The 137792-nt window shown below is 50.9% G+C and overlaps 6 protein-coding genes and 1 long non-coding RNA gene across 12 annotated transcripts; 5 read left to right on the forward strand and 2 right to left on the reverse strand.

Moving 5' to 3' along the window:
• The first annotated feature begins 6475 nt into the window (after positions 1–6475).
• On the forward strand, positions 6476–37121 carry Ccdc136 (coiled-coil domain containing 136). Of its 5 annotated transcripts, XM_090333264.1 has the most exons (18): positions 6495–6569; positions 7166–7273; positions 9509–9763; positions 9840–9914; positions 15598–15921; positions 18686–18797; positions 19361–19529; positions 21710–21850; positions 22152–22304; positions 22554–22724; positions 23230–23409; positions 25106–25300; positions 25753–25977; positions 27794–28285; positions 28655–28876; positions 29917–30189; positions 30687–31007; positions 36784–37121. In XM_090333264.1, exons 1-18 carry the CDS (start codon positions 6512–6514, stop codon positions 36892–36894), a joined length of 3585 nt encoding a protein of 1194 aa, XP_090189390.1. In that variant the 5' UTR covers positions 6495–6511; the 3' UTR covers positions 36895–37121. The 5 variants fall into 5 exon arrangements, with proteins under 5 accessions (XP_090189393.1, XP_090189390.1, XP_090189389.1 ...); XM_090333263.1 differs by lacking the exon at positions 6495–6569 and having other exon boundaries at positions 7090–7273; XM_090333265.1 differs by lacking the exon at positions 6495–6569 and having other exon boundaries at positions 7090–7273; positions 9527–9763.
• A 4638-nt stretch (positions 37122–41759) lies between these two features.
• Positions 41760–71347, forward strand: Flnc (filamin C). Of its 2 annotated transcripts, XM_090333268.1 has the most exons (48): positions 41760–42139; positions 46876–47124; positions 48950–49047; positions 49459–49609; positions 49698–49816; positions 49934–50011; positions 50151–50313; positions 50485–50685; positions 51729–51866; positions 52184–52310; positions 52442–52578; positions 52731–52924; positions 53016–53129; positions 53587–53730; positions 53915–54038; positions 54170–54330; positions 54587–54677; positions 54773–54942; positions 55686–55803; positions 55896–56158; positions 56811–57408; positions 58248–58421; positions 58506–58668; positions 58923–59083; positions 60201–60368; positions 60448–60571; positions 61146–61302; positions 61377–61566; positions 61739–61762; positions 61870–62117; positions 62488–62586; positions 62894–62993; positions 63292–63432; positions 63664–63792; positions 63910–64083; positions 64784–64945; positions 65024–65227; positions 65822–65974; positions 66065–66187; positions 66321–66563; positions 66769–67038; positions 67126–67263; positions 67512–67627; positions 68422–68554; positions 68652–68828; positions 69032–69250; positions 70149–70358; positions 70477–71347. In XM_090333268.1, exons 1-48 carry the CDS (start codon positions 41791–41793, stop codon positions 70662–70664), a joined length of 8175 nt encoding a protein of 2724 aa, XP_090189394.1. In that variant the 5' UTR covers positions 41760–41790; the 3' UTR covers positions 70665–71347. The 2 variants fall into 2 exon arrangements, with proteins under 2 accessions (XP_090189394.1, XP_090189395.1); XM_090333269.1 differs by lacking the exon at positions 62488–62586.
• Positions 71348–73170: 1823 nt separating this feature from the next.
• Positions 73171–76312, forward strand: Atp6v1f (ATPase H+ transporting V1 subunit F). Its single transcript, XM_090333270.1, has 2 exons — positions 73171–73391; positions 75850–76312. The coding sequence occupies exons 1-2, from the start codon at positions 73234–73236 to the stop codon at positions 76049–76051; spliced, it is 360 nt and encodes a 119-aa protein (XP_090189396.1). The 5' UTR covers positions 73171–73233; the 3' UTR covers positions 76052–76312.
• A 412-nt stretch (positions 76313–76724) lies between these two features.
• Positions 76725–78945, forward strand: Spmip1 (sperm microtubule inner protein 1). Its single transcript, XM_090332385.1, has 2 exons — positions 76725–77219; positions 78775–78945. Exons 1-2 carry the CDS (start codon positions 76799–76801, stop codon positions 78882–78884), a joined length of 531 nt encoding a protein of 176 aa, XP_090188511.1. The 5' UTR covers positions 76725–76798; the 3' UTR covers positions 78885–78945.
• A 1490-nt stretch (positions 78946–80435) lies between these two features.
• Positions 80436–83685, reverse strand: LOC150063552 (uncharacterized). The gene is made up of 3 exons (XR_016535439.1): positions 83588–83685; positions 81531–81595; positions 80436–80516 (listed from the first exon to the last, which is right to left on the reverse strand). It is a non-coding gene; the product is annotated as an uncharacterized LOC150063552 (long non-coding RNA).
• A 5214-nt stretch (positions 83686–88899) lies between these two features.
• Positions 88900–114150, reverse strand: Kcp (kielin cysteine rich BMP regulator). The gene is made up of 40 exons (XM_090332386.1): positions 114069–114150; positions 112663–112826; positions 111933–112122; positions 111771–111847; positions 111121–111205; positions 109410–109492; positions 109123–109216; positions 108164–108246; positions 106710–106803; positions 106498–106577; positions 106328–106421; positions 106023–106108; positions 105608–105689; positions 105220–105372; positions 105036–105142; positions 104866–104959; positions 104136–104309; positions 103951–104033; positions 103733–103832; positions 103473–103661; positions 102648–102818; positions 100310–100486; positions 99691–99776; positions 98866–98956; positions 98640–98722; positions 98453–98546; positions 97109–97282; positions 96808–96890; positions 95870–95990; positions 93774–93853; positions 93490–93589; positions 92560–92648; positions 92222–92324; positions 91993–92135; positions 91543–91715; positions 91351–91462; positions 91163–91264; positions 90312–90476; positions 89326–89632; positions 88900–89175 (listed from the first exon to the last, which is right to left on the reverse strand). The coding sequence occupies exons 1-40, from the start codon at positions 114148–114150 to the stop codon at positions 88910–88912; spliced, it is 4914 nt and encodes a 1637-aa protein (XP_090188512.1). The 3' UTR covers positions 88900–88909.
• Positions 114151–126325: 12175 nt separating this feature from the next.
• Positions 126326–136903, forward strand: Irf5 (interferon regulatory factor 5). The gene is made up of 9 exons (XM_090333274.1): positions 126326–126388; positions 131232–131437; positions 133165–133354; positions 133717–133778; positions 134236–134269; positions 134422–134658; positions 134848–135240; positions 135327–135445; positions 135654–136903. The coding sequence occupies exons 2-9, from the start codon at positions 131243–131245 to the stop codon at positions 135897–135899; spliced, it is 1476 nt and encodes a 491-aa protein (XP_090189400.1). The 5' UTR covers positions 126326–126388; positions 131232–131242; the 3' UTR covers positions 135900–136903.
• The last annotated feature ends 889 nt before the right edge of the window (positions 136904–137792 follow it).

The raw sequence follows: 137792 nt of genomic DNA on the forward strand, positions 1-137792 counted from the left end.
CCCTAGCAGAGAGACAGAGATTTTTGTTTGTTCGACTTCATTTCTCACTTTTATTTACACTCTGCTTCATTTACTCTTTCACAGAGATTCTCTTCGCTCCAGATAGCAGAGTATCAGTATTGTGGCTGGTATGTAAGACATTATATTGAGGGACAAGCCCCTATGCACATTTTCTCATCCACTCATCAGCTGAAGGATATCTAAGCTTGTTCTATAGCTTGGCTATTATACACAAAGCTGCAGTAAACAGTTACATGGAATCTTTAATGTGTGTTGAACCACATCCCCTTGGATATATAACTAACAGATGTATAGCTGGATCCTACAGTAGTTCTATTTTTAATACCTTGAGGAATCTGTAGTCTGATTTACATTCCCACCAAGTGTCCTTTCTTGCCAACAGTTGTTGCTGAGGGCTCTCTATGTGTGTGTACTGGGGCTTGCACTCTTGCTTCGCTTTTCTCACTCAAGGTTGGTGCTCTACCACTTCAACCACACCTCCACTTTTAGGTTTTTGCTGGTTCATTTGGAGATAAACGCCTCTCAGATTTGTCTGCCAAGACTGGCTTTAAACCATAATCTTCATATTTCAGCCCCCTGAGTAGCTAAAATTATACACATGAGGCCCAGGCACCATGCCATTGTTCATTTTCTTGATGATAGCCATTCTGACGGGACTGAGATGGAATGTCAGTGTCATTTGGTTTCACTGTTCCTTTATGACGAAGGATATCAAATATTTCTTTTTGTATTTATTAGCAATAGAAGAAATGTATTTCTATTGTCTATTGAATTTGCTTTCCCCCTTATTAATTGGATTACTTGTTCTTTGGGGATTTAAATTGGTTTTTTTTGCCAGTCCTGGCCTTGGGCTCAGGGCCTGAGCACTGTTCCTGGATTTTCTCAAGGCTAGGGATCTACCACTTGAGCCACAGCACCACTTCTGGCTTTTTGCTATGTATGTGGTACTGAGGAATTGAACCCGGGTCTTAGTGCATGCTAGGCAAGCACTCTACCACTAGGCCAAACTCCCAGCCTGGGGATTTAAATTTTTTAAGCTCTTTATATAGTTAAAATTTTAATCCATCATCTGATGGATAGCTTGCAAAGATTTTATTCATTTGGTGGTTTGTCTCTTGATTCTGGTAATAGTCAGATTATTTTATTAATTATAATTTTAATTAAAATTTAAAATTGTAATCCTATTTGTCAATTCTTTTTTTTGCCAGTCTTAGGGCTTGAACTCAGGGCCTGAGCACTGTCCTTGGGCTTTCTCAAGGTTAGTACTCTACCACTTGAGCCACAGCGACACTTCGGCATTTTCTGTGTATGTGGTATCAAGGAATAGAACCCAGAGCTTCATGCATGCTGGGCAAGCACTCTACCACTAGGCCAAACTCCTGGCCCCCCTATTTGTCAATTCTTGCTCTTATTTCCTAAGTAATTACAATCCTACTCAGGAAGAAATTGTCTATGGTTATGTCTCCAAATGTTTTCCCTATGTATTATTTTTGTTTTGCTGGTCTTGGAGCTTGAACTGAGGGCCTGAGGACTGTTCTTTGCTTTCTCAAAGTTAGAGCTCTACCACTTGAACCACAGCACCACTTCCATTTTTTCCTGTGTATGTGGTAACGAGGAATCAAACCCGGGTTTTTGTGCATGCTAGGCAAGCACTTTACCATAAGGCCAAACTCCCAGCCCCTTCCCTGTGTTTTTCTGTACTAGTTTCAATCTCAGTTCTTATGTTAAGAACATGGATCCATTTGGATTCAAGACAGATCAAGTAAGAGAGAGGACTCTAATTTCAGTCTTCTGAACTACTATCTGTTGAAGAAATTGTCTTTTCTCCAATGTATGCTTTTGGTCCTTTGTAAAAAACAAAAACGAAAAGCAGCCAGGCGCAGTGGCTCACACCTGCAATCCTAGCTACCAGGAGGCTGAGATCTGAGGATCGTGTTCAAAGCCAGACCAGGCACTAAAGACCGTGAGAGTCTCATCTCCAATTAACCCCATTAGAAAAAGCAGAAGTGGAATTATGGCTTAAGGGTAGGATAGTAGGCTTGAGCTGAAAAACTCATGGACAATGCCCAGGCCCAGGGGTAGTTGTGGTAGCCTTGAACTTAAGAGCTAAGAGACAGCACCCAGGCCCAGAGTCCAAGCCCCACAAATGACTAAAAAAAAAAAAATAGCCGGGAGTTTGGCCTAGTGGTAGAGTGTTTGCCTAGCATGCATGAAGACCTGGGTTCTATTCCTCGGAACCACATGCATAGACAATAGCTGGAAGTGGTGCTGAGGCTCAAGTGGTAGAGCTCTAGCCTTGAGAAAGTCCAAGGATAGTGCTCAAGCCCTGAGCTCAAGCCCAGGTCTATCAGATGGGTTCAAGCTATGTGGGTTTATTTATTATTTATGTGAGAGCTATGCAGGTTTATTTCTTTTCTGTTTCATCGTTTCATGTCTTTTGGGGGGTCAGTACTATGCTGGTCTTGTTACTGTGGCTCAGCTTTTTTTTTGTCAGTCATGGGGCTTGAACTATGGGCCTAGGTGCTGTTCCTGTGCTCTGCAGCTCAAGTCTAGTGCTCTACCACTAGAGCCACAGTGCCACTTCCAATTTTCTGGAGATTAATTAGAGATAAGGGTCTTAGGGACCTTCATGCCACTGGCTTGCTTTGAACTGTGATCCTCAGATCTTCGCCTCTTGAGTAGCTATGATTATAGGCATGAGCCACCAGTACCAGGCTTCTTAATAGGCTTAATTTGGCTTTTCAGGCTCCTTTACACTTCCATGTGAAATTTTGGATTGATTTATCGGTGAAGAATGACATTGGAGTTTTAATAGAAATTGCACTGAATTCATAGATTGCTTTTAGAAGTATAATCATTTTCATAGCATTAATTTGGTCAATTCATGAACATGGAAATTTTTTTATCTTCTAGGGTCTTCTTCAGTTTCTTTATTCGATAATTTATAGTTTTGCTTGTAGAAATCTTTCACATATTTAACCTGTTTTTAGACTTTTATGCTATTGTGAAAGGGATTTTTTTCCTGATTTTTCAGTCTATTACTTGTTGGTATATAGAAAAGCTACTGATTTTTGCATGCTGATTTGTGTTCTACTTCTTTACCAAAAGCATTAATCAGATGTTATTTTTTTGTAGAGCTCAGGATCCTTTAAGATATCATAAGTATAATATATAATTTGTAAATAGGAATAATTTGACTTCTTTCTTTCTTTCTTTCTTATTACCAGCCCTTGCTTTCTTTTTCTTGTCTTATCACACTGGCTAGGAACTCAAGCACTTCACTGAATGAGTGAAGAGAGTATTGTTCCCCATTTAGTACAATACTGGCTATAGGTTTGTCATAGCTTTTAGAATATTGAGGTATGTGCCTTCTATTACTAGTTTCTTCTATGAAGAAACAAGAAGAGGTATTGAATTTTATCACAAATTTAGTCTTCATCTACTTATGATTTTTATTTTTTTTTGCCTTTATTGTATATGTGGAGCACTATACTTAATCTAGGAAACTGTAAACAGGCTAAATTCTCACTAATGGATAAAAGGATACATAAATTGCGGTTTAATTGTGGTTTCCAGTGATGAGAAGGCATTCATGAGCTGAAGTATTTGGGGGGAAATGCTGAAGAAACTGTATAACACCATTATGATGGATGTCTAAAACACACAATTCAAAATTATGTAATGCTAGTGGATATACATACCCACATATAGAGTAAAATTGCAAAACCCATAAAATCAAATGTAACAAGATATGAATAGTGCTTGAATTTCAGTCCTATGTACATAGGTACTTGTGTTCTCTATAAATATACTTCATGCCTCAAATATTTGTTTTAATTTTTTTGCCAGTCCTTGCCCTCCAGGCCCTTGTTTTAATTTTTTAATAAAAATGTAGGAAAAATTCAACAAAAGCTCCTAGGCATTTAGAAATAAGGGTAAAGGGGGTACATGGTGGCATCAGTCCTCAAAGAGGATGATCTGCTGGGATGGGATTAGGGGGCAGGCTGAGTCCTGAGTGGAGGGATCATGAGGATTAACCAAATCATCCCCCTAAGCTGACCACCTGGCTGACATGCCCACCACTTAGGCCCTTTAGAGATGCATTCCTGGACCAGAGCTTCCCTTCCCTCATACTTCTTAATCTCTTCCCCCTTCTCCCCCACCTCTAATTTTGCCCTCACCTTAACCCCCCCATACTGATCAGAACAGGATTTACCTGTTTGGTGCCTGATGATACATTAGCTCAGATCTCCCTTGAATATTCCCCAAACGAAAGTTGAACGGTAGTAGCCTGAACTCTGGAAACCAGAGAGAGATTAGTCCTAGTACTCAAGATGAAAGCCTGCTAAAGGCTTGGATCCCTGGATGTCACTATTGACAAGTTCCTCCCTGTCCCTCCTTCCATGTGCTAGAGTTAGCAGTCAAAGCCAGCTTCCGATCTGAGCCTGCTGATGAGGCAGAAGCAGAAAGGCTGGGGCAGCAGTGCCACCACTTGCAGAACTGGTATCTGTCAGTGCTCCAAGTCCTCCATGTCAGTCCCTATCCATCATTCCCCATCATTCCCCTGCTCCCTAAGTCTCTGCAGAAGAGATCTGGTGGGCTTATTCAGACAGCCCTTCTCCATCCTGGATCACCTTGGCCACAGGATCTGAAATAGGATCCTGTCCTCTGGGGTGTAGATGAAACATCTTTCATCGCTGCTCATCACCTGTCGGAATATCCAGGCTTTTGAGTGGAGATAACGAGAGGAGAGGAGAAAAAAGGAGGGCAGAGGAGGGGAGTCTTTTGTGTGTGTGTGTGTGTGTGTGTGTGTGTGTGTGTGTGTGTGTGTGTATCACACACATCCGTATGGAGGCTTGAACTCAGGTCTTGGAAGCAAGCGGTCCCTTAGCTTTTTTGCTCAAGGCTGGCACTCTGGCATGTGAGCCACACCTCTACTTCCAGCTTTTTGCTGGTTAATTGGAAATAAGAGTCTCCTACCTAGGCAGGCAGTTGTGATCCTCAGCTCTCAGACTCCTGGATAGCTATGATTACAGGTTGTGAGCCACCAGTGCCCAACTCGCCCAAAGTGCTTACCTTTTGTTTCGTTTTATGTATTTATTTACCCTGAGCTGTTTTTGCTCAAAGCAAGTACTTCAGCACTTGGTTGCAAGATCTATTCGCAGCTTTGGGATAGTTAATTGAAGATAAGAGACTCACGGATTTTTCCTGCCTGAGCTGGCTTCAAACTGTGATCCTCAGCTCCTGAGTAGCTAGGATTACGTCTTGAGTCTATCTTTTGGACAACGTTCTTATTAGAAGGAAACACTTCAAGTATAAAGTCCTGTGTTGTTGGGAGAGTTACATTTACTTCTTTATTCTAACAGATCCGCTGTTCGACGCTGGAGATAGGAAAAAAAAAAAGGGATGGAAGCACAAGTGGGGCATGCAGTGAGGAAGAGCTGGGTGTGGGAGGAAGCTGTCTAGGGGCGACTTCCAGCCTAGGAGTGAAGGGTAAACCGGGTATGTGCAGGCAAAAGAACGCTTTCTTGGGCAATGTCTAGAGCTTGGAGCTTCAGAGCCTATGGTGGTGAACACTGAGTGCCCAGACCTGGGAGGGGAAATGCAAGAGAAGGCACTGGTGTGTGTGTGTGTGTGTGTGTGTGTGTGTGTGTGTGTGTGTGTGTGTGTGTGTGTGTGTGTGTGTGTCTTAGGAATTTCCCAGCAATTTCCTGGAGGTCCTTGTGGCCTCCCATCCACCACTTCAATCCTGAACGACTGGTGCAGCGATGTCAGCTCCAGTGTCTAGCAAACGCTGGTTAAGTGAACGACCTTCTAATATGCTAAGCAGGCTCCATCTCTCCTTCGAGAGGGAAAACCAGGTGGCTGGCAGCAGGCCGTGGCGGGGCGGGGCTCGCGGGGCGGGCCGGAGCGACAGTGAGCGGGAGCAGAGGATCGGGAGCCAAAGTGTGCACATCTCGGCCTCAGTTTCCCTCTTGCAGCCCTAGCCGTGGCTCCTGGGCGACCGCTTGGGGTCGGGGGTCAGCACTGATGGTGGAGAGGAGAAGGAGCGCGCGTGTCTGCGCCTTTGGGGAGGAGACCGTCAGTCCTGGCCGGCCCCAATCACTGGGCAGGACCGGGCCGGGCCACCTGGTGCGGGCAGTCCCTCCGCGCAGCTGACCTGGGGCGGGACGAGCCGCCAGAACCGGTGGGAGCGGTGGCGCCTCTGGCGGGGGAGCGGCGGGGAGAAGCCGTCAGTCCCGGTAGCTCCGCCGACCCCGGCTCCGATCTCCAGCAGGCTGGCAGGCAGGCAGGGAGGGCTTCCGGGCGGCGGCGGCGGCGGGCGGGAGGGCGGGCTGGGGCTGGCGGAGGCAGCCCAGGCAGGCCCCGCCCCCTGGGCGCGCCCTCCCTCTCTCCCTCCGCCCTCCCTTCTCCTTGCGCACCTCGCACCGGGTCCCCGGACCCGCGGCTGCGGCTTTTGCTCCGGGAGGCGGCGGCGGCTGGAGCTGCCATGGAGGCCGGGGCGGGGGCAGGCGCGGGAGCCGCAGGCTGGAGCTGCCCGGGCCCAGGTCAGAGCCGCCCCTCCCTCAGCTCCCCACGCCCCCCACCTCTCTCAGCTACCCTCTGTCCAGACCCCCGGAGCTCCAGCGCAAGTGGGGGGGTCGCTTTCCTTCCCCCCGGCCCAGACTCCATCTTTCGACCTGGGGCTTCGCCCACCCGGCCGTGCACTCCCGGGGCTCTGCCCTTCGCGCCTCCGCAGAGCCGGTGCAGCCCGGGCGAGGGTGGGGTGGGTGAGGCCCGGGGGGCGCGGAGGGAAGCAGGACCGGGAAGGGGCCGCACCCCTCTGCGCACGCGGCCCTCCCCGCCGGGCTCCACCGCGGCCTCCCGGCCCAGCCCCTCGCCTCTCCGCCCTCCAGGCTGAACTGGCACACGCCCTCTTTCTGTCTGCCGAGGAGAGGATCTCGGAACCCGGCTGCCGCGCGGGCCGCGAGGGGGGCTGCGGGAGGAGGATCTGCGGACGGGGCGGAGTGAGTCCCGCAGCGACCCTGAAATGATCCGTCCTGCGGCCCTCCAGCCCCAGTCCTCCTGCGGTGACTGGGAGGCATGTCGCCCCCAACCCCAAACCCAGGGCACCCTACAATGCCTCCTCTCTTCCGACTCCCAGGATCCACAGTGACCACTTTAGGCTCCTATGAGGTGTCTGAAGGCTGCGAGAGGAAGAAAGGCCAACGCTGGGGGTCCTTGGAACGGCGCGGGATGCAAGCTATGGAGGGTGAGTTCTCTGAAAAGGCCTTTTGCTCATCCCTCATCCCTTCCCTTTTCATCCTTCCTCCTTTGACCCCAGAGCACTGGGCCCAGCTCTCTCTCCATTCACCTTAGGCCCCTCTTCTTTGGCTGCTGAGCTCCAGTCCTCCCCAGGGTCCCCTTTGGGACCCTAATTGCCCAGCTAACCAGATTGTGTGTCCTGAGGCAGCTGCCAGGTGGAGAGAAAGGCCTTGTTGGACAGAGCTTTGAAGCAGTCTTTCAGCAGGGGGTTTGTTCTCACTGCCTGTCGACCCAGATCCCAAAGCTGTCTCTTTATTTTAAAAAAGCAAGGACATGTGAATTGTCTCTCTGGGGCCACCACTGGTAACTTCTAATAGAAGCCTGTGGTTTGGGTTCTCTAGCCTTACGGCCCGAAAAAGCATGGTGGGAGTGTGTGTGGGGGGAGGGATAGGTGCAGTCAATTTACCAATGCCCATGTATCCATCCCCACTGCACCCATGTGACTTGGGAGCTGCTGCCAGCACCCAGGGCTTTCCATAAAGCATCTCCAGCCCCACCCCCTTCTTCACATTTAATATGGACAACTCTGCTCCTCTCAAGGGGCCATGACACATGGAGTCCTTCATGAACGGTGTAAAGTAAAACCAAAGACTCAGAATTTTAAAACAATACAATCGCTAGCACATAAGACTTTGCTATTTATAGAAACTGCATTGCAGTAAAGAAGGGGGCTCTCATCAACCAGAAGCAGGGACCAGCACCAAACCCCCATTTTTAGAAATATATTAAGATAGCCAGCTTTCATTTGCACACATGATCAACCTAAGACCTACCTTGACAACCATCTTGGCTCCAAGGTAGACCTCATGACATCCCCGGGGAAAATCCAGCTGGATCTTACAGCACATTTTGTTTTCCAGTCCTGGTGCTTGAACTCAGGGTCTGAGCACTGCCTTTGGGCTTTCCTCAAGGCTAACACTGTACCACTTGAGCCACAGCACCACTTCTGGCTTTTTCTATGTATGTGGTACCGAGGAATCAAACCAGGGTCTTCTTGCATGCTAGGCAAGTACTCTACCACTAGGCCAAACTCCCGGCCAGCACTTTTTTTTTTTTTTTGCCAATCCCGGGCTTGAGCTCAGGGCCTGAGCACTGTCCTTGGACTTTCTCAAGGCTAGAGCTCTACCATTTGAGCCTCAGCATCACTTCTGGCTTTTTTCTATGTATGTGGTACTGAGGAATTGAACCCAGGTCTTCCTGCATGCTAGGCAAACACTCTACCACGAGGCCAAACTCCTGGCCCCAACATTTTTTAAAAAAAGGATATTTGATAACATATATTTGAAAGGGCCCTAGTATTTCTCTCCAGTAAACACTTGGGTTTGTTTTATTCAATTTTTTTCTTTCTTTAGCTACTGACAGTAATGCTTTCTTGCTATGGAAAAGCTAATGTCTCACAAGCCACTCAAATAATTATTTAGCTGTCTATAAACCCTCAAATTAATAATTATTTCAGTTGGCATAAAGACACATCAAGAGTCTGCATTTTTTTTTTTTGGTAGCTGTATTGAGGTTCAACTTAAGGCCTTGAACATGCTATACAGTCTTGCTTTAATTACTTTTCTGGTAGGGTCTCAAGTTTTTGCCTAAACTAGCCTGAATCTTTTATCAACTACTTGTCTTACTACCCAGAAACAAGAATAGAAATACCAGGCATCAGGCTGGGAGAGGTGGCTTAGTGGTAGAGTGCTTGCCTAGCATGAGTGAAGCCCTGGGTTCGATTCCTTAGTACCACATAAACAGACAAAGCAGAAGTCGCATTGTGGTTCAAGTGATAGAGCTCTAGCCTTGAGCATAGAGAAGCTCAGTAACAGAGCCCAGATCTTAAGCTCAAGGCCCAAGATGAGGGTGGGGAGAGAGGAAAGAAAGGAAAAGAAATACCAGGTACCCTTGTGCAGGCCTCTCATGGCTGAGCCAGCACAAGCCTGCCTTTTGTGCTCAAAGGCTGCAGAAAGGGGCAATCAAGTTCCATACTGGGCCCCTGGAGAGCTTGAGATGGGGAAGGGAAGCCTCCAGACTTGACATTTACACCAGAGGACTTGTCATGAGTATGGGTCCCACAGCTGGGGGACAGCAGTCGGCATTCTTCTATCATCTGGGCCATGGGGTGGTGAGATGGAGGGCTCTGGAGACCGGACAGGAGGTAGGTACTAACTCTTTGGTGGGATGGGGGCTCTCTCAGGGGAGGTATTACTTCCAGCCCTGTATGAGGAAGAAGAGGAGGAAGAGGATGAGGAAGAAGAGGTGGAAGAAGAAGAAGAACAAGTTCAGAAAAGTGGCAGTGTCAGCTCTCTGTCAGTTGGCAAGCACCGGGGCCTGAGCCTCACAGAGACAGAGCTGGAGGAGCTGAGGGCTCAGGTACTGCAGCTGGTGGCAGAGCTGGAGGAGACTCGTGAGCTGGCAGGGCAGCATGAGGATGACTCCCTGGAGTTACAAGGTGAGCATCTGTGACTAGGGTAGGGGGCCTAGGGCCAAAGGCTCAAATCTGAGCCCAATACTCCCTCCCACTGCAGGACTTCTGGAGGATGAACGACTGGCCAGTGCCCAGCAGGCTGAGGTGTTCACCAAGCAGATCCAGCAGCTCCAAGGTAATCAATCCTGATTCAGACTGAGGCAGGGGTGGCCATACTCATCGCCACCCAAGTCTTTTCCCCCTGAAACACAGCAGGTGACAATAACTTACTTTTCAGCCATTCTTACCCTTCTTCTCTCCTTGTCTCTCCAACTCTCCTCATTCCCCAATTTCCTTTCTTTGTAATACTGTCTGGCTTCTCTATCGTCCTATTTCCTTTTTTTTTTTTTTTTTTTTTTTTTTTACCTTTCTCTCTTACATGTATCCCAGGCTCACCCTTCCTTTCCTGTCCTCAGCCTGCTCCTTCACTCTGCATCCCTGTCCTCCTGATCAAGGAGAACCAAGGTAGACATCAAGATTAAACTGTAAGCTAGATTTTTTTTTTCCTGTCCTAAAGGGAACCAGTAGACATGCAGGAAGCCAATAACATGACTAGGGGGTACACCTTGAAAAAAAAAAACCGTACTTCTTAGCCTCCCTTGGATCTGAGCTTTGCCCTGCCCCCAAGCTCCTCTTTTCCAATGCCCATGTGTCTTTGTCTCTGAAAAGGAACAAGGCAGGCGTCCCACATTCCACTGCTGCCACCAAATAAAGGGGAAGCTTTTGTTACTTTTGTGAGCTTCCACAAAGTTTAGGGGAGTTGTCCTAGAAAGCAGCAGGGATTCTGTAGGTAGAACTAAGATCAAACCAAATGAAAAGTTTAAATGGGAGACAAAAAAAGAGAGAGAGGAAAAGAAGACCTGAAGAGGAACAAGCAAAGCAAAGAGCTGGAAGGAAAGAGAACGGGACAGGACATGGAAACAAAGGGAACTATAGGAGTGTGGCAAAGAAGAGGAGAAATGGTAGGAGATGTATAGCAGAGAAAAGAACATAGGCATTAATCTCAGCTCACTTAAAATCTTAGGCCAGCTCTACTATTTATAAATTTTGTGATCTTAGGGCCAGGAGTTTGGCCTAGTGGTTAAAGTGCTTGCCTAGCATGCATGAAGACCCGGGTTCGATTCCTCGGTACCACATACATAGAAAAAAGCCGGAAGTGGTGCTGAGGCTCAAGTGGTAGAGCTCTAGCCTTGAGAAAGTCCAAGGACAGTACTCAGACCCTGAGCTCAAGCCCAGGACTGGCAAAAAAAAAAAAAAAATTGTGATCTTAAGCAAGCCATTTTTTATCAAATTGAGACTTTGTTTCTTGCCTGTAAAGTGGTACAAATTCATTTGTCGACTTATTGAAACTCTGTATTTGAAGGAATAGCTATGAACAAGATAAACCAAATCCCTAATGAAGAGAAGATTCTAGCTGGGCTCTCTGACTCATGCTTGTAATTCTACTTGGGAGGCTGATCTGAGAATTTAGGTTCAAATCAACCCAGCAAAAAATGCTCTGACACTCTTATCTCCAACTAACCAACAAAACCCAGAAATGGATGTATGACTCAAATCGTACAGCCCTGAGTGAAAAAGGCAAAAGAATGGGCGGGGAGTTTGGCCTAGTGGTAGAGTGCTTGCCTAGCATGCACAAAGACCCGGGTTCGATTCCTCAGTACCTCATATATAGAAAAAAGCTGGAAGTGGTGTTGTGGCTCAAGTGGTAGAGCTCTAGCCTTGAGAAAGTCCAAGGACAGTGCTCAGACCCTGAGCTCAAGCCCAGGACTGGCAAAAAACCAAAAACCAAAAAACAACAACAAAAAAAAGGCAAGAGAGAGACAGCCAGAGATCCTGAGTGCAAGCCCCAGTTCTCTCTCTCTCTCTCTCTCTCTCTCTCTCTCTCTCTCTTTCTCTCTCTCCTTCTCTCTCCCCCCTTCTCCCTTACACACACACACACACACACACACACACGCACATTCTGCCAGAAAATAATCAGTTCAGATGTCACTAGTGAATGAAGATAATATAAAAATATGATAAATGAGGGCTGGGATCATGGTCTAGTGGTAGAATGCTTGCCTAGCATACACAAAGCTCGGGGTTTGATTCCTTGGTACCACACAGAAAAAGCCAGAGGTGGTGCTATGACTCAAGTGGTAGGGTGCTAGCCTTGAGAGAAAGCCCAGGGACAGTGTTCAGGCCCTGAGTTTAAGCCCAAGTACCAGCCTTCCCCCCCCCCGAAAAAAAAAAGATAAATGGAAAAGGAAATGAGATGGGAGTTTATTTTAGATTAGCCTGAAAAATCTTCTTTGAGAAAATGACATTTGAACTGAATAATGAGGAGCCAGCACCTGGAGATCTGACAGAGAAACATTCCAGGCCCAGAGGTAAGAATGAAGTACAAAACAAAGGCCTCTGTGGCTGCAGCAAACTACATGAGGTTGACTCTGGTAGGATAAAATTCTGAGGGCCAGGCAGAGGCATGTTATCATAGACAGGCCTTGTAGGCCAGATGAGAGGTCTAGATTTCATTTTAAGTGCATCAGAAAGCCATCAGAAGGCCTTAGAGCTAGGGCTCAGGTGAAATGGTACGTTTTACATTGTTAAGGTCTTTTTTGTTAGGTAGAGTGTGTGTGCGTGCGTGTGATCATATATACTTTGGAGATGGAACCCAGTGTTTTTTTTTGCCAGTCCTGGGCTTGAGCTCAGGGCCTGAGCACTGTCCTTGGACTCTCTCAAGGCTAGAGCTCTACCACTTGAGCCTCAGCACCACTTCCGGCTTTTTTCTATGTATGTGGTACCATGGAATCGAACCTGGGTCTTCGTGCATGCTAGGCAAGCACTTTAACCACTAGGCCAAACTCCAGGCCCCTTTGCTCTACTCTTTAAAAGAGCACTTTAACAATTGTGTGTGGAACCTGGAACAGTATAAAAACAATTCTGTCAGGGACATGAAAGATGTCTTTACCTAGAGAAACTGAGTGAATGGTGGCATTGTTTATTGGGATGGGAAATCTTTGACAAGAAATGAGTTTGGGGATTAGGGGACCTATTTAAGGTATTTTCTACCTGATGAGTTTGACATGTAGGTGGTTGCAAAGGAGGCAGTTGGGTATAGACATCCAGAACCAGGAGAGAAATCAAAGCTGAAGACAGAGACAATATTAGAGTCCATGACAAATGACTGTCCTGTTACATGGAAAGATACCAGATACGGAGAGAAAAGAGTCCAATCCCAGAGATAACCCCATATTTGGAGATCCAATATAGAAGAAGTGAATGAGAAAAACTGAAATAGAAGGAATTCTTGAAGTATGCCATGCTCTGGAGACTGAGAGCAGAAAGTGCTTTAAGGAGATCATGAACCACAGTGCTCACAGTTGCTAAGGCAAGTGAGATGGCCATGGGAGTTAGCAAAGAATCCTGAGCCATTTCAGTGCCAATACAAAGCTGACCTAATGGACTGAAGAGAATATGGGGAGTCACATGGAGAATGTGAATATAGATCACACCTAACAGTCATTTAAGAGAAGATAACATGGGGTAAAGGTAGAGGTGTATGAGACAGATCTGGCTAGATCTTGGGTGCAGGATGAAGGAGAAGATCCAGAGACACGAGGATTGAAAGTGCTAGCCTTAGCTTGGAGAAGGAATATTTCCTTTCCAGTAATAAGTGGGAAACCTGTGAATCTGAACAGGTGAAGCACCTGTAAGACCCTGAAGTCAAACGTCAGCATAAACACACTAGTGCCCTACCTGGGAAAATAGTAGGGTTGTTGCTAGGGGTTCTAGATGAGGCAGATCTCATCTAGACCAGGAGCCCGGCCTGCGGCGGGCGCCTCGCGTGCCACGCCCCACCCGGCCGCAGGCGCCTGAGACCATCCTGGCGCACGCGCGTTGCCCGTTTCCGCCCAGAGGGTGCGCGCGGCTCCAGAGGTATCTGGCGTTCAGAGGCCGTTCGGGCCGCCACAGCCCCTTTGGGGCCGGGACCGGCCGGCGGGAGGCCCCCCATTGAAACCGCTTGTGGGGGGCCGACGAAATGGAGGCCATAACCAGTGAGTGACCAGGCGACCGCTGTGCCCCCAAAGCCGGAGTCCCGAGTCCTGGGCCTCGCCCCGAAGGGCCCATTTGCCCCCAGTCAACCGGCGCCAGCCCTTTAGAACCTTCCTCTGGCCTTTCTAACCCCCGACGCTCCGGGCTCTGGCTGGGCCTCGCCCCACAGGCCTCACACTCCCACTGCGTCTTCTTCCATGACCAATGGAGAGGACTGGGCCCTTCATACAGCCGGGTGGATTAGGGAGCTGGAGGTTGTTCTGTTCCCCCTCTCCCCTGCCCACCCCAAGGCTCTTGGGCCTACATCCTACAGACCAGCCTCCTCCACTCGACAGTGAGCCTTAGGACCCGGGTCACCTCGGTAGTGGAAGTGGAGTAGCCATTTTACTCCTTCCATTAGGAAGCCAGTAGGGGGACTACTGGCTTTGGGAGGTGATCACGAATTCTTGGAAAGTCGACCAAAGAGAGGAGGCAGCTAGGAACATTCCAGAGCAGGAGGCCCAGTACAAAGCACATTTACACTCAGAAGGATAGGGATAGAAGGGCTGGGCAAGTGGTTCAAATGGTAGAGTACCCGCCTTCCCTGAGATTCCCTGAGATTCCCTGTCGAGGCAGTGTTTAGAGTATGTCCAAATTTGTCTCCTGGTTTGTTGTTTTTTTAAAACTGGGTCTCATTAGGCTTCTCATGCTGGTCTCATATTCTTGGGCTCAAAGTCTTGCCTTAGCCTGTGGTGTGTGGGATTACAGGCATGTAATTACAGGTACTGTGTCCTAAGTAGGTTCTCTTCTGATTTTTAAAATTTCTTTATTCATAATAAATACTTATTTTGGAGCCAAAACTTGGATGGCAATCCAAGATGGCACCAACATTGGCATCCACTGAGTGGTGATAGCACAAGGGAGAGAGGAAAAAGTGAGAATGAGAGAAGTAATATGGCAAGAGAGAAAGGATTAGCCTTTTAAAATATCTAACCTATAGATTTTTCACTTCCCTTTAAATAGCTATGTTATTCTATTTAACCTCTTGTCAATTAAAACAGCCCTTTATCAGTCAGTATTTAGATTACTATTCCCTGTTTGGTTATAATGTGATGATCTTACATTTGAATTTCAGCCATAAGTTCTAGATGCATGTTTTCTGGGGCCCGGTACTTATTACAAAATTGTGCAAAAGGATTCTGAAACTATAATTTATAAATTCCCAAGATGAATAGGGGAAAATAATCTTGAGAAACATTTTTTTAGCAAGGAAATTTATAGAAAGACTTAGGGCATCAATAAAATGCTTCTAGTTAGGGCCAGGAATTTGGCCAAGTGGTAAGAGTACTTGCCTAGCATCCATGAAGACCAGGGTTCAATTCCTCGGTACTGCATACATAGAAAAAAAAAAAAGCTGAAAGTGATAATGTGACTCAAGTGGTAGAGTTCTCAGTCCCTGAGTTCAGTCCTCATGACTGGCAAAAAAAAAAAAATGCTTCCAGTTAGGTTTTTTTTTTTTTTTAACTCTCAAATAATTCCTTAGAAGTGCTTTATACTTTGTATTCATAATAGCCTGTTCCCACTGTCTTTGTAGAGCCTCAAAAAGTGCCTTTCAGCTTTCACTTGTAAAATGTGGCAGAGTCACTTTCCCTTTTCATTCCATACCATAGGATGCCCTACTTTTTTTTTATTGGGGTAGAGACTAGGTTGCCAGAAGTTTATAGACAATAATTAAACTATGTGCCTCTCCAGTGTTAAATTGGTTCACTTACTCTCTTGATTGTCTCAAACTTTGGGCTTTGCAGGTGAACTGCGGCATCTACGGGAGGAGATTTCCCTCTTAGAGCGTGAGAAAGAAAGTGAACTTAAGGAAATAGAACAGGAATTGCACTTGGCCCGATCTGAGATCCAGACCCTGCGGCAAGCCGCAGCAGATTCCGCAACTGAACATGAGAGTGACATGGCATCGATGCAGGATGATCTCTACCGGTTGCAAAATGAGCTTGAAGACATGGAACGCATCCGAGGGGATTATGAGATGGAGATCGCTTCACTCCGTGCAGAAATGGAATTAAAGGGCTCTGACCCATCCGACAGTTTAAGTGTCTCAGAATTCCCTGGGATGCAAGGTATGAGAGTGAATCCTTTTTCTGGTCTGTCAGCAGAATTGAGCAGAGGACATCTTAGGAAGGTGGTTAAAAAAGCAAGGTTACATTATGTGTTAGAAACCTCTAGAAAAATCCTTCAGGTTCTATTCTAGACTATAGGAGAGGAAAACTTCACCTAGCTATTATACAACTTGTCTGTGGTGGTGTAAGAAGGAGCCCTATGGAAATCCACCCTGGGGATTCATATTCAGAGAAAGTTTCTGGGATGAGAGTTTAGCTTAGTGGTTGAGTGCTTGTCTAGCATTCATGAAGACCGGGGTTCGATTCCTCAGCACCACATACATAGAAAAAAAAAAAAAGCCATGGGGTCGGGAGTTTGGCCTAGTGGTAGAGTGCTTGCCTATCATGCACGAAGACCAGGGTTCGATTCCTCGGTACCACATATGTAGCAAAAAGCCAGAAGTGGTGCTGTGGCTCAAGTGGTAGAGCCCTAGCCTTGAGAAAATCCAGGGACAGTGCTCAAGCCCTGAGCCCAAGCCCAGGACTGGAAAACAAAAACAAAAACAAAAAAACAAAAACAAAACAAAAGCCAGAAGCAGTGCTGAGGCTCAAGTGATAGAGCTCTAGTCTTGAGAATGTCCGAGGACAGTGCTCAGAACCTGAGCTCAAGCCCAGGACTGGAAAAAAAAAAAAAAACAAAGAAGGAAAGAGTTTCCTGGAAATGTCTGTCCAATTCTTTGATGAATGTAAAAAGGCCTGTCACCTTGGGAACCTTTTCCAGTTGCATCGGCATCATGGCTCTTTGCCTGGGCTGTGTTAGGGGAGTCTCCAGTCATTTTCCAGATAGCAGTAGGCTAGTTCTTAGGCTTCTTTTGCCCTTCTCAAAGTAATAATTTTAGGGGTCAACAAATCAGAGAACAAGAACTGCTGAGAAAGAAAGATTATTTCTAGTAAGGCATGAGCTACTCAAAAGCTTTTAGCCTAATTTCAGACAGAGAGTCCCCCAGCTAGTTGTTAGAATCCATGACAGAGAGTTTGCCTTTATTTTAGGTTAGATTTATGATCTGGGTATAATGCAGGCCCTGTGTTTGGTCAGGTCAAGCAAAGGCAGTCAATAAGGAATCAAAGCATTGTATCCCACCTTTCATTAGGGCCTTTTGACTGGTGATGCTGGGAGAGGGAGACTAGCACAGGCAGAAGGCTTTGGCTGAGAGTGAATCTGACCTGAATTCAGAAACAAGTTCACTCAGTTGTAGAATGAATTTTAGTTATTCTCTCTGTAAGCCTCATTCCTGGGATATGAAACCCGATTGATTAATAAAATCTTACCCTTAGATAGGAAACTTGAGCAGAAAGAGGACTTAGGACACATGTGATTCCTCGGTACCACATACATAGAAAAAGCTGGGAATGGTGCTGTGGCTCAAGTGGTAGAGCTCTAGCCTTGAGAAAGCCCAAGGACAGTGTTCAGGCCCTGAGTTCAAGCCCCAGGACTGGGAAAAAAACAAAACAAAACAAAACATATATGGCTAATTCAAGGATTAAATGGAATACTTATCCAAGGTCAAAACCATCAAGTCTAAAGCTTATTGCAAGGTTAGTTATTACTCAGACTATTAATCCTTCCTTCCTTTGATGCTAATCTGCAGTAGACTTAAGAATTTCTGACTGGAGGACCAGGGGCATGGCTTAGTGGTAGAGTGCTTGCCTAGCATGCATGAAGACCTGGTTTCGATTCCTTGGTACTATATACACAGAAAAAAGCTGGAAGTGGTGCTGTGGCTTAAGTGGTAGAGTGCTGTCCTTGAGAAAAGCCCAGGGACAGTGCTCAGGCCCTGAGTGCAAGCCCTAGGACTGGCAAAAAAAATTCTGACTAGAATAAAGTGAAAATACTAGAAGTAGTTTCAAGAGGTTGAGTCTTCAGAAGGTAAGAGATAGGTCTTGTGTTGTAATTAGAGTAAGTTATGTTCCTTAAATGTCAGTAACTTTAGTGTCTAAGAGATCACAAATTAGAAAACATTGGTGACTTGTACTTAGGGACACAAGCTAAGCATCTCAAATGGATTTCTTCTAATGCTTATGTGTGGTACATGGGTCTGACTACTGGGATGGGCTTTTCTGTCAGTAGGTGAAAGACAATTAGAAAGAATACTTGGAGCTGAAGGGTGACTCAATGGTAGAGTGCTTATCTAGCATACGACAGGCCCTGGGTTCGATGCCCAGTACCACCAAACAAAACAAAACAGGAAACCCAGGCAAGTATCTTCAGTTGTTTCTAAAGAGCAAGATCTATCCATGTAACCTCTGGCAGTTCACATTGATCAGGTTTTGTACTAAAAGCATAGCAAAAAGATAATTATTAACAGTTAAATGGAAGCTTTAGGATGAGGGCCTGTTACCTTAGGTCCAATTTCCTGTATTGCAAATAAATAAGTAAATGATAAAGTTAAGCAGAAACTTTTAATATTATATGCCAAAAATGTATTTAAACTCTGAAGAATTCAAGTCCCTACCTTGTTGATCCTTTGAAGATAAGCTAAGAAGGGTGCATCTCCTGGGCAGATCAGAGTGGGGACGGGTAGCTACTGGAAAGAAGACAAAGAGTCATCTCACTGTGGAATTTTAAGGGCTCTGTCTCCTAAGCCTCTGCATGTGGTATTTTTTTTTTCTGTCTCCAGAAAGAGAGAGCCTCTTTAGCTCTCTGCTTTTAGGTTTGGGGCAGAAAGATGAGGGTCATCAGTGCTTTCCACCTATGGGAATCTTCCTTTCTGCTTATCTTCTACAGAAGAATTACAGCAACTGCGGGAACGCTACCACTTTCTGAATGAGGAGTACCGGGCCCTGCAGGAGAGCAACAGCAGCCTTACGGGGCAGCTTGCTGAGCTGGAGAGTGAGAGGTACAGCCATGAGGCAGGGAAGGGGCCCCAGTGCTGTTCCCTGAGAGGCAGAGGCTAGGGTTGTGAGTGTTCCTTAGACCTGAGCCCAGTTCTTTCCATGGTATTGCAAGTATACAGAGACCACTTAGAAGCAGGCACAGCATTCAACACAATTGTCTCAGGACTAGAGTTGAATTGGTTCTAAGATTTTATTTCCTTTCATTTCTTGCTCTGTCCTGAATAGAGCAGAAAAGATTCCTTGCTTCCCACACAGATGTGATTCAGTGTAATGGCACAGAGCCTTCTTATTGAAACCGGCTTGACACCAGGTCCATCCTTGAAATGAACTTGATCAACACTGTTAGGGCATTGCAAAGCCAAAAGTGCTTTCTGTAATCTCCTGCCCTTGATCTTAGCTAGAAGACTGAGAAGCAATCTGTATCTAAATATGTGTATTTAAGAAGTATATCACAGTAAAAAGTCCTTTACTATCTTGGCCTTAAACTGAAGCTATCAAGGCTAAGGACATTTGGCTTGGTGTTACAAGCAGAGCTCTCAACACAGCTCTGGGTTCTGGGTTACAGGACACGAAGAGCAACGGAGAAGTGGCTGGAATCCCAAACGCTAAGGTGTATGATGTCAACAGAGTCTCAGACTTCAGAAATGGACTTCCTGGAGCCTGATCCTGAAATGCATTTGTTGCGCCAGCAGCTTCTGGGAGCCGAGGAGCAGATGCATGACATGCAAAATAAGGTAGGCTTTGGAGAATGGGAAGGTAGGCCTTTCTACTGGCTCCCTCTTATTTCCTGGTTTGTGATAAGTCCAGGACTGACAGAGGAGGCATGCACCATGGTCGGAGATGGTACCACAGGGGATTCTATTAGTCTCTCTTATGTAAATATAGTCATATATCATATGATGAGATTACAGTAAAAAATAAACCACGTATGTATGTATGTATGTATGTGTGTATATATATGTATGTATGTATATATATGAGAAGGTGGTACCAAGACATTATGATGGACCTGAGGCATTATCACCTAATGATGTTGTAGTCTAGTACAGACAAATCTACTGTGCTTCCAGTCCTAGTATGGCACATACAATCATGTACAGTATATAAGGCTTAACAGTAATAATAAACAACTATGCTAGTTTCTATATTATAAACTTTGTTTTGTTACTTTAGAATATTATATTTTTCTACTTATAAAAACAGAGATGCTTACTGTATGCTGGGAGCTAGATAGGCTCACACCTCCTAGCTACTCAGAAGGCTGAAACTGGAGGACTGTAGTTCAAAATTAGCCTGGGTAAAAAAGTCTATGAGACCATGTCCAATTAACCAGCAAAAACGCTGAATTAGAAGTGTAGTTCAAGTGCTAGAGTACCAGCTATGAGCAAAAAAAGTTAAGTGAGGAGCCAGGAGTTTGGCCTAGTGATAGAGTACTTGCCTAGCATGCACGAAGACCTGGGTTCAATTCCTTGGTACCACATACAGAGAAAAGCCAGAAGTGGTGCTGTGGCTCAAGTGGTAGAATTCTGGCTTTAATGAAAACCCAAAGACAGTGCTCAGGCCCTGAGTTCAGTCCCTAGGACTGGCAAAAAAAAAAAGTGAGAACACAAAACCCTGAGACCAAGCCTCACTACCAACATACACACACACACACACACACACACACACACACACACACACACACAGAGAAAAGTTTACTGTAGAGCAGTATGCCAGAAACACTTAGTATATGTTAAATATACGTACATACATACATACATACACACACACACACACACACACACACACACACACACACACAAACACATTTTTTTTTTTGGTGGGTCAGGGACTTGAACTCCAGGCCTGGGTGCTGTCCCTACCCCTGGAACCACAGTCCCACTTCCCGTTTTCTAGTGATTAATTGGAGATAAGAATTTCACCATCTTGGGGCCGGGAGTTTGGCCTAGTGGTTAAGGTGCTTGCCTAGCATGCATGAAGACCCGGGTTCGATTCCTCGGTACCACATACATAGAAAAAAGCCGGAAGTGGTGCTGAGGTTCAAGTGGTAGAGCTCTAGCCTTGAGAAAGTCCAAGGACAGTGCTCAGGCCCTGAGCTCAAGCCCAGGACTGGCAAAAAAAAAAAAAAAAAAAGAATTTCACCATCTTTTGTACCCAGGCTGGCTTTGAACTCTGATCCTCAGATCTCAGTCTCCTGAGTAGCTAGGATTACAGGCAAGAGCCACATGGCTCTGTGTTAAATATTTTTTTAAAAAAAATCATTCACTGGATCTCATTTTATCTTACATATGTGATTTAATCTCATGTTCTTTTGTTTAATCTCATGGGCTGATTTAATCTCATGCTCTTTTTTGTTTGTTTGTTTGTGTCAGTCCTGGGGCCTAGGTGCTCTCCCTGAGTTCTTCAGCTCCAAACTAGTGCTCTATCACTTTGAGCCACAGTCCCACTTCAGTTCGCTGGTAGTTAATTGGAGATATGAGTCTTGCAGTCTTTTGTACTTGGACTGGTTTTGAATCTTGATCCTCAGATCTCAGCCTCCTCAGTAGCTAGTATTACAGGCATGAGCCACTAGCACCTGGCTTAATCTCATATTGTTGGGCATGATTTAATCTCATGTTCTTGGCCCTCAGACCAATAGACTGTAATATAGACATATATGGGTATGTGTATGTGCATATATGTGTATAGGTACACACATGTTATATAGCCTAGGTGTGTAGTAAATTTATGTATACTCTATGATGTCTGTACAAATGCTTCAATGGCCTAGTGACATGTTTCTCAACATGAGTCCATGTTAAGTATTAAGTAACACACACCTATATTTCAACCCAAGTGTCACATTTTCCCAGCTTGTTCCTGGAGTACACATGGCACCTGCCACACATCAACTTCCCTGTTCTGTTTCCTGCAGTGTAAAAGCTTGTGTTGTGAGGTGCAAGAGTTACAGCATCATCGCCGGGCCGGTGAGGAGGAGCAGAGGCGGCTGCAGAGGGAGCTTAAGTGCGCCCAGAATGAGGTGCTCCGGTTTCAGAACTCCCACAGCTTGGCCCAGGTAATATCTGTGGGGGGAGAGTCTGTATGGAGCTACTGCTTTTGGGAAGGCTGGGTGTATACTGCAAGTGAGTCTGGGCTCTGGTGCTGGAGACCAGTTGCAGAAGCCACGTGGCATGGTATTCTAGAAATGGTGGTCATTGTTGAGAGCCTACCTCACTAAAGAAACCAAAACAGAAGCAGGGAAGCTTTCCAGAGTATCTGCACCTGAAAAAGAACCAACGTGGCCTGGAGTGTGGAGGCCTGCTGTTTCTCGAGAATAACCGATCTACCTCCATCCTCCATCCTCCTCCCCACTGCAGAATGAGGAGCTGAAGTCCAGGCTCTGTACCCTGCAGCAAAAGTATGATGCTAGCCAGGATGAGCAGAATGAGCTCTTGAAGGTGCAGATGCAACTTCAGTGTGAGCTTCGGCAGCTCAAACTCAGCAAATCTACAGACACCCAAAATGAGAAGGTAACCACACCAGAGGTGATGGGATAACCCAGGTACAAAAAGCAGTCTGAGGTTTGGGGGAAAGGTGAATAAGATTGGAGTTAAAAATAATTCTAGCCACCAGCTACGTAGCACCCTCCAATAGGAGGCCCTGTGGCAAAAACCATGGGAGGAAGGAGTAAATGTGCAACTCGCCAATGGCTGGGAGTGAGTTGGGAAGATGAGCAGGGCCACAGAACCCAGTGGTGCAAACCGAAGTCCTGCATACAGGAGTTAATGTGCCGGCTCCAGAGGCTCCAGGCCCAGCACCAGTGCATCATGAATGAAAAGGAGAAGCTGCTAGAAGTGCAATGTCACCTGCAGGAGAAGCTACGGTCCCATGAGGCAGAGCTGTATTGTCTCCGGGACATGGCAGCCTCTTTGCGCGAGAGCGATGAGAAGGTAAAAGGAGGGCCAGATGAGGGAGACTGTAGCCAGGCAAGCTCTTCTGTGAGGGTGAGCACAGAGGACTGGGTCTAGAGGGAGTGCTGTGGAGGAGCTGCTATAAGTGGACCAAAGAGGGGCACAGAGAAGGTTGATGCTAGAGTGCTTACCGAGGAAATGAGGCCTTGACTTCTATCTCCAATGTTGGTGGGACTGCTGATCTCCTGGGAGATAGGATACTCACAACTTCCTTTGATAATTTCAATCATAAAATTAGCCTATATGCAGGAAGCCCTTTTCCTTCCCCAATTCTCCCCTCCCCCCAGAAAAAAATGCCCAGTGTCACAAGGTCAGAGTTTCAGCCTGTTAAGGATGGATCGAACTTAGATCTTCCTGGCTGGGATAAAATCATCGGGGCCAGAAAGGAAAGAATAAGGGAGGATTAATTCACCCTCTGCTCTCTGCCTGAACACAAAATAAGGCAGAGGAGCACTAGGGTGATAGCTGGACCTCCCCTGCCCAGAATGTAGGGATGCAACTTGAGCTTCAGGAGGTGAAGGGACTATACCAGACCAGCAAGGAGGAACTGGAGCTGCAGAAGCACATGTATGACCAACTGGAGCAGGACTTCATGCTTTGCCAGATGGAGCTGAACCAGCTTAAGAGCACCCAGTCCATTCCTGAGGACACATGTTACAAGAAGGTAATTGTAGTGCAGAGTGGTACATGCTCTTGGCACCTGCTCTGGAGAAAGGAGATGTAGAAGCAAGATGAGGCCATTCAGCTGAGGGTAGGAGACAGAGCAGGTTATGTCTGCTCACTTTTACCCAGTTTGCCTCAACTTTGAGCCAGATCAGTACTCCTAAATCCCTGTCTGATGACTGTTTTACATATGTGTATGCATTTGGACATCAGTATTACAACTGTAGTGGTAGCCACTTTAATAGAGAGGAATATATGCATAGGTTCATGTACACAACTAATGCTGTTGGGGCTAGAAAGAATGAGGCCAGTTTACTGAAGCAGGTTACAAGTGTTCTATTTAGGGGATTTGGTGTATGGCCAGAATGCTGATTGAGTATTAGAAGGAGTAGATTCTTGTAGAATCTCTTCTAAGTCATGGAATATATGCTCAAGGCTTGAATTTTTGCCCCCTTCAAATCAAGAGTAATTTATCTTATTTCTTTTTAGTAATAAGTCTTGGTAGTAATACATAAGGCTTCATTCACTTTGTTCCTCTGTAGTATAAAATAGAAGCCATTGCCATTTATGCCATTGAGTAATGAAAGATTCAAAGGGGAAAGATGTTGAAACATATTGGATCAAGGGTCTCGGGCACTAGTGGAGCTTGTCACATTCTGCTCGAATGTACCTAGCAATCTGTATCCCAGAGAAAGGCCTTCAGGAGGAAGAAAACTGAGAATATGGCAGTCTACTTGCCTTTCGGTGCCTAGACTTAGATTTCCCCTTTACTCCACTCCCATTCAGTTTAAGAGTCCAGAGCATCCACGACTTGCTCATCACTTCCTCTCCTAGTGGAAGTGACTTAGAAGAAAGGATACTTATGGTGACTTAGAAAGCAAGTTTTTAGTCCTTCAACAGTCTCGAGATTCATTTGCTACTAGAAGATATGGTTTAAGCTGGGCACCAGTGGGTCTTGCCTGTGATCCTCAGAAGGCTGAGATCTGAGGATCACAATTCAAAGCCAGCCTGGGCAGGAAAGTCCGTGAGACTCTTATCTCCACTTCACCACCAGAAAACCGGAAGTGGCACTGTGGCTCAAGTGGTAGAATGCTGAGCTGAAGAGCTCAGGGACAGCGCCCCAGTCCAGAGTTTCATGCCCCATGACTGACAATAATAATAATAATAGGATGATTAGTCTTAACCCAAATTCAGCAATAGTTCATACTTTTCTAAAAGTTTGAAGAGATGACTTGGAAAACAAAAGTTGAAAAGTCAGAGTAAACTTAAGTCCTTATTGATAAGGAGAACATAGTTTCGGTAATTAATGCACCATCCATCTGACAAATATCATGTAACCCTTCTATTAATTACAATAAAAAATATATGAAAAAAACTGAGGGTAAAGAGAGCAAGAAGATAAGAAGATGGTACACCACAGAAAAAAGGAAAAGGGAAAGAACATGAAGGCAGGGAAAAGGGAAAGGAGGTAATTGATAGCACCTCTTCTCAAGCTGTGCTCAAAAGGGAGCCAGGGTCTGGGCAGAGCAGCCTGATGGGGTTCCCACATGGAGGCCTGGTCTGCACAGATCAGTCCAAGGTGACTGGACAGGGAGGTGTACACAGTAGGAGAGCCCTTCTCTTAGCCCATTCTGCCTGACCCACAGAAGTGTACCTTGCCAAGTAACCATTCACAGCTCACTCCTCCCCACCCACAGTGTGATGCACTGATGTCCAGGCTGACAGACTTGCAGGAGAAGTTCAAGGCCAGCCAGAAGGAGATGGGGCATCTGCAGATGGAGCAGTGCGAGCTCCTGGAGGATCAGAGGAGGCTACAGGAGGAGCAGGGCCAGCTGCAGGAAGAGCTGCACAGGCTCACATTTCCACTTCCCAAATGTGGCCTGTACCGAAAGGTACCACTGCCAGGGCATTGCTGCTGATCATGGGGAGGCTGTTTTGAGAATCTTCCCTGGCATAGCTGACCCAGTGGGAGAGATAAGGATGGGATGTTTCCCTCCTTTCTCATGGTCTCTCCACACCAAATAGCTCCATAGGGTTGATTAGGTTTCTTTTCTTTCTCCCATATCAGGGCTTTGCATCTTAAAATATATCTTATATTCTGGAATCTATGGTACATTTTATATCTAGATATTTAGTCCACCTGTAGAAAAGCTATCTGGAAGTACTTTGTAAACTACAAAAGGTACACATAGGAGATTATTGGTAGTCAACTAGATCTCAGTAAAAAGACCCAGTGTCTTCAAGTAGCCCATGTGAAACCAACACAGAGACAGCCCATCTGGAATGAGGCCCAGCAAAGGCTTTCTCTTTAACCACCCTTTTCCTTCCTCCTTCCCCCACTCAGAGTCAGGATCTGCTTAAAAAGTTACAAGACCTGTGTGAACTGCAGCTACTATACCAAGGCATGCAGGATGAACAAAAAAAACTGGTACAGAACCAGGAGTGTGTAGTAAAAGAACAGCTAGAGCTGCACAAAGAGCTGCGAGAGATCAAGGACTCTAATTTCCAGGAACTGATGGAGAACCATGAAGATGCCAAATATACTAAGTCCTCAAGTTGTGAGAATAAGGTAACCATAGCAAGAAGGGAAATGTCTCTCCTGAGCACAACAGCATTACAGAGAAAGAGCCCCATGCAAGAGGCAGAGTCAGTAAGGTCTGTTTAGCCAGGATACAAAGGGTGGCAAAAAAAAATGAGGCAAAACACCCCATTTACTAGCCAGGACTACATGTAGCCTTAGATATTCTGAGGGCCTCATCCAGAAGCATGCCAGCTGAAGTGCTGTGACCAAATAGAATAGAGTTGGGATGACCCACAAGACTTATCTGACCATGTAACAAATCCTATCTATGTATCATTTTTAAGATGCACAGAATCCGTTCAGTGTTTTGACTCCTTTGAACATCCTTTTTCAGCCAGGCACCTGTGACTCACTCCTGCTGTAAGCCTAGCTACTCAGGAGGCTGAGTTCTGAGGAACATGGTTCAAAGCCAGCTTAGGCAGGAATGCTCATGAGACTCTTACCTCCAATTAACAACCAAAAAAAGCCAAAAGTGGAGCTGTGACTCAACAGATAGAGTGCCAGCCTTGAGCCCAAAAACTCAGGGACAGTTCCCAGACTAAAGACCCAGGACCAGCATACAAACATACAAAAAGTCTCATCCTTTTCTAATCAGCTGAAAAATAATTCTTTTTCCATTTTTGTACTCTATAGCCTCACTGGAGGCAGTAGCTTAAGTGATAGTGCATTTTGCTAGCAAGTGCAAAGCTTTTGAGTTCAGTCCTAACATACACACACACACACACACACACACACACACACACACACACACACACAGAACTAATGAACTTTACATGATAAGTATCAGTGCATGTTTGCCTGTTTGCCATTCTAGTACATGGGAGGCAAGAGGACCAATTCAGCTATCAAGTATCAGTTATATAGCAAGACCTTATATCAAATATGAAGATAAGCCACATATTGATGTTTCATGTCTCATGCCTATAATCCTAGCTATTCATGAAACTGAGATCTGAGGGTCACAGTTTGAAGCCACCCTGGGCAGGAAAGTTTGAGACTTATCTCCAATTAACCATGAAAAAAGCCTGCTCTGGAGCTGTAGTTCAAGTGGTAGAGTACCAACCTTGAACAAAAAGCTAAGAGATGGCAACCAGGCCCTGAGTTCAAGCTCTAGTACCAGCGCTTCTACACACAACACACACAAACACACACACACACACACACACACGCGTGCGCGCGCGCACACGCGCGCGCACACACACACAAAAAAACAACGAAAAAAACATAACCTTTTAGGACAAATCCAGGCCCATTTTCTCCCAGGGAATAGCCTAACAGATAGGTTCTTAGCATTGTGCTACCTTATATAGCACATTCAAGTCTGTAGGATGGCTTTAGCATTAGGCATGTGTGAGTAAAACTGAGCCTAAAGGTAAAAAAATGGACACACCTGACTGAGAAGAGTGAGGAGTTGGGGGTCAGGGTGTTCTTATGACATACCCCACACTGCTTCAGAGGGAGAGAGGGAGAGGGAGAGAGGGAGGGAGGGAGGGAGGAAGAGAGAAAGAGAGAGAGAGAGAGAGAGAGAGAGAGAGAGAGAGAGAACGATGTGCCAGAATGTAGAAATCAGAAGAAAGGAAAGCCCCAAATCATGGTGTATTTGCCTTGGGGAAATTTCCCCAGTGAGCAGGAAGCTAACACATACCAGTCATCTATAGGCTAAATCCAGGATAAAGACCTGATGAGACAGGCATAGGTGTGGACCTCCGTCAGGTCAGTGCTTAGACATCTGCCCTGGGTGAGGGGCAGGTAGGAGAACTGAAATGTCTCAGAGTAATGGTACTGTCTCCTGCCCCCATCCCAGAAGCCCAAGTTGCTCATGGAACAACTGCAGGCTCTGCAGGTGCTGTATAACACGAGTCAGACGGAACAGGAGCTTTTGCAACTGGAGCATGGGCGGCTCTCAGAGGAGCGGAAAAGGCTGCAGGCAGACTTGCAGCTCTGCCTAGAAGAAATGCAGCTGCTTCAGGTACAGTCCCCTGCCATAAGAAAGAGCCTTGATGTCTATAGGAGGACCTGTGCCAGCAATGACAACTTAAACAGGAGTTATGACAGCACCATCGACGAGACTGAGAGCTATCAGAAGAGTTACGGTAGCACTCAACTCAGCAATGAGAACTTCCTCAAGAGCTATGACAGCAGCACCAATGAGATCTATCAGAAAAGTTATGGCTCCAGCAGCTGCAGCATTTCTCTTAAAAAGAGTTACAGCAGTCCTACTAGTTCTGACACCTTTCAGAAGAGTTATGGCAGCAGCATTCCTGATGAGGAGCCAGCTGATCCTGAAGACTTAGAGGTAATCATTGCCAGGTAACAGGCAGGCAGGGGACCTTCTAGGAAAATAGCACTAGGTAAGGGTTCAGGAATGATTCGGAAATAGGTTCAGATCTAGGGATCTCCTGGAAGTAAGTAAGGCTTCTGTCCATGACAGCCATGCCTCCCCTCAGCCCTTCTCCTATACAGGATCCCTCAGCTGGACAGAAGGGGCTCAAGGTCTTGACTGACTCAGCACGGATGCTCTTCATGGGAGGAAATACAGGTCCCCATTCACCAAGGCAGCTCCAGATACTTGTAGCCACTGTTCTGCATTTAGGGAAAGGTCTGGCAAACGGGGTGGAGGTCAGATGCTTCTTGGGGTGCCATCATTGCTCCCCACCCTCCACAGCACTTTGAGGAATTGGTGGCCAAGGTGTTGACCAAGCTGCAGGCAGTACAGGCCCTGTACCAAGTGAGCCAGGAGGATCACTGCCAGCTGCAAAAACAGATGAACAAGCTGCTGTGCAGGCAGACAGAGCTGAAGGAAGAGCTGTGTGAGTGCGAGAAGGAGTTGAAGGCGTGCATAGACTGCTTTGAGAAACATTCAGCTCCCCATAACGACAAGAACGAGGTAACTTTTGTCAGGTGGAGGGGTTTCTTCTAGAGACACAGGAGGTGATGGCCCTTTCCAAGAGACTCTGGAGAGAAGGGTGGAGCAGGGAAACCGGAATCCCAGGAGGCCAGCCATCTATCTGATGGACATTGCTCAGGCTGAAAGACACTTCTCAGTGGCCTGCCATGGCATAATGTTATCCTGACTCCTTTCTTAGAACTCTTCTGTACTTCCCTTTGCCCTCGCTTATATTCTTTCTCTTGTCTTGTGTCCTAGAGTACTTCCTTAGAGCCAATTTGCCATCATAATGAGTACAGTTTTCTTGTCTTCCAGCTAGATTGTAAGCACGTCTGCTTCTAGAGGTGTAGGAGCCCAAAATATTGTCAAGCTTGCGAACAGAGTTTCTTAAGTAAACTTACCTATTAGAGAAAAAGAGTTGGGTGAAGTAAGAGTTCTTGATAGGGGCCGGGAGTTTGGCCTAGTGGTTAAAGTGCTTGCCTAGCATGCATGAAGACCCGGGTTCGATTCCTCGGTACCACATACATAGAAAAAAAAAAAAGCCGGAAGTGGTGCTGAGGCTCAAGTGGTAGAGCTCTAGCCTTGAGAAAGTCCAAGGACAGTGCTCAGGCCCTGAGCTCAAGCCCAGGACTGGCAAAAAAAAAAAAAAAAAAAAAAAAGTTCTTGATAAAAAGAATTATGTGAGGAATTATATAATAAATCACATTTATTATATAAGATATACATTATATAACTATATTTATTATCTAATATATAATTATATAAAATATCTTTTCCATATAACATATAACAAATGCCTGAGGCTCAGCTTTATTCCACAGATAGATCTTGTTCAACAAAAATACAATGTAAATCATTGTTTTTTATCATTTGATATAAATCTTTAGGCACCTCAAGTTAGGCCAAAGCTACTTCTAAAAGTGTGTTGTCCATTTCCCTGTGGGCTTTCACAGGGAGATTCCTGAGTCATGGATCCCCAAGTAGGGCCTTTGCTGGCTTTGGGGGACCAGCTCTGGGTAATTGACCCCCACTACCAACAGATCAAAGAACTGCAGGCCAAGCTTCGGGAGCTGCAGCTGCAGTACCAGGCTAGCATGGACGAGCAGGGGCGGCTTCTGGCAGTACAGGAGCAGCTGGAGGGGCAACTGCAGTGCTGCCAGGAAGAGCTCCGTCAACTCAAAGAGAGGAGGCCCTCCTGTGGCAAAGATTCCAAGGGCAATAAGAATATGAACAAGAATGCCAATGGGGTTAAAAAGAAAAAGGCAGTTAACCAGTGCGCAGACAATTCTGAGGACGACTTTGATAAACAAAAGGTGAGTCACAGCCTTAGTAGCCAGTTAGGCAGAAGGGTGGAGGCGGTCCTGGGAAGAAGTATATTCTCCACTCTCATTTCTGCCAGGTGAGGTACTTTGTAGGAAGGCTTCTGGGATCCTTAAGTATCTATGAGAGTTCCATTTTAGTAGGATAGAGAGAGCATCGATATGGGGAGAATGGAATTTGTTCAAAGTAATCGTATCCTAGTAAGTGAAAGAGGATTGGGTATGCACCTGAGCTAAGGTGCAGAACCCAAGAATCTGAGCTAGTTGATTGGAATGGCTTAATGGAAAAGTAGATATATTGGCTCGAAGAGGCTAGGTGTAACTACCCTGTACATTATGCTCTGGATAACCAGTGTACAGTTTCTGAATATAGTGCTGCACTCTGGCACTGTGACATGACACAAGTAAATTTTTCTGGAAATACTACAGCATTGTCATGAGAGTAAGATTCTTAACAGCAGCCCCCACCCCACCCTACCTCCACCCCACAGAGTCTGGAGGTTTTACTGTACTACAAGGCCAGCCAGACGGAATTAGAACAGCTAGACTGTGAGGAAAAGAAAGAAGAGACAGGAGGAAAAAAAAGAAAACGTTTGCACGCCATGAAGGAAGCATGCTACAACCTAGATGATGGGGAAATAAAGCCAACAGATGATCAGGGTGAATTTGAAGAGTACAAAGAACCAGAGGATAAGGAAAATGATAATGGCGAAGACGACAATGACAATGAAGATGAAGATGAGGATGAAGATGATGACTGTTCTGAAACAACTGAGGAGAGCAATCCCCTTAATCTTTCTGAGAGCAAAAAGGTAACCTCAGCCAAAAGGCTGAATCAAGGGGGAATGAGCCTTGGGCTCAGGCTCCCCAGGACTCAGGGGTGGCCCTGCTAAGGGTGGACTTATATAGGAGAAGAGGACAGTGACTGCCAGGTCTGGTGTCACTCGGGGAAGGGAGGGGGATAGAGAAGGGGTTGAAAGAGCAAAGTCTCCAGGAAAATGGCAACTTTCAGCCAATTAGGTATGAGACTATCTCACAATGACCACCTTTTCTGGGAGCCAAAGTGACATCTTTGGTGTCCTTTCATTTGTATAGTAGGTTTTGTTACCTTTCTATGTTAAAAGTGTTCCCCTATTCCTCTCCTTGGCAGTTCAGAATTACATTGACAGGATGAGGAATTCAGGGCATTTCTGTAGGGCAAGTTTGCCCACAATGCCCTGTTAAGAGTCCATCTTTGTCTGTACAGTTAGGAGTGTGGGGAGGAGGAATAGTCTCTCCTTTGTAGGCTTATGTCACCCTCTGGGTTCTACACAGTGCAAGATAGAAGGGCAGGATCTGGTGGTGATCAAGAATGATTGTCAGAATTTCAGTCTGTCCAGCAGGGGCATTGACCATGGCTAGTCCATGCTAGCCTCCACTCCAACTCTTTAGCTGGTAAGTTACTGAGAGATTGGAGTGGAGGTCTTTAAGCATATCCGCCAGGATGGAAAAGGGAATCTGCCAATGACCTAGATGTATATTGTTCTTCTAACAAGTGGTACATCTCCATTGGTATGCACTAGCTAAATTCCTGCTTTGGGGGCTCTTGAGTTTTAAGAACTTCCTGAAAAAGAGGCCTCAGTTTACATCACAGTTCCTTTCCATCCCTTTAAACACAGGAAAGGAAATTAGTTCTCTTGGAATAAGATTATCTTGTCAACTGTAAGGATATCTGGAATTTCCCAGCAGTTATTCTGCTGTGCAAGCCAAGGATCCAGTCTGTAGCTCCCTGTTAAACTGATAGCAGGACTGTTGCTTCGAATGTAAATCACAGGTGCAACTGTGGCCTTTTCCGAGGGTTATATTTCTTTGAACTCATCATATCCAACCACAAGTTGGCTCAGAGCCTCATAGATTTCTTGACCTTGGGGACAACATTTCTAAAGCCAGACCTGATCTTTGTATTTTAGAGTAGAATCCATTGCTTGTGTCTCCATGTGGTTTTTCCCCAGAGGGTCCTGCATCGTTTAAAGGCAGTTCAACTTGCAAGTTCAGCCTCTCTCTAGAAAATTGTTGCAGATAATTAGCTCTTCTCTACTATTACCTTGTTTCAGTGCATTTTTGTCTCACAACTAAAACAGTAGATTCCTAAAGGACTGTAGGAACTGGAGCTCAAAATCCTCAAGACAGACAAGTGGCCAGGCTGCAGACTAGCTGTGGGAAAAGTGTCCACTCTGCTCCTCTAAGGAAGCCTTTGAATCATCACACAATTTCAGAGTGTATAACCCTCAAGAAAAGACTAGTGGTTGGCAAGATAGAAGTACATGACAAGGCAAAAACTGGTCTTGTTGCCTAATTTAGACCTAGCCGGCTGCTTAACCTGAATGGGTTAAGTAAGCCCGCCACTTCTGTAGGCTGCCAGTGGGAAGTGTTCCTTTGATCGCCTCAAGGCCCAGAGAGAGAAGAAATGCTACTGCTTACATGGGTTTTAACCTCTTGATTCTTCTCCCTTTTCCCTTTGTTCTCATCTTCATTATCTGTTGGATTGTGTTTGTTTCTTCATAACATGTCCCATCTCCTGGTCTCTTGTGCTTCTCTCTCATTTGATGTGTTGTAGCCATCCCCTGCCCCCGATTCCCCCATCTTCTCCTTGCCTCTCGTAGGCCTGGTGGTTATATCAGCTCTGCTCTGGTGCTGGTGGGCTGAGACATCATCCTAACACAGGTACTGGTATTGCTTTCTCGCTTCTTCTCTACCCAGCTGCTTGCTTCTTGCTTTGGCCCTTGTACAGTAGGTGATGCTCAGGTCTAAGTTTCAGCTCTGGCTTTTTCTTGGTCTGCTGCAAAGCCTGTAACTTCTTAAGAATGTCTTTATGACATACATAATACACAGGAAAACTGGACTGCTTACCATAGGAATGATTTGAGTTTCTTTCCTTGACTTGGAGAAACTTGGAAAAATTCATCTTTGTTGCCACTGTCAACTATGTGTGTGTGTGTGTGTGTGTGTGTGTGTGTGTGTGTGTGTGTTTCTGGGGCATGAACTCAGAGCCTCACAACTGACTTGCTAGAAAGGGACTCTAAACATAGTTGAGTGATGCCTCTACCCTTTTTTGTGTCTGTTAGTTAAAGATCCTGCTTTATACCTGAACTGGCTTGGGTCATGGTCCTCCTGCTTGTGTTGCCAGGGTGACAGGAGTATATTACTGTGCCCCACCATAGTGCTTTCCCCATAGCTGGGATGACGGTCAGGCTCCAAGTATCCAGCCAGTGGTCGAGATGCAGTCTCATGAACTTTTATGCCCAGGTTGGCCTTGAGCCACGATCCTTAAATCTCCAACTGCCAAGTAGTTAGGATTACAAGCTTGAGCCACCACCATAGCCTGATCAGTTCCTTCTGATGAGCTGATGATTTTTTGCAAGGCAGGACTAGACTATCTGATTGTGTTTAGCTTGAGTCAAGCTTTTACTTCTACCCAGGATGGCAAATAGCAAAATCAGGAATCACTCTATGTCTTGGTAGGCAAGCGATGAGGTCTAAAAGTTCATGATCTTTCTGATCCTCCCACGAACGTGTGTGTGTGTGTGTGTGTGTGTGTGTGTGCGCGCGCGCGCGCGCACATGAATTTGTATAAGTAATGGAGCTTGAACTCAGGGCCTTATGTTGTCACTGTTTTTTTTTTTCCCACTTTTGGCTAATACTCTTGGCTGTTGGAATATTAGTACCTCTAGAGCAGTTTGGCTTTTTGGGTTTTTGGTTGTTTTGTTTTGTTTTGTTTTGGTGGGGGCAGAATAGAGTGCTGTAGATTTTATGCTCAGGCTGGCTTTGTACTACAATCCTCAGACAGACCTTGGCCTCCTGAGTAACTAGGATTAGAGGTGAGTAGGCCACCAGTGCTGGGATCTTATAAACATTTGAATGAGATAAATGTGGAGCTGAATTCATGATATATAATGTATTTCCTAACCTAAAAAGTCCTCTGATGTGGTACTTCTGCTCTCTAGAAAACTTAGACCAAATTATCAGACCAAAAATAATGTATAGTTCTCAATTTATCCCTTTTGGGGAGCTAGACTCCAGTTTTCTGGAAAGAATATGATATTGATAAAAAAAGTTTCTATTAGGATTTAATAACAACAGATAAAATTTGAAGGAAGAAAGGAACAGAGAGAAGGAGGGAAGAAGGGGGGTGGGGAAAGGGGTAAAGAAATTGTTCTCCCTCCAGGTATAGTGGCTCACACCTGTAATTCTAGCTAGCTACTCAGGAGGCTGAGGTCTGAAGATTGTGGTTCAAAGCCAGCCCAGGCACTACAGTCTGGGCATTAAAGTCCATGAGACTCTTATCTCCAATAAACCACCAGAAAACCAGAAGTGCTGCTGTGGCTCAAGGGGTAGGGGGCTAGCCTTGAGCTGAAGAGCTCAGGGACAGCATCCAGGCCCAGAGTTCAAGTCCCATAACTGACAGAAAAAATTGTTCTTCCCTATATTATCTGTCTTCATTCCAAGATAATTTCCTTAGTTGGCCTACTGTAATCAGAAAGACGCCATACTTTTGTTCATGAAACTTCGTATCTCGTTAGTTTAGCTCTTTTTGTAATATCATTAGTTTCCTTTATGTCTTACTTATGAAAACCCCTTTGAATATTGCAGATGTTAAGCATGTCTTTTCTGTTCTCTATTAGCATTGCATTGTTTCGGGTCTAAAGGCAGAACTTGTCAGTGTTCCTATTAGATGGACAGTCCACAGTTATAACCCATGAAGTGTATTGTTGTTGTTCTGAATATTGGCCCTGAGCTTTCAGAATCTTCACCAGCTGCTCACTGTCATTCCTCTCATCCTCCAGGGCAACACAACCAGTCTACCTCCCATGCCTTCATCCAAGTCACCGGTGAGGACCCCCATCTAGAGAGTGTCACCTCCCACAGTTCTCCTTTCAGTTCATGGGCCACCTAACAGCCCTAGAGTAGACTGTTCTGTCATCTTGCTCTTGCTCCCCAAGGTTATCTGCAAGGATTTCCAGGAAGATCTCGTTAAATCCCCAAACATAGTTTCTTTATCAGTTTGGTAATACAAAAATCTGTGGGTTCTAGAAGCCCGTTGGGACCTAAACTATACATCTAGTCTAGAATCATGCCTCACTAGTTCACAATTCACCAGTTCACAGTTAGGGAATTCAGCTCTTCCTTTTAAAACAGACTGAGTTTTTAGCAATGCTCAGGGCTTAGGTTCTTGCTGGGTAGGTGTTCTACCACTTGGACCACACTTCTAGACCTTTTTGCTTTAGTTATTTTTGAGATACAATCTTGCTTTTTACTGAGCCTGGAATATGACCTCCTATTTATGCTTCCCATTGTAGCTGGAATGACAGGTACTTACCACCATACCCAGCTATTGGTTGAGATGGGAGTCTTGAATACTTTTGCACAGACTGGCTTTGAACTCTGATCTTCCTGATCTCAGCCAACTAAGTGGCTAAGACTATAGGCATGTGTTACCACACCTAGCTAATTTTTTATTTGCCTGTTTATTTAGCATTCTTGTTTTGAGCAGACCAGGCTGGCCTTGACCTGACAGTCTTCCTGCCTCTTCCTCCCAGGTACTGGAATTGCAGATTGATAACACCTTTCCCTAATAAGTTTATTTTCATGGATTATTCTGTATGTCCATGTCCAACATTATTTTGTTTTCCTTTCATGTCTTCTGTTCTTGGTAACAATTTCTACAACCTCAGGAGATTTTTATTTCTCTTTTGTAGTTGGCTTAAAATCATCTTTTTAGATAAACTATTTCTCTGAGAAAATATCTTTTTAGCTTTAATGGGCGCTGTGCACTTTTACTTAAAGCTGTCTTTCTTTTATCTTATTCCAGAGCTTATGACTCAAAATCCAAATCCCATCTTTTAAGTACTAGAGTATAAAGAGTAGCAAAAACAGGAAATATTTCCCCAAATATGTATTTTCTTACCTAAGATTTCCTATTGGGCACTTTTTGGATACCTTCTGAGAGGTTTCTTCTGACCATGAATCAGCAGGGTATGCCGGGGCTAGCAGTGTCTAGAAGCCTCTGAACAAGAAAACACACATCATCAATAAATTAATCTTGGAACCAGGAGAAATGGGGAGAATGACATTTGCCTACCAGGGCTCGTAACTTGTTGCCTTGAACTTTCTTGAAGTAACATCATCCTGTGCAAACGTCTGGCTGCCCGGGCGCCTTCTGTTCACCTGTGCTTTGCAATGTTCTTTCTTCCCCTGAGTCTCAGCCTCCTTTTCCTTCCTCTTGATTCTGAGTCAATTTCCAACCCCCCCCCCGCCACCAAAGCTCATGAGGTACTGCTACTTTCCCCAAAGGCTACAGATAATTTCACTTTTCTCATGCGTTGCATGGAAAATCAGTGAAGACTGGCTGGCTGTTATCCATAGGCATATTCTCATTCTGTGAGAAGAAACGGAGACATAAATCAGGGATCACCTAAGGTGATGTATACAGGGTCTAGTTGGACCATGGTGTCCTGAGCTGTCTTTGTGCAGTACCAGTAGGCAGGTGATATTTGGCTTAGAGAAGGATTGAGAAGGCAAGGCACTCACTATTTTTCTTTGGTCCCACAGAACATGTTTGGGATGTGGAAGCCAATGGTATTCTTGGCTATTGCAGCTGTGGCTCTGTATGTGTTACCCAACATGCGACCGCAGGAGACAGAGTTCTGCCTCTTGGAGTGATGGCAGACCTGGGCCAGCCCTGAGGGCATATCCCCAGCAGCCGATACCCTCACCTTTGAGCAGGACACACTGTGCCAAGCTCCCATCCCACCCATGTGTCCCGTGTGTCTCCACTTCCTTGCCTCAGTCACTTAGGCTGGAAAGGCTAAGATGAGCTGCTGCTGGCTCCCACCTTCTGCCTTGTGTAAGAACCTGGGTTCCCTGTAATTAAATTGTCAACCTAACAACCTGAGATGTTGTGGCTTTTTATTTACTAAATGTGTTTGCATAACCTGAACAGAGGAGCATGCACAAGCCCTGGGTTCAATTCCTTAGTACCACATACACAGAAAAAGCTGGAAGTGGTTCTGTGGCTAAAGTGGTAGAGCACTAGTTTTGAGAAAGTTCAAGGACAGTGCCCAGGCCCTGAGTTCAAGACCCAGGACTGTCAAAAAAAAAAAAGTGAAATATCCAGGCCCTAACAATGATGGGAAGCTGTCCATGCTTCCCTAGGTTGGAGTGAAGGGAGGAGGAGAGAGAAGAGATTTCACAGCAGAGCCACGAGGAAGTGGAAGGCTCTACCCTTTCTGCCCACCTGCCAGCTTCCCAGTGGGGTCTTTCAAGTTCCACCTAGAACTCAGAACAGGACAGGGGATTGAGAAGGCATCTATGAGGGGACAGCAACACTGCTGGGATAATTTGTGCAAAATCCCTTTGTACCTTCATTCCTACCAAGGCCTTTATGACTGGTTGTTCTCATCTAGAGGTTTTGGTTTTGGCTGGGTTTTTTTGTGTGTGTGTGGTTGGGGGGGGGGAATCAATCACAGGGCTTGAACTCAGTGCCTGGGTGCTGTCCCCAAGCTCTCTTGCTCAAGGCTAGTGCTCTAAACAACCCTCCTTCCAGTTTTTGATTAGTTGAAAATAGGAGTTTCCTCTTCATACACTTTAAAAATCCCTTTGGCCAGGTATGGTCACTCAGGACTCTAATCCTACCAACTTGAGAAGTACAGATTATAAGAGTAACAGTTTGAGGCCAGCCCAGGCAAAAAGTTGGAGAGACTTCATTTCAACCAGTGGCTGAGCATGGTGGTATATATATGTTTTCCCAGCTACACAGAAAAACACAAATAGGAGGATGGAAGTCCAGCCTCACCTGGGAATAAAGTGAGACTCTACTTCAAATATAACATCTCCAAAAGGCCTGGCAGAGTGGCTTAAGTAGTTAGATGCCTGAGTTCTACAAACTCCATTACTTAAAAAATCCCAATTTTGTTTGTTTGTTCTTTTTACTATCTTGGGTTGAGGCAAGTGGGGCACAGAAATCGAGGGAGGAAGGATGAGCAAATGCAGACCTAGTACACAGTAAACACTATGTGAAAAATGAACTAAGCAACTTACAGGTAGGGACAAGAGGGAGAAAATGGGGGAAAGCAAAGGAAGAGCTAACTCTGTCAAAAGAAATGTACTCATTACCTGACATGAAATGCTAACTCCTCTGTACAGCACCATAATAATGATAAAGTTTTTAAGTCCCTTTGAGGATATTACTAACTCCATTTTACAGATGAGAAAAATAGAGGCTCAAAAGAGTTCTGTAACCTGCCCAAGTTTACAAGGTCAAAAGTGAATAGAAGTACAACCCATGTGTCTTCCCTTCTATTACCTTTCCTGGTATACAGCTCAGAAGAAAAGTCAGTGGCCAAGTGCCTGCTAAAACTTGGCTAACTTAGAATCATCACAAGTGACCACAGGAAAGTTCCTGCTTCTAAAAACCAATATTCCCAGGCTAGCCACCAGTAGCTTTGTAATCCTAGCTACTCAGGAGGCTGAGATTTGAGGATCACAGTTCAAAGCCAGTTCAGGCAAGAAAGGCTTTTAGCTCCAAGTAACTATCAAATTCAGAATTGGAGCAGTGGCTCAAATGGTGGAGTAGTACTAACCTTGAGCACAAAATCTCAGGGACAGTATGCAGGTCCAAAAAAAGTGTCACACAGGGTCCTCTGGGTCTGCTCAAACAGATTTGGCTCATTCCAAGTTAAATATGGCCGATGTAGGTGACTGACAAACACTCCCTCTTGATGGGACGGCAAGCCAGGTGAAGATCTAGGCAACCTGGTGTCCTGAGATAGGCCAACAGGTGGTGAATCAGGGGGCTAAAAATGGCCCAGGGACACCGCCACCACTGCCACACATACTCGGCTGATGAAACCCCCTGTAAGCCCCTTGGAGCCCCTGCCCCCAGGGGGGAGGAACATGTTAGCTCTCCTCAGGGAGGGGGGCCCCACATGGCAGCCTCCAGGACAGCATTGCGCACGGTCTGTTCTATCCACATGGTCGGGCCTAGGACCTGGGCTCATGGGCTATATTGAGGGCTGAGTCACCAGCCTGTGCCGGGGCAGGCTGACTGTGACTGGCTGCTGGGGCCTGAGTCAGGCCCCGATTTATCCTGGAGAGCAACAGGCTCAAGTTTCGGAGAAGGAGGGTGACGGGAACCATCCCTTGGCATTCTGCATCCTGCATTGCCCACTGACCATTCAGTCCCCTGGGACTGCCCATTAGTCTCTCCTGCAGTGAAAAAAAAAAAATGAATTCAGGAGGGACAGCAAGGGAAGCTGTCATGGCAAAGATTTTTTCTGCTTGCTGACTTCTCTCTGAATGCTCTCCTTTAACAGCCAGAGGCTGACAATGTCCACTAGAGAAGACTATGAGCTGTTAGAGTTTACTAAAGGGTTTTCAGCTACCTCCTCCTTTCTGCTTGACCAGCAATTCAGAGAGGTATCCATTTTTTTTTTTTAGATCTGTATCTCATTTTCTTCATCAGAACTTTAGAGACAACACTGAGGTCCTGGGTTCCTACACCTCTGGGTGGCTCAGAAGTCTAACTTTACACACACACACACACACACACACACACACACACACACACACACACACAGAGTGTTCCCTTGTGAGATCCAAACTGGGCATCCAACACTGGTGCCTGGGTGATTTTGGCCAGGAGATAAAGGTGGCTTGGGGAGAATGACAATTCTGGAGACAGAGAGACAGGGTTGCCAATAGGAGAGTGGAATTCCTGAGCACAGAACATGAGCTGCAAGGCCCAAGCTATTTATACCTTGCCTGTCACTATCAGGGCCCCAGACAGCCCCTCCCCCACCACTCATGCACAGCAGGTCCATTTTCTATTCTTCTCCCTCTTTATCTAAGGACTAGGCCATCTCATTAAGTGTGAAGGGAAAAAAATGATTTCATGGATCCCTGTCCTCATAAGTACTACCCAAGGCGCCCATAAACCTCTTAGTGCAAAATGAGCACTACCCTCATTCTGCTTTCTGGAGAGAGCCCTCCAACATGCCTACTAATCCCTGCCTTTTCACCAGGCTTGGAAGGAGAGGAGTAATAACCTAGCAAGTCTCAAGAACTTTCCCAAACACCAACAATCACATACCTGGAGTCAAGACTACCTGGTTGGAGAAATTTTCAGGCTCAGGCATGACTTATGGAGTCTAAAAGTAGAGAAATCAGGGAAGCATGGCCCAAAGGGGGTGTGGCAGGACAGGAGATATATGGGGTGCACATATGCTACCAAGTTACCAACTATCTCAGGCCAGCTCTTCTGTGTGCCTCAGCTTCTCTGCTGCCACAACTTTCCAACCCTCTTCCTGTTCAGGGCTTGCCCTGAAGCCCAGTCCTGCCCAGGCATCCTGCCTGGTTCCCTGGGCTCTCCTTGTCCACGGCCCCTGGCCCTGCCCACCTGCCCCAGTCACGTTTCTCCTTGGCTGCTCCACCAGGACTCTCCCTGGTGTCTTAGGAGGCCCTGCCCTGCGGCCCAGATGGGCATACCGCCCAGGGGGCTCCCTGGCATCCAGAGGCAGTCTCTCTCCTTCCCCTCATCACCTCCGTTGAGTCAGACTGGGGGGATGGCACCTACAGCATGACTCACTGGGTACCCTTTCCCTGAGCTCAGCTTCATTCTGAGACAATGAAGCCAAAAAGGCTGGTGACAGGGACACTGAGTCAGGAGCAGAGCCTCAGTCTTTCCCCTCTGACCTTGAGTTTAGGCTCCAAATGAGGATTTTCTGTCAGGAAAATGGAACTTTAAGGGGAGCCCCCCTCCCCAGCCTTCTCCCTAGTTGTTCTCCCTAATCCCCAGCTTCCTCTCAGGCCATCTCAACACTAGCACACACACATTTCCCTTCTCTGTCCACAGGTGGACAATACACTGGGCCAGGAGCCAGGAGGACTCCCAGGCCCTGTCAACAGCCTGGCCAACTTGCTTAGAAAATTCTGTCAACACCAAGATCACTGTATTTGGCCCTAATCACTGGCCTCAGTTTCCCCGTGTACCTCTTCAAGCCCAGTTAACTGTGGAGGGATCCGATTTCTTCCCTGACGGGTGGGACTCGGTTTTAGGATATTGGGTGGGCGTGGGGGCCGCACTGGGCCGAGGGGGGAGGGAGAAGCCCCCACCCCCCACGGGCTGCTGGGCTGGCGCGGGCCGCGTGGGGGAGGGGCGGGCGGAGGCGGGGCCGTGGGGCTCGGCGGGGGCCCCCACCCGCAGGCCGGGCGGCATTCCTAGGAGGCCGGCGCTCTGACGTGGACCCCAGGGCTGCGGGCGCGGCGCGGGGGGGGGCAGCGGCCCAGGGGCTTCTTAAACCCCCCGCCCGGGCCGGAGCGGCACTTCCCGAGCACTGCTCCGCCCCCGGAGGGAGAGCGAGAGAAAGAGACCGAGGGGGAGCGCGCTAGCGAGCGAGCGAGCCACAGCCCGACCGCGGCAGAGGAGCCCAGGCCAGAGCCCCGCCAGTCAGGGCGCGAGGCAAGTTTGGAGAGAGCGCAGCGCAGCGCGTCCCGCGGTCTGCCCCGACAGCGCGCCGACAGCCCGAGGCCCCGCGGCCACCCCGTCCCCGTCCCGCCAACATGATGAACAACAGCGGCTACTCCGATGCCGTCGGCCTCGGCGACGAGGCGGACGACATGCCGTCCACCGAGAAGGACCTGGCCGAGGACGCGCCGTGGAAGAAGATCCAGCAGAACACGTTCACGCGCTGGTGCAACGAGCACCTCAAGTGCGTGGGCAAGCGCCTGACCGACCTGCAGCGCGACCTCAGCGACGGGCTGCGCCTCATCGCGCTGCTCGAGGTGCTCAGCCAGAAGCGCATGTACCGCAAGTTCCACCCGCGCCCCAACTTCCGCCAGATGAAGCTGGAGAACGTATCCGTGGCCCTCGAGTTCCTGGAGCGCGAGCACATCAAGCTCGTGTCCATCGGTCAGTGCGGGGGCCACCGGGGCAGGGCCACGGCGGGGGAGGGGTGGGCCTCAGGGGCAAGGGGGCACAGGTGCCGCCCTCTGACACCATAGGAGACGGTGGCCTGATCTCTCCCCTCACTGACCGGGCTCCCCGGACACTGCCTTGACAGTCCTCTTCTCAACAGCACCCTTGTGTAGTCCACGAGCCCAGGCCTCCCCGTTGAGGAACCCTGAAGCTCCCCCACCCAACTGATGCCCCCCTCACTGGTTCACTGTCCCCTTCCATCTGGCAGACCTTGTGCATGCTTGACTGGACAAGGCCAGTGTCCATTGCTGATTGCTGGGGAGTGTCCCTTCCACCCAACAAATGGCTTCCCAGTCGCTCTACAAGGGAGGAGCAACCGGGCACAGATCTCATCCACCTCCCACAGCTCAGGGCTCTAAGGCCAAGGGGAGCTAGCTGGTGGCCGGCTACCCCGAGGCCCTGCGCAGGCATGTGCTAAGCAGCTGGGATCAGGCCTGGCCAGAAAGCAGATCCCAGTCTCAGAAACCTAAAAAGGCGCTAAGCAATGGCAGGGAGCCTTAACCCCTGCTTGCCCTTCCCCTGCTTCAGTTGCCTGGTCTGGGAGGGGGCTCTTGCGTGACCAGTGCCCTGCCCAGTCCACCCCCTATGTCTGGGATTGGCTACAGCGAATGGTCTGGCTAAGGAGGGAGGGAGTCAGGGGAAGGCCTGGGCCTGTCTGCTGAAGGGAGGAAGTCATTGAGTGTAACCAGATTTGGAAGGTGTGTCAGTGCTGGCTGGGGGTGGGGTGCAGTGGAGCCTTGGGGAGACCAGAAGCCCAGAGTGGGCCATGAATGGCAAGGAGGCTGCGCTGCCCCTCACCACTGTGTTCTACTAATGAACCAGGACTGGTCCCACTGGCACCACTCAGCCCTTGGTGAGCCTTAAGAGCAGCGTCCCGGTGGGCTCTACACGAGAGACACCGACCCTCCCCACTGCATGTTAGGGCCCCAAGACGGGTGTTCCACTTGGTATCAAGTAATCCCTCACGAAGCCACACACAGAGTACCCCCAGAGACTTCTCTACACAAATCAGGTATCTGTCCACTCTCCTACTGTCCCCCAGGGCCATCTCCATGCCTCCTGAATTAGCAGCTGAGGTCAGTCGGGGGCCCTTTGCCCTATCCAGTCCCCTCCCTAGGCTTACCTCCTCTTTCCCCACTACTGACCCCCCCTGCTCCAGCCTGGAAATAGCCCTGTCTCCGTGACACAGCAGTTGTCTCTGAGCTTTCCAGAAGGACAAGCCTGAGGGCAAGGGGTGGGGGAGGGGGCCCTGGTGTAGTGGGGCTGAGGGCTAGGGGAATGGAAGGGTTCAGAGGGGCCAGAGCTGGGGCCGTCATCCCCCTCCTTCTTCCCTCTCCACTGTGGAATTGGAAAGGCAGCACCGACTTGTCCCAGGTGGGGTCTCCAGGGGAAAGCCAGAAGCCTCTGCAAGACATTATAGGAAATGGCCCAGCCTCTCCTCCCCGCCGCCTGAGGGGGCGGGTGGCCCCTCTCCAGGCCTCATCCTTCCCCCCCCTGCACCTCTCCCCTCCCCCACGGCGGTGCGGGCTCCAGCCCCCTTGGCTCAGCTGTGGAGGGGCCTGTTTGGAGGAGTGGGAGGGAAGAAGTCGGTGCTGGGGGCGGGGAAGCTCCCTGGGTTCCCTCTGAGAGAGTTGGGGGAGCTGACTGTTTGGGCTGAGTGGCTCCCTCGGGCTAACGAGATAAGCTGTCAGCAGTTCAGCTGCAGGGCTGGGCTTGGGCTGGGGTACAAGATGATGTAAAGGGGCAGCCCTCGAAGAGGGGACGTCATGCTTTCCCCTGGTTCCATTTAGTAGTGGCAGGGAGCCATCCAGGGGGGGTTACTGCAAGGCATTGTCTCAGGACCGAAACTGAGCATCTGGGCACCTGGGGGAAGGGGGTACCTCAAAGACTCCCTGCTTAGCTTTCTAGATGGGAAGTCAGAGCTGGGCAGGGAGCTGGGAGCTGACCCGTTCACCTGGGGAGGGGTCCTCACCAGCACTGAAGGAGCTGTGTGCCCTTCTCACCCCCAGCAACCCATACTTCCCCCCCTCCCCAGCTCCTCCTAACAAAGAGGCCCAGGAGGCAGCTCTATCCCGCAGCTGTTCCCCAGTTGCCATTCCTTCTCCCGGAGCCAACAGTTGAGGGAGGGGTTGGAGGGGCCAGCAGCTGTCCCAGCAACTCCCTTGGCCCAGCCCTCCCTTATCCCCCTCCACGGGGGAGGGGGGGATCGGATGCGGGGAGGGTGTCAGGGACTGTTTGCTTCCTCTCACCCATTTTGAGGTATCCCTAGGCAGGTTTGGTGGGTGCTGGAAGGGGAGAAACAGGTTGAGCTGAGCACCTCCTCCCCTGCCTGGACTCCAAGGAGAGCAAGGTCATTGCTCCCAGGGTGGGACTCTGGGCAGGCCTCCTCCCTCCTGCCCCAAGCCGGGGACCACTTGCTGTCTGGCCCAGGTCCAGTTGCTAGGGAGAAACCTCTCTATCCAGCAAACATGAATGACGCTCACCACTCCTACTCCCTCCTAGCCCCACAGCTTCAAGGGCTCCCTCCTAGGGCCCTGGGCTGCAGTTTACAGGAAACACTTCTGAGTGTGAGCCCCAGCTTTGGAGACACTGACAGTATAAAGGCTGGGGCACTGGGGCATCCAGACTGTGTGAAAGTGTTGTGGGCTTGTGTTAGAGAGAGTGCAAAAGCACCAGGAGGCCGGGAGTGAGTGTGTCATGGAATCTGAGAGCTGCCAAACCATTGTGCTGCAGTGAAGCCAGGGGAAGGGGGCGGGCTGGGGAGCTGCTGGGGAAGGAAGGATGAATCAGTGACAGGGTGGGGAGCCAGGGCCAGAGACCTAGTCCCAGGATCTGGAGAGAGAGAGAGAGATTCCCTCTCCCAGGACAGGTGGGGGCAGAGTGGAAGATGCCAGAGACTCTCTAGGCCCTTGTCCCCTAGCACCCCCAAGATCTTGGGAAGGAAAGCAGGAAAAAAGTGTGTGGGGGGGAATTCTCCAGCCCTAGCCTCTCCCAGTGCTCAGGCAACATCAGTAAACAAGACTGAGTCTTCTGCCACCCCCTCCTCCACTCAAAGAGTCCTAAAAGCTGTGTTCAGATCCACATTGCCCTTTACAAAAAAGCTGGATTCCAAAATCTATACTCTGTGTCTCCTGGATAGAAAAAGAGAATGGGGCCTTTAAAATCTCCAGAAACCAATTCTGCTTCTCAAGTACTTGAGGAACCAAGTACTTTGAGTCCCCTGCCTCTTAGGAGATCCCACAACCCCCTTTGCTCACATGACTTCCATGTCCCTGGCAAGCATGCATTGTTTGGCCTTTCTCCCCCACTCCCAGAATACCCAGAAGCCCTTCTGGCCTTCAGAGTAGAATGTAGGGAGAACCAGGATGCTCCTACTACTAATTCCCTCTTTAACTTCAGCTTTCAAAATATTCATCTAACAATTGTTATTGAAATATTTTCTAAATTCTAGGTCCCAGGACAGAAAGACAAACCTCAGGGGACTAGGGTGTAGCTCAGTAACAAAATGCTTTCCTTGCAAGTGTAATGTCCTAGGTTCAATCCCCATACCAAAAAAGAAAAGACAAAAAAAATTTAAAAAATATTTAAATTCAGGGTCTATAATAAAAGAAGCCACACTAGAAAAAGTCCTAGGCTCAATCCCCATACCAAAAAAAGAAAAAAACAAAACAAAAAAAAGATTTAAAAAAATTCAAGGTCTACAGTAAAAGAAGCTACACTAAAACACAAGTCTAGATAATTCAAAGTATAAGCACAGAGGGTAGTGAATAGTGGTACACACTTGTAATCTCAGCTATATGAGAAGCGGAGATTGAGAGTGTGGCAGTTTGAGGATAGCCCAGGATTTAAGTCAACAAGGCACCATCTTAACAAACTGTGATAGTTTCATTCCTGTAATTCTGCAACTTTCATCTATTCAGGAGGCACGTGTAGCTGGTTCTCGGTCCATGTTGATCCCATTCAAAGCAAACAAACAGGAGATTCAAGCCAAAAATAAAAGCAAGGAAAGGCTGGGGTATGTGGTTCAAATGGTAGAGCACTTGTCTTGCAGGTGGAAGGTTATGAATTCAAACTAAGGAAGTAAAGAAGGAAGGGAGGAAGTAAAGGAAAACAAAGAGAACTTCAGTTGTGGGACAAAGACAGGCAGGAGGGAGAAATCCCGAAAGTATGTCCAAGGAAATTTGGGCAGTGATGACTTTTTTTTTTTTTTTTGCCAGTCCTGGGGCACTGTCCTTGGACACTTTTTGCTCAAGGCTAGCGTTCTGCCTCTTGAGCTGTAGCTCCACTTGTGTATGTGGTACTGAGGAATCAGACCCAGGATTTCATGCATACGAGTCAAGCACGCTGCTGGCCCCATGACTGGCATTTCTGATTTGTGATGATGGCTTTGTGAATATTTGCCTACTTTCAGTAAAACAAGACAAGAAAACAAGACAAAATAGCATCTGCCCCAAGAGGCCTACAGCCCAGTAGGGCTGAAGACTGAACTTGAAAGTTGCAATATAAGAAGAGGTGTGTGTGCAGGAACGCTGCAGTCTGGTTCTAAGGGGAATCAGACAGGATTTGGCATCTAGGCCAAGGAGGGACAGAATTTGGAAAGCAGAGGCGTGAGTGATGAGAATGGGCTCAAAGACATCTTCCTAAAGTGGTTTGTTCCTTCCACTCTGCAGATAGCAAGGCCATCGTGGATGGGAACCTGAAGCTGATCCTGGGCCTGATCTGGACATTGATTTTGCACTACTCCATCTCTATGCCCATGTGGGAGGATGAGGATGATGAAGATGCCCGTAAACAGACACCCAAACAGCGTCTCCTTGGCTGGATCCAGAACAAAGTGCCCCAGCTGCCCATCACCAACTTCAACCGTGACTGGCAGGACGGCAAGGCTCTGGGGGCCCTGGTAGACAACTGTGCCCCTGGTGAGTAAGCCAGCAGGCACAGCATGAAGCCCTTAGCCAAGAAAGACAGTGGAGATGAGCTGAGGATACTGAGGCTCGTGATTATTCCCTGGGCCTGGGGGTTAGGATCCTCCATGGGATTTGTCTGTCTTCCAGACAAGATTGCTTACTAGAGGTATGCCCTACCTCATGGGTAGGGCTATGTCTCCAGGAGTACCTTCATTTTACAGACGAGGACAGAGAAGTCCAAAGAGGGCTAATGGTTTGTCCTAGATCACATAGCCTGTGTGGCAGGAGCCTAGGGCCTTGACTCCCTGTTCCATATTTATTTATTTATTTATTTATTTTGGGCCAGCCTGGGCTTGAACTCAGGGCCTGAGCACTGTCCTTCAAGGCTAGAGCTCTACCACTTGAGCTTCAGCACCACTTCCAGCTTTTTTGTATGTATGTGGTACCAAGGAATCGAACCCAGGTCTTCGCGCATGCTAGGCAAGCACTTTAACCACTAGGCCAAACTCCCGGCCTTTTTTTGTTTTGTTTTGTTTTGGGGCTTGGACTCAGGGCTTGGACCCTGTCCCTGAGTTTTTTCACTCCAAGCTAGCACTCTAAAACTTCGAGCCACAGTGCCACTTCTGAATCCTTATTCCTCTGCCATGTGGATATTAAGCCAAGAGAAAGGAATTGTAGCAAGAAGGCCTGGAGTTAGACCCAGAGAAAACTAAAGACTCGGGGGCAGCCTAGAGAAAGGGCTGAGGCCTAGATGATGTAGGTTGACGCAACATGTACTGTCCAATGACAGATGATGCAGCCCTCCTTACCACTCCCATTTCTGGGTATAGGCCCTGACTTGGTTAGGCTAGAACCAGATCAGGACCCCAGGAAAATTGGGCAGCATAGTTCAAAGCCCCAAGCCATGTGCAGATCTTTTCTAACCCTCATCTCTTGAGATGTTTTCTGTCCTGACCTGGTCAGCCCTGCCTAGGAAGCTGTGGCCTTTGGGGGATCCTCCCCCTCCCTGGGGTCAGCTGGGGAGCAGGGGTGGGAGGCGGGGGCATGAAGCCTGGGAAGCATTCCCAGCTGCTGAGCCATTGGCCACAGCTGATGTGGCTGCCAGCAGTGAGCTCAGCTGTTCCAGCCCATCATGGATTCCAGCCTATGAGCTGCCCCCTCCCCACCAATAGGGCATCTGCCCCCTACAGCTCTGGCCTGGACCAATCACACACTGACCCTAGAACTCTTTATCGGCTGATCTGGGCTGCCTAGAATCCTTCCTGGAGGAAGGCTAGGCTCCTGATAGCCTTACAAGAGGACCTATCTGCTTCCAATTGGTCCTTTAATGCCTCAGTTTCCCCAAGTGGGCAAATAAGAGAGTTCTTAGAAGTCTTATGCTGTAAGGCTGACATGGCTGTGCTTAGATTGCTGGGATTTCAGGCAGCTATGAGGTGGAGAGAGGTCAGAAGTGGGCTCTGACCTCCTCCAATGAATCAGCTGGCCTGAAGAAAAAGGGTCTAGGAAGGGATTTCCCATAGGCACTTGATGTCAAGGGTCTCTGCTGGGTCCCGTGCAGGCAGGAGGCTGGCTGGCAGAGCTGGTACCAGGCTGCGTCAGCTGAGGCAGAAAGGCCTTATTGTTGGTGCTATCGAGGGCTGCTATGTGTCAACACAGGGATGATGAGTTGCAACCTCAGGGGACAGAGAAAATACAGGGAACCTGGCTGGGTAAGGGCCTAGAGTTAGTTGGAAAGGGTGTGATGCTGCAGCTTCGAGGGCTTTGGATGAGCCAATGTCCTGTGCTCTGGCTGGCTGCATCTCCTTGCTGAGGATCTAACCTTTTACTATCTCTCAAGGTCTCTGCCCTGACTGGGAGGCCTGGGACCCCAACCAGCCCGTGCAGAATGCCCGGGAGGCCATGCAACAAGCAGATGACTGGCTTGGGGTGCCCCAGGTACACTGGATGGGGCATGGGACAGGGAGGGTAGGGTAGAAGGGGCGCTTTCTCTCTCTCTCTCTCTCTCTCTCTCTCTCTCTCTCTCTCTCTCTCTCTCTCTCTCGATGATTGTGGGGCTTGAACTTTGGGCCTGGGCACTTTTCAGCTCAAGGCTAGTACTCCACCCCTTGAGCCACAGCGCCATTTCCGGTTTCTTGGTGGTTAATCGGAGATAATAGTCTCATGGATTTTCATGCCCCAGCTGGCTTTGAGCTGCGATCCTCAGATCTCAGCCTCCTGAGTAGTTAGGATTATAGGCGTGAGCCACCAGTGCCCAGTGGAGAGGGATTCTTAAAGAACTTGGCCACACTGCCGGTGGGAGAGGGGCTGCTGAGGGCACCCTGTAAGCATCATTTCTCTCTGTGACAGGTGATTGCCCCCGAGGAGATTGTGGATCCCAATGTCGATGAGCATTCTGTGATGACCTACCTGTCCCAGTTCCCCAAGGCCAAGCTCAAACCCGGTGCCCCTGTTCGCTCCAAGCAGCTGAATCCCAAGAAAGCCATCGCCTACGGGCCTGGTATGTGCTGAGCTCTGACAGTCCTCCTGGGGCAGTGTGGCAGGTATGGGATCCTGTTGAGTAATCTAGGCTCTGCTTCTGTCCCCAGGTATCGAACCCCAGGGCAACACTGTGCTTCAGCCTGCCCACTTCACTGTGCAGACGGTGGATGCTGGGGTGGGCGAGGTGCTGGTCTACATTGAGGACCCCGAGGGCCACACAGAGGAGGTATGGAGAGGTCACTGAGGATAAAGGGATTCCTGTAGAAGTGTCTCAGCCAGAGGGCCTGGGGGGCCCAGGGCATTGTGGGGTCAGCAGGTTCCCATCTTTTTTCTTTCTCAATAGGCCAAGGTGATTCCCAACAATGACAAAGACCGCACATATGCTGTCTCCTATGTGCCCAAGGTGGCTGGATTGCACAAGGTATCTCCCTTTAGGCCCTCCTGCTCTCCCTTTCCAGCCCGCACCCCACTCTTGCCAACCCTTCCTGCTCTAGTCTACCCCTTTGCCCTCTATCAAAACTGCTTTCTCTTGGAAGCTAACCCTCAACTCCCACCCCCAGGTGACTGTGCTCTTTGCTGGCCAGAATATTGAGCATAGCCCTTTCGAGGTGAATGTGGGCATGGCCCTGGGAGATGCCAACAAGGTGTCAGCTCGTGGGCCCGGCTTAGAACCAGTGGGTAATGTGGCCAACAAACCTACCTACTTTGATATCTACACTGCAGGTAAGGTGGATCCCAGGGCATGTGGGGCCAGCAGCCACCAGTGGTGAGGGAGGGGGGTCAGAGGGATAGAAATAGGGCTGGGGTGCCAGGTAGAGTTTGAATTGGTTGGAGGATGAGGGTATTCCATTGGCTGTGTCCAGAGTGGGTGCTGACAGCCTCTGTCCATTGCAGGGGCTGGCACTGGTGACGTTGCCGTGGTGATCGTGGACCCTCAGGGTCGGCAGGACACGGTGGAGGTAGCCCTGGAAGACAAGGGTGACAGCACGTTCCGCTGCACATACCGGCCTGTGATGGAGGGACCACACACAGTTCATGTGGCCTTTGCTGGGGCCCCCATCACCCGCAGTCCTTTCCCTGTCCATGTGGCTGAAGGTAAGGGCCGTTCACCTTACCAAAGCCAGACAGACTGGCCACCAAATTCTACACCTGAGAGTTGATGGGAAATAGCAAACCACAGCTGAGGAACTAGCTAAGGGCTTGAGATAGGTAAAGGTTGGGCAGATTCAATTACCCAGGGTCCCACCACACACACCCGGAGGAGGCTGGAATGGTTAAGAGGAGGATCAGGCGTGCCCATCATCCACCAAGCCAAGAGAGTGGTGCCACGTTAGTACTCACCAGTGGAAGCGGGGCTGGGCATATCCAGAGCTGACTGGCCTCAACTATGCTGTGTGGCATGGCCCACATGGTATGGGTTTTGCTCTGCTCCATGGCAGTTTGTGATAGCCCAGGGTTCTATGCTATTGCCTGTATTCTCTGGCAGCTCTTGTCTCCTTGCTGCTTGCCTGGTGATTTCTATGATATCACTTAGGTTCAGTGTCACTGCCCATGATCCATGGCAGGCCTGGATAAATGTCTGTTTTGTGGTGCCTTGTGGGTTCCATGGCATTTTATATGGTCTGTAGCAGGCTGAAATTCCCACTCTGCCTGTGACCCATGGCAGACTAGGTTCTGTGCATTGTCTGCGCTCAATGTCAGGCTTCATGTGACATGGAACAGCTGTTATTCCATGGGGTTGCTGGATGTCCTGTGGCACAACTGAGTTTCTGGAGATTTTTTTGGTGGCTCAGAGAAATCCAAGTTGACTGTAGATGGATGGCCTTGGGTAAAAGGTCCTTGCCTATCTGTCTTAGCCCACTCAACCCAGGCTCTGCCATGCCTTGATCCCAAATAACATCGGCTCTGAGGACCCCAGCAGGAAGAGTTTCCTGTAACCTCTCTAACCTGGGGTTTTCAACCATCTCCTTATTCATCTCCTTTATTGGTCTCCTAGCACCCCCAGTTGTATGGGGACAAAAGAGCACATGACAGAATTGCATGAGGTCAGGACCTGTGCCTGTGAGGGATCAGAGGGTGAGCAGGGGAGACTTTCCTCTAGATTCCTTCAGCACTCCTAACTTTCTCTTTTTTCCCAGCCTGTAACCCCAATGCCTGCCGGGCCACTGGGCGAGGCCTGCAGCCTAAAGGTGTGCGTGTGAAAGAGGTGGCTGACTTTAAGGTGTTCACCAAAGGTGCTGGCAGCGGGGAGCTCAAGGTCACAGTCAAGGGACCAAGTGAGTGCCAGAGCCCAGGGTTGGGAGAACTGGGCAGTGGTTCTGACAACCTGAGGGCAAAGACAAGAAGCACCCTCTCCTCAGAGCTCCAAAGAGATACAGGGACCAGAGGGACCATGGATTTCAGGCACACCATATCTCTGCCTCAGTTTTCCAGCCCAAACCAAGACTCATTGTCCGTGCCCTCTGTTCTGCTGTGGGATGTTGTGTGGTCCCCTGAGTGTCAGCTTTGCCCACTAGTAGCACTGCCCTCAGGTTGGTCTAGGGTCTAGAGGCTCCTTCAGGGGATGTTGATTTCCACCCCTCCATCTCCTCAGAGGGAACAGAGGAGCCAGTGAAGGTGCGGGAAGCTGGAGATGGTGTGTTTGAGTGTGAATATTACCCTGTGGTGCCTGGGAAATACGTGGTGACCATCACATGGGGCGGCTATGCCATCCCCCGAAGGTAAGCACCATGCTCCCTCTGCAAGGCCTTCCTGTCTGCACCACGACTGGATGGATGATTGAGGGAAGAGAGGAAGGTACCTATGGAAGGGGCATTTGCTGGCTCTGATGCCATCTTTCTCTTTGCCTCAGCCCCTTTGAGGTCCAGGTGAGCCCAGAAGCAGGAACCCAAAAAGTACGGGCCTGGGGCCCTGGTTTGGAAACTGGCCAAGTGGGCAAGTCAGCTGACTTTGTGGTGGAGGCTATTGGCACAGAAGTGGGAACTCTGGGTAAGTGGCCCCAACATGATGGAGGAGTCCTGGAGGGTAGTTGGGGACGGAGGGTGTCAACGTTAAAGCACATCTGGATGACTGGGATGAGGACCTGCCTGAGAGTCTAAGCTGCTTCTGTGCCCTCTGAGCATCTTCCTTCCCAACCTCAGGCTTCTCCATTGAGGGGCCATCACAGGCCAAGATTGAGTGTGATGACAAGGGTGATGGCTCCTGTGATGTGCGGTACTGGCCCACGGAGCCTGGGGAGTACGCCGTGCATGTCATCTGTGACGACGAGGACATCCGTGACTCGCCCTTCATTGCCCACATTCAGCCAGCCCCGCCAGATTGCTTCCCAGACAAGGTACAGTCCCAGCTTGTGCATATTGGCTGGGTTGGGTTGTTCTGGGCCTCTTCTGGTCCTCAATTTCGACCTCTTCTGTGGCCCTGTCCAGGTGAAGGCCTTTGGACCTGGGTTGGAACCCACTGGCTGCATTGTGGACAGGCCTGCTGAGTTCACCATTGATGCCCGGGCTGCGGGCAAGGGAGACCTGAAACTCTATGCCCAGGTAAGATGCTGCCAGTCCGCTCTGCCCATCTCTTCCCCAGGCAGAGGCCTGGAGGTGATAATATCACAGAAAGAAAGGAAGCCTGAATCTCATGAGCCCATAGGACTACAGAAAATTTTCAACTGTTTGCTTACTGATAATAACCAAAACCTTAGATTTGTGCTAATAAGTTGAAAGGTGATTTTGCCAAATAGGACATTAGTTTCAAGTCAGTTTCTAGGAGACCCATGGACCCGGTAGAGATTAATGACCATATCATGAATCAACTTTAGGAACTTTGACTTAGCCCAGCTTCTCCCTGACCCACACAGGGCACTAGGCTCCAGGGCCCTGATGTCAGTGTGTCTGGGGAGTTGGATGTGGTAAAGGAATGGTGCAGGCCACCTAAGGCCAGCAGAGGGCGCAGTGACACTCTGGGGCCACTATAGCCCTATAAGCTGTTTTGGTAATGTTACAGGACGCAGACGGCTGCCCCATTGACATCAAGGTGATCCCCAATGGCGATGGCACTTTCCGCTGCTCCTATGTGCCCACCAAGCCCATCAAGCACACCATCATCATCTCCTGGGGAGGTGTCAATGTTCCCAAGAGCCCCTTCAGGGTGAGTCCTCCAAGCTTGACCTGTGCCCACTGCCAGGAGTCTCTGGGGGAGGTACAGATGTTGGCTGTCCTTGGGCCCATGCCACCCTTTCCAACCTCAAGGCCCTTACAGAGTGGCTGAGGCTGGGGTGAGTGGTATAGGGAAGGGGAGTCCTGCCATACGGAGCATCCACTCCTGCCTGCAGGTGAATGTGGGAGAAGGCAGTCATCCTGAGCGGGTGAAGGTGTATGGACCTGGTGTGGAGAAGACAGGCCTCAAAGCCAACGAGCCAACCTATTTCACAGTCGACTGCAGCGAGGCAGGGCAAGGTGTGTGTCTTTCCATGGAGGTCGATTCCGGTGGGAGGGCTTGGACGCCACTCAAGACTGTTTCCCAGGACATAGCTCAGGGCTGTCAGGGGAGGGAGGCTCACTCATAGCCTCTGTCTGCCTCTTATCAGGTGATGTGAGCATTGGCATCAAGTGCGCCCCAGGCGTGGTAGGCCCTGCAGAGGCTGACATCGACTTTGACATCATCAAGAATGACAATGACACCTTCACAGTCAAGTACACGCCTCCGGGGGCTGGCCATTACACCATCATGGTGCTCTTTGCTAACCAGGTAACGCAGCCCTCAGCTGTGGGTGCTCAAGGGCCGACACACTAGAGGGATTAGCAGGAGTTAGCTGGAAAAGCACGGCTTCAGGAACAAGATGGACACTGAGGAACCCCTCCCTCTGCATGGGTGCTATGCCACAGATGGCACAAAGGGCGCTCTCTCAGAGCCCCCCTCCCTTATCCACACTGGGCATCCTAACTAGCATCTAGCCAGCACATGGGTGTGTCCCAGGGTAAAACCTTGACCTTTTCTACATCAGGAGATCCCTGCCAGCCCCTTCCACATCAAGGTAGACCCGTCTCATGATGCCAGCAAGGTGAAGGCTGAGGGCCCCGGGCTAAACCGCACAGGTAGGTGTCTAAGGAGGGGATAGGACTGGCATGAGGTTGGGGTTGGGCTTCAGTGACCTCCGGGCCCTCACCACTGTCTCCGGGTGGGCTTCTAGGTGTGGAAGTGGGAAAGCCCACTCACTTCACCGTGCTGACCAAGGGAGCTGGCAAGGCCAAATTGGACGTGCACTTTGCTGGGGCAGCCAAGGGTGAGGCTGTGCGGGACTTTGAAATCATCGACAACCATGACTACTCCTACACCGTCAAGTACACTGCTGTTCAGCAGGTATGCCCCACTCCTGTGTGCCCTCCTGTGTTCTGCTAAGCCCTCATCTAAGCATCCCTCATCCAGCCTCATAGGACTAGCTTCAGATTCTTGCCTGTTTCTTATGTCCTGACTTGCTGTGAAGTGTGTGTGTGTGTGTGTGTGTGTGTGTGTGTGTGTGCATACGCACATGCGCTGGCATGAGCATGCCAATCCTGGAGCTTGAACTTAGGGCCTGGGCACTTGTCCCTGAACTGTTTTGCTTAAGAATAGTGCTCTACCATTTGAGCCACATTTCCACTTCTGGGGTTTTTTTTGGTGTTTAATTAGAGATTAAGAGTCTCATAGAGTTTCTTTTCCTGACTGGCTTTAGACCTCAGTCCTTAGTTCTCAGCCTCCTGAGTAGCTAGGATTATAGGTGTGAGTCACTGACACCCTGACACCCAGCTTGCTGTGTGTTTTTTTTTTTTTTTTTTTTTTTGCCAATCCTGGGCTTGAGCTCAGGGCCTAGCACTGCTCTTGGACTTTCTCAAGGCTAGATCTCTACCACTTGAGCCTCAGCACCACTTCTGGCTTTTTTCTATGTATGTGGTACTGAGAAATCGAACCCAGGTCTTCGTTTGTGCATGCTAGGCAAGAACTCTACCACTAGGCCAAACTCCCAGCCTGTTGCTGTGTATTTTTAAATTACAAGAGTCTACATTGGTTACAGTGCAAGAATGTTTCTAAGCCAATCACTTCTGGCTTTCTATTGTATCCTTTAGGGTAACATGGCAGTGACAGTGACTTACGGTGGAGACCCTGTCCCCAAAAGTCCCTTTGTGGTTAATGTGGCACCCCCACTGGACCTCAGCAAAGTCAAAGTTCAAGGCCTCAACAGCAGTAAGTAGAGTAAAAGCCAGCCCTGGGGGGTGAGGGGTGCCGGAGTGGAAGGCTGGAGCCTCTGCCCATCTTGTCCCTTTCCCTCCATGCAGAGGTGGCTGTGGGTCAGGAACAGGCATTCTCGGTGAACACACGAGGGGCTGGTGGCCAGGGGCAATTGGATGTGCGAATGACCTCACCCTCTCGACGGCCAATCCCCTGCAAGCTGGAGCCAGGGGGTGGAGCAGAAGCCCAGGCTGTGCGCTACATGCCCCCTGAGGAGGGACCCTACAAGGTGGATATCACCTATGATGGCCATCCAGTACCTGGCAGCCCCTTTGCTGTGGAAGGTGTTCTGCCTCCTGACCCCTCCAAGGTGAGCAGATGAGGACTGATGAGAGCCAGGAGTCAGGGGCTGGTGTGGAACATGAATGAATCATGGACAGAGGACAGAGGACTTAGGGGCATGGAGTGTTCCCAGCAAAGACCTAGGTCAAGAACCTTCTTCCACCAAGAATCTTCCTTGGACACAACCTAGTTGTCTCCAAGCCTGGCTTAGGTATTACTCCTAAACTTCAATCCCAGGTCCATTAACTAGGACAGCTGATTTCCTTCTCTCCATCACAGTGTCTTCACCTGAAGTTGTCAATTCTTATTTGTTTATTTATGTAGAACTAGGGTTTGGACTCAGGGCCTCGTGCTTGAACAACAGGCACTTGAACTACACCCCTAGGTAGAATTACAGTTTTACTTTTGGGCTGAAGGCTATGGTTCTGCCACTCTGAGCCACAGCTCCACTTCTGGCTTTGGTAGTTGATTGGAGATGAGTCTCACAGAGACTGCAATCCTCAGATCTCAGCCTGTTGAATAGCTAGGATTACAGGCGTGAGCCATCAGTGCCTGGCTTCGAATTGTAAATTCTTAAGTCTGCAGTAGTTGCTACAGCTGGCTGCTTAGCCAGTGGGGAAACCATGGAAGTAGGCAGGAACCAGATGCAGGGAATTCACACTCTTGCCTCTTCCCCCTAGGTCAGCGCTTACGGCCCTGGTCTCAAGGGAGGGCTTGTAGGCACCCCTGCACCCTTCTCCATTGACACCAAAGGGGCTGGCACAGGGGGCCTGGGGTTGACGGTGGAGGGCCCCTGCGAGGCCAAGATCGAGTGCCAGGACAATGGAGACGGCTCCTGCGCTGTCAGCTACCTGCCCACAGAGCCGGGCGAGTACACCATCAACATCCTGTTTGCTGAAGCCCACATTCCCGGCTCACCTTTCAAGGCTACCATCCAGCCTGTGTTCGACCCAAGCAAGGTGCGGGCCAGTGGGCCAGGCCTAGAGCGAGGCAAAGCTGGGGAGGCAGCCACGTTCACTGTGGACTGCTCAGAAGCGGGTGAGGCAGAGCTGACCATCGAGATCCTATCCGATGCCGGCGTCAAGGCCGAGGTGTTGATCCACAACAACGCCGATGGCACCTACCACATCACCTACAGCCCTGCCTTCCCTGGCACCTACACCATCACCATCAAATATGGCGGCCACCCCATCCCCAAATTCCCGACCCGTGTTCATGTGCAGCCAGCTATCGATACCAGTGGGGTCAAGGTCTCAGGGCCGGGTGTGGAGCCACACGGTAAGTGGGGAGGAGGAGTGAGTGGTCATAATGTGTGTCCAGGAGCCATAGCAAGGGGAAGAGAAGCAAGGATGAGGGTTGCGTGAAGGGTGGGCTTTGGGGACAGTCCTGAGTTTGTTGATGATGTTGTTGTGCTGGTACCGGGGCTTGAAATCAAGGCTTTACATTTTGGCTTAGTTTTTTTCTGCTTAGGGCCGGTACTCTACTACTTAAGTAACTCCTCTGCTTCTAGTATTTTGCTGGTTAATTCAGAGATGAGAATCTCATGCACGTTTACACCCAGGCTAGCTTTGAACAGCAATCCTCAAATCTTAGCCTCCTGACAAGATAGGATTATAGGCATGAGCCACTGGCTCTGAGCCAGTTCTGAGTCTGCAGGGGTTAAGACATCCTAAGGTAGAGCAAAGGTGTCTGGAGATTGACCTCTGCTCTTGTGACAGCATGGCATCTTGGGCATTTTTCCAATGCAATTCTTTTACTCATTTGCTTAAGAGTTCCTGACCCAAGAAAGCTAATAGGGGGCAGAGGGGAAGCATTAGGGTAGAGCGTGACTAGAGTCCAGAGACAGTGGCAGAGTGGCATTAGTGAGCTACCTGGACAGGGCATGGAGCTTCCCTTAAAGGTCCCCAGCCTTGATGGAAAGTACACACTGATGTAGGCAGAGGATTTCACCAAAAGGTAAAGCGGGTCAGGGCAGAGGCGATATGGACAGACAAAAGCTCACAGGGGTGCAGCAAGATAACCAGGGTTCTCCTTGGGTGCACAGCTGTGGAGGAACAGCTGGGAGGGAGGTCTGGGTAGAGGATGACACCCTGCTGAGCACTCTTTCTCAAATCCAGGTGTCCTGCGGGAGGTAACCACTGAGTTCACTGTGGACGCAAGGTCCCTAACAGCCACGGGTGGCAACCATGTGACAGCTCGTGTGCTCAACCCCTCGGGAGCTAAGACAGACACCTATGTGACAGACAATGGGGATGGGACCTACCGTGTGCAGTACACAGCCTATGAAGAGGGTGAGGCTGGATGGGGTGCCCCATGCTACATGGGCAGGGGTGGTGAGGGCTATACGCGCCTTTACTGACTTCAGCCTCTTCTAGGTGTGCATTTGGTGGAAGTTCTGTATGATGAGGTAGCTGTGCCCAAGAGCCCCTTCCGGGTGGGTGTGACTGAAGGCTGTGATCCCACCCGAGTCCGGGCCTTTGGGCCAGGCCTGGAGGGTGGCTTGGTCAACAAGGCCAATCGCTTCACTGTGGAAACCAGGTACCCTTCGCCTTGCCTAATTTTTGCCTGGAGCTGTGGCCACTTTGACCTCAGCTCCGTGCCCTTTCCATTTGTCCTGTTTGTTCCTCACCCACTCTATTCTTTCCCAGAGACCACACCTCCCTCAATATCCCAGTACTCACTCCTCCTCAGCTGGGTCCCCAGCACCCTGCCCCCTGTTTCCTTCCTATCCTCCACTTCCTCCATCACCATTCACTGATCCTAGCTGAACTGACAGAAGCATCATCTTCCAGGGGAGCTGGCACTGGGGGCCTAGGCCTGGCCATTGAGGGCCCCTCGGAAGCCAAGATGTCCTGCAAGGACAACAAGGATGGCAGCTGCACTGTGGAGTACATCCCTTTCACCCCTGGAGACTATGATGTCAACATCACCTTTGGGGGACAGCCCATCCCAGGTGTGCAGGGGAGCTGGGGCTCACGAAAGGCAAGGGAGGGTTATAGGATGCTGGCTTCATGGGGGCCACTGCAGGGTGTGGAGCTCCACAGAGCAGGCGTGAAGAACAAGTGGGGGCAGGAGCCCAGGCAACAGAAAGAGGCCTAGGGCTTGACCACCCAGCCCAATGACAGGACTGTGGGTCTTGTGGATGTGAGGGACCCCAGCCTGGAATGCTAGTCCTTGGGCATGCAAAGCCACTGACTAGGTTCTGTCACTCAAGGTAGTTTCTAGGCTGCCACTGCCACAGGCCCACTGGCTACTGCCACCTTGTGCCCATTCTGCAGAGTTCTTTGGCATCTGTGCCCAAGCCACTGGGAACATAAAGACTTCAGTTATTATAGAAGTTGGTTGTACTGAAACTGGATATTTCCCCTTATCTGATTTAATGCCTTTTCTTCCCTCCTTTCTTTCCTTTTCTTATTTTTTTCTTTCTTTTTTTCTTTTTTTGCCAGTCCTGGGGCTTAAACTCAGGACCTGAACACTGTCCTTGGGATTTCTCAAGGCTAGAGCTCTACCACTTGAGCCACAGTGCCACTTCCAGCTTTTTCTATGTATGTGATACAGAGGAATCAAATCCCAGACTTGGTGCATGCTAGAGAAGCACTCTACCACTAGGCCAAACTCCTGGCCACTCTTTCCTTTTTCTCATTCTTTCTCTTGTGCTAAAGTCACAAGGGCTTAAACTAAGGTCCTCTCACTCTTGCTTAGCTTTTTCCACCCATGGCTGGTACTCTACCACTTCAGCCATACCTCCACTCTTTCTATGTTGTTGTTTTGGGTTTTTTGTGGGATTTTTTTCTGACTAATTGAATGTAAGAATCTCTCAGATTTGTCTTCTTGAGTGTGCTTTGATCTTGATCCTCAGATTGCAGCCTCCTGAGCAGACAGACATGAGCTTCCAGTGTCCAGACACGTCTTTTCTATTTCTATCATCTACAATGTCAAAAGCACATTTTCACCAAACACCTTAGTGAATTCCGGCATCTTGTGGCAGGGCAGCTCCCTTCTCCTTGGATCCTCCGCATTAGGGGACATTCCCAGGCAGGTGGGAAAGGCTGATATTCTCGTCCTCACAGGGAGTCCATTCCGGGTGCCAGTGAAGGATGTGGTGGATCCTGGGAAAGTAAAGTGTTCTGGACCAGGGCTAGGGGCTGGCGTCAGAGCACGGGTACCCCAGACCTTCACAGTGGACTGCAGTCAAGCTGGCCGGGCCCCCCTGCAGGTGGCCGTACTGGGCCCCACAGGTATGGAATGCCTGCAGCAGAGAAGGAGAGGAGGGATGGGGTGCCAGCAGAGTCTGCTGATCCTGTCTTTCTTGCCCAGGTGTCGCTGAGCCTGTGGAGGTGCGGGATAATGGGGATGGCACCCACACTGTCAACTACACCCCTGCCACTGATGGACCCTACACAGTAGGTGTCAAGTACGCCGACCAGGAGGTGCCACGCAGGTGAGGATCAGCACAGACTCTCAGGGTGGACTCTGGAGTACTTCTGGGACCATGCCTGCAGGGCCACCTCAAAGATCAGGGCTAGCCCCTCCTTCTACCTAACAGTCTCATCCTCTCTGGCTACCGGATCTTGCTCCTCCCACAGGTGGCACAGCTCCAGAGCGTTTGACCTCAAAATTACTACCTAGGACTTGTGGGCAGGCATGGGAGAGAGAAAGTAGAGGAGAGCAAAAAAAGGGGTGACACACTGCCCCAAAAGTACTCATTATCTGACTTATGAACTGGTAGCGCCTCTGTACAACACCTTAACTATTAAGTTATACTTTTCAAAGTTTAGCTGTAAATCAGAGGAAGTTAGCATCTAGTCCAGGAGGCTTTAGAGAGCCTGCTGGACTTTCTCTCTGGGAATAAAGAATGAAGGCTCAGAGAGGTTCTTGAGGGACTTTACCAAGACCGAGGATGGGACCTGGCTCCTGGCCTTGCTCCCAGCCTCTCAGTCATCTCTTCTACCCACGGGTGGGGAAATTCCCATCCCCAAACCCCAACCAACACTCCTGCCTTTCTATCCCTCAAGCCCTTTCAAGATCAAAGTGCTTCCAGCCCATGATGCCAGCAAGGTGCGGGCTAGCGGCCCTGGCCTCAATGCCTCTGGCATCCCTGCCAGCCTGCCTGTGGAGTTCACCATTGACGCCCGGGACGCTGGGGAGGGACTTCTCACTGTCCAGATCCTGGTGAGTCCTGGGTCAACCTACCCCTAGGTCTGGCTCTGGGCCCAGACAGGTCTTGACCTCTGTCCCCCTCTTAGGACCCTGAGGGTAAACCCAAGAAAGCCAATATCCGAGACAATGGGGACGGCACATACACTGTGTCCTACCTGCCTGACATGAGTGGCCGATACACCATCACCATCAAGTATGGCGGCGATGAGATCCCCTATTCACCCTTCCGCATCCATGCCCTGCCCACTGGGGATGCCAGCAAGTGCCTGGTGACAGGTGGGCACCTCCTCTACATCTCACCATCCATTCTCACCATCCCTTCCCTTCAAAGTTAATTTAGTTCCCCAGTTCCCAAGGGACTGCTGGCCAGACAGCCTGTTCCCATCGCCCCTGCCCTCCCACGCCCATCCTGAGCCTCACATGGTCTAACCCTCTTCTCTTCTTCCAGTGTCCATTGGAGGCCATGGCTTGGGTGAGTGTCCTCTTCTGCTGTGGGGCTGGGGACTAAAGGAGTAACTCAGGAGTAGTGTGGGGGGGCATATCCTCCATAGCTCCTGACCTGACTTTTCCATGTGCCAGGTGCCTGCCTGGGTCCCCGAATCCAAATCGGAGAGGAGACGGTGATCACAGTGGATGCCAAGGCAGCAGGCAAGGGGAAGGTGACCTGCACAGTGTCTACGCCAGATGGGGCAGAGCTGGATGTGGACGTGGTTGAGAACCATGATGGTACCTTCGACATCTACTACACAGCACCTGAGCCCGGGAAATACGTCATCACCATCCGCTTTGGGGGCGAACACATCCCCAACAGTCCCTTCCACGTGCTGGTAGGCTCCTGGCCGTGGGGAAAAGGGCAGATGGGTGGAGGTGGGATCCACTCCTTATAGTAGAAGCAAAGGTCCCCAGAGCTTCCCCATGGAGTAACAGGGCATGTCCCCATATCTGATAGACACAGACCGTTCCAGAATCAAGCCTTTGTTGTCCCTGCAGCCTCCCTAAATGGGAAGTGACCTCAGCCCTCCCTGGAGGAGCTCGCTGTGGTCTTCCCTGCTCTCTGGCCACCATCTTGACTCTTCAGCAGAGATGGTCTACAGAACAAGGGTAGCTACCCCGGAGTTCAGGTCACTGGAGCATTCTCTGAGTTATAGCTGGTCCCTTGACGCACCACATCCTGTGCCCCATCCCTTGCCTCCCCAGGCGTGCGACCCCCTGCCCCGTGTGGAGGAGCCTGCTGAAGTACTACAGCTGCGCCAGCCCTACGCCCCTCCCCGGCCTGGCACCTGCCCCCCACACTGGGTACAGCCATCTCCTACAACAGGCCTCCTGCTCTTCCTCCCTTTCCTTCATTTCTCCCTTCTATTCTCTTGCAGCCAAGGTTGGGCCATGGTTTGGGAGCTTCTTGGGGAGCAAGCAGGCATTAGGCTGGGCGGAGAGCCACGAGCCGGGAACAGCACCCCTTCTCTCGAAGCTCATGCCCCTGTCTTACCTTTGAGGTTCTACCATTAACCATCTTTTTCTCTCACTCTCTCCAGCATCTGTCATAAGGCAGGCCACACTTTGGGGCCTTGGCCAGCCAATGACTTTTCTCTCTCACCTGCCACAGGCCACTGAGGAACCAGTGGTACCCTTGGAGCCTTTGGAGTCCATGCTGAGGCCCTTCAACCTGGTCATCCCCTTCACCGTTCAGAAGGGGGAGCTCACAGGTACTGCCCAGGCCCCTGGCATAAGGGCTCAGAGGGCAGGCCCACTCTTGTATCTTAAAGATGGAAGCTAGAGTCCAGAGAGGGGAAGCAAAACTATTCCAGGTCACACAGCAAGTTGGACAGAGCTAGAACTCAGGTTCAAGCTGTTTCCTACTTTAGCGCTCATCTCGCTGCTCCAGGCTGTGTCTTAGTGTTTAGCCTCTGGGGTGAAAGCAAAGTCACATAGGGGCTGGCCCAGAGGTAGCAAGGACTTGTGGTGGAAAAAGCTAGAGTTCTGGTAACCATGCCTGCCCTGCAGGGGAGGTGCGGATGCCCTCTGGGAAGACTGCCCGACCCAACATCACTGACAACAAGGATGGCACTATCACCGTGAGATATGCACCCACAGAGAAGGGCCTGCACCAGATGGGCATCAAGTACGATGGCAACCACATACCTGGTGAGTTGGGGTCTGGCTGGGCTAGGGTGAGAGGAGCCAGTACTACATCTGTCCTGCCTTCCTTGAACACCTGGCATGTTCTGACACATGGGGAATCTAATGTCCAGGCTTCTACAAGTTTGGTGCCTTCAGCAGAGATGCAGGACTCAGCAATGAGTCTTCTGGAAGATGCTGGAGTCCAGGGAGGTCCTGTCCTCAGGTTAACCCAACTCCTGGTCTTTCTCCTCACAGGAAGCCCCCTGCAGTTCTATGTGGATGCCATCAATAGCCGCCATGTCAGTGCCTACGGGCCAGGACTGAGCCATGGCATGGTTAATAAGCCAGCTACCTTTACCATCGTCACCAAGGATGCTGGGGAAGGTGAGGGGAGCCTTGGGCAAGGAGGGTGGGTACAAGGAGAGTGGGCAGGGTGATTACCTGGCTGGGGGGCAAGAGCAAGGGCAAGACCTCTGATCTCAGACCTACCTCTACCTCAAGGGGGTCTGTCACTGGCTGTGGAGGGCCCATCCAAGGCAGAGATCACCTGCAAGGACAACAAGGATGGTACCTGCACCGTATCCTACCTGCCCACAGCACCTGGAGACTATAGCATCATTGTTCGCTTTGATGACAAGCACATCCCAGGAAGCCCCTTCACGGCCAAGATCACAGGTACAGTGGACATACAGCCTAACATACACCACATACGACAGCAAGCTTAACACACTCAAGAGTACTTGAGGAGAGGCTCCCTGAGGAGGAGGGCATCTTTGGATAAATTCTCTTCTCCACAGTAGGCAAGAAACATTCAGCCATGCTTTAAAAGATATGATCTGGGAAGTGGTGGTGTAGCTTAACTGGTAGAGTACCAGGTATGAAAAAGCTAAGCAAAAGCATGAGGCCCTGACTTCAAGCCCCAGTACCAGCAGGCACACGCATGTGAGTGCATGCGTGAACACACACACACACACACACACACACTGACCTCATTTCATTTATGAAGTTACTCTTGAGAAACTAAGATATTGACAGTCTCTTAAGTATCTGAAGAAGCCCATCCCAGAGAAGCTAAGTACTTTGAACAGAGCCACACAGCGCATAAGGAGTGTGTGGTCTGGTCCGTTGTCTCATTTCTTTAACACTTGGGAACAAACAAAATTCCATGCAGGGATTTAGCCCACCCTGGATGGAAGCAACCTCAGAAATGAGCATGTTGGGTCTTTCTGAGGTTGCTGACAGCTGATGCAAAACGCAGCCTCTGCTCTCCCAGGCCTCAGCCTCTGCTGGGTGTAGCCCCTGGTCTCTGCTGAGTCCAGCAGGTCTAGACTCACCGTCTGACATCACAGCCACCTAATGCGCCCACTGCCCCCAGGTGATGACTCCATGAGAACATCCCAGCTGAATGTGGGCACTTCCACCGATGTGTCACTGAAGATCACCGAAAGTGACCTGAGCCAGCTGACTGCCAGCATCCGTGCCCCCTCAGGCAACGAAGAGCCCTGTCTGCTGAAGCGTCTGCCTAACCGGCACATCGGTGAGTGTGGTGCCTCATGGAAGGCTCGGGTGAGAGAGGCCCCAAGGATGCTCTGCCTCATGCCGCTCCTCTCCACAGGGATCTCCTTCACCCCCAAGGAGGTTGGGGAGCACGTGGTGAGTGTGCGCAAAAGCGGCAAGCACGTCACCAACAGCCCCTTCAAGATCTTGGTGGGGCCATCGGAGATCGGGGATGCCAGCAAGGTTCGAGTCTGGGGCAAGGGACTGTCTGAAGGCCACACTTTCCAGGTGGCAGAGTTCATTGTGGACACTCGGAATGCAGGTACTTTAGAGATTTCCACTCCAGTGGGGTATTCGTTCTCTTTCTACCTAGCAGTCCAGGTCTACCTGGGGGCAAGTGAATAAGCCATTGGCTCTCTTACTTCTTAAATGTTTTATTTATTTACTTACTTTGGGCTTGAACTCAAGGCTTTAACTCTCCCTTAGCTATTTTTCTCAAGGCTGTCACTTTCCCACTTTTCCCCTACCTCCACTTCCAGCTTTTTGCCTTGTTAATTAGGAATAAAAGTCCAGCGGACTTTTTCTGCCCAAAAAAGTGCTTCCGACCACAATTCTTAGATGTCAAGAGTAGCTAGGATTACAGGTGTGAGCCGTCACTGCCTGGCTTCTCCTATTTTAAAAAGAAACCTCAGCCATTCTGGTTTTTCATTCACTTACTGCGACCCAAGAGGACCACCTTGGGAATTTTCTAGATCACCTCTCTGATGGGCCTTGGGAACCATGCCTGGCCCACCCTCCACCTCCCACTGTACCATTTTCCTTCTGGGTGAACCTGTAGTTTGGGGGGTGCAGGGGGATCAGTGACAGGTGAGTGTCACTAGGCTGAGGGAGATGTGACCCACACTTTCCCTCTCAGGTTATGGGGGCTTAGGGTTGAGTATTGAAGGCCCTAGCAAAGTGGACATCAACTGTGAGGACATGGAGGATGGCACATGCAAAGTCACCTACTGCCCCACTGAGCCTGGCACCTACATCATCAACATCAAGTTTGCTGACAAGCATGTGCCTGGTAAGGCTGTGGGCTGAGGCTGGGAGTGGGGACAGTGCAGGGGCTGAGGGGCAGGTGATGAGCTGACCCCTCCCCCTCGATCCTCCACAGGGAGCCCCTTCACCGTAAAGGTGACAGGTGAGGGCCGCATGAAGGAAAGCATCACCCGGCGGAGGCAGGCACCTTCCATCGCCACCATCGGTAGCACCTGTGACCTCAACCTCAAGATCCCAGGTAAAGCCAGCAAGGGTGGGGAAGAGCCAGTTGATGGGGTGGGACTGTGGGGATGTGGGGGTGTGCTCTCAGGGCCCTTGTCCTGCTTGCTTACCCTTCAACTTGTCTGCCCTTGCCCCCTGGCACCCCGCAGGGAACTGGTTCCAGATGGTGTCTGCCCAGGAGCGGCTGACACGCACCTTCACGCGCAGCAGCCACACATACACCCGCACCGAGAGGACGGAGATCAGCAAGACTCGGGGTGGGGAGACCAAACGTGAGGTCCGGGTGGAGGAATCCACCCAGGTCGGCGGTGACCCCTTCCCCGCTGTTTTTGGGGACTTCCTAGGCCGGGAGCGCCTGGGCTCCTTCGGCAGCATCACTCGGCAGCAGGAGGGTAAGTAGAGGCCAGGCTGAGTCCTTGCAGGGCGGCGGGGGCCTCAGCCCTGAATCAGAATAAGAGGCAGAAGGCAGCAGGCCCCCGCCCTGGCACACTTAGCCCACGTGGCTCGGGCTGGCCTGAGCCAGAGAGTAGGATTCATTAAGGAGGGGCGTTGGCAACAGGGATGGCCTATTGTCCTGACAGCATCCCCTCTCTACAGGCGAGGCCAGCTCCCAGGACATGACCGCACAGGTGACAAGCCCATCGGGCAAGACAGAAGCTGCGGAGATCGTGGAAGGAGAGGACAGTGCATACAGTGTGCGCTTTGTGCCCCAGGAGATGGGGCCCCACACGGTTGCTGTCAAGTACCGTGGCCAGCACGTCCCTGGCAGCCCCTTCCAGTTCACTGTGGGGCCGCTGGGTGAAGGTGGTGCCCACAAGGTGAGGGCTGGAGGCACAGGTCTGGAGCGAGGTGTGGCTGGCATGCCAGGTAAGAGGGGTGGAGAAGGCCTGGGGTCAGGGCAGCCTGGGTGAGGGGTGATGGTACTCAAATGCTACCCTGCTTCCCTGAATCTAGCTGAGTTCAGCATCTGGACCCGCGAAGCAGGTGCCGGGGGTCTGTCCATTGCCGTGGAGGGTCCCAGCAAGGCAGAGATTGCATTTGAGGACCGCAAAGATGGCTCCTGTGGGGTCTCCTATGTGGTCCAGGAGCCAGGTGGGTGCCCTTGCTGGAGGTGGGCAGAGCCAGCCAACCTTCCCGACTGGGTTTCTGCTTATCAATTAGGCAGAAGATCCATGGTCACCCCTCACCAGCCCTTCCTCCTTGTCTGACCCATCTCCCTCCCAACCACCCTGGGAATCCCTGTCCACCCTCAGAGCCAGTCCTGGGAAGGAGCTGGGTGGGGGTGGCTCAGCGCCACCACTCCTCCTCCCGGGGCTATGCTGACCAGCCTCGCTCTGCAGGTGACTATGAAGTGTCCATCAAGTTCAACGACGAGCACATCCCCGACAGCCCCTTTGTGGTCCCAGTGGCCTCGCTCTCGGATGATGCTCGCCGGCTCACAGTCACCAGTCTCCAGGTGCGTGCTGCTTCTGTCCCATCCTTACTGCTGCCTACCATTTCTTGTTCTACTTCCTCCCAAAAGGCCTAATGACTTAGGAGACTAGAAACATTAGATATGAGTCAGCTGGCCCGTAGACAGGACACCAGGGCTCCTACACAGGCACACAGAGCCACCGGGCCTGGCTCTGTCTCTGCCAACCATTGTGCTTTCTCCTGCTGTGACCTTCTAAAAAGAGCAAGACTTCCAGCTATCATTTGAGAATAAGTGCCATGTGTTCAGAGGGTATACTGTTAAAGAGCCTGTTAAATAAAGGTCGGGAAAAAGACCTTGCCCCTGCCCTCTTCTAGGTGCTCCGATACAGTTCTGTCAGTCTACGGGGGTCTCTTAGGTGAGCCCCACTGTAGAAAAGGGTTTCACCTCCTTTCCATGCTCACTTCCTCCTCTCCCAGACTTCAGCCCTGCTCATGGGCCACCATCTTCTGTGTTTCTAGGCCAGACTGACATACTTGGGCTTCCACACCTGAGCTGCAGGGAGCTCACGAAGCCTGGGTTATATCATGTCTGGCCTCTGCTTCCTCAGCCAGGGCAGGGGCTCATCAACTCTCATCCCCTGCAGTACCCAACATGGCTGGGATAATACCTACGTGTTGGCAGGTGGATACAGAAGGTCACGTCAGCCCCTGCCTCCCCTGCCCTGAAAGCTGCTCTGAGCGCAGGAGTCAGCTCAGTGAGAGCAACACTGGGCTGAAGAGATGACCACTCCAGTCCCAGCCTTCCAGGACTCTTGACATTTCCTGTGGCCTTTGCAGGAGACCGGGCTCAAGGTGAACCAGCCAGCATCCTTTGCAGTGCAGCTGAACGGGGCTCGGGGTGTGATCGATGCTAGGGTACACACGCCCTCAGGAGCCGTGGAGGAGTGCTATGTCTCTGAGCTGGACAGCGGTGAGCTGGCCCTGCCCCTGCCATCCCCTTCCAGGCATCACTACTGGAGAAGGGTGGAGGATAGTGGCTAATCCTATTACTACCCTCTTGCCCCCAGATAAGCACACCATCCGATTCATCCCCCATGAGAATGGCGTCCACTCCATTGATGTCAAGTTCAATGGCGCCCACATCCCTGGGAGCCCTTTCAAGATCCGTGTTGGGGAACAGAGCCAGGCTGGGGACCCAGGCTTGGTGTCAGCCTATGGTCCTGGGCTTGAGGGAGGCACCACTGGTAAGTGCCTGGACTGAAGGAGTGGGTTTGGGGTGTTCAGGTATTCCTCAGCGCTGCTTTGCCCCAGAGGCAGAGACAAAGCCCCTTGAAGCTCAAGGTCTTTACAGAGCTACTCGGGGGGCAGGAGGGATTGGGGGCTGGGGACCAGCCCTAGCTTGGGCTGCATCTCTTCCTGCTTACACCCCTCTCCCTCTGATCTGCAGGCGTGTCATCAGAGTTCGTCGTGAACACGCTGAACGCTGGCTCAGGGGCCTTGTCTGTCACCATTGATGGGCCCTCCAAGGTGCAGCTGGACTGTCGGGAGTGTCCTGAGGGTCATGTGGTCACTTACACTCCCATGGCCCCTGGCAACTACCTCATTGCCATCAAGTATGGTGGTCCCCAGCACATTGTAGGCAGTCCTTTCAAAGCCAAGGTTACAGGTGAGTGCCCTAGACCGGATGGATGGCCCCACCAGCTTGGATGACTTCAAGTGGCCATCCACATCTGGTCTTATTCCACCCCCAAACATCAGGGTCAGATTACCAGGAATGGAGGTGGGCCTGGCTTTATGCAGAATTCCATTCTGTGAACTCATGGGCAATCATTTTCAGAATACTGCTTGTCCACTTTATCAAGCCAGTCCTGGGCTTGAGCTCAGGGCCTGAGCACTGACCTTGGACTTTCTCAAGGCTAGAGCTCCACCACTTGAGCCTCAGCATCACTTCCATCTTTTTTTCTATGTATGTGGTACTGTGGAATGGAACCCGGGTCTTTGTGCATGCTAGGCAATCATTTTACCACTAGGCCAAACTCCTGGCCCCCTCTTTTATCCCTTTTTTATTGTCTTTTTTTTTTTTCCCTGTGCTAGTACTGGAGCTTGAACTCATGGTGTTGCACTCAAGTCTGGTATTTTGTCACTTGAGCCATAGCTTCACTTCTGGCTCTGTGCTAGTGAATTGGAAAAAGATTCTCGCAGACTTTTCTGCCTGGTCTCACTTTGAACCACACTCCTCAGATCTCTGTCTCCTGAGTAGCTAGGATTGTAGGTGTCGGCCACCACCATGTTTATTTTTCTTTTTTAAAGCAACACTCTTATCTTGTGAGTTAACCTCAGTTCCAACCAACTCTACAGCTTAGGGATGAGGAACTGGAGCTGAAAGTACTGCCATCTGCTGGGAAAGGGCTGTACTCCTCAAAGGCCACCGCTAAGGAAGGGGAAATTACAAAATGCAGGCTTTGTGGCCCCAAAAGGTGGTCAGTGTGTTTTGAGGGCCCATAACTTAGGGAAGGGCATGAATGCCCTCTCACTGGCATTGAACCTCCCCTTCCGCCCCTCAGGTCCCAGGCTGTCTGGAGGCCACAGCCTTCATGAAACATCCACGGTTCTGGTAGAGACTGTGACCAAGTCTTCCTCAAGCCGGGGCTCCAGCTACAGTTCCATCCCCAAGTTCTCCTCAGATGCTAGCAAGGTCGTGACGCGAGGTCCTGGGCTATCCCAGGCCTTTGTGGGTCAAAAGAACTCTTTCACTGTGGACTGCAGCAAAGCAGGCAGGTTCAAGGGGAGAGAAAGCTGCCTGTGGTGGGGCGGGTAATAGCAGGGAGGGGGGACAGGGTGTGTGGTCGATAGGACATGTGTGAGCCCTGCCCTCTCCACCTCCCTCTCCAGGAACCAACATGATGATGGTGGGTGTGCACGGACCCAAGACCCCTTGTGAGGAGGTGTACGTGAAGCACATGGGGAACCGCGTGTACAACGTCACCTACACTGTCAAGGAGAAAGGGGACTACATCCTCATTGTCAAGTGGGGTGATGAAAGTGTCCCTGGAAGCCCCTTCAAAGTCAATGTGCCCTGAATCCCAGAAGTGCCTCCCCCAGCCTCAGCCCCCACCTCAGCCAATCATACCCCCACCCCTACACCCTCACACAAATGTGCCACACCTACACACACACTTGCAGAGCCAGACACTACCAATGCCTGCCTTAGGTGTGATGTGAATGGTGCAGCCTCTGCCTCAGAGCAGGGCTTCTCTCTTAAAAGTGACACAAGGACAGACAACCGGAGTCAGAGACAACGGGCTGGATGAGGAGCTGGGATCTAGGGAAGCCCAAAGTTTCCTGATGGGGCTGAGGCCAATGAGGCAGCGTTGTATCAGGGGATCTATTTGTGAGAGAGGTTACCCTCAGACCTCCCTTTAGGACTGCCGCTGGCCCCTTTTGTGGCCACAGTTCAGAGCGTTAAAGACTTGGACAAGGAAGCACGACTGAGAAGAAAACAGACCCAGGTCAAGCAGCATGTGGGATGTCCTGAGCAATATGTATTCTGCTCAGCCAGGCTTCCTGGGGGACTGATTGCTCTTTCCCCCCTCTCTCTTTCAATCTCTTTTTTTAAAATTTACTGTTGCACAGCTCTGCCCCGTGGGGGTCTTTTTTACACATTGCGAGGCCCGGCTTTCTGGGGGGACTTTTGCACATGTTATGCGGCTGACTTATGAGTCGCCTAAGTGGAAAACTCCAAATAAAGTACGGCTGTCGCGGAGACTTGGCTGTTCTGTGTGGGTGTGTTCTTTTGCTGATGACACTAAACCAGGCCCTGGGAGGGATAGAGGAAGGGGAGCTGTTCCCTGGAGGCTTGACCCAGACTGAAGGGTAGGGCCTGGGGAAGAAATGTTGGCAGGACACTTGAAAAATAAGGGTGGGGTACAAATCGGTTTTCAGCAAGTTGGAAGGATGCTAGATGGTAGCAGGGAATGGACTGTTCCAGAAGGCTGCACTAGGACTACTGGAATGCCAGTTTCAGCTGGCCTTCAAGTTATGACCTTATGGCCATGAGCACCGATTCAAATAGGAATTTCCATATCCAGGAGGCAGGGTCATTCCAGGGTCTGGGTCAAACCCGGGCCTGCAGCTTCACCACCTCTAGGCCTCACTTGCTTAAATCTCCTCTCTGGATTCTTATATCACTGTCTGAAATAATCTGACCTTGGCTGGCTCCAATTGCTGCAGCTCAAGGGGGTCCCACAAATAGGTCCCCAAGAGGTCCTTCTTCCCCTTATCATATATATATATATATATATATATATATATAAAGTCACTCTCATGCAGTCTGGCTCTCAGTATGGCTCAGCTCCATGATTCCATCTGTTCCACGTCCTCCATTATCACTACTTGATCATCTCCCAGCATAATGGTCCCCAGTTTGGTTTCTCCTCCTTTAGTCTTTCCCTCTGCCTATTGCATTGTTGCAGTATTGTTCTAAGGCATAGATCTGTCCATATCACCTTTTTACTTGGAAACTTCTGTGGCCTCAGGAGACTTCGTCATCAGGAAAACTCGATTCTCCATGTTCTCTAGTCAGGCCTTCCGTGTGCTGCTCTTGTTGCCTAGCATACTTTCTTATTCCCTTTCCATCCCTTCCCTCCAGTCCCTTCTGGTCTCAACTTAGATAAGTAACTTAGAGGGGAAGTATTCTTTGAAAGTTCCTTCTCTCAGCTTCTATGCAGTTAGGCTTTAGTCCTCACATGCTAGCAGCTTGTGTTAACTATTCCCTGACACTGTCTCACTAGACAGTACTGTTGTGAATGTGTTCTCTCCATTACTAATTGAACACACATGTGTTAAGTAATTGTCAACTGTGGTTGTAGTTACACACATGCCCACACACCATTCAGGCTCAAACCTGGTCCTCTTGTGTTAACTATTCCCTGACACTGTCTCACTAGACAGTACTGTTGTGAATGTGTTCACTCCATTAGTAATTGAACACACATGTGTTAAGTAATTGTCAGCTGTGGTTGTAGTTACACACGTGGTCCTTGAGGACAGGAAGTGTCTTTTCTGGGCCCTTTCTTTTCATTGGCTGGGCATAATGGTACATACAATAGCCAGTTTGGAGCCAGCCTGGGGATATACAACGAGACCTTATCTCATCAAAACAACAAAACGGAATAAACAAAACAACAACGATGGGGTGGGGGGTGGAACCCAGAAAGTTGTCTTTTCTTCTCTGGAGTCCCAGAATCTAATAGCGCTTCTTTCAAAATATATCCTGACAAGTGGGGAGCATACCTGTAATCCCAGCACTTGGGAAGTGGAAGCAAAAAATTCCAAATTGGAGGCTGACCTGAGCTGCAGAGCTCAGACCTGTTCCAAACACCACAAAACGTTTGCCCAACAAATGAACCAAAGAAGAAATACATGAACGACAGAACACCAGGGCCGCACAGCCTTCTGGGAATTGTAGTTCCCCTGTTCGGCCTCTACGGCGCAGGCGTACTTGTGTTGAAGCGCATTGCTGCTAATGCGCATGTCCAAAAGGTGGTAGCGGTAGTACGCATGTCTGAAGGGCGGGGCGTCCGCGTTGCGCTGAGGGGGCGGGGTTTCGACGATTTCAAGTGCTTGGGCTGAGCGTTACCTGGCTGGGTGATGGCGGGGAGGGGGAAACTAATCGCGGTGATCGGAGACGAGGACACGGTGACTGGCTTCCTGCTGGGAGGCATAGGGGAGCTTAACAAGAACCGCCACCCTAATTTCCTGGTGGTGGAGAAGGATACCACCATCAATGAGATCGAAGACACTTTCCGGTACGGTGGCCTGCGAGGCCTGACTGGGCCCTTCTGCCTGGGGCGAGTAAGGGGAGAGAGGGTGGGGGTGTCTTGGGGACCGCGGTGTCAGACCCCCACGGGGACAAGGGCTGTCTTGGAAGGCCGTCCTTCCGCCTTCCGGGAGCGGAGGCGCCAGTTCCTTTGGGGCTCGGTGGGATCCAGACTAGGTCTATGTCAGTCCTCCCGTGATCTGTGTCAGGGAAGAAGGGGAAGAGAGCTCGTGACCTGCGAGGTGTCGGGGCGTCCCGGCCCGACGGTGGAGTCGCCCAGCCTCAGCGCCTCTCCGGGCTCCGCGACGGCCACCGCACAGCAGTCTAAGGGCCTTGCACTCCGCTGGGTTCCTTTGCACCCTAAAGGAACCTTTCTTTATCCCCCTAAGGCTCCTCGTAAGGTAGGGGGTTAATCCCACTTACAAGCGAGAAAACCGGGGCCCAGAGGTTAAGTCACACGCCCAAAGGTACAGCAATGAGAAGACAGCGGGGATTTGAACCCAGTGGCGACCCTTTAGGTCTCTTTTAGGTTTGTACCCACCCTGCTTGTGTGGTGCTTGGCCAGCTTTAAAGTTTCCCTTTGTCTTGAACACAAGTGCCACCATGTCTCGATTGTCTGGCTTTCTACTAAGATCTTGTACTTTAAGTTGCACTTCCTGCCTTGAGTCAAGGAGGATAGCTTCAAAATGTGGGTTCAGGCATGCCCTTTAATCCAGGAGGTGTCCTGGTGACTAGAATTAAGATGACCAGACTTCTGTTGTTTACCTCACTCCTTTTGTGGGGCTCCTAAGTCTAAGAAATAAACTGCTCTCTCTTGTTTTCCCTGAACAGCCCCAGCCCAGAGCTGCTGGCTGAGACTGGTTCTGTCTGTCTGGGGTAGGATGGGCCCTGACCTGGGCAGCTGTTATATGCTGATCTCTAAGCAGTCTGGTAAAGTGACCCAAGTTGTGTTTAGAGAAGGACAAATTTGACTTCAAGAATTTTCCAAGCCAGGCACTGGTGGCTGATGCCTGTAATGCCTGCTTCTCAGGAGGTGGAGATCTGAAGAATGTGGTCTGAAGCCAGCCTGCACAGGGAAGTCCTTGAGACTATCTACAATTAAACAGAAAAGACCTGGAAGTGGAGGTGTATAATGCTAGCCTTGAGCGGAAAAAGCTAAGGGTTAGTGACCAAGTCCTGAGTTCAAACTCCCATGTGGCACAAAAAAGATAGGATTCCATGTTTCCAACCCAAGGGTAGATCTTAGACCACCAACTCTAACTTACCCCAGTATCTGGTACTGGCTATATGCTCAATAGTTTTTCATGAGTAAATAAATTAATGAATTGGGGGTGGTCACAGTGGCAGGTTCTGTCTGTGGAAAGTATGATTCACCAATTTACACTCCACATTACTGAGTTTTCTTTTCTCATCTCAAGTCTTTGCCTCATCTTTCCACCTCCACTCACCAGTCTAGACCTTCAGTGATCTCATCAGCCTTATTTTTCTTTATTTTTTATTTTTTGTGCTGGTCCTGGCTATGGGTGTTATCCCTGAGCTATAACTCCACTTCTGGCTTTTGGGTAGTTAATTGGAGAGAGGGCCTAGCTTTGAACTGTGATCCTTAGAGCTTAGCCTCCAGAGTAGCTAGAATTATAGGTGTGAGCCACTTCCCAGAAAGCTTATTTTTAAAACACTGAATAATATTCAAAAAGTATACATTGAGAACTCTCGCCTCTAATGGATCTTTACACCTCAATACCTTCCTCCTCTACTTCTGTCAGTAATAGACAGATTATCATCTTTCTGGAATCTCTTTATGCAGATACAAAGGGACAACCATATATACTCCTCCCCCCCCTTTTGTGCTGGTCCTGGAACTTGAAGTCAAGGCCTGGGTACCATCCCAGGCTAGCTTTTTTGTTGTTGTTGATCATGGGTCTTGAACTCTGAGCCAGGGCACTATCCCTGAGCTCTTCAGATGTTGAGCCACAGTGTCACTTCATTTTCTGGTGATTAATTGGAGATAAGAGTTTTACAGACTTTCTTTGTGCCCTGGCTGGCTTTGAACCACAATCCTCAGATCTCAGCCTCCTGGATAACTAGGATTATAGGCATAAGCCACAGGCACAGGCTAGCTTTTATGCTCAAAGCTAACCCTCTACCACTTGAGCTACAGCTCCATTTCTGGCTGGTTTTTGGTAGTTAATTGGAGATAAGAGTCACAAACTTGCTTGCTGGGCTGGCTTTGCTCCATGATCCTCAGATTTCCTGAGTAGCTAGAGTTATAGACCCTGCTTCATTCAAGGAAGGTTAAGATTGAGAAAATTTAGAACAGCAGCTTTTCCCTTTGTCCTCCCTGCTGTCTGGGTCACTTAGTCCCCTCTTCAGCCCAGCTCCACAGTCCGGAGCAGGCTGCTGGAGCAGGGGAGGCAGCGGTCAGACTTGTGTGTGGTCTCCTTCAACAGGCAGTTTCTAAACCGAGACGACATTGGCATCATCCTCATCAACCAGTACATCGCAGAAATGGTGCGGCATGCCCTGGATGCCCACCAGCGCTCCATCCCAGCTGTGCTGGAGATTCCCTCCAAGGAGCACCCCTACGACGCGGCCAAAGACTCCATCCTTCGCAGGGCCAAGGGCATGTTCACTGCTGAAGACCTGCGCTAGGGACCCCCTCGACTCCTCGTCCCTCATCAGTTCTCTCCTGGCTTGCCATCGAAGTTTCAAGCCCCTGGTTTCCAATTCCTGCCCCTTCCTGCTCCACTCAGAAGGCTGGGTGAGGTGCTCCTAGATGACGGGGGTTTTACCATTAAAATCCAGTTTGGTTAAGGGACAGGAAACTCAACCATCTTCCCTCTCTACCGTCTCTGTCTCAAGCTGTTACAGTGTCACTGTTGATATTAAAGTAATATCTTGCTAATGTCCAAATGGGCTGAGCAGTTGAAAGGATACAGAGGGCAAAGTTGATGGGGAATGTTAGATGGGAATGGATGGAAACGTTTCTGCCAAAGAGCCAGGCAGAGGGAGGAGTTAGGCTAGGAAGCTATAACTCAAGGACTGGTCATATGACTAGTCCCTGACTTCCCCACCTCCGTCTGCATGGGGTGGGCAGTGGTATGACCCCTTGGGACCAAAGCAGAAAGCACAGGAAAGCTAGAAACCTGTAATTCTAGATGGAGCCTAGGTCCTGCCAGAGGCTTGAGGATGCAGGCATTGGGTAGTGGGCTGTGACTCCAGGCTGCCTCAGGAGGGTGAAGTGAGCTAAGGGCTTGGCAGATGGAACTCTGGCCCTGTGTGAGGTGAAGCTTGGTTGCCAGGTGACTGTCCAGGACAGCTCCCCACTGTTGGAAAGGCTGCTTGCTGTACTCATCCCTCAGCTGTAGTCACCCTGGTTCTGCTCCTTGCCTTGGCATCATGGCGCGGCAGCTCAACATGGACACCATGCGACAAAACTTCTGGAAGGAGGAATATCTAAGAGAAATGCTGCTGCGCTGTGAATGGCGCCGCAAGTATGGGCCATTACTGAAGGCCAAGCAGAAAGCCAAGGCTGCAGCCCGCTTGCCCCTCAAACTGCCTACCCTGCAACCCAAGACCCCACTCCCAGCCCCATCTGTCCCCAAAGCAGAGCCTCCCAAGGCTCCCAGCCCTGTCTCAGCGGCTCTTCCTCAGTCAGAAATGTACCCCGTACAGCCTGCCATCCGGGCCCTGCTGTATGAAGGCATCTCCCACGACTTCCAAGGACGCTACCGCTACCTCAACACCCGCAAACTGGACAATCCAGAGAAACGCTACTTCTTCCCCATCACCACCAGCTTCGCATATGGCTGGCAGCTGGGTGAGCCCCAACCTCCACAAATTAGTCACCTTGCACACATGAGCATGTGTCATGTGCCAGGGAAGGGCCAGACCATAAACAAGGAGGGACGAGTCCCACAGACTAGGGAGGAATGGCGGGACGAGAGGCCAGGGGCTGTGTCAGGAAAAGCCTGAGCCCCCCTCAGGATGAGCTAAAGTGCAGAGGGAGGAGTCTAGGTTTCATTCTAGTTCAAAGGGAAAGATTTTAAGTAGGTGAGAGACCCTGAATTACCTTTGCGTGTGCATTTTTTTTTTTCAGTTGTGGGCTCGTGGTTACTGCCCTACCCCTTGAGCCACAGCACAATTCCAGTTTTCTGGTGATTCATTGAAGAATCTCACAGACTTAAGTGCCCAAGTTGGCTTTGAACTGCAATCCCCAGATCGGAGCTGCCTGAGTAGCTAGGATTACAGGCATGAGCCACTGAGCCCAGTGGTGTATGTGCATCTTAATGCTAGTACCGGGCTTAAACTCAGAGCCTAGGCACTGTTCCTTAGCATTAGCTTTTTTCTGCTCAATACTAGCATTCTACTAGCCCAGATGTTGGGCTTAGCTGGCCAGGGAGGGTTGGGGAAGGATGGAGCTAGAGGATGTAGGAAGAAACTAGTCACACCATGGTAGACTAAAGGTGTCACTGAAGCTGTTACATGTGAAGGTCTGGATCTCTAGAATGAGGTCAGAGTTCAGAACACAAATTCAGGAGTCACTTACTTGACAATGCCACTGAAAGCAGAGACAGGGCTGAGTACAAGGCCAAGTGCCTGTCTCCTGCTTTGCTATGAATTCAGCCCTCAGTATCAACCACCATCCCCTAAAGGAAAATACAAAACAAAAAAAAAAAAACCACCTAAAGCAGAGGTTGAAAGAAGTCACTAAGTAAGCTCATAATGCTAGAATCTGACCCTAGGGGAAGGCGGGAGGCTGAAGCCACTGTTGGGGTAATGTTTGTGGGGAAGGCTGCCCTCCTGTCTTCTGTGAGAGGGGTGGGAAACAGCTCTATCAGTGGATTTCTCAAGAGTGACAGTGAGGAAAAGGAAAGCGATGGTGGAGAGATGCTGAGTGTCCTTTGGCCATCTCATGAACTTCCTGGGAGACCACTCAGGCACCAGTCTGCAGCTGCTTGAGTGTTTTAGCAGAAAAGGTGGGCTGCTGTGGACCAACAATTGATGGCTTACCTAAAAAGCTCCCTCATTTTCCCAAAGCTGGTAGAGGGAATGAGGGAAGAGCTTCTTAGCAAAAGCTGAAGGCAGGGCCTGAGAGGAGCAGAGGTGGAAAGAAGAGGTAGAGAAGCAGTCTGTCCTTGAGACTAGGGCTGCAGTCCCCTTCATCCTACCGGGAAAAACTGATTCATATGCTGACAAAGGAAGCCAGGTGGGGGTCATGCCACCACCACTGCTTGTCCAGGTGTCCTGCCTGTATTTCATGTTTTCACACAAAGTGGGTACACCAACAGAAACCCAGGGCTAAGCAGACTGGCATTCTGTGCCTTGAGTCCCCCCACGGAAACCCATTCCTGGCCTCTGACATCTTTTCCCAGGCCCTCCACCCAAGCAAGAAATAACCTCCTGCAAGATGTGCCAGATCGATTCATTCTTCCGCAAGAACGGGGCCTTTGCACTGCTCGACCCCCGGGACCTGGCCTTTTGACTTGGGCCAAGCATGGGCTGAGAGGAGAGGAAACAACCGGCCTCCTGGTGGAGGAAAACTGCCCTGTGTGTGTGTCTGCTCTCCCGGCCCTTAGGCTGCACTCGGGCCTGTTGGAAACTACCTAGGACCTGGAGGTCGTCCCCTCCTCCTGCATTCTCAGTGACTCCCCCCTTAACTGTCTCTCGGGGCCCAGCGATGGCCAGAGCGGGCTGGAAGGGGTGGGCGCTCAGGTCCAGGCGCAGGCGTCTCAGCACCAAGGGACAGCAGTTCCTGAAACTTCCGGGCGTTCCTGGGGAGGGAGTGACCTGTGGTGCAAATGCCAGGGGAGAGGGACCCTTACCCCCTCCTCCACTTCGCTGCCTCCGTACCTGGCCGCCAGGGCCCGCAGCCACCGGGCTCTTTCCTGGTGCACCTGGTGCAGCTGCTCCCGCAGGGCGTGCCGCCTCCGGGCCGCGTCCTCCTGGGCGGGCGGGCCGAGCTCTCAGCGCCTGAGCCCCGCCCCCCGCCCCGGCAGCCCCGGCAGCCCCCGGCAGCCCCGGCTCTTGCCTGTGGCGGGAGCTGAGCCATGCTTGGCAGCCCCAGGGGGTGAACCCGGCGATGCGGAGCCGTTCCAGGACCTAGGGACGAGACAGTCAGCCCAGCCCGGCCTCCCTGGCCGCCCGCCCGCCCGTCACCCCGGCGCGCACCCGGAGCCGCTGCCGCTCGCGCTCCAGCCCGCGCCGCCGCCTGGCCGCGCCCTGCAGCTCCAGCAGCCGCTGCAGCGCCGTCTCCTGCTGCGCCGCCCCGGCCTCCTCTCCGGGCGCCCACCTGGCCGCCTGCCAGGCCTTGGGGTCCCCAGGGCCGCCCCTCTGCTCCCCGATCGCACTCAGGAGCCTCGCCTCCAGCACCTCGTGCTCCGCAGGGCTGGGGCCTCCTCCAGGAGGAGCGGCAAGGACCTCCGGCTCCCCAGAGTGCCTGAGCTTCTGGACTCCCGAGCCTGGGGGAGCGGGAAAGAGAGGGGCCCCGGAGACCCCCACAGCCGCTCTCTGCCCGTGCCCTTCTGTCTTGACCTGAGTCCACGGGGTGGACCTTCCCTGGAGACCCAGGCTCTCCCCTTCCCCACCCTGGGAAGTCTCTCCTCCTGAGGGCCTGCAGGTGACCCTCGGGTGGCCCCCGAGACCACCCTCTTTCTCCAGCTGCACTGTGGCTTCTCCCCGAGCCACTTCCCAGGTTTGTGCAATATTATCGTCTCCATATTGAGGGCTTTTCGTTCCCTGAGCCTGCCCTGTCTCCTTACTCCTGCACACAGGACCATTTCTTCTTTGGGTTTGAGGAGTGCCCTTGCCCCCCTCCCTGGGTTCCTTCCCTTTCTGATCCTGGGGGGATTCCCCACTCTGAGTCTCAGGGGTCTCCTTTCTGATCAAGAGGAGGATCTGTCCTCAGCGGTGTCTGTGGGCCTATTTTCTCCTGGTCCAGGCCAGAGCCCAGCCCCTTAGGAAGATCTTGGGGTACTGGAAGGCCTTGAGATGCCAGACCATGGAGCCCTGAGGCTCTCTGGGTATCCTTTCCTCCCTGTGGGCTCCTGCATGTTGGTCTCTGAGGCTCGCGGATCATAGGCTCTGCTTGGCTCCTCTCTTCTCTCAGGGACAGGTCCTAGGAAGGAAAAGCACTTTAGGTCCAGTGGTGATGAAGTCCTGGTGCCATGGCCTTACCCCTAGGGGACCCTGGACACCCCAGGCTGGTCTTCACTGTTGTAGCCCAGCCACACAGGTGGGGCTTAAACCCACCGCATTAAAGTCACCAGCACTCAGAGAATCGAGCTAGGAGTCATTTCACTAGCTTGGCTGTGACTACTGCCCACCTTTGGGCTGGTAGAGAACAGCTCCAAGCTTCAGGGGAGCGGAGTTTTTTAAGGTAAACACTACACATAGGAGGTGTTCATAACCACACACAGGTGGTTGTCACTGCATGACATCACCATATGACATCCCAAGTCAAGAACCACAAGGATGAAACCACACACAGATGTATGTGGCTGAGCAGGTTAAGCATTTTTACAAAAAACAAAAAACAGAATTTGGGGCCGGGAGTTTGGCCTAGTGGTAGAGTGCTTGCCTAGCATGCACGGTACCACATACATAGAAAAAAGCTGGAAATGGTGCTGAGGCTCAAGTGGTAGAGAAAATCCAAGAACAATGCTCAGGCCCTGAGCTCAAGCCCAGGACTAGCAAAAATAAATAAAATAATTTTTAAAAACCACAGAATTTGGCAGCTAAACTTGACAAGTTATTGCAATCACCTGATTCATGAATATGTTAAACTTTTTTGGGTGTGCCAGTCCTGGGGTTTTAAGTCAGGCCCTTGCACTCTCAGTTGGCTTTTTTACTCAAGGCTGGCACTCTAGCGTTTGAACCACAGCCCCACTTCCAGCTTTTTTCTGGTTAGTTGGAGACAGGAGTCTTATTGATCTTTCTGCTTGGGCTGGTTTCAAAATGCAGCCCTCATGTCTTAGCTTCCTGAGTAGCTAGGAGTATAGGTGTGAGCCACCAATGCCATTTTATGTGGTGTCAAAGGTGCTTCAGGAATAGTCCCCTCTTCCACTTGGCCACAGGACACAACTCTGCCTCCTGCCATCCCCAACCTGAGAGAACCCTCCGATTCTTTCACCTTGAACTTTGAATTTCCTGGCTGCTCCAAGTTACTGCTGGTAGTAGGGTTCTGTTCTAAGCAACCTGAGGGAGAAAGACTGATGTTGAGAGCAGCCTGCTCAGGTTCCAGCCCTCCGCCCCACCCCGATTCCACCTGAACTGGACCAAAGGAGCCGAGGGCATCCCTTGTACATGGAGCAAGGTGGAGCCCTGCGTGACTGTTATGGCAGTCATTTTCTCTCTCCACCTTTACTCCCACAGCCTGCCAGGTGTGTGCGCTTGTCACCCGTGCCTGCCACAACCCACCCTATCTATCTTCCTTATTGTCCTCCCTAAGGGAACCTGCAGCCCGCCTCAAGACCATCCCAAAGTGCCTGGCTGTGGGCTCGTTTGCCTGGGTCCCTCTGCAAAAGGATAGCCCACTTTGTTCTAGCATGCTGGCTTATGCCACTCTATTTGATCTACTTCTTGCTATTATAAGGCAAGTTCTCCTTAGCCCTTTGTTTCTGATAGCAAAAATCAAAGAAGATTCAAGATAGGAAAAGCTAAGCCAGAGCCCAGCCTAAAAACTACACATCATCATAACTAACAAATCTAAAAAGGGAAGAATCAGTGTCACTGCTCCCCTGCAACTGTGAAAAGGAGATGTAGATTCGCTGAATCCAAAGTACTGAGAGGAACCTGATTTCTGAAGGTCTTAGATTGGGATCTTGCACAACAATAGCACATCTTTCTCTCAAAGCAATACTATTGTATCCCAGACTCAGATGGGACTCAGACCCACCTCACTAAAGTCACCAGCACTCAGTGACTTGAGCTAGGAGTCATTTTAATAGCTGCACAGAGACTGCTTGCTCCCTCCAGCTGGTGGAGAACAGCCCTGAGCTTCAGTGGGGCTGAGCTTTTAAAGGTAAACACCACACACAGGTGGTTTGTCACCCTAAGTTGATAGCCAAAACCACACTCAGGTGGTTGAGCAGGCTAAGCATTTTTACAAAAACAAATTGGTGGCTAAGCTTGGCAGATTATTACAATACAGATTCCTGTGCATATTCATAAACTAACCAAAGTGGTGTGTGTTCTACAGAAACAGATCTTTCAGAAAGTTTTTTGGAACGTAAGAGTCATAAGCACTGAGAACTGGCCAGGAATTAGGGGATGAACCCCCACCCCTTCTCTCTAGGATGCAGATCTGTTGCCTTAGCAGACAATTTGTTCCAGGTAATAGTATAATTGATGTCTGTCTTTCTGAGATAAAATATTTAAACCCTTGTAAAAAGTTATTTTCCCAATTAAAAAAGACAAGTTAGCACTTTCCTTATCACACTTATACAGAAGTTAAAAGCTAAGTCTTCAGCTGGGGTACTGGAGGCTCAAATCTGTAACCCTGGCTACTCAGGAGACTAAAATCTGAGGATCAAGGTTCAGAACCAGAAATGGAGCTGTGGCTCAAATGGTAGGGCACTAGCCTTGAGAAAAACAAAACAAAATTCAAGAATAGCACTCAGGCCCTGAATTCAAGCCCCAGAACTGGCACCCCAAAAAAAATACAGATTTGCTAAATTTGTTAAATATGTTGAGAATTTGATAAACTGGAGATAGAAGTCTCTTGGACTTTTCTTTCCAGGCTTTGAACTGTGACCTTCAGATATGACCTCTTAAGAAGCTGGATGATAGCCACGAACCACCTAGTTGTCCATTTATCATCATACTCTCATTCAGCTCTCGTTTACCTGCGATCTACAAATGGTATTAAGTCTCATTCTGTGTATATACTCATATAGCCAGTGTCTGGCAAAAGGGTGGCCTAGGGTTGCTATTTCCATTCCCTCCCTTACATCTGGGCAGCCAGTAACAGTTACGCCTGTGCTCCTCCCCGAGCTCCAATCCTGTTTAACTTGCTTCCCCCGGTGACCCCAGCCCCAGCGGGAAAGGTGCGAGATGATGGATGACTGAATAATGGAAGTGCATGGATGTGAGATGAAATCATCCCTGCTTCTGATCTAATCTGGCTTTCCCAACTCTAGGGACCCCTGACTTTTTGGCTTCCTGGCCCCTTCATGTTGACATACATACCAGGAGTGGCTTCTGCAGCTATGCCAGAACTCTCCCATCTTGTGTCTTCATCACTCCCTGATCTGCCCAAATCTGGGGCTGATGATGAGTCCAAGGCCTGCCCCCTGCAGGAGTTTAGGGCTGCCTTAGATACACCCCCAGTGGCCTGCTGGGAGCAGGGAGGGTGTCTGCCAACAAGGCTGATGAACTTACCCTATCTCAGCACTCAGCTCTGAGTTTCGGTGGGTGCACTCACTAGACCCTGAGAGCTGGAATTCGAGGGCTGCTCTTCTATGGAGAAAGCACGGATGTAACAGAATGAGGGTCTGCAGGAGTCAGAGTCAAGAGGAGGGGACACCGGGATGGGCCGTGGGAAGGAGACAGGAAGGGTTAGGGTTCTGGCCATTTTGTGTGGCAACAAGGAGGAAATGCCCCGTTCCCTGAAAGGCACACTCACTCCTCCAGGAGCTGATGGTTCTGCTTCAAGGAGTCCTCAGCCTGGGGTGGAGGGTGCAGCTTGGAACTCTGGAAGCATTGGGGAGTCGAGCTTCACGGGGCAGTGTGCCCAGCGTGGTAGGCTGCCTCTAAGCTAGTCCCCCTCGGTCCCTGTGCTGACAGTCAGGCCCGTGTGTGGCTCTTTTTCCTTCCTTCCATGGCAAGGAGCTCAGAAATGAGTCTCTCTGACCCACCTGAGCCTTCAGATGAGACTGCAGCCTTGACCCCTGCTGTTGTCTGGAGCTTCCTACTATAGCTGGAGATCTTTTAGCTCAGAGAGGCTCCTAAAGTGGCCCAAAGCGACTTAGGCAGCTGGTAGATGAGCCAGGACCACAATGACTCTCGTCCCCAAATCTCAGTTCTGTTCTGGGGCCAATCAGCACAGTTCTACCTCTGGTGGGAGGGGCCCACTATGAGGAGTGATTCGGTGTCTCTCTCAGGGCCACCTGTGAACCAATGCTTCTTTCTTCTGGGACCTGCCAAGTGGCCTCACTCTGCTTTGGCAACCACATTGAAAGGCTCCAAGTATCATGGCACAGTTGATTTGATCAAGCCAGAGGTGATTGTGGAATGATAATGAGCACATGGTATGCACCAGGCAGACACTGCTCAAACCCCTTTGCTCCCACGAGTTCCCTGGTCCTTCCAGCCACCTTAGGGACAGGTCGTCACTGTCCTCATTTTATATTACAGCTGAGGAAGCTGAGGCTCACATTCCCCAGGAAGTGACAGCAGAGAGCAATGCTGGGCTGTCAGTCTTCAAAATACACCCACCTTTCACTTCCCTCACCAGCATGGCCACCCCAACATCACACAGAGCCTGCTCAGCTCACTCACCAGCGGCGCAGTGTCCCCATTTGTCCTACCACAGAGCTGGCTGTGCTGGCTCGGTGCACACTGGGCCTGGCCCCTCTCACCACCAAACCAGGCCCAGGGTGGCCAGAAGAGGCCTAGCCCGGCGCCAGTCAGCAGTTCCAAGTCCCAGAGGAGCTGCAAGAAGGTGGAAAACCAGAGCCATAGTTTGAGAGGTGTACCTGCCCTCCCCCCCTCCCCGCCCCCTGCCAGCCCCAACCTGCTCCTGGGCCAGCTGGCTCCTTTCCATTTCCAGCAGCATGGCGGGAAGCTCTAGTCCTGGGGGACTGCCCTGGCATTTTTGCACCTGGTAGGGGGGGCGGGCAAAGTACAACCAGGTTCCTGCTTGTTCCCCTCCCCATCCAGGGCAGTGCCTGCCCTCCTCACCTGCAAAAGTGCTTCCTGGAGCTGTCCCAGGCCTGCAGGGCGCCAGAAGAGGAGCTGATACAGGGCCAAAGCTTGCTTGGGGCTACAGGGGAGCCCTGGACCCCAAGGAGTGGCTGCTTGTGCCATGGAAAAAAGGTTAGACCACACTCCCTTCCTCCTCGGCCACTGCCACTAGAGCCTGGAGAGACGTGGACAGGATGCCGAGGGCCAGTGGCAAGGAAGAACAAAGGATCTGATCTCAATAATGCAGAACCCTGACACCTGAGCTGAGCCAAGCCCGAGCCTGGCTACGTCTGAGCTTGGGCCTCCAACACACATATTGGTGTGCAATATGTGTGTGAGTCTCACAGAAGGAGCGTGCACACCATTGTAGCTGCCCACTGTCTTATATAGCCATTATCCATGTGAATGTTGCACCTGTGCTCATTTCCCTAACAGCACTTGGATTTGAACTCAGGACCTACTGCTTGCTATCCCTTGATGCATTCTCCCACCGCTTTTTGCTTTATTTTTGGGATAGGGGCTCTTGTGTCTACCTGAGAGCTGGCCTCAGACCACAGCTCTCCTACACATGCCTCCTGTGTAGGAGGGAATATAAATACAGACCACCAAACCTGGCTTGTTGGTTGTGGTGAGGTCTCCTCATCCTTTTATCCAGGCTGGCCTCAAACTATGATCCTCCTCATCTCCATCTCCTGAGGAGCTGAATTAGAGGTCCTTTGTATCTATGTTCTACAAGCATGTTGGAAATATGTCTTGCAGGGACAACAGCAGCTTCCAACAGCTTCTGAGGTGCAGGGCCCCCCATGCTTCAATATGCGCTCCCTCCTCGAAGCCATCCCATGAAGTCAGAGTTCCAGGAAGAGGCCCCAATTGTCCCTGAGCTCTGACACTCGGATGCATGGCAGCCTTCATCTCACACACACTGTCACACACACTGTGGGAGGTGTGAGCCTGACATGCTGGACACAGCCAGGCCTGCCTACCGAGGCCGTGCAGTCATCCCGTAGCTCCCGCCTCCCCGCAAGCCAGGTGCACCTGCTGCTCTCTGCTGGGACAGAGGAGGAAAGCGCATGCGTGGGCTAACATAAGGCCAGGAACCAAACACACAAGGTGCTGAGCTATGTACAGTATGATGCTGAATGTTCCCCCAAAGGCCCATTGTGAAAGCTCGGTCCCAGCGTAGCTCTCTGGGAGGTGCTATGTGCTTTTAGAAAAGCTTATGTGTGTGTATGTGTTGGTGGGGGAGGGAAACTTGGACAAGAGCATGAGAAGGGATATCAATGTGCAAGATGTAATGCACCCACTACCTGAGGTAACTGACTGCAACCCCTCTATACATCACCCCACCAATAAAAAAAAATAATGACCAAGAACCTCTGTAGAGAGCCAGAGAAGAAAACATATATATAACCAGGCTGAAATAGTAGGAAATTCCGGGAAATGTCAGGAGTGTGTGCCTTGCAGGCTCACCTCATGGTGAAAGTCGAAATACTGTGGCTACCTCCTTGCTTACACAGTGTTCCTCTAATTAACCACTCCAACATCTCCATCTATTTCCCTCACTTGTTATCTTTAACAGTCACACATAGTGTTGTTGCTGTTTATCTTTATCACATAAATATAATAAATTTATAGAAAAACTATTTTAAAAAAAAGAAAATCTTGTGGGTCAGCCAGCCCATCATGGATCCAGGACCCCTTTGCTCTCTTGTTTCTTGGCTTTCTGCCATCACCATCGGTGAAGTGGAGGCTGCCCCTAGAGTTGGAATGGGAACTTCCAGAATGAAGAACCAAAATAAACCTTTCCTCTTTGTAAGTTAACTACCTCAGGGATTACTTATAGACATGGGAAAGTGACTAAGATGGTCTGGAACATTTGCTGTCATAAGCAACTCTGCCTGCCCATACTTCTGTTACCCTGCCATGAGAAGATGAGGAAAACTTCTGTCTTTCAAACAAGAATAGCATTGAGCCGGGCACAGTGGCTCACACCTATATTCCTAGCTACTCAGGAGGCTGAGATCTGAGGATCACAGTTCAAAACCAGCCTGGGCACAGTTCAAAACCAGTCCGTGAGATTCCTATCTCCAATTAACCACTAGAAAACTGAAAATGGCACTGTGGCTCAAGTGGTAGAACACTAGCCTTGAACTGAAGAGCTCAGGGACAGTGCCCAGGCCCAGAGTTCAAGCCCCACAACCAACCCCCCAAAAAAGAATAGCGTTGAATGCTAGTGGCTCATGCCTGTGAGCCTAGCTTCTCAGAAGGCTGAGATCTGAAGACAGTGGTTTGAAGCCAGCTTGGGCAAGAAAGGCCAGAAGAGGGCCGGGAATTTGGCCTAGTGGTTAAAGTGCTTGCCCAGCATGCATGAAGACCCGGGTTCGATTCCTTGGTACCACATATATAGAAAAAGCCGGAAGTGGTGCTGAGGCTCAAGTGGTAGAGCTCTGGCCTTGAGAAAGTCCAAGGACCCTGAGCTCAAGCCCAGGACTGGCAAAAAAAAAAGGCCATAAGATTCTTACCTCGAATTAACAACGTGGAAACGGGAAGTGGAGGTGTAGCTCAAAGTGGTAGAATGTTAGCCTTGAGCAAAAAAGCTCAGGTACAGCCCAGGCCCTGAGTTCAAGTCCCATGGTGGATCAAGAAAAAAAAAAAAAGCATCCTGGACAGATTGCTGAGTGGTAGGATGGATGACCTCCCCCACTTAAGTGCTGTCTTGCTCCATTAAATAATAAAGGGTTGTGTGTATCTCCTCTCAGAGCTCTGAGCCCATATCCCCTCGTTAGGGCCCGGTAATGACAATGGAGAGGAAAGGTTTATGACAATGGAGTCTAATAACCTTGGTCTTTACAACCCCAAAGTTTAATAGCTGGTACACAGCAGCAGGGCTTCCATTAGGGAACTTCTCCCTTTCCAAACCCCTCTGCTCCCCTACAGCATCTTGACAAACTGCACACATGTCTTACTGTCCACGGTGCTCCCGAGTGATGTGGCTGGGAATTCAGGCAGGCATGGGTACGCATGACACCTGTGTTTGTGTTTACACATGCATGCACACATGCACATGTCTGTGTGTCCTCTCTCCAGGCATGAGGCCCTATGTCACCAGCTCTAAGAGTGGCCAAGAATGCTCCTGAGCACTTGGAACACAAGCCCACGGGAAAGCTCAGGGGAGGGGTGTGGCTCCTCAGCCCCTGCAGGGTCCACAGAGCCGGCCCCAGAACACAGGTGGTAAACAGGCTACTCGGGTCCTGCCTCCAGCACCAGGGTGCCTGGCTGGGGTAGCTGGGGACACAGGCATAGGACTAGGCAAGGTCTTCTGTCTCCAGGGACCCTGATCCTGGGCCCCGTGTTTCCAGCAGCCACCACCATGGCCAGGAGGACACACACACACACACACACACACACACACACACACACACACACACACACACACACACAGAGCCATGCAGGCTCAGGGTTTACTGCCTGGGTTTCAAGGCTACTAGGGTCTTCACAGGCCCCCCTGGGCTCCCGTGTCTGAGCAGGGTGCAGGGCTCTTTCTTCACAGCTCTGCACGGGTGGTGGGTGCTCAGCCCCGGAGGCTTCCAGCCTGGTAAGTCCTGGTCAGGGGTCCTCCTGACCCCTGCTGGGGCTGGGCAGAGAAGGGGGTGGCTGGCCTCCCGTGAGCAGGACAGGGGGGCAGGCCTCAGGGGGGATACAGTGGGCCTCATGCTCCACCAGGCCTGCAGGACACTGGCAGCCGGGAACGCAGGGTCTCACGCAGTGGGCTTCCAGCTCCCCCAGGGGGACATGCCGGTTGAAGCAGGTGCGGGGACAGGGGGGTCCACAGTCATCGAACACAAAGCCACGGTCCAGGGGGCAGCCCACCTCTGTAGGAAGAGTGGAAGATGGGGTCGTGGGGACCCCCAGCCCTTCCTCAGTCACTCTGCTCACCCCTGAGGCCTCCCTGCACTCTCCCTGCTCGGGCCTTTCTCTCTGTACGGCCCCTCTCCCAGTCTGGACTGGGCATTGCCCCTCACCACAGAGTGTTGGGCCCCTCCACGTGGGTGTCACCCCCGCCTGGCGACAGTGACTGGCATAGGCTTCCAGAGCATCACATAGGCAAGCGTCGGCTGAGGAGCCAGGGCCACAGGCACACAGGTCATACACACAAGCGGCAAAGAACGGCTCCGGCGGCACCACAGCATGGCAGCGACTGAACGGAGATGACTTCAGAAGCCCACACCGGGCATTGGCCTCTCGCCTGGCCCGGTAACCTGCCATGCGGCATGGATCTACCTCTTGGCCTGCAGAGCAGGGCCGGCCAGGCCCGGGGCCCTCTGGGACCTAGATGGAGAGAACAATCTGGATATGTCACCATTACTGGCAGATGACGCAGCATGCCGTGTTTCCCAATTCTCACCCAATCATTTGCTTTAAACTCAAGAATCTCTCTTTAAGAGATTCTGATTCAAAAGTTAGGTGCCAATGGCTCACACCACTTCCAGTTTTCTAGTGTTTAATTGGAGATAAGAGTTATTTAGTTCCTGGGCTGGCTTTGAGCCATGATCCTCAGATCTCAGCCTCCTGAGTAGCTAGGATTACAGGCGTGAACCACTGCACCTGGCCTGAAGTTAAATACAATCAAATAGAATCATTCTTGTATAACTAATGTAAGCTAATAAAAAGAAAAAAAATCTTTCAATAAAAGTAAAAGAAACATCATCATCTACCTTTTTCTTGTCCTCATTTTGTAGATAAGAAACCAAAGCCCAGATTATGTAAGTGCCTTCTCCTAGGTCTCACAGCAGCAGTGCAGGGCTTAAGAGTCAGCAGCCAGGCCTTTTTGACCGGCCATCCCACCACCCCTCACATCACAACAGTCAAGAAGCCCCCAAGCCTCCCTGAACCCTTAAATTCCTCTCAGGTCAACCCCTTGCCGAGGAGATGGCTGCGAGGGGACTCATGACCCGGTCCTGGCCAGCTTGTCCAGCCTCCCCCAGCTTCCACTTCCCGTGCCACTCACCTGCCAGCTGTTCCCAAACGCAGCCTCAGTGGGCAGGAGCAATCCGTCAGGGCCTGTTAGATCATCCTGGGCGAAGCCATTGAAGTTCCCACACAACCCGCAGGTCTGGCTGCGGTAGGAGCCAGGCACCCTCACCTCCACCTGAGACTGCCCATCCCACAGCACCTGTACAGAGAGGTCTGAAACTGGGGGAGGGGAAGGACCCCCAAGAAGCCCAGTCTATCATGGTCCCATGTACTGTGTTGTCATTGTCCATGCCAGAGAAGAGAGGATGAACATGTGCAGATCCCAGGGGAAGAGATGCTTCCCTGGTCCTGTCACATGCTGTGCAGCCCCCCCCCCCCGTGATGTGGCCCCAGGTGCAATGGAACCCAATGGCTCATGGGTTCTCATGCCTTGTGAAGGACAGAGCACAATGGGAGTGGGGATCAGGAGTGCATGCCAGCGTTATCGTGTAGATCTATAACTCGTGTGTCTGGCTGGCTCTTTCACACAGAGGTGCAGAGAAACCTCAGAGGCCATAAAGCAGACACTAATGACATCTTCTCTACTCCTGCTAACCTTTTCTCCAACTCACAGCCAAGCACACTGAGGCCCAGAGAAGGTTTCTAGTGGCCTAAAAGCCACAACGGACCTGAGGCCCAGCCAAGATTAAAACTCGGCTTCCAACTCCTCCAGCTGCCCCAGAGGCCTCCGCCCCTGGCTCCTCTCCTGGCATACTCTCACCTACTCCACCCATGAGGTAGCTGGCACCCCATTTCTCCACTACACACAGCGGCCTGAACATACTTAAGGATCCAGGCCGTGTCTGGGGAGCCCAGCTCTACCCAGACTGTGCCCTCTGGCCACACCTGGAGCCCTGGCTTGGTGTGCAGGATGACAGTGTGCCCTCGAAGCTCCACATACAGCAGTGGCTCCAGCAGGAAGGGCAAAGCCACAGGGCGCCCGTCTACCTGCAGAAGGGAGGTGGGAGGAGGGGTGTTGTTGGGCTGGACAGGTGACAGGACAGGACGCCCCATCCCCCCGGTCCTCTGCTCACTGTGACTGTCCTGCCCTGCTGCAGCTGCACAGCCACGTCTCCCAACAGCACAGTCACTTCCTGGGTCCAGGCAACGCCACTGCGGCCTCGGTCATCATTAGTTACCTGCACGCTAGGGACAGGACAGGTCCAGGTGCCAGTGGTCAGTAGGGCCAGGTGCGAGAGTCAGGGGGAAGGGGGAGGGGTACGCACCTGAAGTCCCCGCCATGGCAGTCCTTGGCCAGCACGTAGCTGCAGCTGCCTTGGAAGTGCAGCAGACGGCCATCGAAGGTGCGGTAGTGAGGATCTCCAAAGGCCATGCAGGAAGCAGGCCGAGGCAGGCAGTGGGGGCAGCAGCTGCCAGGACTCAGGGCAGGCGCCTCTTCCTGGCCTCAGCCCCAGACATGGTCAGACCCACCACACTCCCCACCAGGCCCCACTCCCAGCCAGGCCCACGTGGACCCTCCTGGAAGCCTAGGCCTAGCCCTACTCCCTAACACCTGCTCCCAGGCTCACCAGGAGAGGGTCAGAGCACCACCTGGTGGCCATAATGGTAACTACATGTCCCTACCTCCTCCCCTGCCCTCCTCCCCATGGTGTAGCTCTTGCACCACACCTGGTGATTCCGGCATGGCAGTTCGGGTGAACCTGACCATCACTGACCTGGTTACATGAAAATGGTGGGCAGCTCTGGCTCTCACAGCGCACAGTGCCCTCCACACAAGAGCAGCTGGTACAGGTGTCCACTGCCCAGCGCTCCCCAGAGGCCACCTGGCGTCCCTGGTGCAGGCAAGACTGGGCAGGGACTGAGGGGACAGAAGACAGGGAGGCTCAGTGCTCCACATACACACCAGGCCTCACTCACCCTGCCTCTATCAGCCTGTCTCCACACCTTGGCATCGTTCACAGCAGCTGCCAGCCTGGTGTACTTTCACCCAACCATGGGGACAGGACAGCGCCTGGCACTTCTCGAGGTGACACTCCATGTGGCCCCGCTAGAGACAGACATCATTGCTACAGGGGTTTCCTGAAGGGCCGGGGTCATTAACCTCAAAGTTCTTGAGGCTTTCTGGATGGGAACTTGAGCGCCCCTGTCCTTCCCCTCACGACATCCACACCAGGGCTGACATCCGGCTATGTCCCTCAAAGACCCCAGATTTACTAGTGAACATGGGACCCTCCACCCTTATCCATCTGCAAGATCTTCCACGCTCGCCTCCCCCAGATTACGTGGCAGGTGCAGGATCGGCAGGGGTTGTTGGGGTCCCGCCAACTCTCTCCATCTGTCATTCTCTGGCCATCAGCTTCCACTACACATTCTAGAGAGAAGGAACAGGATGGGAAGGTGGTGTCCTTCCAGCTGGATCCTCCCTCCCTGGAGCGCACGCAGAGCTTCCAGTGGAGAAAATCCTAGCCCCTTCCAACAGCTCCCTGATGGCGTCAGTTTCTCTACAAAGCCTAACAGCATTAGGCTGTGCCCATGCTTAGACTCCAAGGGACTGGGGAAGCCTCAGGGAAGATGGTGGCTCAAGGTTGGTCCTCAAGGAAGTGTGACACCCAGCCAGCTCTGCAGTGTAGTGCCCTACTAGAGGACTGGGGTACTTGAACACCCTAAAAAGCCTGAGACTCAGAAATACAGTCTTCTTTCTCTTCCTTCCTCTTCTTCATGGATCTTCATTCCCTACATGGAGTAGCCCCTTCATTTCTACAAATAACAAAGCCTGTATTTTTTTCTTTCATTTTCTTTTTGATCTGTGCCAGTCCTGAGGCTTGAACTCAGAGCTGACTGAGTTCTTTCTTTCCTTCTTTCTTTCTTTCTTTTTTTTTTGCCAGTTCTGGGGCTTGAACTCAGGACCTGGGCATTGTCCTTGAGCTCTTTTGCTCAAAACTAGCACTCTGCCACTTGAGTCAGAGTTGTTCCACTTCCAGCTTTTTTTGGCAGATAATGGGAGATAAAAGTCTCATAGACTTTCTTGCCTAGTTTGGCTTCAAACCACAATCCTCATCTCAGCCTCTTGAGTCTCTAGGATTACATGTGTGAGCCACCAGCAACCCAGGGAGCCTATATTCTGAGTGCAGATCCAAGAGCCCCTGAATGGCACCCCTTCTCCTCCCCTCCTGGGCTCCTCTCTGGCTGGGAGATCAAGGCTAGACACTTACCCTTGCACACAGGGCAACAGCTCCCAGGGGGAGTGTGGCGCTCCACCAGTGGACAGCTGAGCTCAGGACAGGTCCGACGAATGCAGAGCCAAGTCAAGTCCTGCTCATATTAATGTGAACACAATAGGTAGAGAAGTGCAGAGCCTAAGGAGTTGGGGGCCACAATGGGGAGTAGGACCTGGGCAGGATAAAACACTAGGGACACATGGGATGGATGGGAGGCGCCATGGAGTGTTGGCCAAGGAGGAGGGGTGGAGGGAGGGGGTTGGGAGAGACAGATTCACCTGGCACTGGCAGCTGTAGCAGGGGTCTGGAAGGGCCAGCTCAGACCCTAGCAGGCCCTCTGTGCAGTTACTCAGAGCCCCTGTGAAGGAAGGACCAGGAGTGAGGGTGAGAAGGACAGGAGAGGGGATTATATTTACTCCTGTGCCCCCAGTGTTTGCTTGCATACCCATCTGACTACCTTTCACTCCAAGAGGGAGAAATCCTCTTTTCTCTTTTTTTTTGTGCCAGTCCTGGGCTTGAGCTCAGGGCCTGAGCACTGTCCTTGGACTTTCTCAAGGCTAGAGCTCTACCACTTGAGCCACAGCACCACTTCCAGCTTTTTTCTATGTATGTGGTACCAAGGAATTGAACCCAGGTCTACGTGCATGCTAGGCAAGCACTCTACCACTAGGCCAAACTCCTGGCCTCCTCTTTTCTCTTGACTTAGCAAAGAAGAGTTCTGACCTTTAATAGGAACTTTGTTAGGCGTAGGTGGCTCATTCCTGTAATCTTTAGCTACTCAGGAGGCTGAGATCTGAAGATTATAATTCAAAGCCAGCCAGGTAGATAGCAGGAATTCATCTCCACTCAATAGCAAAAAGCTGGAAGTGGAGGTGTGGCTCAAGTGGTAGCATGCTAGCCTTGAACAAAATAAACTAAGGGACAGTGCCTAAGCCCTGATTTCAAGCCCTTGTACCAGCACAGAAGAAGAAGAAGAAGAAGAAGAAGAAGAAGAAGAAGAAGAAGAAGAAGAAGAAGAAGAAGAAGAAGGAGGAGGAGGAGGAGGAGGAGGAGGAGGAGGAGGAGGAGGAGGAGGAGGAGGAGGAGGAGGAGGAGAAACTTTGTTGGGCTACTAAGCAGAGGATCCTAGCAACTGTCAGATTGTGACCCCATTACCCCGAAAGCACACCTGCAGCCCTTGTCACTCTTTCCTATAATCTAGCTAAGCAGCAGAAAGAAACACAGAGGGCCAAGTAGCCCAGGTTCCAATCCTGGCTCTGACAGTCAATGCTTAAATACTGTGTCACTTTGAGGAGATAAATCAACTCTGAGTCTGTTTTTCAATCTGTTATAAAAGTTAATAATACTAAGTATCTCATTAGATACTGTGAAAATTAAATGAGATGTTTTGTTTGTTGTGGTATTAGGGCTTTAACTCAAGGCCTGGCCCTTGCTAGATAAGCATTCTACCATCAAACTGATTGTTGAGCCCCAGTCCTCAGATCTCAGCCTCCTGAGTATCTAGGATTACAGGTGTAAGGCTGCCAGTTCACTACCAATCCTAAAGTTCTTAAATCCAGGAAACCACTTGACTATCCTTCAGTATTTGTAATAAAAGCTATAACAGCTTCTCTACCCCTCTACTCACCACTTCTGCTTCTTTGTAAATTCTCATTCGACTATGACTTCTTTTTTCTTGGTTTGTTTTAAGTGGTACTTGAGTTTAAACCCAGAGCCTTAAGTTTGGTAGGTAAGAGATCTACCACTTGAACCAAGATCCCAGCCCTAAATCCCTATTTCAGAGAAAAGGGAAGGAGGCAAGAAGGGGATGGAGGGCCGGGAGTTTGGCCTAGTGGTTAAAGTGCTTGCCTAGCATGCACGAAGACCCGGGTTCGATTCCTCGATACCACATACATAGAAAAAAGCCGGAAGTGGTGCTGAGGCTCAAGTGGTAGAGCTCTAGCCTTGAGAAAGTCCAAGGACAGTGCTCAAGCCCAGGACTGGCAAAAAAAAAAAAAAAAGAAGGGGATGGATGAGAGGGGGGGAGAGAGAGAGAGAAAGAGAGGGAGGGAGGGAGGGAGGGAGGGAGGAAGGAGAGAATATGAAGGGGACACCTTTCCCTTTTGGCAGGATGTGTGGGTACCAGGAAGGGGGTCTGCAGGGATGCCGTAGGCCATTCAAGGTCCCTTTAGTCTATCTCACAGCCTCCAAGAAGCCCGAAGCAGCGCAACTGCAACCCTTAGCGCCACCTGCTGGTATTTTCCACAAACTGTACCCATTTCCCCTTGGAGCTGTGCAGGCCTCACTAGCCAAGACAAAGGCTCTAGCAGGATGGCTCTTGGCTCTTTTAGCATTGCAGTCCTGTTGTCTATCTACCCTGTGACCCGAGACTCACCTGCACAGGATGGACAGCAGTGCTGGGGCCCAGGAGGCAGGATCTGGCTGAGCGGGCAGCCCACCAGGCTGGGACACAGCCGCCGGTGACAGTGAAGACTAGGAGGTCCTTCTGGGTGTGACTACAAGAATGCAAGAGCAGGGGTGGGTCCTAAGGTCATGAAAGCTGAAAGTCATCCCTTTCCCTGAACCCCAGGCCCTCTAGCTGCCTGCCCCACTCTTCTCTGGAATGTATTGTGGGTGTGTGGGCTTCAGCTCTAAAGGGAAGCAGGGTACTGATGGCTCAGGTCTGGAATAAACCTAGCTACTCAGAAGGCTGAAATCTGAGCATCACAATTTGAAGCCAATATGGACAGAAAAGCATATAAGATTCTCCAATTAACCAGCAAAGAGTCAAAAATGGATGTGCCTCAAGTAGTAGTTAGCCTTGAGTGAAAAAGCAAAGGGTCAGTAACCAAGCCCTGAGTTCAAGCCCCAGGACCAGCACACACACACACACACACACACACACACACACACACACACACACACTTCTAAAGGGAGACTCATATCCTCCTAGACTCATTCCTTACTCATGCATGAGTTTCCAGATATGTCCCTTTTTCTAGTCCCTTGAGTCTGAGCCCTCAAGGAAGTTTACTGTCTCAGAGCTTTCTGCCATCCTCCTAGCTTGCCCTTCATCTCCTGGCCTATGCCACATACATTCTCCTGCTTGACCTCCTCCCAAATGGAATAAGATACACCCCCACTTGGCTCCCTCACCACCAAACCCTATAGCCACGAGCACTGCCTATCGCTTCCCCATGCTCAGGCCCTTGGGTCTAAACTTTGACCTAGCCCTTTGACTCAGTAATGAACTAAGTCTCTGACGCCTGTGTACCCATTCTGGCTGCCTGACTGTCCCCATGGTGCTTCAGTCGCAGCTGTGCCTGCTCCTACCTCACAGATGCACACGTCACAGGGGTCTGCTCCAGGCTGGAAACTCTCCCCAGGGTCATACTTCTGCCCCTTGTACTCGCAACCTTGGGGTGGGGTAACATGGGAGGAGAACCAGGGAAGCTTCAAGCTGGCAGCAATGCCAGGGATGGAGTCCCCTGTCCTACAGTAGTCCCCCAGGAGTTCGGGGGTATACGAGAAGAAAGGCCACTCCTCCTGGAGCCTCCACTGCTACCCAGTCCGGCATAAAGGCAGGGAGAGCCGGATGGAGCCCAGGGCCCCTCCCACCTCAGGCTCCCAGTACCAGAGCATCGAGGACAGCAGTCATTGGGCCCTTGGTGGGGTTGGATGCAGGAGCTGATGCACTGGACACGGGCACAGGTGACAACACCCTCGTGACACAGGCAGGATGAGCAAGGGCTATCCGGGGGCACCCAGTTGCTGCCCTCGGGATGTTCCGTCCCATCAGCCAGGCAGCCTGTGGTTCCAGAGGGACAAAGGTAAGTCTCTGGTGGTCAGCAATGACTGATGAGTACGGATGGGGGTGGGGGAGGGCTCTGCAGGGACATGGTAGGAAGAGGGGGGAAGGGAGAGCAGTCCTGTCTCTAGTGGAGGAGAAAGCCACCAAGAGGCAAGCAGCGCTGGCACACAGCAGGTGTAATAAATGCATGTGGAATGAATGAATGTCACTGCCACTAATCATAGAAACTCATTCTCCCCGCTAAATGGGGATTGCATCTGTTCATGGGTGGCATGCATGCTGCCAGCATGAGGTTGTGCCCATTCAGTGCTGAGCACAATACAAATAGCAATGGATGGCCGACTGCACTCCTCATCTACCTACCAGCAGAGTGGCCACAGCAAGTTATGTTCCCTTTTTGTTTGTCTGAGACAGGTTCTTGCCATGTAACCCAGGATGGCTTTCAGCTCTTCTCCTGCCTCTACTTCCTGAGTGCTGAGATTACAGGTACACACCCCCAGCTACATTACCATTTTGTACCTCCATTTTCTCATCTGTAAAATAGGAACAAGACTGCACTTATCTGACAAGTGCTGCTTAAATGTCATAATACCCGTACAGTGCTTGGCTCAGGGCCAGCATGTGATACATCCTCCATAAATGTTCATTATGACCCAGCCTGGTGGCACACAGCTATAATCTCAGCCACTTGGGATGCAGTAGGAGGGTTAGAGTCTGAGGCCAGTCTGAGCAGTAGTTTAATACTGTTTAAAAGTACTAATAACAACAACAAGTACTAACAGCACGTAGGCTGGGGTGTGACACAGAATAGAGTAAACACCTAGCAAGCAAAGGCCCTGAGTTTAAGTTCAAGTACTGGCTAGAGGGGATATTGTCAATTTCCATGGCTCTTATGACTGAGGTGTGTGTGGTTAGAGAGACAGCATGGCAAAGAATCTTAACAGAGCCCCGAGAGGCAGGAGGGAGGAGGAGGAGGAGGAGGAGGAGGAGGAGGAGGAGGAGGAGGAGGAGGGGGAGGAGGGGGGGGAGGAGGGGGGGAGGAAGAGGAGGAGGAGGAGGAGCTGAAAGTGTACGAAGGGCAATGAAGGGGTGGGCTGGGAGGTGATGCAGGCTGAGGGGTGCAGGCCAGGCACTAAAGCATGGGGAAGTCCCACAGGCGAGGCGCACCTCGGCAGCGGGGACAGCAGCTCCCTGGTTCTGTGATCTGCAGCAAGCAGGGAAGTGGAGGGCACTGCAGTCGCACACAGCGGATCTGGCCAGCCTACAGGAGATGCAGGGCCCGGGGCTCACCACCCAGGCCTGGACCCACACATCCGCTGACCCAGCCCTTGTCCCGGCCCCCAGCTGTGTGTACCTGACATTGACAGCGCTTACAGCTGCCTGCAGGACCCTCAAACTCCTCCCCATCCTGGTGCTCCCGGCCCTGAGAGAGGCAGCCTGTGGGGACACAATTCCTGGGCAGGGGCCCTGTGCTATGGTGCCCTGCACTGCCCACCTTTAGGTCTGACAGGATGGGAGAAAAGGGGAAGGGAAAGTGGAGGGGGGAAAGAGTGGAGCCAGGTCCCCTGAGGGCAACTCACTGTGACAGACGGGACAGAAGCAGGGGCCAGGAGAGGGATGTGTGCACAATGCTGGGGGACATGGCTTCTTCTGGCAGTGCATGGAACCTTCCTGGGAAGAGATCACATGTCACTCCTGTGCAGCCTCCAACCAGGCTCTACTGACCCTTGGGGAACTCCCACCTGCACCTTCCAAACCTAAGCCTTCCTGCCCCTCCATGGCCAGGGACTTGTGACCCTGCCCTGTCCTGGGAATAAAGTCCTTGTCCACTGGGTGGGGCCAGCCCCTTTCAGACTGAGGGGACAGTGGGATGAAGGGTTATCAAGATCCTAAAGGAGAGCCCATGGCTTACAGCTGTAATCCTAGCTACACAAGAAGCTGAGGTCCGAGGATCCCAGTTCAAAGGCAAGAAAGTCTGTAAGACTCTTATCTCCAATCAACTACCAAAAAGCTGGAAGTGGAACTGTAGTTCAAGTGGTAAAGCAATATCCTTGAGTGAAAATAAATAAATAAAGCCAGGCGTGGTGGCTCACACCTATAATCCTAGCTACTCAGGAGGCTGAGATCTGAGGATCGAGGTTCAAAGCCGCCAGCCTGGACATTAAAGTCCAAGAGATTCTTAGCTCCAATTAACCACTAGAAAAACCAGAAGTGTTGCTGTGGCTCAAAGGGTAGCCTTAAGCTGAAGAGCTCAGGGAAAGCACCCAGGCCCAGAGGTCAAGCCCTACAACCAACAAAACTAAATAAATAAATAAAATTTAAAAGGCTAAAGGACAGTGTTCCAGCCCTGAGTTCAAGCCCCAGTACTGGCAAAACAAAAATGGTTTCCAAAGATTCCACCTCACCTGGCAGGTACAGAGAGAGCAGGTAGGGTCAAGAGGATCAGGAAGGGTCTCTCCAGGGGCAGCAGTGACTCCGTGGTACAGGCATCCTGGCAGAGCAGGGAGTACGATGGGAGGAGCCTAGAACCCCCCCCCCCCCCACACACACACACAGCCATGCCTGAAAACTCTGAAAAGCTCAGGAGGGAAGGGACCAGGATGTCCAGGGACAAGTAGGTATTCTGGGGAGGTGGGCCGGGAAGCTGCTTCCTAGTTGATAAATCCAGGGCAATGGGAACCGCTGAATCATCATCAGGTTTCAAGTAGAGACAGGACATTTTAGAAAGGCAGCAAGACTAAGAAAGGGTAGAGACACCAAAGGACCAGTATTTGGTGAGTGTGGCCATCTGGTGTGAAGTGGCAGTGGGATAAGAGAGAAGGGCAGGGAAATGATGTGAGAGAAGACTGAGGAGGAGGGGGAGAGAGGAAGAAGGAGGAGAAGACAGGAAAAGAGAAGAGGGAGAGCAAAAGAGAGAGATTCTGAGTGTCTGTCTAGGGTGAGGGCCCCTGTGGCTCCGCCGGGTCTGTCTCCTGGACCCTGGGAGCCCGGGAAGTGGGAGGGGCAGAGGGGGTGCAGCCATACCTTGGCAGGTTGGGCAGCAATGCCCAGGCATGGTGACAGGGTAGCTGCAGCCTGGGGGCTCGCAGGGCCGGTGGCTGCAGGTCACAAAGCCTCCAAGGCAGGTACACACATTGCAGGCATCTCGAGGATCCGGGAATTCCTGGTGGCTCAGGTAAGATGTGCCCAGGTACTCGCAGCCTTAGGAGGGGGAGTAGAAAGGGGTGAGGGGAAAGCAGTCACTCGCTCTGAGCAAGCCTTGGCAGGAGGCCAAGCCTTGAAAGTCCTGGTGCCTGGTGTAAGAGGAAGCCCATGCCAGGGACAAAGAAAACTTGAGGATGAGAGGTTGGACAGACCAAGGGCAGGAAATCTCCCTGTTCATCTAGGGTGAAAAAAACCTCATATGATGCTCAGTGGGCTGCTGCTGGAATGGCAAATTTTCCAGCTCAAGAAAAGCTGGTAGAAACCAGAGTGGACGTAAGTGGCTCAGGTCTAAAGTGTCCCCTTCCAATGCTCTTCAAGCACTGTGACTGACCCAGCAGGTCTGGCAATCTGCCCTGAGTTCCTCTCTGATCTTTGTTCACTGCTCTTGTCAAAAGAGACAGGATGAGTTACGTGCCAGTGGCTCATACCTGTGATCCCCCCTTCTCAAGAGGCTGAGGTATGAGGATCACAGTTTGAAGCCAGGCCAGGCAAGAAAGCTGATGAGACTCTTGCCTCCAATTAACTATCAAAGAGCCTAAGGTAGTGCTGTGGCTCAAGTGCTTTAGTATTAGCCTTGAGCACAAAAGTTCAAAACAGCATCCAAGGTCTAAGTTCAAGCCCCAGAACTGGCATCAAAAAAGAGAAAAAAAAAAAAAGAAAAGAAAAGAAAACAAGAGGCTGAGTCTTACATTCAAAGCCTTGACAGGCAGAAATGCCTAAAAAGAATTCAACAACATTCTATTTTAACTGTTGTCAATTTAACGGTAATCTATTCCCGGCAAGACTAATTTTCCATTTATAGTACAATACAAAACTCTAGTTAAATGCATTTTAACTAATGAGTTCATTAAAAGAAAAGCTTTAAACTTTTCTTAAATTTCATTTGAATAAATGTAAACTGAAGAATTCATTTGAAATCAATAAAATTATAGTTGGTAGAGGGTATAGCAAAATTTGCTAAGATAATACAAAGAATGACAGAAGATTCAGGAACTGGATATGGCCCAATTCCCCCCCTCCCTTTTTTTTTTTTTTTTGCCAGTCCTGGGTCTTGAACTCAGGGCCTGGGTACTGTCCTTGGGCTTTCTCAAGGCTAGAGCTCTACCACTTGAGCTACAGCATCACTTCTGGCTTTTTTCTATATATGTGGTACCAAGGAATTGAACCCAAGTCTTCCTACATATTAGGCAAGCACTCTACCACTAGACCAAACTCCCAGCCCCTAATTCCCCCCTTTTTGACAAGAGTCAAAATGTTGGCCCAAAGAGGCCACGTATTTGCCCAAGGATAAGCAGATAGCCAAATAGCATCAGGGCAGGAGAAAATTTAGGCATTAGCTCACAGGGGTTTTTTGGTTGTTAGTTTCCCCCCACCCCACACTATAAATTTGTTGTTTGTTGGGCACTGTCCCTGAACTCTTCAGCTCAAGGCTACTGTCCTACCACTTAAGCCACTGCACCCCTTCTGGTTTTCTAGTGGGTAATTGGAAATAAGAGTCTAAGGGACTTTAGTGCCCAGGCTGGCTTTGAACCACAACCCTCAGATCTCAGCTTCCTGAGTAGCTAGGATTACAGGCGTGAGCTACCAGCTCCCGGCTCCCGGCTCTACTGTTGTTGTTTTTGTTCTTGTTTGTCAGTCTTGGGATTTGAACTCTGGGCCTGGGCACTGTCCTTGAGCGCCTATTACTTAAGGCTAGTGCTCTACCTATTGGTCCACAGCTCTATTTCCAGCTTTTTGGTAGTTTATTGGAGATAAGGGTCTTCATGGACTGGGAATGTGACTTAGTGGTAGGGTGTCTAGCATGCATGAAGCCCTGAGCTCCATCCCTCATTACCACATAGAGAGAAAAAGCTGGAAGTGGTGCTGTGGCTCACATGATACAGCACTAGCCTTGAGCAAAAGAAGCTCAAGGACAGTGCCCAGTCCCTGAATTTGAGCTCCAGGACTGGAAAAAAAAAAAAAGAAAGTCTTTCAAACCCTCCTTCCGGGGCTGGCTTTGAACAGTGATTCTCAGATTTCAGCTTTCTGAGTAGCTAAGATTACAGACATGAAACATTGGTGCCTTAAAATCCACTCCAGGGCAGTGAAGAGGGCTCTGACTCTGATTTCTTGTCCACCCTCCACCCTCTATCCAGACCGCCCCTCTCCATCAGCTCACCATCACAGGCAGGGCAGCAGTCGCCTCTGGTGGGGAAGGGACACTGTGCAGGACTACAAGACCTTGGCTCACAGCTCACGTTGCCCTCCCAGCAGAGGCACACGTGACAAGAGGTGCTGGGTGATAAGAAGCGCTCCCCACTGGAAAACTCCTTCCCCTGGTACAAACAGCCTAGAGAGAAGGGCAGGAACTGGGGTGGGGCCTGTGGTGGTGGCTCCCAGACCCAGACACTGGAATGCCTTTTTCTTTCATTTTTATGTGTGTCAGTACTCGGGCTTGAACTGAGGGCCCTCCACTCTAACTTAGCTTTTTCTGCTCAAGACGGGTGCTCACGCCTCTACTTCAGGATTTTTAAAGTTTGGGAGTGTGGCTTGAACTCAGGCCCTGGGTACTGGTCCTGAGCTCTTCTGCACAAGGTTAGAGCTCTACCACTGGAGTCACAGCATCATTTCAGGTTTTCTGGTGGTTACCCAGAGATAAGAGTCTCATGGACTCCAGTGTCGGCTACTTGAGGATTTTTTTTTTAAACCAGTTAATGGAGATAAGAGTCTCTGACAAAAAGTGTCCAAGGCCAGTGCTCAGGCCCTGAATTCAAGCTCCAGGGCTAACAAAGGAAAAAAAAAAGTCTCCCTGATTTGGCCTGCCTGGGCTGACTTCGAGCTGCCATCCTCACATCTCAGTGTCCTGAGTGGCTAGGATTACAGAGCAAGCCACCAATGTTCTTAATGAGACCCCAAAGGAGGAGGAGTTGGATTCACATCAGAGGCAGCGTGGGAGCTGGTGGAGCAGAGGGAGGCCTGGTGGGAGCCACCACCAAGGTGGTACCATCACAGGAGGGGCAGCAGGGTCCCTGGCGAGGGTGGGAGCAGGGCGTGGACTGGCAGGGCAGGCGCTGGCAGGACACGGAGCCATCGAGGCAGAGGCAGCGGCTGCAGGGGTCTCCAGGCGGAGTAAAGTGCTCCTGGTGTCGGACTGGGACATTGTCCCCAGGCTGTAGACAGCTGGCAGGGGCAACTACACAGAGAAAGAGAGTGGATGGTCTCGTTCCCCAGCAGGGGCGGGGAAGCGCCGGCCGGCCGGGCAGCTCCTACCGGGGCAGTGCGCGCAGCATTCTCCGGGCCGCAGCTCGGGCTGAGCGCAGGACAGTGGTGCGCAGCGGCGCGCCAGGCACTGCACGTTCCCGCTCTGCAGACGGACGGATGGACGATGCAGGCTGGGTTAGAGTGAGGACATCCCCATCCCTTGCCCATCCATCTCGTAGCTTTCCACTTCCCTAGGCCCTGGCACCTGGTGGCTCACTCACCAGACAGCGGCACAGCCGGCAGGGGTCCACGGGGTGCGGGAAGTCTGTCCCATCAGGGTATTCTTTCCCTCCGAAGGCACAGCCTGTAGGGACAGGCAGCTATAGGCCTGGGGGTCTGGGAGGGGGGAAGGGAGAGCCTAAAGGACACTGCAGGTGCGCCCCCACTTCCAGCCCAGCCACCTCACCACTGCAATCATTCCGGCAGCAGGTCCCAGGCAGTGGGTGGGCACAGGACGCACTGGGGCAAGCACGAGGCTGGCAGCTGGCACGGCCTTCATGACACCAGCACTCCTGGCAAGGGTCTCTAGGGTGGGAGAAGCTCTCGCCATCTACAAACACCTGTGTCTCCATGATGCAGTCTGAGCATGGAAGAGTGGGGGCAAAGGCTAAGCGCACTAAGTGTCACCCTCCATCTCTCTGCCCTGGAACACAGAACCACGTGTAAGTGCCAGCTTAGAAGCTGGCTCTGCTAGGGAGAGAGGCCAGAGGCTGTGCACACAGCTATGCCTGGCTCTGAGCGTTCACACGTGTGTGCCTTTATATGTGTGGGCAGATGCCTGCCTGTGCCTGTACTGTGCACTGCCTGTCTGTGACACACCCCCGAGCACAGAACTCTCAGGTAGGCATCACCGCCTAGGGCACCACAGCACCCAGTCTTCTATGTAGCAGAGGTGAGTGCTGATTGTGCAAACATGCGTTATACTGGCCTGGTGGATATTCATGGGAACTGGGAGAGGAACAGCAAAACAGCGGGATGAAAGGCTGGTATCATAACATAGCACCCCCTCACCCACATACTGCGGGTTCCGGAGTTGTGTTGTGTTGTTCTATCTCGGTTGAGATAGAAATTGTGTGGGAAGATACCATTTGGGTCCACAAGACTGTGGACAGCAGTCAGGCACGGAAAGCACGTACCTGGGCAGCGGGGGCAGCACTGACTGGCTGCACGCTGGGGCCTGGCACACGTGGTGGGAGGGCAGACAAGCAAGGAACAGCTCACAGTCCCATCCTGGGGGCAAAAGAAAGAGCCATGGGGACGGTGGGTCTCTGGGTAGTTAGGGCAGCAGCAAGCCCCAGGGAGGTACCTTGCAGTGGCAGATGTGGCAAGGGCTGTCTGGGTCTGTGAAGTTCTGCCCATTGGCATACATTTGACCATTGTAGCTGCAGTTCTCACAGCTGGGACAGCAGGTACCTGGCGGGGGGGGGGGCGAACCAGTCAAGGTAGGCTGGGCAAAGCAGAGGAAGAAAGCCAAGATCACTGGCACTCACCAGAGAGCTGGGTGGGGTGCTGGCAGAGGGTGGGGGAGCAGAGCACAGCCCCACACACTGGCACCCCATCTTGGCAGGAGCAGGTGGTACAGGGCTGACCATCGGGTTCCCATTGGACCCCCTCAGCAAATTCCTCTTCATTCAGCACACAGACTACAGCAAGGGAGACTGTCACCATGGCAACCCATACTCCCTTCCTGTCCATCTCTCTTTCCAGCCCACGAGGATCCTGATTTGCATCCCCACCATGGCCTCCCATAGCCTCTGAAAGAACTGCAGAATAATGAATAAAACCTCTTTACTGAGTGACTTCCCTCTCCAGTCCCATGGAAGCAATGTCCTTGGCATCTTCCCCTCCCATACATACATACACCCCACATGCATGTACCGGAGCAGAGCTGGACACCAGAGGCAGAGAGGGCACAGGGGGCCACCGGGCACTCCTGCTCCTCACAGGATACCTCACCAGCCTAAGAAGAAGGACAGATGAGAGAACCTTAAAGAATCTGACAAAAGTGAGTGGGATCTAGACTCACACCTGTAATCCTAGCAACTCAGGAGGCTAAGGTTTGAGGATCGCTGTTTGAAGCCAGCACAGACAGTCCATAAGACTCTTATCTCCAAGCAATAAGCAAAGAATTTTAAGTGGAGCTGAGGCTCAAGTGGTAATGCACCAGTCTTAAGCCAAACAGCTAAGGGACAGAGCCCAAGCCCTGAATTCAAGCCCTAGTATTAGGGCACACGCGCGCACACACACACACACACACACACACAAATGGGGTAGGAGAAGGCAAAGCTACCACCTGGCAGGAGCAGCGGACACAGCGGCCATTCTCTTGGAGCATGAACATCTCCTGGCTCCTGTACTGGTGTCCCTGGTACTCACAGCCTGGAGTGAGGACAGGGCATGGGGAGGAAGCCTCATACCACACCGAGGTACCTGCCCTCAGCCCGGTTATGGACACTCCCTTACATGCCCACGCAGGCATGGGTCCCGCCACAGTGCCCCTGGGAAGTGAGATGGGGACTCACCTGTGCAGTAGGAGCATAGGCAAAGCCTGTCTCCAGCCAGTGCCTGCCCTTCTCTTGTCCACCCAGCCCTACTCACCATCACAGAGCGGGCAGCACTGTCCAGGAATCCTGCCTGGGTGTCTGCAGGGCACAGGTGGGCAGGGCAGAGACTCACACTGGACACTCCCATTCTGCCAACAGGGCCTGGTCAGCAGGTGGCAGGCAGGCCAGGAAGCCAGGGCCTTCCTGCCAGGCAGCCACACTCACAGTGCAACGGCAATGAGAGCAGGGGTCCCCAGAGCCCACAGGCTCCCCGCTGCGGTGCTCCCTCCCATTTAAGAAGCAGCCTGTTGGAAAGAAGTACTCAGGGCCTTCTCAGGAGTCCCTCCCCGCTCTACCCCTGGCACACCTGGAAACCCACATTGGGCCAGCTATCACCACGCCCTGTGCCTGAGACCCTTTTCAATCCACTGACTCACCATCACACACTGGGCAGCAGGTGCCTGGGAGGGGCCGGGCAGGATATGGGCACAGGCTGGCACATTCTCTCTGGCGGCACTGGATGTGGCCCTCCTGGTAAGGTAGGTAGACAGAGGCAGGGCCATCAGAACTCAGGCAAATGGCAGAAATGGCACTGCAGTCCCAGCCATTCACTCATTCGACCTAATAGGTTGCAATGCATTGTCCCTGCCCAAATTTATTTGGTGAAGTCCTCCAAATGTAATTTCATTTGTTAATAGGATTGTTGCAGATGTAACCAGTGAAGATGAGGTCACACTGGAGTAGGTGTTGTCCTTATAGAACGGGGGATTTAAGCCAGGTGCAGGTGGCTCATGCCTGTCATCCTAACTGCTCAATGAGCTCTGATGATCACAGTTCAAAGACAATGTGGACAGGAAAGTCTTTGAGACTCTTACCTCCAAGCTGTGGCTCAAGAGGCAGAGCACCAGCCTTGAGCAAAATAGCTGATGGACAGCATCCAGGCCCTGAGTTCCAGCCATAGTACTGGCATAGAAGGAAGGAGGGGAGGGAGGAAGAAGAAAGGGAGGGAGGAAGGAAGGAGGAAAAAGGGAGGGACAGATAGAAGGAAGACAAAAGCAGAGATTTGGTGCTGTGAAAGCCAAGGAATGCCAGCAACCACCAGACTCTGAGAGGCAGGGAATACTTCCTTCATAGCACTCAGAAAGAACCGGCCCTGCCAACACTTTGATCTTGAACTTCTGGCCTCCAGAAATGTGGATAAATACATTTCTGGCTTTTTGTTTCGTTATTGTTTGTGCCAGTCCTGAGGCTTGAACTCAGGATCTCACACTCTCACTTAGCTCTTTCACTCAAGGCTGATACTCTACCATTTCAGCCACAACTCCACTTCTGGCTTTTTGCTAGTCAGTTGAAGAAAGTCTCTTGGATTTGTCTACCCCCATTTTCTTTTCTTTTCGATCTCAAATTGAGACTCAAACTCAGTACCTGCTGGCTAGTGCTCTACCACCTGAGCCATGCCTCTAACCCCCAACACAGCATATTAGTGAGATATTTGGCCTTCTTTTTCATCTTACTAAGTAGTGAAAGTTAGTGGATGTGGCTCACACCTCAGCTCTGACCAGCCACGAGTCTAGGGCTCAGAGGCTACATATAGCAGTGGCTTTCAGTCGAATTAAATGCCTCAAGTCAAACTCCATTTCTCCCTCCCTGGAACTTTGGCTGCCAGCCATATTCTGCCCCTTCTCTCCTCCCATTCCTTTGGCCTGTGAAGTCCTTTTCAGATCACAGACCCAGAAGAACACAAATGCACTGAGCTGGAACCCAGTCCCTGTGTGTGTGGTCTGCACCATCTCTGGCCCCAGAGCTGTGTCCTGTGGAAAGAAGTGAAAATCCAGCTGGCCTGAGAGCAAGGCAGGGTGAGAAAAAGCCCAGGAGCAGCCTCCGGACTCACCAGGCATCGGCAGATCTGGCAGGGGTCCCCAGATGAAGTCCACTCTTGGCCATTGTCCCTGTGAGAGTTACCCTCTGTGCAGCCTTGGGCTGGAGACAGAGAGCATGCCTGGTCAGAGGCACCTCCACCCCTGCTCTTCCCAAAGGACAGCACGACGCAGTATGTCTCCCTGCCATATCTGCTGCACTATCTATTGTGCCCCCATCCTTAAGCCCTGGCCATCCGTGCTTATTGTACCATCTCCCCAGTATTTATATCCACACCGACTAGAATGTGATACTTTTTCTCTGGAGCTTCTCCTGATTTAGCTGGCCCTTCCTAACAGCTCTTTATCCTTAAAAGTTGGTCATGCCAATATTGACTGCCTCTAGATTCTGTCCCTCCTGTGTCCAGCAGTAGTTCCTAGGTCTCCTTCTTGAGTCCCCACGGCACCTGGCCTCCTTCTGTTCCTGCCTTTGCAACATGATTATACAGTATTGATCATTATATGTGCTCTTATAAATGACACTAAGGCACCAAGTGGATTAAAGTTACACAACCACTAAGTTACAATGGCAGATTTTTTTAGTGCTGGGGCTGGGGCTTGAACCCAAGGCCAGAACACTCTCCCTTAGCTTTTTTGCCCAAAGTTGGCGCTCATACCACTTAAACTACACCTTCACTTCTAGCTTGTGGGTGATTAATTGGATATTAGCATCTCATAGGCTTTTCTGACCAGCTGGCTTTGAACTGAAATCCTCAGATCTCAGCCTCCTGAGTAGCTGAGATTACAGGAATGCATTACTAGCACCAGACAAGGCTGCAGAATTTGACATCAAGCTCTGTACTTCCAGAGGAGTTTTTGGCTGGCATTGCTCCTCCAAAATCAGAGGCTGGCAAAGTAGAGTCTAGAGTTGGAGAAATGGCATGATAATTCATCCCTGCCAGGGGATCCATGGAGAAAGGCCAGAGGCTCTCACCTTCACAGGCTGGGCAGCAGTTCCCAGGCCTCAGGATTGGCTCAGGGCAGGAGAGAGGTGGGCACTTGATGGACACACAGTGAACCAGGCTTCTCTGCAATGGACCAGTGGCTATAAAAAAGGCTTCTAGAAGGCACAGAGTGGGCAAGTGGCCAACAGGGACAGAGAGACAGTCTGTCACCGGCACCAGGAGGCTTATGAGATTGTAAGAGTAGCTAGTACAGTTTAGGGTAGTGAAAATGGTGTCCAAAGAGATGCAGGACTAGGTAGAAACAGCAGAGACTCACCAGGCAAGAGCATTGGAGGCAAGGGTTGGAGCTGGACAGGAAGCTGGCCCCCTCCTCATAAAGCTTCCCCTCATACTCACAGCCTGGGAAGGGTCACCAGGAAGACAGGTGGGTCACCAAAGAACAGTGGGAGTGGACATCCCCCCGGGAAACACAGGACCCCAAGTAGATACTGGCCCCACTGAGGGGAGAAAGGGGCAGGCAGTGGGAAGTCACCTGGCCGGCAGATGGGGCAGCATTCTCCAGGTGGAGTATAGCTCTCCGGGCAGTTGAGCTGGGAGCATGAGGGCCCCTGGCACCGCACGGTCCCTGCCTGCAGGACAGACGCCCAGCCTTCCCTTGTTCCTCATCACTGCCCAAACTGGGATACCTTAGAGGCCTCACAGGTCTAACAGGCTCCAGGCCATGTTTGGGTGGAGGCAGCAGCCCTTCCTGGCCCCCAAGCTGGGCTGGGCATGGCCCAGCAGGGACAAGGGTCGTAATTTGGGTCTGACTTTGGTTCTCTTACCTGGCAGGTACAGATGACACAGGGCTCTGGATTCCATGTTTCACCATCCCGGTGGCCCCCAGGACAGCCTGCAAAATCAGGCACAGACTCCCAAGTAAGAGATCCAGATTACTGGGCACATACAAAGGACACCAATTCAGAACAAACCAGAGATGTTTACATTTACTATTATGATACATTTCCAGCAGATGTTGGTCAAGTGTCTAAGTAGCACACCACCAGTGATTTCAGTTATTTTAGTAAATGAGGCAAGGTGTCTCCACTGGGGTGTTTTGGTTATTTTTGTTTTATTTTGTTTCATCAAGATATCAGATGGGCTAGCCTAGTACGGTGGCAGGCCTGTAACCCTAGCTACTCAGGAGGCTGAGATATGAGGATCACGTTCAAAGCCAGCCCATGCAATATAAAGTGGAGAGACTCTTATCTCCAATTAATCACTAGAAAACTGGAAGTGGGGCTGTTGCTCAAGGGTAGGGTGGTAGCCTTGAGCTATAGAGCTCTGGGACAGCACACAGGCCCAGGGGTATGGCTATAGCCTTGAGCTGAAGAGCTCTGGGACAGGACCCAGGCCAGAGTTCAAGCCCCATGACGATTCTCTCCCCCCACCCCCCAAAAAAATATATCAGATAGGCTGGTAGTGGCCCTGAGGCACTATGTGACCTTTTCTAGAAGTTGGGGGCAGAGGGAAGCACTCTGCCGACATTTCAGCTGTCTTCCCAATCTCAGCGCCCCTCTTCTTAAAAAAAAAAAAAATCCATAGTTCCCAAGACATCAGTTGTGGTCTGTAGCCAAGACTGGGCTACATTTCCAGACCACACTGGCATGAGCCCCTGTACTTCCCAACTCACTGCCAGCACATTTTTCTTGGTAGGGTTTCCAGATAAAATTCAAGACACCAAGTTACATTTGAATTGCAGCTAAGTAATACATAAAATTATACTGTAATATTTCTGGCCTGGCCCTGGTAGCTTATGCCTGTAATCCTAGCTACTCAAGAGATTGTGATCTGAGGAACATGGTTCAAGCCCCAGGACTGGCACAGGAAAAGAAGAAGAAAAAAAACAAACCTATGGCTTCAGGTTCAATTCTAGGCTAAGGATGAGTTTGCTGACTTGGTATCCAAATGGGCTTCCCGGGGGTGGGGAGGGGCATGTGTCCACACTTAGGTGATGTGTAGAGACTGGTAGCTGGTAGCACACAGACCTGGTTCACAGTGTGGGCAACAGGTTTCTGGCTCCATGCAGGGTCCTCTAGGGCAGGGCTTCGAGGCACAGGTGACAGTCCCTTCCTGCAGAAAGCAGATTAGGATGCTGAAGCCTTGTCCCAGTTTGGGACTCGTTGAAGAGCAGGAGGATGAGTTAGTGAGACATGGCATGCTTTCAGTTCAAGGATACAAGAGACATCCTACAGCCCCACCCATCAGCGTCCCTGGCAACCCTCTCTTCAAAGTGCAATTCTCCAGTGGGGAGATCCTAAGAAGGAGACCTGGGGCTTTCTCAGGAGAGGCTCAAGGAGGGAAGGGCCAGAAAGAGGCTATGGGTTGTGGGAGAGAACAGACACAGGATGGGGGAGTCCGAGGTAGAAGATGAGGCATGTGGAAGGAAGGGTGGGGGTGGTGAGAATGGGAGCTGAGGAAGGCAGATGACAACACATCCTCTGTCCTCCATTCCTGGGCCTATTATATGGGCACCAAGTTCCAGATAGAACCAGTCAGAATCCACTCAAGGTCACAGTGGCCAGGCTGGAGATGGACAGGCAGAAGTAATCCACAACAGCTGGCATAGCACTTCAACAACAAGGACTTCAATGGACTAAGGTACAGAGAAGACAGGGACAAGGTCCCAGAAACTCACCAGGCAGCGGCAGGTGGTACAGGCATCTGGGGAGAAGGTCTCCCCAGGGCTGTAGGTCTGACCATTGTGACTGCAGCCTGGAGAAGACAGCGCTGTCACTCAGGCCCCAGCACCATCTCTAGGTCCCAGGTGGTTCCAGCGGGCAGATGGGGTGGCACTAACCATGACAACGGGGCAAGCTGGGCTGGGGACGACAGCTGACAGTTCCATCCTGGCAGACACAGGCTGTGCAGGCATCGGGTTCCCAACGAGAGCCCTCAGGCCAGGTACGTCCTAGCCCCCAGCACTGGGGTGAGGCTGGGTGACATTCACAAGACTCCAACTGCCTCACTCTTGCCTGCAAGTCCTTGTTCTGGGGAAGGGAGGAGGTGAGAGGCACTGACTCACCTCCCTCCACCATTTCTCATGATTTGTAGGGGACAAAAGCTGACACAGAATGAGAAGGAATTTGATGAGTCCAGAGCAGATGGATACCTCTCCATCATCTCCATGAGCAGAGGGCCTCTGGTCTCTCAGAAAATTAACATCCATTCCCTCTCTAATAAAGAAATTCTTCACCCATCCGAAATCTTGACCAGGTGTTAGTGGCTCCCACCTGTAATCCTAGCTACTCAAGAGACTGAGATCTGAGACTCTCAGTTCAAAGCCAACCCAGGGAAGGAAAGTCCATGAAACCCTTATCTCCAATTAACCACCAACTGAGCTGTGGTTCAGTGGTAGGGCACTAGTCCTAAGCACAAAAGCTCAGGGACAGCACCCAAGCCCTGAGTTCAAGACCCAGGACAGACACACAGACAAAAAAAAATCCCTTCAGAGTCCCCAGAGCCCCTCATGCCACCCTACCCCATCCATGCCACCTGGCCTCCTCCATGCCACCCTGCCTCCATGGTACCTGCTCTCTGAGCTGAGTCACCTTTGCCTCCAGCTGCCTCAGCCACTCCTCCAGGAGGCGCCACTGATCCTTGGGAGACTCGGGTGGGTCCGAGGAGTGAGAGACCTGCTTCTGGTACTCATGGAAGCCAGCAGGTCCTGGGAGTTCCCTGGTGACAGCCCCATCTGGAAGGCACAAGAATCCTGTGTGGAATCTAGACCAAACCCCAATGATCCTTTTGCAAATCTGCTTTGCCCAAATGAACATGGTCAATACGCATCCAGTTCTCCAAGCCAGAAACCTGGGGCTTGGCACCCATCCTTTGTATGCCCTCCCAAACCCCATCAGTCACTAGTTCTCCAGTTGTCCCCAACTTACTTCCTCCCCCCCCCCCTTCTCCTTGCCTCTGTCTGCTCCTCTCTCCCAGCATGCCCTTCTTGGTCATTGTTGTTGTTGTTTTGGTTTGGTTTTGGTTTTGGCAGTCCTGGGGCTTGAACTTAGGGCCTGGGCTCTGTCTCTGAGCTCTTCTGCTTAAGGCTAGTGCTCTATCACTTTGAGCCGTAGCTTCGCTGCTGGTTTTCTGAAGATAAGTCTCATAGACTTTTCTGCCCAGGCTGGCTTTGAACCAGGATTCTCAGAGCTCAGCCTCTTGAAAAGCTAGGATTACCGGCGAGAACCCCCACCTGCACCTGGCTCCAGCATGCCTTTACAAAGTCACCCGGCAGAAGAGTCCCAGGCCTCTTGCTCCCCTGCTCCCTGCATACCCAACATCAGGCGCTCTTGTGCCTGTCCATCTCTGTCCTTTGTGCAGGGTGTCCGGTCACTCCAAAATGACACTCTGTCAGCCTAGCCCAGCTTCCTTCCTACTCACCTGATGAGCCTCCAGATGTGGCCTCAGCACCTAACAACACTCCACCCCCAAACTCTGCCCTTCAAGTCTCTCCTTTCCCCCGCAGCCTCCAATCCCCAGTCAGTCTCCAGTCCTGCAAACAGGACAAAGGAGCCAGGGAGAGCTTGCCTGGGACACCGTTCAGGGGACAGTGCTCCGGGGGTGGCACAAAGCCAGGCTGCTCCCAGGGTGCTCTCCTCACCTCCAGCCCTGCCTTGTCCATTCCTGCAGGAAATCCTTTCCTGACCGCTCCCTACTGTAGAGCCAGACAGGCTGGGAGTCAGCCCCAGCCGGCCTCCTTAACCCCTTTTCTCAAGACAAATAATTAATTTCAGACTCCTAGACGGAGGGCACCCCCCCCCAACTATCTGCAAGAATTCCCCCCCCCAGGGACAGCAGGAGGCCCCTTCCCCCACCCCCTCTGCGAGCCTCCCTGCTCTCCCCCAAGGATCCAGGGGACAGAAGCTGGCCTGGGGCGCCCAGCTGAGGGGGTCCCTCAGCGTCCCTCTGAGCAAGGGGTGAGAGCGCCCCGACTCACCGTGCACAGCCCTGGCTGCTGCCAACGCTAGGGCCCCCAGCTGCAGGACCAGGGCCAGCAGGGCGGCCCCAGCCCCCGCCATGCTCCCTCCGCCTGCGCTCCGGCTGCCGTCGCGGCTCAGCGGGCGCTGGGGGGGCGGGGTGGGGAGCCGCAGGCCGCCTCCCGCCCCGGCTTTGTTCCGGAGGGCCTCTAGCTTCAGTCATCCAGCCCCGCCTCACTGGGGCCAGCCAGCCTCCCGGATGGATCCTCACCCCGCCACCTCCCCCAGCCTGTCCTGACCCCAGCTAGCCTTCCACCCACCCGCATCCAGGAGGAGACCTGAACTAAGCAGTCACTGCCCCAGGGGCTGAGTCCCGCCGTCGCTTTCCCCCTTTGAGTTGCTCCATCCGCTGGAAGTTTCCAGTTAGCTTTTCTTCTCCTCTCATGAATTGACAGGAAAAGCAGATTCAGCTGAGTTCCAGTCCCTGTGCAGAATTTTGTGTGGTTTACATAGACCCCCTAACTTCCACGGGGCCTTAGTTTCCCCTATTTACAAACTGCACATCACCATATCTACCTTAGAGCCCTGCAGTGGCATTGGGATTATGTAGATAAAGTATTTAGTGATGAGCACTTAGTAAGTGCTCAGTTAAGAAATGAGCTATAGGGCCGGGAGTTTGGCCTAGTGGTTAAAGTGCTTGCCTAGCATGCATGAAGACCTGGGTTCCATTCATCCATACCACATACATAGAAAAAAGCCAGAAGTGGTGCTGAGGCTCAAGTGGTAGAGCTCTAGCCTTGAGAAAGTCCAAGAACAGTGTTCAAGCCCTGAGTTCAAGCACAGGACTGATAAAAAAGGAAGGAAGGAAAAAGAGAGAGAAAGAAAGAAATGAGCTATAGTTGAGCCCCAGTGGCTCACATCTATAACCCTAGCTACTCAGGAGACTGAGATCTAAGAATCATGGTTCAAAGCTAGCTTGGGCAGGAAAGTTTGTGAGACTCTTACCTCCAATTAACCAGCACAAAGCTAGAAATGGAGGTTTGATTCAAGCAGTAGAGTGCCAAGCTAAGGGACAATGCATAGCCCTAAGTTCAAACCTCCCACACAAAAGAAAGAAGGAAGAGAAGGGGAAGGGAAGGGAGGGAGAAAGAAAGAGAAAGAGAGAGGAAGGAGGGAAAGAAAAAGAGAGAGAACTGTACTAGGTACTGCTCCAGCTGAAATCAAGGGCCTCCAATCTAGTGCACTCTTTTTCTCTTTCCTTTTTTTTTGGGGGGGGGGGGGGAGGGACAGTCCTGGGGCTTGAACTCAAGGCCCAGGCACCGTCCTTGAACACTTTTTGCTCCAGGCTAGTATGCTACCATTTGAGCCACAATACCACTTCCGGCTTTTTCTTTGCATGGGATACTGAGGAATTGAACCCAGGGCTTCACGCATGCTAGGCAAGTACTCTACCACTAGGCCACACTCCCGGCCTCAAGTGTACTCTTCACTTGCAGATTTCTTTCACAGATCCCACTCACCACCTCTATCTACTCCAGCAGCCCTAAGCTTGGCTCCAAACACCCAGGTCTTTTCTTCATGGCTGGTCTCAGCTATGTTGTATAAGCTGATCTCGGGCCTGTACGTGTGGCTAGTCTGGGTTGGGGGCAGCGCTGGGTCCTGGGCACTATAGAAGAGGCCAGAGGAAGTGAGAGAAGTTTGTCCTTGTGGGCTCACAGCTGGGAAGTCTTCAGTGCAGCCCGGAAGCCCAGGGTTAGGGTCCCAAGAGCACAGGCAGAGGGACATTGAGGGCGGAGCTGGGAATCCCGCAGCTGGGAAGCAATCTCCCAGCCTGCCTTAGGGATCTTAAAGGAGACCCTGATCCCCTCCTCCCACCCCCTGGTCCAGGCTGGGACTGAAGGCCCCCCCCCCTTCCCAGGCCCCTCCCTCTGGATTCAGTGAAGCCTGGGCAGCCTGGGCTCCTAATGGAGCCTGAATAGTTTGCAGGGAGACTGTGACTCAAGGTGGCCTCCATGACCTGGAACTGGGGTCACAGGACAGAAGAAAGCCACGTCCAGCCAGCCAGCCAGCCGGAAAAAGAACAAGGAAGCAACAGCTCTCTTCCTCTCTCTTCCTACTTGGTTTAAGGAAAATAGTTTCCAATCACTGGGTGAACTGGAGAGGGGGCAGGAAGGGGTTCATCTGATTCACAGGATTGCCATGTGACCTGGAAGATCATTTCTTGTTCAGTAGCTGATTGCTTTTTTTTTTTTTTTTTTTTTTGCCAGTCCTAGGCTTGAGCTCAGGGCCTGAGCACTGTCCTTGGACTTTCTCAAGGCTAGAGCTCTACCACCTGAGCCTCAGCACCACTTCTGGCTTTTTTCTATATATGTGGTACCAAAGAATCAAACCCAGGTCTTCGTGCATGCTAGGCAAGCACTCTATCACTAGGCCAAACTCCCGGCCCCAGTAGCTGATTTCTTTAGCAATTGCACTGAACTCAAACATCTACCTCCTGGGAGAGTGTAAAGGTTAAAAATATTAATACCTGGAAAGAGTATCATGTATGAGATGGTGTTGTCACTGGACAGAGGTGAGGTGCAGTGAAGCTTCCCTTTAAATGGAGGAACTCTTCACTTAGGATCCTTGATTTTGATTGCAGAATTTCTGGACAAGTCACAATGGTAAGAAACCTTGGCAGAGCCATGCAAAGTGACAAAAACACACACACAAAAGGGCAGGGGCACACTCCAACAGAGTGAGGGTGTTCTTATAGGGAAACAGCTTTTCGGGCTGTTGACGTATTTAAAGTCAGGTGCTCTAATCACATCTGGTGTTATTTTCTGGGTTTTCAGGTAAGAATGCCTCCTGCCATAAAATAGATGCTTATCCTTGAGACAAGAAGGCACCCTGCTATCTGCATTCTGGGGTAGGAGGTGGCTTAAGTTTGGGGAAGTGGGGGCCGGGAGTTTGGCCTAGTGATGCTTGCCTAGCGTGCACGAAGCCTTGGATTCAATTCCTTGGTACCACACACATACAAAAATCCAGAAGTTGTGCTATGGCTCAAGTGGTAGAGTGCTAGCCTTAAGCAAAAAATGTCCAAGGACAGTGCCCAGGCCCTGAGTTCAAGCCCCAGAACTGGAAAAAAATAAGATAATAATAATAAATTTTAAAAAACAGAAGTGACACTGTAGCTCAAGTGGTAGAGGGCTTCTTGAGCACAAAGAGTCTCAAGGACAGTGCCTTGAGTTCAAGTCCTACAACCAGAAAAGAAGAAGCTTCTGGAAAACTCATTCCATGAAAGCAGATCACAAGGCCCTGAAGAAAGGATGAGACACTTCTTATCCTTCTTATCCCTCTTATCCTCTCCTTCTTATCCCTTCATCCCAATGGCTGCCTGCTATTGTTAGTCCCTTTATGCCTTGATAGCCCTTCCGGGTTCTCTTGGCCATGTCTGAAGACCTTAGAATGGTCTTTTCTTTCAATTCTCTGTAGCCAAACCCTTCTGAGGCACAGTCTGTATTTCCCTAAATCTTTATCTGATTTTCAAAAATTAACCACATACTCCATTCATCTGTGAAATGAGACGGTAACACTTTCTTTACGTTTGGGGGAATTCAACAGGGACAATGAACAAATATTAGATGCCAGACCTATCCATGTGCCTGCTGTGACAGAGACCCAACACAACCTTCTTAGCTACCACCTGCCCTGGTTTTGTACCATGAACGGAAATAGCAGTAGATTGGTTGCCTCTGTTGATCTGTAGCTTGAAGCCAAAAGTTACTGTGAGAGGAAGGGAGAGAAGAAGATTAGTAAATAATTAAAAGTTTCTACTTCATTGGATCTCTTTCAAATCATACCAGTGGTGACCAATGACAGAAGATACATACTACAAAGGCACAGACTCAAAGCCCATCTTCTGCCTGTCCTGGCCCCTTGCCAGGCCTCCTACCATGTAGCCAATGGAATGGGCCCAGGGTGCTGTTCTACACCCTTCACCCGGTTCACATCCCCGACGTGCATGCTCACAACACGTGACTGCGTTTGGGGATGGTGTTTTGGAACCAGCTGTGCAGAATCTAGTCCCGGGCCCCTCCTCTCCAGAACCCTTGCCAGTTCACCTTGAAGCCATCTCTCTAAATGATGCTCCCCTTTACCCCTCCACTCTTCCCCCAGCTGCACAAAGTCCACACCAGGTAACCCGGCTCCTGGCTGAGCAGCTGCAGTGTGGAAGACTGTGCTGTTTACTTCAGATGGGTGATTCTAACTTCCCTACTCTTATCCCCAAATTTAGACCAAGTAGCCCCCCACCAGTTCCCTTTAGAAGGGGTCTTTGTTGCCCACCTTAAATGACTTGTCATGGCCCCACCTCCACTGCACAGAGCTAAGCAGAAGTATGCCTGCTGGAGTATGGAATGCCAGGCCACACATCTGACTGCCCCGATGGTTGGGTGTGTATTTCTTTGTCTGCTATGACCTGCTGGTATTTTCGTTGTGTATGAGCTTACGAGCTTTTCTTGTTTAGGAGGTAAGGGCTGGCACTGGGACTTAAACTCAGGGTCTGGACATTGTCCCTTCACTTGTTCACTCAAGGTTGGCACTTTACTACTTGAGTCACACTTTGATTTATGGCTTTTTGATGGTTAATTGGAGATAAGAGTCTCACAGACATTCCTGTCTGAGTTGACTTCAAATCATGATCCTTAGATCTCAGGCTTCTGAGTAGCTAGCCTTACAGGTAGAGGTGCTTAGCTTGACTTTTTTTTTGTGGGTCATGGGGCTTGAACTCTGGGCCTTGGTGCTATCTCTGAGTTCTTCAGCTCAATGCTACTGCCTTGAGCCACAGCCCCACTTCTAGAGGTTAACTGGAGATAAAAGAAAAGTCATATGTAGTTGTTGTATGTATTTCATACAACATAGGATATTTTTTATTTTTGTCAGTGTTGGGCTTGAAATCAGAGCCTGAGCACTGTCCTTGGGCTTTCCTCGAGGCTAGTGCTCTACCACTTGAGCCACAGCACCACTTCTGGGTTTTTTTTGTATATGTAGTACCGAGGAATAAAACCCAGGTCTTCGTGCATGCTAGGCAAGCACTTTACCACTAAGCCACACTCCCCCCAACTTTTTTTTTTTTTTGCCAGTCCTGGAGTTTGAACTCAGGGCCTGGGCACTCTCCTTAGACACTTTTTGCTCAAGGCTAGTGCTCTGCCACTTGAGCCACAGAGCCACTTCTGGTGTTTTCTGTGAATGTGGTACCAAGGAATTAAACCCAGGGCTTTGTGCCTGGTAGGCAAGCACTCTACCACTAGGCCACACACCCGGCCTATAAGATAACTTTGTATGAATTCCACTTCTCAAGACAGTTCATATATACAGCTGGGAGACTTTTTACAATAGACCTCCCAGCTATGAGGTGAACAAGATACCCTAGAATTGTGCCCTGGTCAGCCCTATGTGGCGACTGGGCTGGTGACCGCAGGCCTCCCCTCATCCTATAGAAGCGATAAGGATTCATGGGACAGGCCAGTATGGGTGTAACTCATATTCCTGGAGGTTGTGATGGTGCCCAGGAAACTGGGGCTTGGGAATTTACATAGCTCCAGGAAAGAACTGCTGTCCCCCCGCCCCCAAAGCTGGCTCTATTAGATGCTTCACCACATGTACACTTTACTTCTTTCTCTCCCACAGCCCAAGTCTTGCCTGCACAGTGAGGACAGCTGCTTCTCTGGCCCTCCACATCTCTCTCAGCTCTCGTGTACCACTCTAGGGATTCTGGATGATTCTCCCTCTGGTTATCATCCAATAGTGAGAGTCACTGCCTGCCAAGGTACAGGTGAGGAATACAGTAGTTGAGGACTCCCAGAGGGAGGTTTCTGAGGAGAAAATCTTCCAGAGGCCTCTGACCTTCCACCCTGGCCCTCACTCTAATCCTAGTATTGCTATTTGGACCCTGAAAACTGGGCCCCTGTGAGATGAGTCCAACTCAGTTGGAGGAATTTACAAACAGGACCTGTGGTGGGGCAAGCACACAGGACAGAATACACATACAGGTATTCAGGCTTCTAGCACCCTGCCAGACCCCTCTCCCTCAAACATACACACATACACACTCCCAACCCTGCCAGGGGCAGAACAGAAAGTCCTCCTCCCATTAGGTGGTGTTAGCTATGTCTTCCAAGGCACAGCTATCCCTGCTCCTCCCACTAGGGGGCGTGCATGAAGAAACTCAGTAGCTGCCCTGCACATGTGCACACCTTGCTGATCAGAGTGACAAATTCTTACTCCCTGCACAGCTTGAGCAATTGACTGAGCCCCAGGAGCCAAATCTGTGTAGCTGACTATCCCAGATGAAGAAGACAATTTCTAGGAGAGCTAAAAGAGACCTGGGGGTTGCTGGGAAGGAGTCAGCGAAGGGCCCAGCAGGTTAGCTGAAGATGAGCCCAGAAGAGTCAAACACTTACCCCTTTGAGGATACTGCTTAGATCTGTTCATCTTCTTTTCCATTTCTTCTAAAAATAACTCCACTTTGGCAAGGTGCTGGTGGCTTAGGCCTGTAATCCTAGCTACTCAGGAGGCTGAGATCTGAGGCTTGCTGTTCAAAGCCAGTCCAGGCACAAAAGTCCCTATGAGACTCTTATCTCCAATTAACCACTCAAAAACCAGAAGTGGAGCTGTGGCTCAAAGTGGTAGAGTGCCAGCCTTGAGCACAAAAGCTCAGGGTCAGCACCCAGGCCCTGAGTTGAAGCCTCATAACCAAAAAACAAAAACAAAAACAAAAAAAAAACCCTCCATTTTTAGTGTGGGTCTGTAATCCTGCCTGTAATCCTGGCTACTCAGGAGGCTGAGTTCTGAGCATTGCAATTCAAAGCCAGCTCAGCCATGAGACTTTTTTTTTCTGTCATGGGGCTTGAACTCTGGCCTGGGCACTCTCCCCGAGCTCTTCAGCTCAAGGCTTCCACTCACCCCAGGCCTGGGTGCTGTCTCTGAGCTCTCAGCGCAAGGCTACTACCCTACCCTTGAGCCCTACTTCCCATTTTCTAGTGAGTAATTGGAGATAAGCGTGTCTTGGCTTTGTATTGCCTGGCCTGGCTTTGAACCGCAACCCTCAGATTTCAGGCTCCTGAGTAGCTAGGATTACAGGCCTGAGCCACCGTGCCCAGCCATCAGCCATTAGACTTTTATGAACAATTAACCAGCAAAAAGTTGGAAGTGAAACTATGGATCAAGTGGTAGAGCACCAATCTTGAGCAAAAAAAGCTAAGGGCCAGGGGCCATGAGAATGGCCTAGTGGTAGAGTACTTGCCTAGCATGCACAAAACCCCGTGTTTGATTCCTCAGTACCACATACTCAGAAAAAGCTGGAAGTGGTGCTGTAGCTAAATGTGTCCAAGGACAGTGCCCAGGCCCTGAGTTCAAGCCCCAGGTCTGGCAAAAAAAAAAAAAAAGCTAAGGGACAGCAACCAGGTCCTGACTGACACACTCTCTCTCTCTCTCTCTCTCTCTCTCTCTCTTTCTCTCTCTCTCTCTCTCACACACACACACACACACACACACACACAGACCACTACACAGAAGTTAGCTGAGGATGTGCTGAATTTCACAAGGTTAGCAAGGAGCTCAGCATACTTCATAAACAGGAAGAGGAATAACGTTGACTTCCCCGAGGCTGACCGTGACAGCCAAGTGCAATGATGTATGAAAAAATGCTTAAATGTGTCTGACATGTGTTGATGCCTCGTTAGCATTATCTATTTTCCATCTGACTCTAATGTGATGAGATGTCACTTATGGCTTAGTCAGCTTCAAAACCAAGCATCTCATTTAGTCACAGCCTGCTGGGGACATGCCTGCTTCTCCACGCCTGGGATGGGCTGCTGTTTGCAGGCACCCCACTTGCCCTCCTGTGGATTCTGACATGAGACCTCAGAAGTACAGTGAGCACGAGCACAATGGACTTGAACGTGTTCTCTGGGCGGCTCCGTCTCCGATATAATCAATGGTCCCTAGGCTCTCCGATCCCGTGCCTTGTCCTGGACAATCCTGCAACCTCCTCTTTCAAAGCAAAGCTTCCTTAGAATGCTGGGACCAGTGAGGAGGACACTGGGCAGGGCATGTCAGCATCCCTGTGGCTTTGGAAGTGCTGTTCTGGGAGAGAGGGAGGCATGGTAAGCTCTGAAAAAGGATATTCAGGTGTGGTCAGTGGTACGGGCCCACATGGGCAGAAGTTCTCCTTAATCTCACATGGTCCACGGCTGGTTCCTGTGAAGGCAGCTTAGCCTCTGTCCTCACCAAGCAGGAGTCAGCCATTCCCATCACAGGAACTCCTGAAAGCTGAGTTTCTAATCTTTCTTTCCTCCCCCAAGTGCATGGTCCCTTATGGAGGGAGACAAGAAGGAGGCCCTGAGCCTTACTGACGGAGCCCAAGCATGAGGAGGGAAGTGGTTTGAGTCAATGCTGAGTTAGACAAATCCTAGGAGGCTTGAATCAGACCAAGGGTTGGAGCTGTGGGTGTCTGGGTGGGCGGGCACAGGGTGGACAGGTGTCTAGTGGGGGAGGGGTGGAAATCCCTGGGATTTCCTCTAAGGACTCTGAGAAGTGCCCACCCCCAATCCCAGGATCTGGGCATTTACATGAGACAGGGGGAGAGGTTTGAGAGTTCTTGATTCCTGAAGGTCTTGGGGTCAGCTATGGATCTGAGGCCTAGGGAAGAGGGAAAATGCCAGAACACAAGAGTGCTATGGGGCTGGGATGTAGCTCAGTGGCAACACACTCGCCTAGCAACCGCAATATCCTGGGTTCGATCCCCAGTACCAAAAAAAAAAAGACAAAAAAAAAAAAACAGTTTTAAAAAAAACGAACAAAGAGAGTGCTATGGCACTGAAGAGAAGAGGAGAGGAACAACAAGGAAAAGGGAAGCAGCTCTCCTCACAGGGTTGTGGTCGCATAGTGAGAAGCCAGGTCTGGATGCATGTGGGTGTCTCGGTGGCTTCCTCCCACCACAGGCCATGGAAAGAAAGAGTGGTGGGAGTGGAGAGAGACTGAGGACTGAGGGCCACCATGTGACAGTGTTGGCTGAGCCATTGACTTCCAGGTCACGCCTACAGAAAGCTCTGAGGGGGCGGCACTTAGTAAGAACCGGAGAGGAAGCTCCGGCTGCATTGTCTTGGCACCAATGATGACAAAGCCACCAGAAACTGCTGGGTACATTTGACAAAGAGCCAGAGTGGCTATGATAAAACCTCCATCAGATGATGCCCTGTCTCTAAACCCTCCAGCCACTCTCATCTCAAGAAAAGCTTTGGCCCTGTGCCATGTCCCTCACTTGATTGTCATTTATCTTCTCTCCTACCCCATAAACTGGAAGCTAAGGGTGGGCAAGTAGAGTTGGACAAAGTAAGTGTGTGTGTGTGTGTGTGTGTGTGTGTGTGTGTGTGTGTGTGTGTTGGAATTAGGTACTCAGGGCCTGAACACTGTCCCTTATCATGTTCTATCACTTGAATCACAGCAAAAAAAAAAAAAAAAAAAAAAAAAAAAAAGCTTCTGGCTTTTTAGTGGGTAATTGGAAATAAAAGTTTCATGGACTTTCCTGCCCGGGCTTGGTTTGGAGCACAATCCTCAGATCTCAGACTCTTGAGTAGCTAGGATTCTAGGTGTGATCTCTGAACAAAACGCTTGTTTACCAGTCTGTGCTGGCAGGTTCATGATGTTCAATAGACATTTGCTGAATTTAGACAATGTGGCTGTGACCTGAATGTTGCATTCTCAATTTACAGATGGAAAAGGGGAACCCAGGAGAAGGAATGCCTCAACCCTGCACAATTCCTATGAAGTAGGGCCAGGATTGGACCCCGCCCTGCCTGACTCAGTGCCTGATGCCCAGCCAGTAAGTTCTCAGCCACTCTAGGCCTGAGGTCTGAGAAACATGCCATCCTAGGGAATCCTGGCCTGGCCTGAGGAAGGGAAGTGCCCGAAGGCAAAGTTATCTGCTTCATCTTCTAGGCTTGCCCTGAAGGTGGCTGCTCCAGAGGTGGCAGGAGTCTTATCCAGCCATCTTGGATGTCTGTCCTTCTTCCCTGTCATTCATACTGTAGTTTTCTCAGTTCCCTCTGGTGGCATGGCTTCCCGTCTCTGCCCCTCTGTACTCTGGCTTCTCCCTGAAGCAGGGAGGTGCCTCTTCCACAATCTCAGTCTGGGATGTGATAGCCAGGCCAGAAGAAACGGGGGGGGGGGGGGGGTGGGATCATCTTACCGTGAGGCAGGAGACACCTGGACTCATGTTAGCTAAGCTACTGGGGGTGTGCAATCAAGTCTCCCTGTGCCCAGGAGTCCCCGGCTCCAGCAAGGGGAACTGAGATTGACTTCAGGGGCCAGGCAGCACTTCCTCTTTGCTGGTGCTTTTACCCACAAGATCCTTCCAGGAGCCTAGGGGTTCCTTGGTTTCTGGTAAAGCCAGAGTGCTGTGCGCTTCTTCCTTCCTCCTCCTGCTCCTGTGTGGTTCTGGCCCAAGGTGGTTCTTGGCTCAAACTCTCCTTGTCAAGGGAAGTCTGGACCTGAATGAAGCAGAGGTCCTGAGCAGAGCCAGTCCCTGGAGCCTCCCACCAGTGTAAGCCCAGTAATATCATCATCTCCCTTGTAGAGACTAGGGGAGAAGCTGCCCAGAGGCCGCCCAAGCTATGTAACCTGAATGCAGTAGAATCATTGCAAGCTCAAGTATGATGCCCTTTCTGCCCACAGCCCCTCCCCCACTTTAAATCTCATTATGTAGCCCTGATTGGCCTCAAAGCAGAGATACTCCTGCCTCAGCCTCCGAAATGCTGAGATTACAAGTAATATGAACGACCACACCCAGGCCTCCATTAACCTGCCAAATGCCAGACTGGAGGTGTGGCTCAAGTGATAAGAGTGACAGCCCTTAGTAAGGAAGCCAAGCAAGACTCTGAGTTTATGTCTTGTTAACTGAACCCTGCTTTTTTGGTTTGGCTGTTAGTTTTAGTGTTTTTTTTGGGGGGGTTGGGGGATAGGGTCTCACTTTTTTTTTTTTTAGGCTCTCACATTTTTGGCAATGGCCAGCCTCCTACCAAAATCCTCCTACTTATGCCTTCTGCTTAGTTGAAATGTCAGGCTGGCATAGGGCCCAGCCAAAAAGGCCAACATTCTGATTTATTTAATACTACTATATTATTAAAAGCATGATTCTAAAATTTCAAGTGTAAACACTACTACTATCTAGAATTTATATTTTGTATTTGTTATATAAAATGAAAGCATGTGTAACTTTTCTTCAGGCATTAAGATTGCAAACCCGGGGCCGGGAGTTTGGCCTAGTGGTTAAAGTGCTTGCCTAGCATGCACGGAGACCTGGGTTCGATTCCTTGGTACCACATACATAGAAAAAAGCCGGAAGTGGTGCTGAGGCTCAAGTGGTAGAGCTCTAGCCTTGAGAAAGTCCAAGAACAGTGCTCAGGCCCTGAGCTCAAGCCCAGGACTAGCAAAAAAAAAAAAAAAAAAAAAAAGATTGCAAACTGGAGTCCATCAGAAAGAGAAATCAAAGTAGACTTCACAGAGATGGTGATACTGACATAGTTCCAAATCGAACAGGTTCCAGAAAGAACAGGATGTGTGAAGGCTGAGACCAGCAGCAAGATTCATTTAAGAAGTGAAAAAATAATTATTATCATCAACAAGAACAACCAAAACACGGTTCCAAACAGCCAAGTACCTCTCCAGATAGTGGGGTAAAGAAGAAGCAGCATTGACCCTCCCAGGATGGGACTTGAGAGGGATCTGTGAAGGTTCAGTGGCCTGAGGATCTTCGCCTGCAGGCATGGAAGGAGGGAGATCTAGGTCCCCAACACCAGCCCGGGGCCATGGGGCGCAGTGGTGAGGATCGGGCCCAGGCTGTCCGTCGCCTCTCCCCCTTCCCCCGCCCCGCCAGTACGCGGCCTCCGCCTCTCCAGGGGTGCGGGCGAAGGAAGCCCGGGGCTCCAGGTGTCCTGCAGGGCTGGGGACCGTAGTCCCTGGACTGCTTTGTGGATCCAGATTCCAAAAGGAGCCCAGTAGTCCGTCCAGGCCACTGCGCAGCCTGGCGTCTCCCGGGAGGCCCCGGGCCCGGGCAGGTGCTTGGCTCCGGTCTGCCATGCCCCGGTCCGTGCGGGGCCCCAGGGTGGTTCTCGGGCGGGGCGGGGCGCCGCGTGCGCCCCGGGGCTCCCCGGCCCAGGGCGGGGGCGGCGCGACACGGAAGTGCCCGGCCTGGCTCGGCGACCCGAGGGAGGCGCAGCTCCGAGAGGGCGCACCTCGGCCCCGCCGCCGGGCCGCGGCTCCCCGCACGGGAGATCGGGCGCGGGCGCACCGTGGACAGGTAGGTCCCAGGGCCCGCGTGCGGTTCCAGCGCCCTATGCGCGGTGGGAGCCGAGCCCCGACCCTGCCGGCTCCGCCGCGGCACGCGCCCCTCAGTGCCCCGCCGGGAGCGCTGCTGGGGTCCGCGCCCGGCCGCCCGGTGCCCGAGCTCCAGGGGGCACCCGCCGCGGAGCGCGCCGGACCCCCTCCGAGGAGCCTTCCACGCCCAGACCAGCTCGGGTGCTGGGCACCGCCGCCATGGCTCCGCCGGCGCCCGGAGGACCCCGGAGGCCGGGCTGGCGCTGTGGGCGCTGCGACCAGGAACGGCTCGGCGGCGTCGTTCCATCCGCCTTCCCCTCGCCGACGACCAGGAGTGCCCGGGTCAGGGCACTGGAGAGCGAGGCCCTGGCCCCTGCTTTCGGGGTGCTACCCATCCTCCCCGTCCCCGGCCACCCCCACCCCGGGCCGTCGCCCTCACGCCGAGGGTGGGAATCGGAGGGACGAGAGTCTGGGGAAGGAGCGCCGCGCTCTGACTCTGGCCGGGAAAACTAGACGCCGGTGCTCCCAGAAGCCGAGGAGAATCGCGGGGTGCAATGCTGTTTTGCCCTGATTGCTTTACGGCCTGCTCTAAACTTCAGAGGGAAACCATGAAGAACCTAAAAGTAGAGGGAGAGGGGCTGGCGTGGCCGCGAGGCGGAGGGGAGGGCGAGGACCTCCTGCAGCCCCGCCCCACACAGGTCTCCTGGCCTAGGGGTTCCCCCCCCCCCCCCGCCCGCCCAGCGGAGGTGCGGTGCGGGGATTTTCCTGGCCTTGGCCTGGCACAGCCTGGCGGGGCCGCCAGCAGCCTCTGGGCACTCAGCATCCCCTGGCCTGGGGATGGCCCAGAGGGCTGTCGGGGTGGGGGCTGTCCCGAAGTGGGGGAGACGGTCCAGCTAGGGGGTCCCTCGGGTAGAGGCGGGCTGCGGATCCGCGATCAGAGTCTAGGTCCTTGCTCCTACCACCCCAGACTAGAGAAATGGCGGGAAATCACCCCCCTCTTGCCTAAAGGTTCTGATCTGGGATTTTCCCTTTCACCCTGGCTTCCCCCGTTCATCACGCCTGGGAGGAAAGCCGAGAGCAAGGCTTTTTCCTGCCGCACCTGCCACCCCAGTCTTGCCTGTCCGCACTTCAAGGGAGGCAGGGCCTGGGGTGTGTCACCTGAAGAGAACAGGGGTTTAGGGTCAGGCTTGATGTAGGGAAGCCCTCCGCCTTCTCTAAGCTGGCTGTGGGGTTTGCAGGGAGACCTCAGGGAGGCAGCAGGGGCTGGAGATAGGCCTCTACCTGCATTCCTGCAGCTTCTTCCCCTTATTGTCCCTGGTGTCCTTTTGTTGTTTAAGTGGCCTTGCCTGGGACTCTACATGTGTGTATGTATGTATGTATGTATGTATGTATGTATGTATGTGTGTGTGTGTGTGTGTGTGTGTGTATGTGTGTATGTATGTGTACTGGGGCCTGAATGTAGGTCCTGGGTACAGTCTCTTAGCCTTTTCACTTGAGCCACAGCTCCATGTTCTGCTTTTTGATAGTTAATTGGAAATAAAGAGTTCCACAGACATTCCTGCCAAAGCTGGCTTTGAACCACAATTCTCAGATCTCAATATTCTGAGTAGCTAGAATTATAGGTGTGAACCATTGGTGGGTGACTTGGCCTGAAACTTTATTTATTTTTATTTTTTTAATTTTTTTGCCAGTCCTGGGCTTGGGCTCAGGGCCTGAGCACTGTCCCTGGATTTTCTCAAGGCTAGGGCTCTACCACTTGAGCCACAGCACCACTTCTGGCTTTTTGCTATGTATGTGGTACCGAGGAATGGAACCCGGGTCTTCACGCATGCTAGGCAAGCACTTTAACCACTAGGCCAAACTCCCGGCCCCTATTTTTATTTTATTATCAAGATGATGTACAGGGTTACAGTTACATTCATCAGGTAGTGGTTACATTGTTTCTTGAACATTGTTACCCCTTCCTATGTTTTTCTCCCACTTTTCCTCCCCCAACCACTCCCAAGTTGTAAAGTTCATTTCCAGCATGTTGTACCTGAAACTTTAATAGGAACTTTGGGTCTACCTGTCCAGAAAGGGCTTAAAGGCTGGGTGCTTTACTGCTTGACCTTCTTGTGGGGGCTCCCTTAGGTCTTCAGTGGACCCCATCCTTTGTTTTTTTTTTTTTTATTTCCATGGAAGGTGGTGGATGTACTGTTGGTTCCCCCCTTTTCCAGGAATCAAATGCACAAATGTGGGTCTGGGGCTGTACACATCCCACCTCCTCGAGCCTCCAGACCCCAGAGAAAGCTTAAGTGTGTACACACTTCAACTCAGAACCGTCAGACATGGATTGTTCTTGCACAGGAGGAAGCTTCTGGGGAATGTATAGCAAACCTGCGTCTGCTCAGGGGAAGACCCCAGCAGACCTGGCTGTGAGCAGAGCTCCTGGAGGTTGAAGACCCTCTGTGGCCTGGTAGACAGACGCTCTTCAGGCCTGGAGGCAAGGCTTGTTGTGGGGGGGCCCCTTTTCATACCCTGTCCCTGAAAGGATTGCAACTAACTTCCTTCCTTCCTTCCTTCTTCCTTCCTTCCTTCCTTCCTTCCTTCCTTCCTTCCTTCTTTGTCACTGAACTCTCCTCAGATCTCAGCATTCCTGAGTAGCTAGGATTACAGGTGTGAGCCACAAGATGCTTGGCAAGATGGCAACTTTCTAACACGAAAACCAGAAAAATAATTTCAAAACCATGTTCTGAATTAAGCAGCACTGTTACCAAGGGCCAGAGAGCTGGACTGGCCCCTGGCTCCTTGGTTCTGGCAGCTAGGACCTCAAGTAGATCTTTCTGGTCTCAGCTACATCACTCTGGCCAGCTGTCTAGCTATGAGCCTGGCCATGTGTGGCTCATTCAGTAACTTGCCCGCCCCTGTGTCAACAGCACAACTTCTTACTGCCCACCCTCACATAGCTAGAACTACATGCTTCTGGCCAGCCCCACCCCTCTGTTGTAGGATGAACCAAGGCCTTTTAGGGGGTTACAAAATAAAAATGTGGGAAACTAAGACTATCCAATGCTGAGAGCCTCACCAAAAGTGTTAGGCTTGTCAGCAGGCTTGGAATGTGAGCATTAGGCTAGAGGTTGAGGGGCTGGGAATTTGGTCTTGGCACCCACCTAGGAGTTTTCTCTGCATCCCCTTCCTCTCTCAACAGGCATAGGCTGTTTTGGAATTGTCCTGTTAGGCCACTTTCGTTTCCCCTGGGGCAGGGTGGAGGCTGGTGCAGAAAGAGGAACTGAGCACCGACTTCTTGGGCCTGGGGGAGGGCTGGGAACCTTCCTCTCCTCCGAGGCTGGCCTTACTCTAATTAATGGGTGTCTTGACCATTGAACGGGACACTGCTCTGAAACCTATAGAGGGCCATTGGAATTTTGGAGATGGCTTGTACCAGCCACAACCCAAAACAGTACCAGGCAGTGAACTTTAGGGGAAACTGAGGCTCCATGCGACAAGATCCAAGCAGCTCTGATTCAGCCCTTGGTCCTTCTTTGTGCAGCAACAGATTCCCCTCTGAGGACAAGTGGTATGATGGATTCTTTCCTTTCTGTCTCTGACCCTGGAGTCACAGGGCTAAAGACCAAGGGCAATGGCAAGGGGGAGGAGAGAACCTGCCTGGGGATGAGGAGGGGCAAGAGGGGCTCCAGACTGTGACCTATTTTAGGTTCTGGGTTGGAGAAAGGATGGGCAGGTGGAAGGGAGGGCACAGGGGTTTCTTGTGTCTTTCTCATGTGACTAGCAATGCTGAAACTGACCTGGGAAGAGGCAAATTCCCAAGGAGAGCCATTAGACCTTGGCTGTGTGCATCTTGCATCCATTTGCAGGCCAGGTTGGAAAACCTACTAGGGGCATTCTAAATGATAGGAGAAAATTGATGGCGTCAGAGAGCCAAGATGTAAGGCTGTCCTTGCTAAAGGATCAAGGCATGGAGAGAGTGGGGGAGGAGAGGACTCGGAGAACTTTATCCCCAAGGGAATCTAGAACTAGAGCTCAATTTGAGAAGTAGATGTGGAAACCATCTTTATTTGCATGTTCTTTTGTCTAAGGCCAGGTTTTCTAGAACCCTAAGATGGAATTTGTGTGTGTGTGTGTGTGTGTGTGTGTGTCCTGGGACTTGAACTCAGAGCCTGGGTGCTGTCCCTGAGCCTCTCTGTACTCAAAGCTAGCGCTCTATCACTAGAGCAATACATTACCTCCTGCTTTTTCTGAGTAGTTTATTAGAGATAAGAGTCTCCTGGATACTTTCCTTGCCTGGGCTGACTTTGAACTGAAATTCTTAGATCTCAGCCTCCTGAGTAGCTAGGATTATAGGCATGAGCCCCTAGTGCCCAGCTAGATGAAATTCTTTTTAAGAGGATTTGTCTATAGGCTCCAGGGCCTTTTCAGGGGAAGGAAGGTGAGAAAAATGGAAGGCAAAGTTGAGCAGGAACCAGATGGTTTAGTGGTGGGAGAAACATCGGATCATACAGGAGCTTTGCTCTTTGCTATAATGCAAGGGAGCCAGGTTTTCCTTCCAGCTAGAAGGCTTGACCCTGGCTCTGGGATGCTTCTGAACCTGATGCTTGGTACTGTTAGCAAAGCCTGGTAAAGGGCACCAGGCCTAAAGTGTCTACTAGCGATGATATAAGCCCTTCCCTCCCCTGACACAAAAGCATAGATTCTGACCCTGTGACAGAAAGCTGAGAGTTGGAAAGGACGTGTGGCTTTGAATACCTGGAGAGATAGGACAGACCATCTCGCTTGCCATTCATGGCAGGGCAGTGAGTGAGCTCTATCTACCTTGTTTCCTCCCGCAGATCCTGGGGCCATGAACCAACCAGCCCCTGGAGTGCCCCCACCACCCCGTCGTGTGCGGCTGAAACCCTGGCTGGTGGCCCAGGTGAACAGCTGCCAGTATCCAGGGCTTCAGTGGGTCAATGGGGAAAGGAAATTCTTCTACATTCCCTGGCGCCATGCCACAAGGCATGGCCCCAGCCAGGATGGAGGCAACACTATCTTCAAGGTAAGCCTTGGACAGAGTGCTGCCCAGAAGAGGGACGCACATTCCACCTATTTCTGGAAGGGTGGTCACTCTCCGGGCTACCAAGCTCAGATCTCTAGTCTAGACCTCAGGGACATACCCGGGTTAAGCCACATTTTCTAGGCTGAAGCCTGCAGCAAATGTCTTCTGCCTACTACTTGCTCTTGCCTTGTGCCTGTTGTTCAGAAAAACACATTCAGGACACATATACCCTATATGAAGCTGCTAGCTCATCCTGATCTTGATGCTGGGCACGCATTCCTACAGCAGACTATACTATTATCATTTTTACAGTAGATAATATAATTATTTTCAATTTTCTGCATATATAGATAATGCAAAAATTAGAATCAAGCCACAAATCCCCATCCAGCTTCAGGATCAGCTTTCCTTTCCAATATATACCCCTGTCACTTTATTTTCTTTGTGTTAGTCCTAGGGCTTGTATTCAGGGCCTGGAGTCTGTCCCTGAATTTTGTGCTCAAGGCTAGCACTCTACCACTTGAGCCACAGCTCTACTTCTGGCTCTTCGGTGGTTCATAAGTGTCTTATGGAGCCGGGAGAACCAATGTCTCACGTCTACTCCTAGTAACTCAGGAGGCTGAACTCTGAGGATCTTGATTTGAAGCGAGCCTGAGCAAGACAGTCAGTGGGACTCTGAAGTATTTGGGCTCTTTTGCATGCTTCAATAACCTGTATGTATGTGCAATTTTTTTATAACTTTAGAGAAATCAAATAGGTTAGCAGGGTATTGATGGCTCACACCTGTAACCCTAGCTACTCAGGAAGCTGAGATCTGAAGACTGTGGTTCAAAGCCAGCCAGGACAGGAAAGTGTGTAAGACTTATTCCTAAATAACCACCAAAAAGCTGGAAGTGGAGGTAGACTCAAGTGGTAGAGTGCCAGCACTGAGTAGCAAAAAAGCTAAGGGATAGTGCCCACAACCTGAGTTCAAGCCCCAGAATACACACGCATACACATGCACAGAGAGAGAGAGGGAGGGGGAGGGAGAGAGAGGGAGAGGGAACTAGGTTAAAGGCCTGCTCTTCTGAGCAATCTATTGGCATTGACCCTTTGAGTATCCATCCACTGGCACCTTGTGAACTCTCAGTGAGGAGGAGGTAGTGGTACAACCAGTATGTAGCTTGCACATTACAGCTTTAAACCCAGACTGGCTCCAGATCATAAACTTTTATCTACCACTGTAAAGGTGGATGTAACATTGTCCTTAAAAGATTGTACCTTGTCAGGTTTGGTGGCTTACACCTGTAATCCTAGCTACTCAGGAGGCTGAGATCTGAGGATCATAGTTCAAAGCCAGCCTGGGCACTAAAGACCAAGAGATTCTTATTTTCAATTTATCACCAGAAAATGGGAAGTGGGGCTATGGCTCCAGGGGTAGGGCGGTAGCTTTGAGCTGAAGAGCTCAGGTACAGTGTCCAGGCCCAGAGTTTAAGCCCCATGACCCACCAAAAAAAAAAAAAATTGTGTCATGTGGCTTTTTTCCAGGAAAAGTGCTGCATGTCCTACAAAGCACATAGATTTCAGTGAGCTGGTTTGAACCATGAAGCCTGAAGAAAGCTGGGTCATATCCTCCTTTGAGTCCCTCAGCTCAGCAAGGTTTGCCTGTAGGACCAGAGAGGTTGACTGAGGCCTTGAAGATGGGTGAAGTTTTCCCTGTGATCCACTGTCTTTTCCTCCTACTCCAGGCCTGGGCTAAGGAGACGGGAAAATACACCGAGGGAGTGGATGAGGCGGATCCAGCCAAGTGGAAGGCCAACCTGCGCTGCGCCCTCAACAAGAGCCGTGACTTCCGACTCTACTATGATGGGCCCCGGGACATGCCACCTCAGCCCTACAAGATCTATGAGGTCTGCTCCAATGGTCCTGCTCCCACAGGTATCCTGCCTGGCCCCCTGGAGGCGGTGCTGTCACCTTAGTACAGGAAGGGCCAGTGTTAACAGTTGTCCAGAACATGACTGCTGGGACTCTGTGAGGCCATTACCCCAGGGCTTCCAGAAACTGCTGGGAATGCAGCTCGGGCCCTGCATGCTTCCTCACCCTGCCCTTGTTCTGGTTTTTAGGGGAAGTCCCTACTGCGTCTTGGAAGTGGTGATCTTAACCTTGTTCTGTGTTCAGGACAATAGCCCCAGCGGAAGTTTTGGGCGATCCTTTGCCCACGATGGAACCCTGGGCTGGCATGGCTCCTGCTTCACCACCTAATCCTTTCCAGTCTTGCTTTTCTTTCCCTTTCTGTGCAGAGTCCCAGCCCACTGAGGATTACTCTCGGTGTGCAGAGGAGGAAGAAGAAGAAGAAGAAGAGGTACATGGGGCAGGGAGTTGGGAGAGGACCATACTTACCTGAGCTTGCCTGCCCTGGCCACTGGTAGGGTGTCTAACTAGCCCACCCTGCTGAGCAGTCTCCTTGTCTAGATGCTACTGTTCTCTATAGCTCTTTTTGGGGGCTTTTCCTTTTTTGGGGCTTCTGAAGGACAAGAGAGTACACACCTAGTCCCTCCCTCACTTGGTATTACCCATGTGTCTTACATTGTTGGACTGACTGACCCCTCCTGCCATTGGGTTTGACTGGTACTGCTATCTGCAGAAAGCAAATGAGGAAGCAGACACTGCGAGTTCTCATTCTGCCAGGATGGCAGCACTGGGATGGGAGGCAGGGTCTGGCCTGGTGGAGCTGGAGCTGGGGAAACTGCCTTGTGCCATTTCCTCAAGGTGAGATCCAGTTGTAACTTGTTCACCCTTCCCTCCTCTTTTCCCCTCAGCTCCAGAGGATGCTACCAGGCCTGAACATCACAGGTGGGGCTGAGAGGTGGTGTGGTTGGGGGGTGTAGCATAAGAAGCAACAGGACAGGGCTGAAGGGAGGCTGGGGAATGCTAGTGTGGGAGGACCTCTGGCAAGGGGGTAGAGGCGGCCTCATTACCAGTTGTGTCCACTCTGCCCTCAACAGAAACAGTGCAGCCCACTCCTCCCATGGCAGTCTTACCCAAAGACATAAAATGGCCACCTGCTCTCCAACCACCCGTTGGTCTGGGTCCCCCTGACCCAGACCCCAGCTGCCCAGCCCCTCCCACTGGCATTACTGCTGGCTTCGGGCAGATTCTCCCAGAGTCCCTGGCTGGTGGTGCATCTGCAATGAGTGAACAACTCCTGCCTGACCTGCTCATTAGTCCCCACATGCTGCCTTGTAAGTGGGCTGAGGGGGCTGGGGGAGGGGATACAGTAATATCAGAATTGGGGACAGGGCTTCCAAAAAGGCTAAGGATGGTGGAGAACAAGCCTTGTGTCAGTCTTCCCCGAGTGGAAGAATTGATGTGGATGCAGAAAGGGAGCTCTGGGGCTGGTGGCCTTCGTAACCTGCTTCTCTGCCCCACAGTGACTGACCTGGAGATCAAGTTCCAGTACCGAGGGCGGCCACCCCGAGCCCTCACCATCAGCAACCCACAAGGCTGTCGCCTCTTCTACAGTCAGCTGGAGGCCACCCAGGAGCAGGTGGAACTCTTCGGCCCTGTGACCCTGGAGCAAGTACGGTTCCCTAGCCCAGAGGATATCCCCAATGACAAGCAGCGTTTTTATACAAACCAACTGCTAGATGTCCTGGACCGGGGCCTCATTCTCCAGCTGCAGGGCCAGGACCTCTATGCCATCCGCCTGTGCCAGTGCAAGGTGTTCTGGAGCGGGCCCTGTGCTGCAGCACATGGCTTGTGCCCCAACCCCATCCAGAGGGAGGTCAAGACCAAGCTTTTCAGCCTGGAGCAGTTTCTTAACGGTGAGCCTCTCATCATGCTCCTCCCGGCCACCTTTTGCCCTGAACACTGTTCTAGCCTCTGACTGGAGGCCTTGATCTTGATGCAGAGCTCATCCTGTTCCAGAAGGGCCAGAGCAACGCTCCACCACCTTTTGAGATTTTCTTCTGCTTTGGGGAAGAGTGGCCTGACCGCAAGCCCCGAGAGAAGAAGCTCATTACTGTCCAAGTATGTCCCCAGCCTCACTTGAAAGTTGGGGGACATGGGGCTGGGTCACTGGTCCAGAGTGAAGAGTGGGCACCTCTGGAAAGTGAGGATAACCAGGGCTCAGGGTTGGAAGTGCCAATCCACCACCTGCCCCTGGTGGATTCCTTCAGGCACTGCTAGATCTGAGAGGCTCGCCAAGTCTCTGTTCTGTCTCATCTATGCCCCACAGGTGGTACCTGTCGCAGCTCGGTTGCTACTGGAGATGTTCTCAGGGGAGCTTTCTTGGTCTGCTGACAGCATCCGGTTACAAATCTCAAACCCAGACCTCAAAGACCATATGGTGGAACAATTCAAAGAGCTCCATCACATCTGGCAGTCCCAGCAGCGGTTGCAACCTGTGGGCACAGCACCTCCTGTGGCAGGTCTTGGTGCTGACCAGGGCCCCTGGCCCATGCACTCAGTTGGCATGCAATAGTGAGACTACAGAGTGTGGCTGGCCATCTTCCTGGGCAGCTGTATGGACAGATAGGGCGATGTGGCGGCCCCGCAAGCCTGCTGGCTGTAGAGTCTGCCTTTTGGATCTCCTAGGAATGGATCTGGGCCAAGAGTAAAAGAAGAGAGGCTTGCTGCCAGGCTGTTTCTGAACATCTTTGCTCTAACAGTCTTCCTTAGGTTGGCCTCTCCTGTGCTTTGGAGAAATTCAGCCTTCATCCTCATTGAGCTGGGGAGGAATGCCCCAGCCTGATTATACAGGGAAAACTCCCACATGGCCCATACTTACTATTGTCCTATTGCTCCTGGCAAAAAGAGCCAAGGAATGGGCCAGATGGTTTCTGTGGAGTATGGGCCTGATTTAGAGGTTCCTTAGTTTGAGTGCTTCCATACCTTTCTTCCTCTGAGATGGATCTGGCCTTTAAATGTTATCAGACACTTAAGACCAGCAGCTAACCTCCTTATTAAGTCTAAGAAAATGGAGTCAAATTTATGGGTTTTTGGTTTTTCTTTTTTTTTGGGGGGGGGCATCCTGGGGCTCGAACTCTGGGCCTGGGGACTGTCCCTGAGCTCTTCAGCTCAAGGCTACTGCCCTACCCCTGGAGCCACAGCCCCATTTCCCATTTTCTAGTGGTTAACTGGAGATAAGTCTCTCAGTCTTTAGTGCCCTGGCTGGCTTTGAACTGCGATCCTCAGATCTCAGCCTCCTAAGTAGCTAGGATTATAGGCATGTGCCACCAGCCCTGCTTGTATTTTTTATATAATGTGTTTTTGTGCTCATACTGTCCTTTGAATTCAGGTCCTCATGCTCTTGCTTAACGTTTTCCACTCAAGGCTGGTGCTCTATGACTTGAACCACACTTTCACTTCTTACTTCTGTTGAAATAAAGGCTCAGATTTGTCTGCCAGACTGGCTTCAACCTAGCATTCTCATCCTCAGATTCCTAAAGTGCTAGACTTGCTAAATTAATAAATGCAAAAAGTACACCTAGCTGTTTCTTTTTTTTTCTTTTTCTTTTAATCAGACTCTTTCAGATGCAGACTGGCTTCCCCCGTAGCTACCCTCTGGCTGGGGTCTCCCTTCCAGCTGGTTAGTTAGCTGGGTCTCCATAATCACTTGACTGGCTTTGCTTCCTGGAGGAAGAGAGCTAAGACAAGGGTATAGAACACTGGCCAGGCAGTGGGCCGGGAGGTTGATCTACTGGTAGAGTGCCTGCCTAGTATGCATGAAGACCTGGGTTCGATTCCTTGGTACTACATACATAGAAAAAGCTGGAAGTGGGGCTGTGGCTCAAGTGGAAGAGCCCTAGCCTTGAGAAAGCCCAAGGACAGTGCTCAGGCCCCAAGTTCAAGCCCCAGGAATGGCAAAAACAAAACAAAACATTGGCCATGCAGTCTAAAATGCCCAAACCAACTTTCCCATGGAAAATGATAAAAAAGGAATGACTAGGATTCTAGCTACATTATATACATATAATCTATTATCTCCATGTATATTCACATGCCATTAAATTAGGACATTGCTGACAAATGGATAGTTCATCATTTGATCCTGGCTCATGGGTGCAATTTTCTGTCCCGAGCAATTGTTTTTATTGCCGCCTCCTCCTCCTTTGTTAGTTGTGGGGCTTGAACTCAGGGCCTGGGTGCTGTCCCTGCACTCTTTTGCTCAAGGCTAGGCTTTACCACTTTGAGCCAAAGTGCCGCTTCATGTTTTATCTTCTTAATATAGAGGATTTTGAACATTTGACAGTAAGGCGAGATCTACTGTAGAGTATCAATGATTTTCAGGGGCTAGGAGTGTAGCCTAGTGGTAGAGTGCTTGCCTAGCATGCATGAAACCCTAGTTTGGATTCCTCAGTACCACCTCCACAGA

Source organism: Megascapheus bottae, chromosome 5, assembly GCF_031878675.1.
Source record: "Megascapheus bottae isolate mThoBot1 chromosome 5, mThoBot2.hap1, whole genome shotgun sequence".
Lineage (NCBI taxonomy): Eukaryota > Metazoa > Chordata > Mammalia > Rodentia > Geomyidae > Megascapheus > Megascapheus bottae.

What these genes read in the sequence shown, in the direction of transcription:
- Kcp (XM_090332386.1), bottom strand. Translation starts at nt 114,150, where the DNA reads ATGGCGGGGGCTGGGGCCGCCCTGCTGGCCCTGGTCCTGCAGCTGGGG. An exon ending in GCCTCCAATGCTCTTGCCTG is followed by an intron (nt 109,217 to 109,409) that starts GTGAGTCTCTGC and finishes GGTCCATTGCAG; the next exon opens with AGAAGCCTGGTTCACTGTGT. An exon ending in GTGCTGCCCGCTCTGTGATG is followed by an intron (nt 106,109 to 106,327) that starts GTGAGTAGGGCT and finishes TCCTCACTCCAG; the next exon opens with GCTGTGAGTACCAGGGACAC.
- Spmip1 (XM_090332385.1), top strand. Translation starts at nt 76,799, where the DNA reads ATGGCGCGGCAGCTCAACATGGACACCATGCGACAAAACTTCTGGAAG. An exon ending in CGCATATGGCTGGCAGCTGG is followed by an intron (nt 77,220 to 78,774) that starts GTGAGCCCCAAC and finishes ATCTTTTCCCAG; the next exon opens with GCCCTCCACCCAAGCAAGAA.
- Irf5 (XM_090333274.1), top strand. Translation starts at nt 131,243, where the DNA reads ATGAACCAACCAGCCCCTGGAGTGCCCCCACCACCCCGTCGTGTGCGG. An exon ending in TAGTCCCCACATGCTGCCTT is followed by an intron (nt 134,659 to 134,847) that starts GTAAGTGGGCTG and finishes TCTGCCCCACAG; the next exon opens with TGACTGACCTGGAGATCAAG. An exon ending in CCTGGAGCAGTTTCTTAACG is followed by an intron (nt 135,241 to 135,326) that starts GTGAGCCTCTCA and finishes ATCTTGATGCAG; the next exon opens with AGCTCATCCTGTTCCAGAAG.
- Ccdc136 (XM_090333263.1), top strand. Translation starts at nt 7,105, where the DNA reads ATGTCGCCCCCAACCCCAAACCCAGGGCACCCTACAATGCCTCCTCTC. An exon ending in AGAATTCCCTGGGATGCAAG is followed by an intron (nt 15,922 to 18,685) that starts GTATGAGAGTGA and finishes TATCTTCTACAG; the next exon opens with AAGAATTACAGCAACTGCGG. An exon ending in TGCGCGAGAGCGATGAGAAG is followed by an intron (nt 22,725 to 23,229) that starts GTAAAAGGAGGG and finishes TCCCCTGCCCAG; the next exon opens with AATGTAGGGATGCAACTTGA.
- Flnc (XM_090333268.1), top strand. Translation starts at nt 41,791, where the DNA reads ATGATGAACAACAGCGGCTACTCCGATGCCGTCGGCCTCGGCGACGAG. An exon ending in GCCGGGTGTGGAGCCACACG is followed by an intron (nt 57,409 to 58,247) that starts GTAAGTGGGGAG and finishes TCTCAAATCCAG; the next exon opens with GTGTCCTGCGGGAGGTAACC. An exon ending in CTTCACGGCCAAGATCACAG is followed by an intron (nt 64,084 to 64,783) that starts GTACAGTGGACA and finishes CACTGCCCCCAG; the next exon opens with GTGATGACTCCATGAGAACA.
- Atp6v1f (XM_090333270.1), top strand. Translation starts at nt 73,234, where the DNA reads ATGGCGGGGAGGGGGAAACTAATCGCGGTGATCGGAGACGAGGACACG. An exon ending in GAGATCGAAGACACTTTCCG is followed by an intron (nt 73,392 to 75,849) that starts GTACGGTGGCCT and finishes CTCCTTCAACAG; the next exon opens with GCAGTTTCTAAACCGAGACG.